The 120,954-nt window shown below is 45.0% G+C and overlaps 2 protein-coding genes across 3 annotated transcripts; both read right to left on the bottom strand.

The window, feature by feature from the left end:
* Positions 1-21,424: 21,424 nt before the first annotated feature.
* On the bottom strand, positions 21,425-82,052 carry TSPAN2 (tetraspanin 2). 2 transcript variants are annotated; one of them, XM_084611404.1, is made up of 8 exons: positions 81,850-81,995; positions 71,489-71,591; positions 37,960-38,057; positions 37,396-37,470; positions 36,666-36,764; positions 29,813-29,884; positions 28,716-28,799; positions 21,425-26,458 (listed from the first exon to the last, which is right to left on the bottom strand). In XM_084611404.1, the coding sequence occupies exons 1-8, from the start codon at positions 81,904-81,906 to the stop codon at positions 26,393-26,395; spliced, it is 654 nt and encodes a 217-aa protein (XP_084467530.1). In that variant the 5' UTR covers positions 81,907-81,995; the 3' UTR covers positions 21,425-26,392. The 2 variants fall into 2 exon arrangements, with proteins under 2 accessions (XP_084467530.1, XP_084467531.1); XM_084611405.1 differs by lacking the exon at positions 71,489-71,591 and having other exon boundaries at positions 81,850-82,052.
* LOC311511091 (myb/SANT-like DNA-binding domain-containing protein 7) lies at positions 33,098-35,948 on the bottom strand. The gene is made up of 2 exons (XM_084611406.1): positions 34,274-35,948; positions 33,098-33,686 (listed from the first exon to the last, which is right to left on the bottom strand). Exons 1-2 carry the CDS (start codon positions 34,828-34,830, stop codon positions 33,629-33,631), a joined length of 615 nt encoding a protein of 204 aa, XP_084467532.1. The 5' UTR covers positions 34,831-35,948; the 3' UTR covers positions 33,098-33,628.
* Positions 82,053-120,954: the final 38,902 nt, after the last annotated feature.

Genomic DNA, 120,954 nt, shown 5'->3' with positions numbered 1-120,954 from the left:
CTATATGAGGAGAGATTAATACGACTGGGATTTTTCAACTTGGAAAAGAGATGACTAAGGGGGGATATGATAGAGGTCTATACAATCATGACTGGTGTGGAGAAAGTAAATAAGGAGGTGTTCTTTACTCATAACACAAGAACTAGGGGTCACCAAATGAAATTAATAGGCAGCAAGTTTAAAAGGAAGTTTTTTTTCACACAATGCAGAGTCAACCTGTGGAACTCTTTGCCTGGGGATGTTGTGAAGGCCAAGTCTATAACAGGGTTCAAAAAAGAACTAGATAAGTTCATGGAGGATAGGTCCATCAATGGCCATTAGCCAGGATGGGCGGGGATGGTGTCCCTAGCCTCTGTTTGCCAAGAGCTGGGAATGGGCAACAGGGGATGGATCACTTGATGATCACCTGTTCTGTTCATTCCCTTTGGGGCACCTGGCATTGGCCACTGTTGGAAGACAGGATACTGGGCTAGATGGACCTTTGGTCTGACTCACTATGGCCATTCTTATGTTCATTCTCTCCCCCTCTGACTAGTTGTTCTTTTGTACACTTGTTTCTGATTCACTCATTCAGCTGAACAGTGAGTCTCTGATTCACCCAGGCATTTGTTTAGACATTCATTCCCTCCAGTTTGCACCCATTTCTGCTTTTTGCACGGCCACCTGGCAGCAGCTCATTGTGAAGCCAGCAGCTGCTGCAGCTATGCTCTGCCATGCTGTCTTGGCTGAGGATTCACTGAATGCACTCCATGTCCTGCATGGCACTGACTGCAGCTGCTCCTGTGGCAAGGATGCTACCTTGTGCAGGCTCTGGGCTAGTGTCGTATGCACACTCACTACATGGATCACCTAGGGCACAGAGGCTCAATTTAGCTCTTTGGGGCAGGGAATGTCTTCTACTACATAAAAGACCTCTGCTCATCCCTGTACGAATTGCTCAGTCCTTATCCTAGCACCAGTTCCCATCTTCTTTTCAGATCCTTCCGAAAACACAGCTCTTTCCCAAGGCTCCCAAATGCCACAATCCCATGCCATTGCTACATCACCCCACCGCATGTCTTGAGGTTATCTCTAAGCTTAGAGTCCTAGTATCTGTGTGCTCTTGGCAGCTCAGGCAGGGGAACCAGGTCTCTGTATATTGTACATGGCCAAGCATATTCTCAACAACTAACAAATAGTAAAGGTGCTATATACAGCATTAATAGTAATCTGGAGCCAATGGGGCTGCTTGTAAAAGCTGTTATTTTTACAATGATTTATTACTTATAACAAATACATTTGCCATTAACCAGGTCAAATCTACCAAAATGTCCTAAAACTCACTCTTTTATTCCATACCCGATTCACTCTGCTAATTAACAGTATTTTGTATGTGTGTGTTTTGTTCTTTTGAAGCTTGTTTGTGATTAAAAGGAGGCAGAACAAGTTGGTGTTAAGAAGAAGTGGGCATTTTACAGCAGAAAGTGTGATTGGGAAGTATGTGTGAGAGTGTGTTACATGTTTGGATCTATGAACTCTGAGAAACCTCTTTCAGGAAATGGGGGTGGGGAGGAATAATAGCATTGTGGCCTATGATTGCTTGGCTTTCCAGCAGAATCATTTTCAGAAATGGTCACACAACAGAGCAGTTCAGAAAAAAGGAAAAAGTGTTGGGAACAAGGCTGAAGGGGAGCTGGAGGAGGATAGGCACAGTGCACTTCCAACAGCATTTTCATATGTGTGCATGTGTCACATATGAATATTCTTTGTGTTACTTCAATGTTTTTAGATTATGATTTCAGAAAAGCAAATTGTGGGTAGTTAAGACATCAGATCTAGCATGTAAAGTGCAGCAGTAGGCAGGATTAAAAACCACCATGATGGGATAAGGCTTAGGACACCATAATTAAGGTATAACAGACTATGGTACAAATCCTCTGAAAAAGAAACATTCAAGGAACAAGAAGTGGCCAATTTGGCTTCATGAAGGACTGACTCTAAGAACCAAATTTTTTAAATAGTGAGTCAAGGCTGCAGGGAAAAGATAAGCACTGCAAAAAATGGTACCTTTTTAATTATAAGCAGAATAAGAACAGCTTCTACAAATATTAAAGAGACTGAAGCTCAATTAGTAAAGGGGGAGGATGAGATTATAATGGCTGATACTGAAATGCAACTTAAAAAGGAGCAGTTAACAAAACACAAAATATAAATAAGTTTGAAAAATTAGTAAGGCAGGTCCAGTAAAAATAACAATTTATAAAGAGCAGAAAAGGGAATATTTGGTAAAATCACAGTTATTAAAATCTGCCTGTCCAGATTATATATGTCCTAGGATAGCAAGGGGAATAGCCAGAGAACTTATTGCACCCTTGACTGCTTTTGAAAAATCACGAACAACTGATGAGACACAGGAAGACTTAGAGCAAACACTCTAAAGTAAGGCTAAATGGATATGGAGGTTAGAGGAAGTGGGAACAACTTGTAAGGAGACCAGGTTACGATTGTCCATGTCCTGATAAAATAAATTTTAATGAGACTAGTTAGTTTCTATAGTGATTTATACACATATATGCACACATTAGAATCATAGAATATCAGAGTTGGAAGGGACCTCTGGAGGTCATCTAGTCCAACCCCCTGCCCAGAGCAGGACCAATCCCAACTAAATCATCCCAGCCAGGGCTTTGTCAAGCCTGACCTTAAAAACTTCTAAGGAAGGGGATTCCACCACCTCCCTAGGTAATGTATTCCAGTGTTTCACCACCCTCCAAGTGAAAAAGTTTTTCCTACTATCCAACCTAAATCTCCCCCACTGCAACTTGAGACCATTACTCCTTGTCCTGTCATCTGCTATCACTGAGAATAGTCTAAATCCATTCTCTTTGGATCTACCTTTCATGCAGTTAAAAGCAGCTATCAAATCCCCCCTGATTCTTCTCTTCCGTAGACTAAACAATCCCAGTTCCCTCAGCCTCTCCTCATAAGTCATGTGTTCCAGATCCCTAATCATTTTTGTTGCCCTTCACTGGACTCTCTCCAATTTCTCCACATCCTTCTTGTAGTGTGGGGCCCAAAACTGGACACAGTACTCCAGAAGAGGCCTCACCAGTGTCGAATAGAGGGGAACGATCACGTCTCTCGATCTGCTGGCAATGCCCCTACTTATACACCCCAAAATGCCATTGGCCTTCTTGGCAACAAGGGCACACTGTTGACTCATATCCAGCTTCTCGTCCACTGTCACCCCTAGGTCCTTCTCTGCAGAACTGCTGCCGAGCCATTTGGTCCCTAGTCTGTAGCGGTTCATTGGATTCTTCCGTCCTAAGTGAAGGACTCTGCACTTGTCCTTGTTGAACCTCATCAGATTTCTTTTGGCCCAATCCTCCAATTTGTCTAGGTCCCTCTGTATCCTATCCCTACCCTGCAGCGTATCTACCACGTCCTCCCAGTTTAGCGTCAATCTGCAAACTCGCTGAGGGTGCAATCCACGCCATCCTCCAGATCATTAATGAAGATATTGAACAAAACTGGCCCCAGGACCGACCTTTGGGGCACTCCGCTAGGAAGTGAGCTGTAGCTCACAAAAGCTTATGCTCAAATAAATTGGTTAGTCTCTAAGGTGCCACAAGTACTCCTTTTCTTTTTCCGCTAGTTACCAGCTGCCAGCTAGACATGGAGCCATTGATCACTACCCATTGAGCCCGACAATCTAGCCAACTTTCTACCCACCTTGTAGTGCATCCATCCAGCCCATACTTCTTTAACTTGCTGACAAGAATACTGTGGGAGACCATGTCAAAAGCTTTGCTAAAGTCAAGGAATAACACGTCCACTGCTTTCCCTTCATCCACAGAACCAGTTATCTCATCATAGAACGCAATTAGATTAGTCGGGCATGACTTTCCCCTGGTGAATCCATGCTAACTGTTCCTGATCACTGTCCTCTCCTCTAAGTGCTTCAGAATTGATTCCTTGAGGACATGCTCCATGATTTTTCCGGGGACTGAGATGAGGCTGACCGGCCTGTAGTTCCCAGGATCCTCCTTCTTCCCTTTTTTAAAGATTGGCACTACATTAGCCTTTTTCCAGTCTTCCGGGACTTCCCCCGATCGCCATGAGTTTTCAAAGATAATGGCCAATGGCTCTGCGATCACATCCGCCAATTCCTTTAGCACTCTTGGATGAAATGCATCCAGCCCCATGTACTTGTGCATGTCCAGTTTTTCTAAATAGTCCCGAACCATGTCTTCCTTCACAGAGGGCTGGCCACCTCCTCCCCATGCTGTGCTGCCCACTGCAGTAGTCTGGGAGCTGACTTTTGTTCGTGAAGACAGAGGCAAAAAAAAGTATTGAGTACATTAGCTTTTTCCACATCCTCTGTCACTAGGTTGCCTCCCTCATTCAGTAAGGGGCCCACACTTTCCTTGGCTTTCTTCTTATTGCCAACATACCTGAAGAAACCCTTCTTGTTACTCTTAACATCCCTCACTAGCTGCAACTCCAGGTGTGATTTAGCCTTCCTGATTTCGTTCCTACATGCCTGAGCAATATTTATATATTCATCCCTGGTCATTTGTCCAGTCTTCCACTTCTTGTAAGCCTCTTTTTTGTGTTTAAGATCAGCAAGGATTTCACTGTTAAGCCAAGCTGATCGCCTGCCATATTTACTATTCTTTCTACACATAGGGATGATTTGTCCCTGTAACCTCAATAAGGATTCTTTAAAATACAGCCAGCTCTCCTGGACTCCTTTCCCCCTCATGTTATTCTCCCAGGGGATCTTGCCCATCAGTTCCCTTAGGGAGTCAAAGTCTGCTTTTCTGAAGTCCAGGGTCCATATTCTGCTGCTTTCCTTTCTTCCTTGTGTCAGGATCCTGAACTCGACCACCTCATGGTCACTGCCTCCCAAGTTCCCATCCACTTTAGCTTCCCCTACTAATTCTTCCCGGTTTGTGAGCAGCAGGTCAAGAAGAGCTCTGCCCCTAGTTGGTTCCTCCAGTACTTGCACCAGGAAATTGTCCCCTACCCTTTCCAAAAACTTCCTGGATTGTCTGTCCATCGCTGTATTGCTCTCCCAGCAGATATCAGGATGATTGAAGTCGCCCATGAGAACCAGGGCATGCGATCTAGTAGCTTCTGCGAGTTGCTGGAAGAAAGCCTCGTCCACCTCATCCCCCTGGTCCGGTGGTCTATAGCAGACTCCCACCACGACATCACCCTTGTTGCTCACACTTCTAAACTTAATCAGAGACTCTCAGGTTTTTCTGCAGTTTCATACTTGAGCTCTGAGCAGTCATACTGCTCCCTTACATACAATGCAACTCCCCCACCTTTTCTGGCCTCCCTATCCTTCCTGAACAGTTTATACCCATCCATGACAGTACTCCAGTCATGCGAGTTATCCTACCAAGTCTCTGTTATTCCAGTCACATCATAATTCCCTGACTTTGTCAGGACCTCCAGTTCTCCCTGCTTGTTTCCCAGGCTTTGTGCATTTGTATATAGGCACTTGAGATAACCAGCTGATCGCCCCTTGTTCTCAGTATGAGGCAGGAGCCCTCCTCTCTCACACGCTCCTGCTCGAGCTTCCTCCCAGTATCCCGCTTCCCCACTAACCTCAGGGCTTTGGTCTCCTTCCCCCGGTGAACCTAGTTTAAAGCCCTCCTCACTAGGTTAGCCAGCCTGCTCGCGAAGATGCTCTTCCCTCTCTTCGTTAAGTGGACCCCGTCTCTACCTAGCACTCCTCCTTCTTGGAACACTATCCCATGGTCGAAGAATCCAAAGCCTTCTCTCCGACATCACCTGCGTAGCCATTCGTTGACTTCCACGATTCAACGATCCCTACCCCAGCCTTTTCCTTCCATGGGGAGGATGGACGAGAACACCACTTGCGCCTCATACTCCTTTATCCTTCTTCCCAGAGCCACGTAGTCTGCAGTGATCCGCTCAAGGTAATTCTTGGCAGTATCACTGGTGCCCACGTGGAAAAGCAGGAAGGGGTAGTGGTCCGAGGGCTTGATGAGTCTCGGCAGACTCTCCGTCACATCGCGAGAGCTCTCTATGCCATTATCCAAATCATCACTGTAGATATTGAATAGAACTGGAACCATGATGGATCCCTGCAGGACCCCACTCGATGTGCCCTTCCAGCTTGATTACAAATCATTGATAACTACTCTCTGGGAATGATTTTCCACCCAGTTTGCATCCACCTCATAGTAGCTCCATCTAGGTTGTATTTCCCTCATTTGTTTATGAGAAGGTCATGTGAGACAGTATCCAAAGCCTTACTAAAGCCCAGATATACCACATCTATTGCTTCCCCACAATTCACAAGGCTTGCTTGACAAGTATCCCATCAGCTGGTTGCCCTCCTTCCCTAGGCCCCCAAGGACTAGTTTATTGCAATATCTTCTTTTCCTTTTTAAATAAATTGTCCTTTTTAGTTGGGGAGCTTGGCCATCTTCCTCCATCTGCCACAGATTCCAGGCCAGTTGCTGTGTCAGGAAACTCTCCTAAGCACCAGTAGCCCAAGACCTGCTGATGACAGGAACCTTGTCCTAGCAAGTTATTGTTACATCTCAAGGAAGTCTTTGGGCCCTGATTTTAGACTGTCACAGCTGGACAAATTGAAAAAGGAGGCCAGAGCAGCCAGAGAGGCTTTACAAAGCCTTAAGAAATAAATAAAGGTTCTGTGCCGTTATCTGAGAGAGACCAAAGCAATAAATACAGAAGACGAACTTCAGCACTGCCATGCAGTGAGTGTGTCCCCCACTGTCTAACTCCCTGCAGCTGTCTTGGTAATGTGGTGAAGTACCTGAGCAGTCCTTCCCCCTTGCAATCATGGGACCCTCAGCTGAGTGAGAGCTCTCCCAGCAAGCATCTGTGCCAGTTTGAGAAAGTTCCAAAGTCTGCCTGTGATGCCAGGAGCCAGGGAAAGGTTTATGCAGTTGGGACATTATGCCCTGATCCAGCAAAGCACTTTGCACACGTGCTTTCCCTAGAAGCCAATAGAAATATAGAGCTGCCAGACTGGATCTGATCTGGGGGCCATCTAGTCCAGTATCCTGGCTCTGCCAGTGGCACTGGCTGCCTCAGAGGAAGGTGCAAGAGCCCCCCAATTAGACAGATTTGGGATAATCTCTCTGACACATGTATTAATGACTCTCTATTTTGTAGCAAAGCTTTGCATATAGGCAAGAAGGGCAACAGGTCCAAAGAGAAAATCTTTCCTGTGGCGTCCAGTGTGTGCGATCAGTGTCGTTCCCCATGTTGGTAGCCAAATCCAGCCGCGAGCTCTGCCAGAGCAGAGCTGTCAGCAGTTTGCTATACATGGACTTCTACTAGAGCAGAAGCCCAGTCACAGGTGCATATTCTCCAGCAACCTGGACGTCATTCTAGCAGAAACTTCACCCAGAGTTCATAGAAGATCACTGTCACCAAGTCTGATCTCTTAGGTAGCACAGGGCAACTCCTAGCTAAAAAGCTGTGACCGTTTCTATTATAAACCCCTGAGCTCTGCTGCTGTCAGACTTTCTGAAACGTTCCCTTTCCAGGCTGACATATTCCAAGCTTGCTCTCTGTCCAGAAGAGCTTTTTAAGGGTGAGCAAAAATGGCTCAGCTCTTTGTTGGTTTCAGAGTAACAGCCGTGTTAGTCTGTATTCGCAAAAAGAAAAGGAGTACTTGTGGCACCTTAGAGACTAACCAATTTATTTGAGCATAAGCTTTCGTGAGCTACAGCTCACTTCATCGGATGCATACTGTGGAAAGTGTACAAGACCTTTTTATACACACAAAGCATGAAAAAATACCTCCCCCCACCCCACTCTCCTGCTGGTAATAGCTTATCTAAAGTGATCACTCTCCTTACAATGTGTATGATAATCAAGGTGGGCCATTTCTAGCACAAATCCAGGGTTTAACAAGAACGTCTGTGGGGGGAGAGGTAGGAAAAAACAAGGGGAAATAGGTTACCTTGCATAATGACTTAGCCACTCCCAATCTCTATTCAAGCCTAAGTTAATTGTATCCAATTTGCAAATGAATTCCAATTCAACAGTCTCTCGCTGGAGTCTGGTTTTGAAGTTTTTTTGTTGTAATATCGCAACTTTCATGTCTGTAATCGCGTGACCAGAGAGATTGAAGTGTTCTCCGACTGGTTTATGAATGTTATAATTCTTGACATCTGATTTGTGTCCATTTATTCTTTTACGTAGAGACTGTCCAGTTTGACCAATGTACATGGCAGAGTGGCATTGCTGGCACATGATGGCATATATCACACTGGTGGATGTGCAGGTGAACGAGCCTCTGATGATGTGGCTGATGTTATTAGGCCCTGTGATGGTGTCCCCTGAATAGATATATGGGCACAGTTGGCAATGGGCTTTGTTGCAAGGATAGGTTCCTGGGTTAGTGGTTCTGTTGTGTGGTATGTGGTTGCTGGTGAGTATTTGCTTCAGGTTGGGGGACTGTCTGTAGACAAGGACTGGCCTGTCTCCCAAGATTTGTGAGAGTGTTGGGTCATCCTTCAGGATAGGTTGTAGATCCTTAATAATGCGTTGGAGGGGTTTTAGTTGGGGGCTGAAGGTGACGGCGAGTGGCGTTCTGTTATTTTCTTTGTTAGGCCTATCCTGTAGTAGGTGACTTCTGGGAACTCTTCTGGCTCTATCAATCTGTTTCTTCACTTCCACAGGTGGGTATTGTAGTTGTAAGAATGCTTGATAGAGATCTTGTAGGTGTTTGTCTCTGTCTGAGGGGTTGGAGCAAATGCGGTTGTATCGCAGAGCTTGGCTGTAGACGATGGATCGTGTGGTGTGGTCAGGGTGAAAGCTGGAGGCATGTAGGTAGGAATAGCAGTCAGTAGGTTTCCGGTATAGGGTGGTGTTTATGTGACCATCGTTTATTAGCACTGTAGTGTCCAGGAAGTGGATCTCTTGTGTGGACTGGACCAGGCTGAGGTTGATGGTGGGATGGAAATTGTTGAAAACATGGTGGAATTCCTCAAGGGCTTCTTTTCCATGGGTCCAGATGATGAAGCTGTCATCAACATAGCACAAGTAGAGTAGGGGCGTTAGGGGACGAGAGCTGAGGAAGCGTTGTTCTAAGTCAGCCATAAAATTGTTGGCATACTGTGGGGCCATCCGGGTACCCATAGCAGTGCCGCTGATTTGAAGGTATACATTGTCCCCAAATGTAAAATGTCCTCTTGGTATGAGCAGCAAGGGAAGATACTTTTCCCTTTATGAAAAACATTCTGGTCATTTCTTTAGGAGCTGCACAGCAGAAACGGCAGAGGGCTGGAGGCCGAACCTTGGCAAGGAAAAAGCCCTCCCAGGTGAGAAAAGTCTTGGAGCACCCTAAGGACCATTGTTTTAGCTCTAGCTGTGTTGTGAATATGTGGGAATCCTGCGGCACAGTGTGCAGTCAAGTTGGACTGTGCTTTTTTTTTTTTGCTAAGTGTGCATGAAAAGGGCACGTGCTGTGCAGACTACCCGTGGCTGTCACAGTTACAACCTCCCACAGTCCATGCACACATTGTGAGGCAATTGGAAGGAAATTGCCCTTACTGATTCCATCATTCAGTCAGGACTTCAATGCCCTGGGTCTCCCTTATCTTTTGTGTTGTGCTCTGTAGTCCGTTCCAGCAATGGGTTCAGTCTTGGATCGCCACCTTATTCCACAGGCCCTGCTGAGAAGATCAGCTGCAGTGTGTGTCTGTGCATGGGGCTGGAGTGGCTCACTCCTAGTGTGAACTTACGTCCCGTTTTGGCCAGCACATTCCCTTTTTTAAGCCCTGCCCTGGCCGTCCTGACCTTTTTTTCCAAAAGGAGGCATTTGTCCCTTGTGCTCTTGCTGGCACAGTTGGCAAGAGAAAATGGGACAAATGCCCACTTTTTCAAAAAGGTGGGGTGCGGTGTGGAGGAATTTCGGGGGGAGGGAAGGGCAAGCAGAGATGCCAGCTCCCTGCAACAGGGGAGGCAGGGCTGGGGAGGGGAGGCAGTGTTCCAGTATGGGGCGGGGGGAGGGAGGGTGGCAAGGTTCTAGCAAGGGGCCAACAGCCTCCTGAGGGCTCCCCGCAACCCCTGCAGGGTTCTAGCCATGGGCAACAGCCTCGCGGAGGGGGTGTGTGGAGAGAATGGTCCTTGGGCAAGCAGCTGGGGGTGTCCCATTTTCTCTCTGGGAAATATGTCACCCTACTCACTCCTCACTGTGCAGAAGGGAAAGATGTAGGCTGCTTCTATTGCCCAAGAAGGAATGCCGCCCCATGAAAAGGGCCAAAACTAGGCCACTGCGCCATTTAAAGTCTAATTTCTGGTAAGATCAGACTTTGTTCTGGTCATCTGCCCATGGTGAATTTGGGACTAAGGCTCTCACTCATTGTTACAGTCAGCCTGGGTTTACAGAGAATGGCACTTAGTACATGACTGCATTAAACATCTTGGGATAGTCCTTGTGCCTTACATTCTCAGTGCACCATCACTGGCAATTTTACTTGAATCTTTGTGTTATGAGGAATGTTTATTTCCTGTACCTAGATGTGTAAAATAATTGTACAGTTTTGTGCCATGCAGTGATTGTCTTTGTCTTTAGAGAGTCTCTATATTTTAAAACAGGGCATTAAGCATGCAACTATGTGTATAGTTTATTTTTTCCATTTAACTCCTAATTAAAAAGAAAAAGGAATTTACAATACACTTTATTTCCGAAATCCAGTCTAGACATGAATTCAAAAATGTAGTTTATTAAATTTAATAAAATAACTTAGAATGGTTCATTGTGAGTCTTCATTTTAATATATGTTCTGTTGCCATGGAAAACACCCATGGTGATGAGCATAACCTGCAGCTTTGTCAAGTACAAAATAAAATGAAAACAAACAACCCACAATTCCCCCTGTTCCTTCCTGTCCCTCTTTGAGTGTCTGCCAGTGAGGCTGCAATGCCCAGCTAAGCCCAAGTGCACAACAGCCAGTCTCCCCTATAGCGTCTTCCTCATACCACCAGACATGTGGGTTATAATACATTTCTGTTGGGCCCCGGAATTTCCCTCCATGTGCAGCGTGGTACTGCTGGACAGGGGCATTTGGAAGATTTTTTTTCTACCTCCTCCAAAGCTGAGCTGCCAGACTGTATGTTCCAGTGGTTGGAGCTGGTGGAGAAGGTAGTGAGCTAGCTGAGTAGACAGATGGATGGTCTGGCACAGCAAGAGGCAGGATACCAGACTGTGGTTAAGGGATTGATCCACTACTATAAATCCTATATACCTGAACAAAGAAAAACTGAACTTCCTGTACCTAGGACAGTGTCAAACACCAGACTGCCAACCTAGTCACAATGCGGGTCATTGTAACTGTAGAGCTCCTGCACCCCAAGAAATCAGGGCCTTCAGATGGATTTGATTTCCAAACAGTGCTGGAACATTCAGGGACCAGACTCAGAGTCACCCCCAAGAAGTATTAAATATACGAATGAACAAGAGGAAAAAGTCTCACTGGAAAGCTTAGGAAGGCAAGAAAATTACCATAAAGTGATGGAAGCATCTCGCAGGAACGTCAAAGCGGCACATTCAGGGAACTGCTTAGTTCCTGAGGACATGAGCCAAGCTTTGCTCTTGCTTCCTGGGTCTTACACAACACATGTGGATTACAGCTTCCCTGGTTATTAGGCTAATGATTTTGGGTGCCTAGACACCTTCGAGCGGCCTGGCTCTCAGAGGGTGGGTGCTTGGCATGGCCTGAAAACCAGCTCCTTTATGGCATTGTGCACTGGGCACCAACTACCACTGTCATTTGGGAAGATGAAGGCCTGTGGAGCCAAGAGACCAGTAAGCAGAGCATTGAGTCTCCCGCCCACAGCCGAGAATCCTGTGTGTCAATGAGAGAAGGCACTGACATATAGCCAGATATTGGACCTAGCACTCTCACTGGCAAATGGAAAACATGGATAAATACTTCAACAAGGCCAAGAAATCACTGTACTGTGGGAAGGACTATCAGCAGCACAGTGTACAGAGATGCCTAAGCCATGTGTGAGGCAAAAAATTCCCCTGGCTGATCTGGGGCAGATGGACAATGCTGCTACTGAGGGCCAATGACAGCTGGAGCAGGGAGGATTTTAATTCTGGTGGGTCCAGTTCACTAATGGACATGAGATTTTTTTTCCCTGGCTTTTTTCCCTTTGGTGCATTGCCCCATGAGTGATTGCTGCACATCTCCCCATCTGCACATTCTGGGTCTCCTTACTCCCAGGAATCTATCCCAGAGCATTCAGTCACCCTTGGGAAAGACAGTGGCAAGGATTAACGCTAGGAACTCAAGAGTATCAGGAGGTTCTCACCTGATGTGCCACGTATGGAAAGCTCCCAGGCCTTGTCTTCACTGCGCAGTTAACTCAAGGAATAACTCAAGTGTTGGCTCTAATTCAAGTCCTGTCCACACTCCCAAGTGTGGTGGTGCTTTGAACTCAAATTGGTTAGCCTGTCGGCAGGTATAGCCTTCAGGCTGAGTTAGCACAACTTGTCAGCTGCTAATGCTCTCCGTGCCACTTGCATGTCCTTGGGCAGTGTGGCTGCTCTCACTTGAGCGAGGCGAGCTCGAGAGGAGTTAGCCGGAATGCAACTGACTCATGTTCACTGGGCAGTAAAGACTTAAGGCTTGTCTGCACTTGGGATTGACTGAAATAGCTTGTTCAGAATAATCATCCATATCTTGGCGGTGGATTAATCTTTTATTCCAGAATAAGCGTGTCCACCTGGGGTTTATAGTGCAATAACTATCCCAGAGTAAGAATTCAGAATAGCTAATTGGGTAAATTTCCAGCCTTAGCCATCATGACCTAGCGTAACGTGGCCAGCCCTTTACCTCCAGCATCCCCTCATTTTGCAGCCACACATTAGGCCCAGCCTAGGAAGCCCTGCTGCCAGAGTGGATTGCATATGGCTCTTTCCAGGCACAACCACCTGTCTGTGTGGGCAGCTTGCAGGATCAGTCTCAGTAAATGATCAGCCAAGGCTTGGGATGTTGCCCCAGAGGGGAAGGGAAGGAATGGGCTGAAGATCTGAACAGATGCTTCTCTTCCATATGCTTCTCTTCCACATGTCGCTCTCCAAACAGTTCTGAGCTGCGGCATCTCACAAGCATTTACACAGGCAGGTCGCTGTCATTGCTCCCTTTTACAGTTGGGGAAACTAAGGCACAGAGGGGGCAGGGCAGGGGGCTCATTCCAACTCATACAGGGGTTCAGTGACAGAACCCAGAGGCTCCATCCACTAGGGAGGGCTTCCTCCTTAGGGCAGGGCTGACTGGAATTCTAAGGACAATGAGGGATCTTTGTTCAGAACCGGGGTAAATGTTTAAGAAGCAGCTGGGCTGCAATAGCTGGATCTCCTCCTTGCTGAGTTCCAACCTGGGGAAATCCAACAAACTTCTGTGTAATTAGGGATCTAAAGAAGGGCATTAAAGCTGAGACAGGAGCCCTTTCAGTCTGATAACAGGTGGATTGGGAGACCTTGACACATGAACCAACATGAGGTAATTAGAGGAAAAGTGAACAGAGGCTGTCCAATCTCTTCTAATCTCACCCCATAGAACAATCCTGGGGAACTAGAGAGCAAGGGGCGGGACAGGCCAGAGCTCGTTAGAGCACAAGTGCAGAGGGTTAATGGAGGGTTAATTGCTGGGCTCCGGTTAAAGCCTACACAGGTGTATGGTGTTCCAGGGTGCTGACTGGGCTGCAGGAGAGCTTATCTCAGGAGGGTCACAAGGCAGGCTCTGTAACCTGTGCCCAGCTGAGGGCAGGGCTGTTAGTTTCTTGCACTGCAGCCATTGCTAGAGAGATTCCTTTTCCAGCTGACCTAGGGGAAGAGCCAGGCCTTGGGCAAACTGGAGTGGACTGTAGCTGCCCAGGGGCCAAGGCCAGGACTCTGAATGGAAGGGACGGCAGGTGGCAGGGAACTGCTGCCTCTAGAAGCTCCCACACTAGAGCAGTGGGTTCAATGCACCTGAGTTTAGCTCCAGGGACACCCTGAGAAAGCGGAGAGAGGGGCTGCTTCAGAAGGTCCCTTTCACAGGGTGTTTAGCCTGCAGGGCTGGAGCTCGCTGGTGTAAGCTAGCTGGTAGTGACACCTCTTAGGAGAGTAGCCATGCAAAACGTGTATAGCTAAGAGTACTGCACTGGGCAAGGGGGATAGTGCTGCCTGACCAACACCCAGAGGAGCTGCCCAGCCCAGTGCTCCTGTAACAGACCACAGCTGCCAGCTAGGGAACATGGGCTACACATGAGAGCAGGCAGCAGGATGGAGAAAACTGCTTTATGGAGGGGCTGAAAATAGAGGGGTTCAAACTAAACCTAGGTGGGACAAACTGCTGAGCACAGCGCTCTGCCTGTGGAGTCAGCTTGCAGGGCGAGGGCCTTGCTGGTAACTCCATGTCCTCCGGGAGCCTCTTGTAACTGCTCCCACGCTGGCTCTGCAGACAGGGGAGACTCAGGCGAAGTGCAGACAGCCTCCCAGCTCTGCTGGGTTGGCTCACAAAGGGGAAGGTCTTGACTCTTTGGGAAGGTGCACTACTAGTCATATTGGAAAAACCCACACGCTGTATATAGCTGCAGGGGGGGAAACGTGCAGTGACTGCTTCAGGCCAAACTGTGGGCTGCAAACTGCTGGTGCTGCAGTCTGAACGGTCCTGGGTTCATGGGGCAGCAAGATTTATATTCCCAGCTGTGCTTGTGGCCTAAGGGAAACTAGAGAGAAATGCACAAGGATTTCTGCAAGCAGGGAAATGGGATTTGCTAAACTTTGAGAAGCACTTTCATTCCAACGTCGTCATGATCCAGATCCACAGAGCAGTTAGATTCAGCTAGGGCATGTGGTAACCGGAAACAGGATGGGTTTGCTTCTGTGTTGTATCCCCATTACTCTGCCTTATCAATTTTAGCTTATGAGCACACAGGGACTGGTTCTTCCCAAGCATTTGTATGGTGCCTACCTCCTGACTGGAGTAATGGGTCCAAGGTTGAGCAACACACCTCTCTCCCCCCCACCCCCAGCCCCCACAGCAAATCACAGGGAGAAAGTCCCTGTTCTGTCTGCTTGGCAGCTGAGCCGTGCCATCCAAACACTAACTTGTAAGAGAAATGATGGGCAGCATGTCAACTCCCATGTAATCCATGAGAGCTCCACTGATTCTCACGTGTCAAAGAGCAGCCATGCCTGTGGGAGCAGTACTTATCTAAATGTTACATCTGGCCATGTCAAAGAAATAATCAGGGTGTAGAATGGAGCCCCCTTCCCTGGCAACTGGGATGGGGGCTTCCAAATCACTTCTCCTGGGGCAGAGTTTCAAATGCAGAACAACTGGGGGACAGGGTTTGCTAGTGCTTGGTACGTGTCTCTGAACTCTTCCATGCAGAATCCTGCTGCAGGGCATTTCGCTAGTGGGAGAGGTTTGTGGCCTGTCACGTGCAGGAGGTCAGGCTAGGTGATCATGATGGTCCCTTCCAGCCTGAAAGTGTTCCAGTCTCTGCCTGTGAGAGCCACATGGGAGGGCCCTGGGGGATGCCACAGGTGGCAACAGAATGTTTCTTCCCCCCAAGCCCATATGGAAAGCAAGGGGAACCGCTGGTGGCTGCTCTTCGCAGGGCTCCCGTGGGGGATGCTTCTGATGTAGCAGTTCCTTTGCTTCTGCCCTCTCCTCAGACGTGAGATCATCCCCTGGCCCGTCTGACCCTTGGCTGTGTCCATGGGTGGTGGGTATCAGGTACCAGGTGTGACCCCTTTGCTTCCTGCTCCATGCAGCTGGAGTCCTGTCTCCCTGTAGGGTGGCCCCGGCTCGGGCCGCTCCACCCGCCCTCCCAGGGCTCCAAGGCTGGGTGGAGCTGGGCTGGGGGGAGCTAGCCTGGGGTGGGGACTGGTGGCTGCGGGGGATGGAGGTGGCTCTGGACTCTGGTGGAGGGATGCAGAGGGGCGGGCCTGGGAACTTGCACCACCCCTGGCTGTGTCCCGCCTGGGCTGGTTCTGGTTTCTCTGGCTCTGCAGAAGAGAGATAGACATATGCTGTGGCCAGCAGGTTTGTGTGCTGACCTGCTGCCTGGCATGTCTGGCTCACAGACTAACAGGGGTGATCCCGCTGGGCCCCAAAGCTTGGGCCTGGATTTCAAATTCCAGAGCTGGGGTGGAGGAAGCCCTCAGGACGAGCTGCTAAGTGTCATTTCCCTGCCTTCCTATCGAAGGGGTGCAAGCGCTGTGGGGTGAGCAGCTGGGAAGGGAGGAAACCCTTGCGCTCTCTGTACAGCACGTTGGCATTGTACACTCTGGGCTCAGAGAGACACGTAGCAAACCAATACACAGGAAACCTGACCCAGTAATCAGTTCACATCTGTAAATACTTTCTGGGCGGTTAATTACTTCCAGTGCAAAGGTCTCGTTTCTAATCTCCCATTAGCAATCGCACGTCTCTTTCCATTTCAGACCGCCTCAGCAAATGAGTCTTGCTGCCACAAAGGACAGGAAGAAGAGCACTAATGACTTTTTTTTTTAATTAAGTCAGTTGTTGGTGCTACTCTAGGATAAAATGAATCTGTTTTTCATAAATGGAGTTGGATTCTGTTATTGCTCCGTCAACTTCCTCCGAATGCTGCAGTCCCAGCTGCCTCACTCCTGGTTTGTAGTCCTCCATTAATACACTGCTTAGTCAACTGCTACCTGCAAAAAGCCTCAGAGGTTGTGCCTTACATTTGCAATCTTAACATAGATCCACAGGCATGGCTCTCAGCTCTAGGGCAGCCTGTCAGGTCCAGTCCCCCTGAATCTCGAGCTCAGACTCTGTAACACCGGGGTTTGCTGCATTCATAGAGGGTGTCACCCACCAAAGAAAAGATCTTTACACCTAATTCTTAATGCCATTGTAGCACTTGAAACCACCAAGGAGAGTGGGGGCCTCAGGAGGAATTTCAATGAGGGGAGAATGGTGGTCTTGCAGATTAACTGAGGAAAGGTGTTCCATATGTAGGGGTGACATGGAATACCGTATAGAGAGTTGTTTGGTGGGGAAGCAGCCATATGACATGTTAAGCAATAAGTAGCATGGTGTGTGTGTTGAGGGAAGGGGGGCTGTTCTAAAAATTAAACCTTAGCATAAAATTTGAATAATAAAGCATCTGATACTGTCTCTCAAAATATCATTTCAAATGAATTCAGACTGGTTTGGCTAAAAACACTCAGGGGAATGAAAACCTATTTAAAAGGAAAAAAAGTAATGTGAAATGACAAAGGCCAGTATTGAACTGTGTGTTGGGGTACCACAAAGACTAACGTTAGGCCTATTCCTATATAATATCTTCAGTAAGGATTTGGAAGAGGAATTAAACCGCATGCTAATGAAATTCACAGATAATCCCAAACTGGGATAAGTTACAAACATTAATGAGGACAGTAAAAATATAAGTGGGGCACGAGGGCAGAACATTTTAGGAGGTTCTGTCACGTTGGGGTGCAATCCAGACCAGTGAGGGCTAGGTGCCTTCAATGCTCTCCTGCTGTGGCTCACAGCCTGTACACCGATAGCCATTAGACAAGCATGTACTAAGAGTCTGTGTGCTAACAGCTCTGATTCTAGCAGCCTGCTTGTTACATCCCAGCCATACTGGTATCCACTAGCCTTGGTTATCCAAGTGACTTCAAACACACTTCCAGTCCTGAATTTTCCCCAAACCATGTGTCCTGAAATGTCCAGTCCTTTCCTGGACCATTCAGAAGCATAATAAGGTTTGTTTGCACCTTTAAAAAGTCAGTACCCAACAGCTTGCCACATTAACTTGAGTAAACAATCACTTCAATTCATATACAGCACTGGGTTGGTTTAGATTAAAATAAAACAAGTTTATTAACAACAGGACATAGGGTAAGTCATGTCAAGTAAAAGAAATTAAGGTAGAGATGATTACAAGCAAATAAAAGAAAAAACATGCTTCTAAAAGTCTAAAACAATTTAGCAAAGTACAGACTTTGTTTAAGATGGTTTCATTCACCAATCACTCTTTGTCCAGCATGGCTGACTGTCTTTCAGTCAGGATCTTCCACAGATATACATGGTGCTAGTTCCCCTTATTTTCATAGGTGAAAGATAACTTGGGGTTCTTTGCCCATTTCTTTTATAGTTCTGTGAACTTAATGAAATGGATTCTTCTGAAAGTTGCCCCCCCAATGATGTTTATTCAAGTTCAACATGGAGTTTTGTGGTGAGTTTTGTGAAACCATGCTGGTTTCTTCCCCTGCTGGTATTTGCTAAAATGCAAATTGATCTGTTCCTGCCCTCTCCGATGCAAATAAATGGCCACTTGACATGTGATTGCTAATCAACTGTGATGACATCTGCTGGAGGTGTCAGCTTGTCCTTTGGGAGGAACCTGTTTACCCTGCCTGACTTGTCTGCTAAACATATTTTAGTTTCACATTTCCTTCATATTTGTATGTCCTTTGGGCATTTACCATACATATACCACACAAGACTATTAATGATCAGTATGCTATTAGTTTTCCAATGATACCTTACACGACATATATCAGATTCAGTTTATGACAATCAATTGGAACAACTGAAACTCACTACCAGAAGTGATCCCCTGGCCTTCTTGCATGGAGATACAGATAGAGTCACAGGCTCCCTTTGGATGAATACAGCTAATACACTGCGGGGGAAATGATTCAAAATACATATTTCAATGAGAGGAAAAAAACATGGAAAGCAATACCGATGAGAGGAGCTAAGGGAGATAGTGACAGATAATTAGATCTGAGTTTGCAATGTGATATGGTTGCAAAAAAGCCCAAAACAATTTTGGGCCATATACACAGTCATCATGTCATGAAGCAGGGAGGTGACACTCTTCTTTATACAGGTCTCGTGTGACTGACCACACCTGGTATATTGCATTCAGATCTGGTCATCACATGATCTAATACTCCACAAACTGCAGGGAGCTCAGAGAAGAGCAAGCTTCCTGAGGCATGAAAGAAAGTTGATTACCACTTCCAACTGGCCAATATTGCCAGTCCCCATTGTCCATTTCTTATATTTTCAAACAAGCATCTTCATGCTTTCTCCATTCTGCCCCTCACGCTTGGGAGGTGCTACCTGTAAACACTGCAAAGCTACCGCATTATCCCCCTCCAAATCCCTCCTTGAAAACTTGCCTTTGCCATGCTGGCTACAAAAACACTTGACAATGAATACCCCTGGCTAGCATGCTAATCAATATTGTCTCACTGTTTCCTTGTACTCCTACATCTGTCTGTATCCTTCTGTTGTCTTCTGTTTTATACTTAGACTGTAAGCTCTCTGGGCCAAGGCCTATCTTTTAGTTCTGTTTGTACAGCACCTAGCATAATGGGGCTCCTGCTACATCACTAAGGCATGGTTGTAGCCAGCCAGCCAGCCCCCCCCCCCCCCAGACCAGCATTGCTGGAAACACAGGAGGAAGCCGGAACAGGGCACTTAACATATATTCCAGCACAGCCTTTGAAGCTGTGAAAAGCACAGGTGTGCCTCTGGGAACAGATACAACGATTCAGCTCACAGCAGGCAGAGGCCCTGTGACAGACATGGCTCTTAGCCCCTACTAAATAGCGTGATGCACACACACCAACATCCTAGGTGGGAAAATATTTACCCTGATAAAAGAAATGTCCAGTAGTTGACACTTATTGTTTCTCTCCCTTGCAAGTGTAAACTACTCTTGCGAAAGCTGGCGTCACCCAGACAGACCAGCCTCAATTTGGCATAAGAAAGGAGAAAGAGAATAAAGGAGTACAGAGGTATAAGTAGGGGACCTACAGCACCATGATTTTTGAGTGCTTTTCACTATCTATCTGCTGGTCAGATAAGTGACAGCCTCCCAAGGCTTCTGCAGCTAAGAGGGTCCCTAAGCCTTGTCCCTTATTCATCTTTCCGCGGAATTGAGTGACCGATCCTGGCTTGGCACCGCTGGAATCGAGAGATGCAAGGAGGGCAAGAAGCACCCACACCTGATCTCCTATCTTTAGTGTACACATATTTTGAAATAGAGCTCTATACTTTTTCTTTCTTTGGGATTGTGGCTTCAGTTTTGTAACTTGTTTGTGTGTGTAACATCTCTACATTTAAATAAGTAGGCACTAGCAATTTTGTAACCATATGATTAGAATCTAGCTTAATAAATTTTGGTAACCATTTGTGCATAAGCCTGACTTGTTTTCTCTGGTTTACTGTAAAGCAGCCAACACAATTAAAGAACCTCAGCCGTTTTGGCTCTAAAGCCTGGCCATTAGGTGAGAGTACTAAGAGCCTAGCGTTGAGTTGTGCCGCCTCCACGGGGCAAACTCTTGGGGCACCTGTCAGTCAATCCTGGCTGCCCGCTGCGAAGGAGCTCTGAGCTCTAGCAGTTAAAGTCACGGGTGTGGAGAGGCTCTTAGTGCTGCCATTGGGGCACCTGTCAGTCAGTATTGACTGCCCGCTGCGAAGGAGCTCTGAGCTCTAGCAGTTAAAGTCATGGGTGGTTAGGACCTTGGGGCATCCGTCAGCCTAGCCCGGGCTGCCCGCCGCGAAGGGACAGTGCGTCCTAGCGGTTAAAGTCACGGATGGTATAAACGGGCATAGCTGGCACCTCACCAAACATCCTTGGCCGTCGGCTAACAATGGTAGTAATACAAATAATAATGTGTGAAAAGCATGAGCTGAATTCAGATAGACCTCAATTCCAGGATTTATTAATACATATCCCTTTCCTATACAACTTTATTCCTTGTGTTCACCTACTGTACTGAAAAGTCATTGAGCATGGTTCAAACTATGAGAGCTTTATTGGGCTGTGGGGGCTGTGGTTTGATTGAGACAGGATGGGGATCACAGAGTAAATGGGAATGTTCAGAAACCAACGTGAGTGTGGAAAGACCTGGAGAATGGGGCCAGGATATGAAAGGGAAGGAACTAGGAAAAAGTGTATAAGGACAAAGAGAGAGTTTATCACAGCAGTTTTTTCCCCCAGAGATCTTTGCACCCTTCACAGTTACTGGGATGCTGGGTTACAGCAGAAAAATGCGCTTTTGTAGTTAGACGGACACCACACCACTGTTAAATACAGAGCTGGCGCTTAGTGTCTTGGGTTCTGGGCTGGTGTACTACTGTCTGATTTGTTACTGAGAAACAAGGCATAGGATGTTCTGACTTGCAAAGTGCATAGAGTGAGGGCAAAGGGGTTCAGCTTGGTGACAAGGACTATTTCCAGTGCATCACTGGCAGCAGTGTTTGGAATTTTGTTCTTCATACAAGAACTGTGGGGCTCCCACAGCTGGAAGTTTCCCAAGCAGGGTGAAGTATATAGTGTGTGTATGTATGTGAATGACAGGGCCAGTTAGCACTCCTGTGAGGCCACAAAAACTTGGACTTCATAGACTTGTTTCCTCCACTTCTCTTTTATTTCAGGTTATTTTTATTAGAATCTTTAAATTCAGTACAGCAAAGTCAATAAAAGCCAGTTCAGAACATGTCAAATGAAAACTAGTTTCAGCAACAGCACAATCACCTGACCAACATTTACAACTCAGAGAAACTTTCATATAGACAAATGCTCTTGCTCTCACAGGCCCTATAATAATAACGTGATGTCCCAGTCCTGCCTAATGTTAGTACTTGGAATACAGGAACAAGCATTCAGTATTGGAAATGCATGTCTCAGGCAATGTAAAAGAGACAATCCTGGTCTCGCAGGGAGGTAAAGACACGAGCATCGTAATTCGCCAACACAGAAGGGGAAAGGATTTGACGGTGAGTTATGTTTATAATGTACATTTAATAAGAATAGGTTTCAGAGTAGCAGCCGTGTTAGTCTGTATTCGCAAAAAGAAAAGGTGTACTTGTGGCACCTTAGAGACTCACAAATTTATGTGAGTATAAGCTTTTGTGAGCTACAGCTCACTTCATCGGATGCATTCAGTGGAAAATACAGTGAGGAGATTTATATACATAGAGAACATGAAACAAAAAATTTAAAGGAGTTAGTCTTCCAAAGGCCACAAAAAGTGGGTTTAAAAGGGTTCAGATAACAGCTCTCTTTCTTTTTCAGTAGGGATGGAATATATTTTGCCATGGAACAATCCCACTTGTTTCCAGTGGGACAACTGGAAATGAAACACAACTCTTTGTTGCATGGATATTCCAGGGATCTACTTCTCTCAGTTCCTGCTTGGCCCCGGAATGCTACCAAAACTAGTCAAATTCTGCCCTCAAATAGGCACATATGGCTCCTACAGAGGTCAATGAGAATTTCAGGAGCTCAGTACAATTAAAAAGAGGTTAGACAATTATATGAATAATGAGAATAATAAGCCAATTGATGGGAATAGGAAGGAACTTCCCCTACAGGCTGCTGCTTGCTACAGATGTTTCTGGCAACTTCTTTGGAAGCAGCTGGTACTAGCCACTGTGAGACACTGGATACTGGTCTAGAGGGAGCCATGAGCTGATCGGTGCATTGGATGTTCTCGTGCACATACGTATCTGAGGACAGAATTGGGTTGAATGAATTCAATCCTGATGTGCTGATTTTCTAGCACAGACTATATTTTTGAGTGGTTTTGATTCAGATGCTATAGAAAGTTTCCTTATTGTAGCCAGATGGAGCATGTTGGGAAGAGTGCTGTGCCATCTGGCAGAAGTGCAGAGTTTGGAAATAAAATGAGAGTGCCAGATTTAAACCAAAGGGGAAGCAGCACAACGAATGGGGCATATTTCCACAGAAACTGAGAGTATTTTTCTTCCCAGATGTCAGGGTAGGATTTATAGCTCAACCACAACTGTACTATAAACAGGATTGCTCAGTCTAGCCACAGAAATGCCAAGGAAGGGTCTAATTAGTTATTGCTTGTAAAGCACTACAGAAGAATCCTAATAATAGTTATAAGGGCCGGCAAGAATAAGATAGTAATTTCACCTCCTATTGCTAGTAACCACTGGAGCAGAGTAAAATGTCCTTCAAATGCTAATACAGGATAGAGGAAACTGTTACTAATGCAGTAATATACTGTCTACAAAACAACAGCATGAAATAGCAAGATGGGAAGGCCACACTTTGTTAAAGGCCCTGATAGACATTTTAAATATGCTGCTTCCTGGCCTGATGCACAATAATAATCCAGAGAATTAAACCAATAACTGGTACCATTATATTCCTGATCTTCAGTACAAAGTGCATCCAATATTCCTGGATAGCATTAGAACCCAGAGTACACATAACTGTTATGTATATAAATATGAAAGCACTGTATAGAAAAAAACTATTTCATTAGAAAGCAAGGTGATTCAAGTCTGAATGTATTGAAATATTTTTCTTACTGGCACTCGTCTCTGTTTCTAAAAGGCACTTAGAGGTAAACAAGCAAAAAGTTTTCTGCAAGCACCAGTTCGTGTACTGGTGCATCTCAAAAGCAGAAGTGGGCATCTCCGGGCTGACTCCGTGTTGCTGTAAGTGAAAAAGGAAGCAAACTCTGGCTATTTATTCCTGTTCTAGTGCCAAACAAGATTCAGTAATTTTTTAAAAAATGGCAAGGGTGTTTGTGTGTGTTTAAAAAAATATTCATTTCAGAGTGTGCATGAGAGAGATGGATCTGTGTGTACAGTAAATGCCCTCCTACATGGGATGCAGTGAGCCTAACAGTTATCTGTACTATCCAGACCAGGAGAACCGGCGAGGCCAGCAATGTACAGACCCGTCTTTCACAAAAGTTAGGTCTTAGTTAATAAAAGATCACTGATGCCATCATGTCCGTCTAGTGTGTTAGACCTACTGGTCTGCAAAGACCCTTTCATTTGACTGGCAAAGGCTAAGACAACTGCTTCCGTATAGCTATGTGTATTTTTTGCCAGCCTTCTCTTTATGGGGTATTCCCCAGCTCCACAGAACTGCCACAGGGCTCTATGCTTTGTCGAGAGACTCATACTCTCTCCTAAAAGTGAACTATTTTGTCAGGCCCTGAAGTTCTGGCCTTAGGCTAGTGCAGTAACCTCCTCAGCCCCTACCTTTACACAAGGTGTGTCCACAAGACTCTCCTCCAATGAGGTCACTACAGAAGGATGCAAACCTAACTCTCTTCCTTGGAGCCAGCCACACTGTCTCCGTGTTGGCTTGGGGAGCCTGAGGCTAAGCCCAGAAATTCCTGGCATGGCAGTGTGTTGCATACCCAGCTGCTTTACTTTTAGTAGAACACAGCTGCCTTAGGATATCAATGGCCATTCAAATGCTGCTCGTGAGAAATTACAAATGGCAAATGTAAAGGACAGGCAGGTCTGACACTCAAATATTATTAAATGAATTGTAGAAAAGGTATAACAGTAGAATGATTTCCAGCACCAAAATAAGCTTGAGGTGGTATAAATATGAGGTTCCTTGGGACCGTGAGGGCTGCACACTTGGGTATTTGTATTACATACAAACCCATGCACTTGGATTCACGCAGTACTTGAATTAATGCCCTGATATAGGAAATATTTCCTGAAGTCCTACATCCTTCCAGTATGTTTAAATGGAGCAAAGACTCTATTATAGTAACTGCACTAGATTTTTGGAGAGCAAAGATCATTTTATTAAGACATCAGTCGAGACGAGCCCTTCTCCATTATACTTACTCTCTAATTTGGAACCCAGGAAAACCAAATCACAATTGCATTAGAAAGCTGGACAGGATAGGCAGAGAGGCAGGGTTACTACATGAGTTCATGCACATCTCTAGCACAGCCCCCTTTCTGAAACATTTAGGGGGCGGGAGGGGGGAGAAAGAGCCTGCTTTCCCAAATGAAATGAGCCAAAAATATAAGACTCTTAGTCTCTCATGTACTTTATTTTCCCTTTGTGGGGAGAATACTTCCAGGCTGTCGAATGTTTTAAAAGGAACATTCTACTGTGAATAAATAAGAAAAATAAAAATATGGAAGCAAGCTGTGTAAACTCAAGCCCTGAGGTATTTCAAGGATACAATGTAATTCTTACATCTCTTACCCGCAAAGCATAATTGCCAATAAGAAAATGACTCTTTATGACTCTGTAAAAATGTGTTGCCTTTACTTCCTGCCCTTATACCCAAAGGAGAGGGCGAGAGATTTGAGGTAAAAGCCCTGCTGAAATGGTGATAGTCGCAGTAGTTCAGAGCAGAGGAAGAAATGAAGGTATTAAAGTGCCACTTTTGTTTCTCCCTAACAGTCTTCACAATTTATTTGTTCCCTACAGCACGGCTAGCCAAAGACTTTGGGCACAAGATATCCCACAACTCTGCTGCTTTTCTGGATAAAGGCTTCAATCCTGCACGAGCCTCTGTGCTGTGTGGGGTTCTGCTGGGGTCATTTGGGCTTTGTACAAGTATAAGTCCATGCTAGCTGCTCCCAGTGTGGGACTGTCAGCTTCAGCTCTCTTTGGCCCTTTCTTTTGAAATCTCCGCTTTAAAAATTAATAGGATTTTAGAGACTTTCAAATGCATAACCGTGATTTTGTCACACAGACTGGGTTGGGAAGCCAAGGCACGCTTTATCCTGGTATAACTGACTCTGCATTGCCCATCAGCCTCCCATCTCTCTCTTAACCCTTCCCCTTTTGCCTGGTCCTAGGACTCCCCAAGAATCCTTCTTTGTTCAGATGTAGGGCCCAATCCTACCAACACTTCTGCATGTGACACTGAAGTCAACAGGACTACTCACATGGCGTACATACTTTCAGGAACAGGCCCTTAGAGATCAACTCATTTGAATAAATCCTATTTATTAATTGTATTTCCTTTTAATTTTGGGATTAGTGGATAAAAACTACATTAAAGGTTTTATTTTAAAAATGGCAGTTGCTCCTACACTGATTATTAGCCAACAGGGGTCACTATGAAAGGGTTTCAACCTGTATATATGCCAGGGCTTTATGCACACTCTCACATAGTGGGGACACTGCAGGAATGTGCATGCAAACACGTGCCCACACAACATATGTCATATGCATGCATTCACCCACACAATGTACTATATATACAGATATCTGTACTTGTGCACTCTTGCAGATCCATACGTGGAGACAGGCAGGTGCTTATCCAGTGTATATAGATGCGCAAGCACTCAGCCATATATATGCAAAGATATTTAAAAACAAATTAATTTTAGGTACCACCTTTGCCTTTTCATTTTAGGAAAGTACATTTTAAACCCTCATTTTATTCATTTCAGTTTTCTGACTTAAAAGTTTGAACACAATTAATGCAATTCACACTCACCAAATGAGGCCTTTTCCTCTCAGTTGGTTAAAACACTAATCAAAAATGTATTACAATTATTAAACTCTGAGAATGTATCTTGTAAAGTCTTGTAAGGTCTGGAAGTCCCGGAGCATAGAAATTGTGCAGTGAGTTTTAGAGCATGTCCCTTGTATTGCGGATAGCACAGCAGAGAACCATGCTGAATATCATGCCAAAGATCTAAAAGAGAAGGAATGTGATTTAGAGATTTCCATGGAATGCCTCCTCTTACAAAAGTAGATATAGTTACAAAACTGTCATTTCAGAACAATCTAATGATCTTCCCAGAGGGGTAGTGGGCACAGATGACTGTTCCTCTCTACAAGTCTCAGGAAAGAAGACAGTTAACATGGAAGAAACATCACCATTACTCAGAGCTAAGATGATATGACCATAGCAGTGCCATGGAAGTTTTAAATGCTCTGCAAGCATAATGCCCTTCCCAAATATCACTGGGGAGATCATTAACACTGTTACTGATACTGTCTGCATTGACACAAGATCAGCACTGTCACTGGTATCAAATCCAGCACTGAAACAGAGGACTTGAATTTCAGTCTAGCACAGAAACGTGGTTATAGGAGGTCTCTGTTCATGGAGTATCATGTGTACTTCTGAATCAGAGCAGAGCTCAGCTCTGGGTGTAAGATAGGCTAACGTATGGGATTGCTGCAGGATACTGTGGGTTTAGAGAGAAGCTTAAACTCTTAATAATTACTGTACATGAGGCAAGTTTATACACTGCATGTAAATAGAATCCATAGTCTTAAAGCTCAGGAAACTGCAGGGGTTAGAATGGAATCCAATGGAGGGAGCTAGAGTCTCTAGTAATTCCTCCCTAGTCACAGGTTTTAGCTCCAGAACAGAGTTTACAGGCAATAAGCAAAGACGTCATCCATGATCATGATCATGCCATTGAATCCCTTCCCCAGGAACACAGGACAACAGCTGGCCAGCCTTACCACATAGGAGCCATGGACTAGCACTTGCTTCTCCTTCCAGCCCAGATGCCTGAGAGTTGTGAAGTTAATGCAGGACCACGAGGACCCCAAGTGCGTGGCATCTGATATCTCCTTTAACCATATCTGTGCCCATTTCAATGGGACGTTATGAAGATTGGATCCCTGTATGCAGTGCACACGTACTCTTAGGCACTGAACAGCCTGCTTATTGAGGCTCTGTTCCATCTGGATTGCTTTGCCATATTTTCCATGCATGCCATTATATTTTAGAAAAGTCACATTTCAGGTTGCCTATGGCTAACTGGTTGTTATGACCTCCCCATATTTCTGAGAATGTTTAACACCCCCTGCCTCTCTCCATCCCCACAGGTCAGGTGTAGCGACCATATTACTATGCTCTTTAGTTTGAAATATATGAACCCTCCTTCCACATCTGAACTCAGTGAGCTTTGGAAAGTACAGGTAACTCCATTAACTTCCTCCTCCAGAGAGCAGGTGGGAGTGTAATTCCTCAGAAATCTGGTTTCATCCTGTGTCTTCAGACTGTCATTGGCTGCTGAATCTGGAGCAGATCGCAGCAGATGCAGGCTGGAAAATGCTTTTAATCTCCAAGCCTCTGTCAGTTTGATGTGTCTTCTTGCTGGATTCATGCACTAGTGTGACATCTAGTGGCCACACAGCTCAGTTATGAACGCACAGATTTTTGGAAATGGCAAAGCACACTTTTTGTGGGAGAAGATGAAGTTTAAAACAAGTGAAGTGAGAAGCTTTGGGGATACGATTAGATGAATCAGTCACTGACAACATGGTGTTGTTTAATCTGGATACCTAACAGTTAGAAGAGGGATATATCCTGAAGCCATCTGCCTAGTTTAAATTCAGTTCTGTTAAAGCAATGGGCATAGGAATGAGGATGTACTGATTTCTAGCTTCCAGGTAAGCCATGAACATCTATCACAATATCATAGGTTTTCCTTCACCAGATTGTTAATGTGCGTGACCTGGGAAAATCAGTTCCTTACAAGCAACTGGTTAAATCACAGATCATCCTTCATGTTCAAATCCATTATGAGTGTACAGCTTGGATCCAAATATTTAGGGACAAACAACACCAGTGCCAACAATGGGTTGGAATGGGTGAAATCTCAGGATAGCTGGTTGGTTTTCAGTACACTCAGCCTTTTTGGCTGAAATTATTAATTTATATTGATTTACAACAGTAACAAAGTGGAATTTCTCCCAGATAGCTTGTATTCACTCTATGGGGATGAAAAATAAACTGATAAAACTGGGACTTGCCAAAATTTATGTGGAGAGTGAGAGTGACTCTCAGAGAAAAGCGTCAGGGACAGTTGATATCATATGGAAATCTCCCCAGCAGCTACTGCAGAGCATCTCCCAGGAAATATGGACTCGGGGAGGGTGCAGGGATTTCGTATAGACAGAAAAGACAATGATATGATGTATTTACTCACTGTGATGCCAGCAATTCCAATTCCAACGATTCCAACTAAATGCAGATTCGAGTTAATTAAATTCTGGATTTCATCCAGGCAGTTCTATTAAAAACAGAATGAAAGTTCCACTTAACTCCTAGACAAATATTTCTATATAATTTCCCTAAACTCTTGCCTTCATGTACATGGAGAAAGGCTAACACAGTGACCTGTCTGCTAACCTGCCTTCTATGCCTTGTGCCCTGCTCGACATTTCTTGCTACTAGGTAGCTTACTCTCCCCTCATCTGAGCAATCAATAGGCTTTCAATTGCCAGGAATAATCTCCTTTGTTGTCCTCACCATACTCCTTTCTATACCCATGTGCCATCTCAATAGCACTCACATGTGGGTTTTCATTAATAGCTTCCCCACAAGTTAAAGCCAGCTATGTGTCTGGATACACTAAATCAGGGGAATATGGCCTTTCAGGATAATGGTGCAACTGCAGGCAGGTGCCACAAAAACTAGAAATGAGAGTGTTTCCCCCATTTTAATTGGCCACGTTCCTAGCCAGGGTCCTCTGAGCATGGTGAAGACAGGCACATGCCATAATTCAACCTTCAGCAGGCCTTTCATACAGACTCCTAGACACCAACATCTAAGTGCCCCTGCTCTTCAGACTGTGTGGCATTACTGCCACAGCTACCTGGGGAGGTGGTAGGGAGGCTGCAGACAACAAGAGCAGGGGCTGTTCACATTTCTGAGTCTGACCCCTCACTCTCCTCTGCCTCTATGCTGTTCAGCTGCACAGCCCATGGCTGAGAAGGTGTTGGAGCTTATTCAGAGCAGATAGCTGCTCTGACTTTCCCGAATATGATTCTACTTGCACATTTCTCCAATTTCATCTTAAGTAACTCTGATATGGACAAAGGATATCTGAATCATCTGAAGCCGGCTGATCCGACTGTGGACATAGTCTCTCCTCAGCTAGCTCCTCTGGGCTATAAACCTCAGTCCGTCCCAGTGTCATCATTAGTGCTATTTTTGCTCCTTGTGTGTCAGAGAAACTTCTGTTTCAAACTGACATATCTGTGGGGAACGGTAATTAAAACAATCAGCACAGAAGACACTCACCTTGGGCACCTGGATGCCCTCTGGACAGGTGGGCTTCACCTGAACCTCACTTTCTTTACCACAGCATTGAAGCTACATAGTTGAGAGAGAGACAGAAAGTCAAAAAAGGAAGAAACTACAGGCTAGTTTCCTACTGAGACTCTGCATTCAATGGCAGCAAGTGGGCCTGACTGCTCAAGGCAATACAAATCCCTGCTATGGACGGGCCAGCAGTTTCTAAATCCGTTTACCCAGGAAAACAGAAATAGTTCAAGCACTATGTGTAGAAATGTGGGCACCATGTTGAAGCTGCAGCAGAGTATGCTAGAGTCTTTATTACAGACAGAACATGCTATTGGGTTTGTGGCTAGTGATAAATCAACAGAATGTTTCAGTGGGTTTGTTTTTCCCATTTACACATCTCTGAGAAAATGCTTGGAATTTCTCTTTGGGTCATAATTAATAGGCATGGGAGAAGGACAAGAGGTTCAGAGGTTGTGAAATGTTAGTTATGAAGAATGTTGGAATGATATAAGCAGTGACAAAAGGAAGGGCTTGATCTCTATGGGAGGCAGCATTGCTTCACGAAATGAACACAGACTTGGGCACAAGTAGGGCTCTAAGTGTATGTCTACACTACGAAATCAGGTCGAATTTATAGAAGTCGGTTTTTTAGAAATTGGTTTTATATATTCGAGTGTGTGTGTCCCCACAGAAAATGCTCTAAGTGCATTAAGTGCAGTAACTCGGCGGAGTGCTTCCACAGTACCGAGGCTAGCATCGCCTTCCGGAGTGTTGCACTGTGGGTAGCTATCCCACAGTTCCCACAGTCTGCGCTACCCATTGGAATTCTGGGTTGAGATCCCAATGCCTGATGGGGCTAAAACATTGTCGCGGGTGGTTCTGGGTACATATCGTCAGGCCCCCGTTCCCTCCCTCCCTCCGTGAAAGCAAGGGCAGACAATCATTTCACGCCTTTTTTCCTGAGTTACCTGTGCAGACTCCATACCACGGCAAGCATGGAGCCCGCTCAGGTAACCGTCACAGTTGTCTCCTGGGTGCTGGCAGACACGGTACTGCATTGCTACACAGTAGCAGCAACCCATTGCCTTCTGGCAGCAGACGGTGCAATATGACTGGTAGCCGTCATCGTCATGTCCGAGGGGCTCCTGGCCGCGTTGGCCGGGAGCGCCTGGACAGACATGGGCGCAGGGACTAATTTGGACCAGGTCATTCTCTTTAGTCCTGCAGTCAGTCCTATTGAACCGTCTTATGGTGAGCAGGCAGGCAATACGGATTGCTAGCAGTCGTACTGTACCATCTTCTGCTGGGCAGGCAAGAGATGAGGATGGCTAGCAGTCATATTGCACCATCTTCTGCCGAGCAGCCATGAGATGTGGATGGCTTGCAGTCCTTCTGCATCATCTGCTGCCAGCCAAAGATGTAAAAGATAGATGGAGTGGATCAAAACAAGAAATAGACCAGATTTGTTTTGTACACATTTGCTTCCACCCTCCCCTGTCTAGGGGACTCATTCCTCTAGGTCACACTGCAGTCACTCACAGAGAAGGTGCAGCAAGGTAAATCTAGGCATGTATCAATCAGAGGCCAGACTAACCTCATTGTTCCAATAAGAACAATAACTTAGGTGCACCATTTCTTATTGGAACCCTCCGTGAAGTCCTGCCTGAAATACTCCTTGATGTAAAGCCACCCCCTTTGTTGATTTTAGCTCCCTGAAGCCAACCCTGTAAGCCGTGTCGTCAGTCGCCCCTCCCTCCGTCAGAGCAACGGCAGATAATCGTTCCGCGCCTTTTTTCTGTGCGGACGCCATACCAAGGCAAGCATGGAGGCCACTCAGCTCACTTTGGCAATTAGGAGCACATTAAACACCACACACATTATCCAGCAGTATATGCAGCACCAGAACCTGGCAAAGTGATACCGGGCGAGGAGGCGACGTCAGCGCAGCCACGTGAGTGATCAGGACATGGACACAGAATTCTCTGAAAGCATGGGCCCTGCCAATGCATGCATCATGGTGCTAATGGGCAGGTTCATGCTGTGGAACGCCGATTCTGGGCTCGGGAAACAAGCACAGACTGGTGGGACCGCATAGTGTTGCAGGTCTGGGACGATTCCCAGTGGCTGCAAAACTTTTGCATGCGTAAAGGCACTTTCATGGAACTTTGTGACTTGCTTTCCCCTGCCTTGAAGCGCATGAATACCAAGATGAGAGCAGCCCTCACAGTTGAGAAGCGAGTGGCGATAGCCCTGTGGAAGCTTGCAACGCCAGACAGCTACCGGTGAGTTGGGAATCAATTTGGAGTGGGCAAATCTACTGTTGGAGCTGCTGTGATGCAAGTAGCCCACACAATCAAAGATCTGCTGATATCAAGGGTAGTGACCCTGGGAAATGTGCAGGTCATAGTGGATGGCTTTGCTGCAATGGGATTCCCTAACTGTGGTGGGGTCATAGACGGAACCCATATCCCTATCTTGGCACCGGAGCACCAAGCCGGCGAGTACATAAACCGCAAGGGGCACTTTTCAATAGTGCTGCAAGCTCTGGTGGATCACAAGGGACGTTTCACCAACATCAATGTGGGATGGCCGGGAAAGGTACATGACGCTCGCATCTTCAGGAACTCTGGTCTGTTTTAAAAGCTGCAGGAAGGGACTTTATTCCCAGACTAGAAAATAACTGTTGGGGACGTTGAAATGCCTATATGTATCCTTGAGGACCCAGCCTACCCCTTAATGCCATGGCTAATGAAGCCGTACACAGGCAGCCTGGACAGTAGTCAGGAGCTGTTCAACTACAGGCTGAGCAAGTGCAGAATGGTGGTAGAATGTGCATTTGGATGTTTAAAGGCGCGCTGGCGCAGTTTACTGACTCGCTTAGACCTCAGCGAAACCAATATTCCCACTATTATTACTGCTTGCTGTGTGCTCCACAATATCTGTGAGAGTAAGGGGGAAACGTTTATAGCAGGGTGGGAGGTTGAGGCAAATCGCCTGGCTGCTGGTCACGAGCAGCCAGACACCAGGGCGGTTAGAAGAGCACAGGAGGGCGCGGTACGCATCAGAGAAGCTTTGAAAACCAGTTTCATGACTGGCCAGGCTACGGTGTGAAAGTTTTCTTTGTTTCTCCTTGATGAAACCCCCCGCCCCTTGGTTCACTCTACTTCCCTGCAAGCTAACCACCCTCCCCTCCTCCCTTTAATCATTGCTTGCAGAGGCAATAAAGTCATTGTTGCTTCACATTCATGCATTCTTTATTCATTCATCACACAAATAGGGGGATGACTACCAAGGTAGCCTAGGAGGGGTGGTGGAGGAGGGAAGGAAAATGCCACACAGCACTTTAAGCACAGCACTTTAAAAGTTTACAACTTTAAAATGTATTGAATGCCAGCCTTCTTTTTTTTGGACAATCCTCTGCGGTGGAGTGGCTGGTTGGCCGGTGGCCCCCCCACCGCGTTCTTGGGCGTCTGGGTGTGGAGGGCGGTTGGTTACACAGGGGCTGTAGTGGCAGTCTGTGCTCCAGCTGCCTTTGCTGCAGCTCAACCATACACTGGAGCATACTGGTTTGGTCCTCCAGCAGCCTCAGCATTGAATCCTGCCTCCTCTCATCACGCTGCCGCCACATTTGAGCTTCAGCCCTGTCTTCAGCCCACCACTTACTCTCTTCAGCCTGCCACCTCTCCTCCCGGTCATTTTGTGCTTTCTTGCACTCTGACATTATTTGCCTCCACGCATTCGTCTGTGCTCTGTCAGTGTGGGAGGACAGCATGAGCTCAGAGAACATTTCATCATGAGTGCGTTTTTTTCTTTCTAACCTTCACTAGCCTCTGGGAAGGAGAAGATCCTGTGATCATTGAAACACATGCAGCTGGTGGAGAAAAAAAAGGGACAGTGGTATTTAAAAAGACACATTTTATAAAACAGTGGCTACACTCTTTCAGGGTAAACCTTGCTGTTAACATTACATACATAGCACATGGGCTTTCGTTACAAGGTCGCATTTTGCCTCCCCCTACCGCGTGGCTACCCCCTCAACCCTCCCCCCTCCCCATGGCTAACAGCGGGGAACATTTCTGTTCAGCCACAGGTAAGCAGCCCAGCAGGAACGGGCTCCTCTGAGTGTCCCCTGAAGAAAAGCACCCTATTTCAACCAGGTGACCATGAATGATATCTCACTCTCCTGAGGATAACACAGAGAGATAAAGAATGGATGTTGTTTGAACGCCAGCAAACATACACTGCAATGCTTTGTTGTACAATGATTCCCGAGTACGTGTTACTGGCCTGGAGTGGTAAAGTGTCCTACCATGGAGGACACAATAAGGCTGCCCTCCCCAGAAACCTTTTGCAAAGGCTTTGGGAGTACATCCAGGAGAGCCGCGAATGCCAGGGCAAAGTAATCCTTTCACATGCTTGCTTTTAAACCATGTATAGTATTTTAAAAGGTATACTCACCAGAGGTCTCTGCCTGCCGGGTCCAGGAAGCAGCCTTGGGTGGGTTTGCGGGGTACTGGCTCCCTGTCCAGGGTGAGAAACAGTTCCTGGCTGTCGGGAAAACCAGTTTCTCCGCTTGCTTGCTGTGAGCTATCTACAACCTCCTCCTCCTCCTCCTCCTCATCTTCTTCGTCCCCAAAACCTGCTTCCATGTTGCCTCCATCTCCATTGAAGGAGTCAAACAACACGGCTGGGGTAGTGGTGGCTGAACCCCCTAAAATGGCATGCAGCTCATCATAGAAGCGGCATGTTTGGGGCTCTGACCCGGAGCGGCCGTTCGCCTCTCTGGTTTTCTGGTAGGCTTGCCTCAGCTCCTTAAGTTTCACGCGGCACTGCTTCGGGTCCCTGTTATGGCCTCTGTCCTTCATGCCCTGGGAGATTTTGACAAAGGTTTTGGCATTGCGAAAACTGGAAGGGAGTTCTGATAGCACGGATTCCTCTCCCCATACAGCGATCAGATCCCGTACCTCCCGTTCAGTCCATGCTGGAGCTCTTTTGCGATTCTGGGACTCCATCATGGTCACCTCTGCTGATGAGCTCTGCACGGTCACCTGCAGCTTGCCACGCTGGCCAAACAGGAAATGAGATTAAAAAGTTCGTGGTTCTTTTCCTGTCTACCTGGCCAGTGCATCTGAGTTGAGAGTGCTGTCCAGAGCGGTCAGAATGGAGCACTCTGGGATAGCTCCCGGAGGCCAATACCATCAAATTGTGTCCACAGTACCCCAAATTCGAGCTGGGAACGTCGATTTAAGCGCTAATCCACTTGTCAGGGGTGGAGTAAGGAAATCGATTTTAAGAGCCCTTTAAGTCGAAATAAAGGGCTTCATCGTGTGGACGGGTGCAGGTTTACATCGATTTAACGCTGCTAAATTCGACCTAAAGTCCTAGTGTAGACCAGGGCTAAGTTTTAATCTTGGCTTGGTCGCTGACTTGCTGTGTGGCCTGGGACAAGTCTCTCATTCTGTGCTTCAGGTTCACTGGCTGTGCAATGGGAATGATGACAGGATCTACCTTTAATACTGTTTACATCACAGTAGGGCCTGGGGGCCCTGGGCAGGATCAGTGTTCCGTTGTGCTAGGCACCATACAGACATAGAGGTGAATTCAGTCCCCACTGTGAAGGTTTACGACCTCTCACAAGGGTGTAATTAGTTACTGTCTGTACAGCTACTGTTCGGCTAAGTTTCAGGGATGCTCACAAACTCATCCAGCTCTTGAGCAAGGGACATGAGGGCTAACTGTCCCATGTGTCTGACAGAGAGAGGTGCTGATGCATTGCATGGGAAAAAGGCCTCTTTGTTGAGCTGGAGTGGACCCTGCTGGAGAAGCCAAAGCTGGTTGTTGTAGATTCTTTTGGGGATTGTTTTCTAGTTGGGCAAATAACACCTCTAGTGCACTGGAGACCAGATCTGCCCAGGACTCAGGTGAACAGAGTCCACTCCCTTGGATTGTTCTTAAGCCTGTGCCCTGTTGTCAGTTACTGGAGTTACTCAGCACTATGGCTATAAGGAACAGGATGGAGGGGGAAGGGCATGTGTAATGTTGTGCTGGAGGAAACACATTGATAAACTGAGGTACAAGAGAAATCGTTGGCACTGCACGCCTGGTTGTGGCTTCTTCATTTCTATGGTAACAAATGTCGTTGTCCAGATCCCTGGTGGTGACAGTATTCATTCACCATTAGTTTTTCTAGGGAGAACTTGGCCCAAACACCAGCTGCAGAAACCGATGGGGAACATTCCTTGCTTTGGGGAGCAGGAAGCCACAGTATTGTCACTGCAGGGTATTTTTTCCTCAAGTACATGAATGAGGCATGGGGCCAGTTTGGCCTTAAGGCTTGTCCACACATGACAGTTAGCAACAGTTAATTGGGAATGACTATCTCAATCAACTTCCCATGTAGAAAATCCCTTCAATAGCTGGTGCTGTAGAGAGCCCTTTGTGGCTGATGCAGCCCTTTAAATGCTGTTTGATTCAGAAATTTCCTGCCAATTCTGATTTTTTCACAGTTATATTTGCATATTAATACATTTTAAAGCCAGAAGGGATCATTAAGGTCATCTAGTCTGACCTCCTGTATAAAGCAGCCCACAGAATTTCACTCAGAAATTGAAGGTCTAGCAGTTTGCACTTCCCATGCTAGTACTTACCTGCAATTTGAGCCCACGACTTCTGGCACCTAAAGCAAGCTGCATACACTTGAGCCACCAGGTCACCTTTAAACAAACTCCTCAATTCCACTCCCTCAGGGCCCAGAGAGTGGGAAGCAGTCACCCTTCTGCAAACCCTGGCATTCAATTTTTGAAGGGTGCCACCACTGTGAGCACTATTTAAGCTCACATGAGTTACTTACAGCTGTGTGGAACTGAATGAGAGTTTTGTTACTCTTCCCCATGTCCATCACATAGTCTTTATAAGCTTCTTCATAGATGGTCTGGACCTCCTGTACTGCCTGTAGAAATCAGACAAGTTCATTGAGATACTGAACTGGAGACAACAGGGGACCTATCAGATCCTACTCCAAATCCAATATACATCCCTGGCTTTCCTCTCCAGCCCCTAGAGTCATGAGCGACTCCTCCACACTATTTTATCCCTAGTGATCTGGTGGACTGAAACAGTAATAGAGGTGCTCTGGGAGAGCAGGGCTCTTGGGAACTTATGAGAACTTGGGCAGAACCCTACAGCACTTGTTTACTATATTTCTGCGAGGCACTCAGAACCCAGGAGAGGTTCACTAACAAGAGATGTTCATTGTTTTGATTATGTACAGTTCCCCAGAGCATCACCCACTCCCCTACAGCTCTCCAGGCAGTTCTGAAGTTGATATTACTCTCACATACAGGGATTATTTATACTGTTGGATTTTCTGTTCATATGTGGGAATGGAGACTATGTCCCATTTTGAAGCCCAGCTTCTCAGGCTCATGACAACACGAGCTCTCCATGTCTAGAGGGTCACAGAGTCCTCCTGTTTCTGTGGAATCCTTCCCTAAAATGTGACCTTTACCTGACCTCTTCGGATCAGTCAGCAGCAGGAATCCAAACCCAGCCCATAGCATCAGAATCACCTTGCTACTCACCGCTTTTTTGCCTATGAATGCAAACACTCCAGCGGTGACTTCAGCAGCAAATATCACCAGCAAGCAGGCAAAAAACTGCAGAGGAGAAACAGAGTCTGTACTAGTTTTACATAAGGGCCTTTATACAAACTTTGCATCCCAAATCCTTCCACAAGGCTCAGTAATACACAACAGCTGAGGGAGGGAGGAAGGTGTTAGCAGGCAGAGGCAAGGGAGAAGGAGTGGTGTTTTCAGATTAGATTTTCAATGAGATAAAGGGCAGATGAGGTGGAAATAGACCCCGGGAGGTCGCTACAGATGGTGGAAGTGACAGAGGAGGCAGTCCCAGGAGGCAGCAGCTGAGTCAAGCTAGCAAGGGGATAAATTCACACATGGAAGCTATTGAATGCGACCTGTTGGAGATGTTGGGTTAATAAAGTAGCTGCTTATTATGAGGAGTAAAATCAAGTTACTGATCTCTGACCCAAGAGCTGTTCCCACCAGTGATGCAATGGTGCACCCCTGAAGGAGATTTCTATCAGAATAACCTCCAGCAGAGAGATGTCCATCAAGCCCGTTACTTACCGCTCCAAGCAGGCACTCAGACTCCCGCACTGCTCCACAGCACCCAAAAAATCCAACTGTCATCATCAACGCCCCTGCTCCCACCAGCACATACAGCCCTGTGGGGAAACCAGAACCAGTCCGTCTCAGAAGAGTTCAAACCAGAACAGTCTTTCAGACATTACATCACTTTTCCTGGCAGGGAGGAGCCTGTCATCCATTCTCAGTCCTGTGTTTGTGCCCCAAGGGACAGTCCCCTCCATCTCTACAGCTCCTCAGCAGGGCTGCTGTGTCCCCCAAAGGGAACCAGTCACCTCCTTAGATCTCATAAGCTTCCTTAAGCTCCACAAAGGCCAGCATGAAAAGGGTTCCTCCTGCCAGGTCTCCTGTATGGAAACCTGCACAGTCCAGCAAGAAGTCCACTGCCCACCAATAGGTGCTGTGTTTCATACATCACATCATATAGAATCATCTTATAGCAGTCACCACAGAACAAGAAGCAGGAAAGACAATCCTCTGAAGTCAGCACTGTTCAGGATCACATCTCCCTGGAGTGTACTTTCTCTGCAGAAGAGAGAGCCTCTGCCACACGGAATTCCTGTGACACTGAAGCACCTGACCTGGCTGTGACGGGCTGGGTCACAGAGACCCCCTTGGGACTGCCACCTGATGTGCTGAGACTACTTCTGAGCCCATTTTCCCTGGCAGCTTGGGATTTCAGTACCCTGTCTTGTTGAGCCAGACACGCTAGCCTGCTGCAAACACAGACCCAGGTCTGAACTGCGTCCCACAAAAGCTGCAGACTCAACTGAAAACGGCTTAGAGAGTGCTCCTATCTCTAGCACCCAGACACCCAGCTCCCAATGGGATCTAAACCCCAAATAAATCTGTTTTACTCTGTATAAAGCTTATACAGGTTAAACGCATAAATTGTTCACCCTCTAGAACACGGATAGGGAGATATGCACAGCAGTTTGCTCCCCCAGGTATTAATATTTGCTCTGGGTTAATTAGCAAAAAGTGATTAAATATAAAAAGTAGGATTTAAGTGGTTCCAAGTAATAACAGACAGAACAAAGTAAATTACCAAGCAAAATAAAACAAAAACACACAAGTCTAAGCCTAATACAGTAAGAAACTGATTACAGATGAAACCTCACCCTCAGAGATGTTCCAATAAGCTTCTTTCACAGACTAGACTCGTTTCTAGTCTGGGCACAATCCTTTCCCCTGGTACAGTCCTTGTTCCAGCTCAGGTGTTAGCTAGGGATTTCTCATGACTGCAGCCTCCTTTGTTCTGTTCCACCCCCTTATATATCTTTTGCAGAAGGTGGGAATCCTTTGTCCCTCTCTGGGTTCCCACCCTTCCTTCTAAATAGAAAAGCACCAGGCTAAAGATGGATTCCAGTTCAGGTGACATGATCACATGTCACTGTAAGACTTCATTACCCACTTGCCAGCACACATGTACACAGGAAGACTTACAAGTAAACAGAGCCATTTATAACCAATTGTCCTGCTTAAAGGGAGCCATCAAGATTCCAAACCGCCATTAATGGTCCACATTTTGCATAATTACAATAGGACCTCAGAGTTATATTTCATTTTTCTAGTTTCAGATATAAGAATGATACATTTATATAAACTGGATGATCACACTCAGTAGATTATAAACTTTGTAATGATACCTTACTAGAGACCTTTTGCACGAAGCATATTCCAGTTACATTATATTCACACCTATTAGCATATTTTCATGAAATCATATAGAGTGCAAAGTCACACTGGCCTCTAATGGGACCCATCTCATAGAACCCTCCCTAGCTTTTCTAAAGCGTATGGACTTGGTTTTGCCAGCTGGCCCAATGTGTGGTTGGGAAGCACACTTCACTGCTGTGCAGGGGGTGAGTGTGGGAAGCCCCATGGAACCATGCTGCTGGGATGTCTGGGCACAGGGCTAACATGACACTCTCCGTCTCCTCCAGAAGGGAAGGCACAGGATCTATTGCAAGATGCTGTCTGTCCTTGGCAGCAGTATTTCAGCTTTGGAGGATAGTGCTGGCTACTGGAATCGAGAAGGTGTGGGGCCTATTGGAAAACTGATGTCTCAGGAGAAATGGAATGAGATGATCACATTACAACTCCTGTGGACAAAGACTGGCAATAAAAAGTCAACGTTCTCTAAGAAGCTGCTGAGGGTCAGCCACTGTGAATCCCAGTGCTGAGCTCTACTTTCACAGAGGTGGGGCATCTCTCAATAGGTCAGTGGATACATGAGATGCTTCTCTATTTGGAGTGTGGCTTCTTTCCTGCAGAACAAATGGCAGGGACACTAGTGCTTCGTATGATAGCCACACCCCAGATCCATTAACACACACATGCCCTTATAGCATACTGATGCAGATGCCAAAATGACGGACAACATGAGCTGAGAGGGGCTCATGTTATCAGCATGTGAAGGCCAGGGACTTTCTTCCACAGAAGCTGCCAGCAAAAGCAGCATGTGTTATAGTAGGCAGCGTCATAAAGAAAGAGAGACAAACCATGGTCAGATGGTCTGGTAAAGTGGTTATGTTTGTAAAACACACAGTCCTTCTCATATGAACTGCAGGCAGCACCTCCTGCAGGGCCTGTTGCCTCCAGCCATATTTCATATTGCCCTCAATTTCATCAGACAGGGTCCGAGTGACCCTGCAATAGCTGATGGGAACACTGTGAACTGCCTCCATATTCTGGCTGGCTGTTCATGGCTAAGTGCTTCAGAGATAACTTGGGAGTGGTGGGTACTGTCCAGAAACTCTGGCTAACCTCTCTCTTGGACTTGTTGCCAGAAGAGCTTGGGCCCATCTTGCCAAAGGAAATTTGCCTGTATGGAATTTGCATGGCATGAAGACTGGTCAGAAACAGTGACAATCATAACATGGAATGTATTGGTGGGTACTGCAAGATGTCTCAAGAGCATGCTGGGGTGAGCCTGCCAGTGCAGATCAGCTTGGAGAGGAGAGGAAAGGCCCCTAGCACAGAAAGGCCCCTAGCACTGAGGGACACAGGCTTGGCACCTCATACATTTAAAACTAGTACTGGCCAAAGTACAGTACTATAGAAAATATTGTAATGATCATTTCTGCCCCACCCTGAGAGCTATTCAGCTTTTGCCATCTCCAGAATCTCTCTGCACCTCATAGTGGCATGAGGTCACTTGCATGGTTTTGTGTTCTAGACTTTATCTGGGGGAGAGGGAGACAGGTCGGGGCTGCTTCTTCCGAGCAGAGATCACATCTTATTTAGATTTGTAAACTGTTTAATGATGAATGGATGATAATTCTGCCTGGCTGCAGGCTTTCAGTCAGAATGCCAGGAGGGTGCTCGTTACTTGATGGAGTCTATGATTCCTTGGCCTCGGGTGCAGCACTGACCACAATCAGGCCTGCTGTCCAGCACAGCACCCTGCTACTTCAGCCTTTGCCATCTTTACATGGGGGCTGGGAACACAGACATATTTAATGCATATCAAATGCTAAAATGAGCCTGCAGCACTTTCCGTCCCACGCAGCATGTGGGGGATGCTACGGTCGGTTGTCCCACTAGAGGGCACAGTCAGCCCTGCTTTCAGAGTCAACTGCACACTGTGCATTTTCATACTTTCACTATTTTCTAATGTTTAACATTTTATTTTTTAAAATTGACCTGAATCTTTATCATTCACATAGCTGCCAGCATTGAATATGCACTAGGCCTTGCCACATCCAGACCCGCACAGAGACCCCACAGAAGGGTGTAGGAATAATTGAGAGGGAAATAATTAAAAGCTCTGCATTCCCCAGTGCATCGTGGCATCTCTCTTTTGGAGGATAAATTCTTTGGGGCTCTCTCTGCATTTGTGCACAATATATTCAGCACACAGGGATGCTAGGCAAAATAGCAGAGCTAGTCGAGAAATGGAAAATATTTCAGCAAAAATTCTACAGAAAATAGTTAAATGTTAACAAAAACTTTCATCATAATCTTATTATAATACTGACAGCCTCAGAACTTCAGTTTACTCAAACCATGTCAGAGTTCTTGCCCGCTTGTCCAGGAGCAACGGAAGATCTCACTGCCAAGCCACTGCTGTCATTAAAGTGCCACGCCTGAGGGTCCCAAATCCCAGTGGCTTTTCTGTCTCTCTCCCTCTGTAATATCATCATCAAGAATTGATGCAATATAAATCCTGCTAAAAGCTAGTACCCAGATTATTTTTGTGGTAACATCCTTTGAAGTGAGCTGTAGCTCACGAAAACTTATGCTCAAATAAATTGGTTAGTCTCTAAGGTGCCCCAAGTACTCCTTTTCTTTTTGTGAAATGTTAATGGAGAAGCAGCTGCACCAGCTGTTACACCAGAGAAGCTGGATTTCCTGAACTCCTCCTTGGAGTTCACAGAGTCTGAATTTACCAGCATCTTAGTACCATGCAGCTTATTATTTACCTAGAGTCTTAGCATAATCCATGCCAATGTAAATGCACATTGCAACAGGCTTTTGACTATTTTTGACTGGGTTTAAGGTGGGGATGTACATGGGTCGGAATCAGAGTTCATCTCCATGCGTAGCATGAGGAGGGTAAATCATATTATCTGTGACATGCCTCAAGAACATCTTTCATCATGTCGCCCAATGTCACGTCTTCTCATTTTCTGAGGGGGCACTCAGCTCCCATGGTGATGAGACCAGTGTAAATAGCGATACAAATTTCCTGGACCCTGCTCTGTATGTTACACTCTGCCTCCTTCTTTATCAGTCATTGAACATCTTGGCTCGGGTCTTTCCTATTTCCGTTCATGTTGCCTCTAGCTAGATCAGACGAGGTTCTTTGGGGTCTGGGGCTCTGACCACTTTGAAGAGTCCTAGTTGCATTTGGATTTGCTCTCACTTCAATGGCAAAGCCTTTTAACATTTTACTCACATGACTCATAGCTGAACTTCTACCTCTCATCGGAGCTTCCCTTTTAAGGCGTGTTATAGGAAGTGCCTCTCACTGCATTCACTAAATAAATCTGTCAGCTCCCGGAGTGGGCTGCCTGGTCTGCTGGCTGCAAGAGGCTGTGCCCACCAAGAAAAGCCACCTTTGTATATCTCCCACTCAAGAGATCTCATCCCAGAATGCATCCCTGCTCTTGCAGGGACTGCCGATGCCAGACGCACACTGCTGCCTCTAGCTGGAAAATATGAATAAGAGATTTTTACAAAGCCCCAAAACTGAAATAGGTTTTAAGTGTCTTCTTCAAACACACATGCGCACAGACACCAAATCTTTAGTCACAGGATGGAGGAGTGGGTGGGCGAGGTTCTGTGGCCTGCGATGTGCAGGCAGTCAGACTAGATGATCACAATGGTCCTTTCGGGCCTTAAAGTTTATGCGTCTAAAAACTGCCTGAAAACAAACTCAGAGTGAGCAAGTTTCCCTCCCAATGTGCAAGTCTGGGACTTGTGTATCAGGGTTCCAGGAGAGAGCCAGGCCCGGGCTTTCTCAGCTGGAAGAGACTTACTGGGAAGATATGTGAGAGATGAGAAACGGTAGCAGAGGAAGTGGAGACACAGATATGTCCCTGCACCAAACACAAAGAAGTACAAGGGTGAGGCCTTCTCAAGCTCAGAAGTAGTAACAGATTCCCACTAAAGAGCCAGGCAGAATAATTCTGTGTGAAGTGGAAGGGCAGCGGGAGGGTGTGGGAATGTGATAGCTGCTGCCACTGAATCAACTGGCAGTACGGGAAATAGCATTGTACAGACCCCATCCCCCTCATGACCCTGCGTAGAGACACAGGTCCTGACTCAGATCTTCTTTGAAAAAACAAGGAATATCCCCTCTGAACTCAATGGAGTTAGACCCATACAAGATCAATGAGGGATCAGTTCCAGTCATCCTAATACAATCACTGAAATGGAGCACTGGGTCATCAGTAACCTAAGATGCAGAGTCAGAGGCCTGTGTTAGGCTCATTCCCTTCGATGAGACTGGGAGGCATGGGGAAACACCTCCATCTTCAGCTCTTACTGCCAGGGTCGGATTAAGGTAATGAGGGGCCTAAGGCTAATGGGAGGGAAGGGCCTAAGTATGAATTACATATTGCAAACAAAATTATAAAGTCAAACATTTATCTACATACATATTTACACATTATTTATTTATGTAAAATTAACAAGTTTATTCTACTCTCACTATGCTCATTTCTTCAAACAAACAAATTTTTTTTTCTAGCTTTAGCTGTGGCAAAGTAATGAATGATGTCATCGTAATTCAAAGACCTGACGATTGCATTCTCAATGCTCAAGAGGGACAAAGCACTGAGATGCTTTTGAGTCATGGTGGATCAGAGGTCATTTTTGACCCTTGTTAGAAGAGAGAAGGAACATTCTCCACTACAGTTAGAAATCATTAGTGACAAATACAGCCGTAAAGCAGTTTCAACATCTGGGAAACATTCTACCACATTTCAGAGTAACAGCCGTGTTAGTCTGTATTCGCAAAAAGAAAAGGAGTACTTGTGGCACCTTAGAGACTAACCAATTTATTAGAGCATAAGCTTTCGTGAGCTACAGCTCACTTCCTCAGATGCATATCGTGGAAACTGCAGCAGGCTTTATATATACACAGAGAATATGAAACAATACCTACTCCCACCCCACTGTCCTGCTGGTAATAGCTTATCTAAAGTGATCATCAGGTGGGCCATTTCCAGCACAAATCCAGGTTTTCTCACCCTCCACCCCCCCACACAAATTCACTCTCCTGCTGGTGATAGCCCATCCAAAGTGACAACTCTTTACACAATGTGCATGACAATCAAGTTGGGCTATTTCCTGCACAAATCCAGGTTTTCTCAGATCCCCCCCACCCCCATACACACACAAACTCACTCTCCTGCTGGTAATAGCTCATCCAAACTGACCACTCTTCAAGTTTAAATCCAAGTTAAACCAGAACATCTGGGGGGGGGGGTAGGAAAAAACAAGAGGAAACAGGCTACCTTGCATAATGACTTAGCCACTCCCAGTCTCTATTTAAGCCTAAATTAATAGTATCCAATTTGCAAATGAATTCCAATTCAGCAGTTTCTCGCTGGAGTCTGGATTTGAAGTTTTTTTGTTTTAAGATAGCGACCTTCATGTCTGTGATTGCGTGACCAGAGAGATTGAAGTGTTCTCCGACTGGTTTATGAATGTTATAATTCTTGACATCTGATTTGTGTCCATTTATTCTTTTACGTAGAGACTGTCCAGTTTGACCAATGTACATGGCAGAGGGGCATTGCTGGCACATGATGGCATATATCACATTGGTGGATGTGCAGGTGAACGAGCCTCTGATAGTGTGGCTGATGTTATTAGGCCCTGTGATGGTGTCCCGTGAATAGATATGTGGGCACAATTGGCAACGGGCTTTGTTGCAAGGATAAGTTCCTGGGTTAGTGGTTCTGTTGTGTGGTATGTGGTTGTTGGTGAGTATTTGCTTCAGGTTGCGGGGCTGTCTGTAGGCAAGGACTGGCCTGTCTCCCAAGATTTGTGAGAGTGTTGGGTCATCCTTTAGGATAGGTTGTAGATCCTTAATAATGCGTTGGAGGGGTTTTAGTTGGGGGCTGAAGGTGACGGCTAGCGGCGTTCTGTTATTTTCTTTGTTAGGCCTGTCCTGTAGTAGGTAACTTCTGGGAACTCTTCTGGCTCTATCAATCTGTTTTTTTACTTCTGCAGGTGGGTATTGTAGTTGTAAGAAAGCTTGACAGAGATCTTGTAGGTGTTTGTCTCTGTCTGAGGGGTTGGAGCAAATGCGGTTGTATCGCAGAGCTTGGCTGTAGACGATGGATCGTGTGGTGTGGTCAGGGTGAAAGCTGGAGGCATGCAGGTAGGAATAGCGGTCAGTAGGTTTCCGGTATATGGTGGTGTTTATGTGACCATTGTTTATTCGCACTGTAGTGTCCAGGAAGTGGATCTCTTGTGTGGACTGGACCAGGCTGAGGTTGGTGGTGGGATGGAAATTGTTGAAATCATGGTGGAATTCCTCAAGGGCTTCTTTTCCATGGGTCCAGATGATGAAGATGTCATCAATATAGCGCAAGTAGAGTAGGGGCTTTAGGGGACGAGAGCTGAGGAAGCGTTGTTCTAAATCAGCCATAAAAATGTTGGCATACTGTGGGGCCATGTGGGTACCCATAGCAGTGCCGCTGATCTGAAAGTATACATTGTCCCCAAATGTGAAGTAGTTATGGGTAAGGACAAAGTCACAAAGTTCAGCTACCAGGTTAGCCGTGACAGTATCGGGGATAGTGTTCTTGACGGCTTGTAGTCCATCTTTGTGTGGAATGTTGGTGTAGAGGGCTTCTACATCCATAGTGGCCAGGATGGTGTTATCAGGAAGATCACCGATGGATTGAAGTTTCCTCAGGAAGTCTCGAAGGTAGCTGGGAGTGCTGGTAGCGTAGGGCCTGAGGAGGGAGTCTACATAGCCAGACAATCCTGCTGTCAGGGTGCCAATGCCTGAGATGATGGGGCACCCAGGATTTCCAGGTTTATGGATCTTGGGTAGTAGATAGAATATCCCAGGTCGGGGTTCCAGGGGTGTGTCTGTGCAGATTTGATCTTGTGCTTTTTCAGGAAGTTTCTTGAGCAAATGCTGTAGTTGCTTTTGGTAACTCTCAGTGGGATCAGAGGGTAATGGCTTGTAGAAACTCGTGTTGGAGAGCTGCCGAGCAGCCTCTTGTTCATATTCCGACCTATTCATGATGACAACAGCACCTCCTTTATCAGCCTTTTTGATTATGATGTCAGAGTTGTTTCTGAGGCTGTGGATGGCATTGCGTTCCGCATGGCTGAGGTTATGGGGCAAGTGATGCTGCTTTTCCACAATTTCAGCCCGTGCACGTCGGCGGAAGCACTCTATGTAGAAGTCCAGTCTGCTGTTTCGACCTTCAGGAGGAGTCCACCTAGAATCCCTCTTTCTGTAGTGCTGGTAGGGAGAACTCTGTGGATTAGTATGCTGTTCAGAGGTATTTTGGAAATATTCCTTGAGTCGGAGACGTCGAAAATAGGATTCTAGGTCACCACAGAACTGTATCATGTTCGTGGGAGTGGAGGGGCAGAAGGAGAGGCCCCGAGATAGAACAGCTGCTTCTGCTGGGCTGAGAGTATAGTTGGATAGGTTAACAATATTGCTAGGTGGGTTGAGGGAACCATTGCTGTGGCCCCTTGTAGCATGTAGTAGTTTAGAAAGTTTAGTGTCCTTTTTCTTTTGTAGAGAAGCAAAGTGTGCGTTGTAAATGGCTTGTCTAGTTTTAATAAAATCCAGCCACGAGGAAGCTTGTGTGGAAGGTTGTTTTTTTATGAGAGTATCCTAACAAAGAAAATAACAGAACGCCGCTAGCCGTCACCTTCAGCCCCCAACTAAAACCCCTCCAACGCATTATTAAGGATCTACAACCTATCCTAAAGGATGACCCAACACTCTCACAAATCTTGGGAGACAGGCCAGTCCTTGCCTACAGACAGCCCCGCAACCTGAAGCAAATACTCACCAACAACCACATACCACACAACAGAACCACTAACCCAGGAACTTATCCTTGCAACAAAGCCCGTTGCCAATTGTGCCCACATATCTATTCACGGGACACCATCACAGGGCCTAATAACATCAGCCACACTATCAGAGGCTCGTTCACCTGCACATCCACCAATGTGATATATGCCATCATGTGCCAGCAATGCCCCTCTGCCATGTACATTGGTCAAACTGGACAGTCTCTACGTAAAAGAATAAATGGACACAAATCAGATGTCAAGAATTATAACATTCATAAACCAGTCGGAGAACACTTCAATCTCTCTGGTCACGCAATCACAGACATGAAGGTCGCTATCTTAAAACAAAAAAACTTCAAATCCAGACTCCAGCGAGAAACTGCTGAATTGGAATTCATTTGCAAATTGGATACTATTAATTTAGGCTTAAATAGAGACTGGGAGTGGCTAAGTCATTATGCAAGGTAGCCTGTTTCCTCTTGTTTTTTCCTACCCCCCCCCCAGATGTTCTGGTTTAACTTGGATTTAAACTTGAAGAGTGGTCAGTTTGGATGAGCTATTACCAGCAGGAGAGTGAGTTTGTGTGTGTATGGGGGTGGGGGGGATCTGAGAAAACCTGGATTTGTGCAGGAAATAGCCCAACTTGATTGTCATGCACATTGTGTAAAGAGTTGTCACTTTGGATGGGCTATCACCAGCAGGAGAGTGAATTTGTGTGGGGGGGTGGAGGGTGAGAAAACCTGGATTTGTGCTGGAAATGGCCCACCTGATGATCACTTTAGATAAGCTATTACCAGCAGGACAGTGGGGTGGGAGTAGGTATTGTTTCATATTCTCTGTGTATATATAAAGCCTGCTGCAGTTTCCACGATATGCATCTGAGGAAGTGAGCTGTAGCTCACGAAAGCTTATGCTCTAATAAATTGGTTAGTCTCTAAGGTGCCACAAGTACTCCTTTTCATTCTACCACATTGGATTCAGTGATAACTCGGTACATCCAAATAGATTTGCTTTCGCCATCTTTTCTCTCTATTTCTGAACGTGATGTGAATTCAACAAAGTGAAGAAATTCTTTAGTAAAATCTACTGGGAGATCATCTGGGTACTTCTGACACAGATGTTTGATTCCTCCACTGACTTCGGAACTTGAAATGTTAGGCGAAAAATGTCAGTACACTAAAGGTTTTGTCAATATTTTTCTAAGCCTCGATCTGATGTTCTAATGAACTTTTCGGTTAGTTGATGATTGTGATGAAGGTATTAACTCTGAAGGCCTCCTTGTCACTGAATGAGTGGGCAGTTGCATTGTCACGTCTTGTCTTTTGTGGTGTTTGGCTGACTTATACTCATGGTAAGCAGTCCTATCAGCCCCCTGAATTTCATACTCATCAAAACTATCCCGCATTTGTTGAAGAACAGTTCCAAGACGCCTCATTAGGTTTACAGCAGTGGAAAGGTCAATTTGAGCACTTTGCAAGCTTAGACTGCCCCTGCTGAATGGCTGAAGTATATCATTCCAGAGCTCACACAAAATAAATTTGTTAGTCTCTAAGGTGCCACAAGTCCTCCTTTTCTTTTTGCGGATACAGACTAATACGGCTGCTCCTCTGAAACCACAAAATATCAGTTTCCAAAGTGTGCATTGCACACTCAGGATCTTCGCATCTTTTCTTGTTGCTGATTTTTGAGGATCATCATCGTTGATGCTCTGTAGTGCTTCAAGGATGTTGGGATATCCCAGAATAACTGCATTCACAGCTTCAGTGCTGGCACTCCTCTGTGTCCCTGAAAGCAATCTGGGCACTGGGCAGAGAAAAAACTCTACAATTCTTGGACAAATCCAAAAAAAGAAACTGTTTCAACAATCCATGGCAGACTGGCCAGCTAGGTTGAGGGAGTGTGCAGCACATGGTATGGTATGTAATCAACCAAAGCATTGCACGCTTTTATCTTTGCCTGCGCCCCTGAATATTTGCCACTCATATTCCTTGCATTGTCAGATCTTTGGTCACGACAAAGACTGATGTCAATCCCATTTTTGGTGAGGAAATTGAGTAGGAACAAGGCAAGTTTCTCCCCTGTGTGGCTGGTGATGTTTATGAAGGTCATGACATGCTCAACTGGTCCACTGGGTGGCACATAACGCAAGATGACAGTCAACTGATCTACGTGACACATCCGGTGTTGAATCAACACACACTGAAAAATATCCCATATCTTTGATCTCCTCTACAATGACTGATAGCGTCGTCTTTGCCAATTCATCACAAATAGTCTTTGATAGATATGATGTATGGCCTTTTCCACGATTTGTGTGTTCACTGATGTGCTGAGTTAACAGAGGGTCGAACTTAGCGATTAGCTCTAGAACGCCAAGGTAATTGCCATTGTGTTTCAATCAAACAGTCTCATCTGAGCCATGGAATGGCAGACCACGCTCAGCAAGAAAAACTATGGTTTCAACTACACGTCTGAGATCGTTCTTCCAATAAGCATGAGCTTCCAAAAACTGATTTTCCATTTGGGTATCAATTCTGCCACTAACTTTCTTTCGGGAATGGTAGCTGTTAACTGACAATGTATGCTGCTCACTCATTGCATGATTGGTAATGTATGCAGTATTCTTCCAATCATTGAAGCCTTCGCAGAACATTCCTCACTTTTTGGTATCAGAATAAAGGCAGCAATAAAAACAGTACGCTTTCTTCTGAGAAGGCGAATAGATGAGCCATTCTCGCTTGCCAATCTGTTTGTTAGGCTTCACATATTCAAACACTGATTTGGTCAGATAACGATTCTGATTGGTATACTCTCGCTTTGTCAGTGAAAAATCAGTATCTAGATTCTGGCATTTCTGTGGGCCATTCTCAGTCCAATATGCCATGAGATCTTGAGAAGTTGTGTCCCACTCACCTGGATCATTGGTGAAGGATGTTTTTGTATATCACTGGGAAAGGGTTCAGGGGAGTGGGGTGTGGCTGCAGCTAGAGAAGTCACAGGAGGCTGCTCCTTTTCATCAGGTGCAGGCACAGCAAGTTCACTATTCGCCTGGACTTCCTCACCGCCAGACTTAGCAGGAGGAAAAAACATGAGGAGAGAAGGAGTACCTTTCAGCACTACATCTTGTCTTTGCCATCTTTCTCTGGCCTCCTCCAATTTCTGCCATCCTCCTTTCTTTAAGATGGTTTCTATTGTCCAGTGTAGGCCTACTGTGTACAAAGTTCAATATTGCTTGGACCCACAAACACTTACTTAGCCCACAAAGACGAAATCACAATCACCATCAACTGAATTCACAATCTTGATGGATTCACTTGTACAAAGCAATATCTAATGAGACAAAAAAAATCTGAATGCCCCGCTACCGTCGCTCAACTGTTACTTCAGTATGGAATGGAGGGCCTACAGTAGCGCCTAAAAATAGGAGGGCCTAAGGCTATAGCCTTTTTAGCCTATGGGTTAATCTGGCTCTGCTTTCTGCCTCTGAGCTGCTTCCCTTGTGAACCACAAAGCCCTGGAGGTCACTAATCTTGCACCCACATCAGAGCAGAAGGAGGAAGAGCAAAAACTACGAGCGTGTGTGCATGGGGTGGGTGTTTGATTACCACAGACACTGAAGCAAAGAACCTCTTAGTAATAATCTGGTGCAAGTGAAAACAGAGTGAGTGGCAGATCAAGGCAAAAGGGGCCAGTTTCAGCCTGACAAGTTTTAGCCACTTCTCTTACCACAAATACCTTTTGTTTGCAGCTGAGTAAGATCTCTACAGGTTAGGGTGACCATACATCCCGTTTTGGCCTGGAGAGTCCCTTTTTTAAGCCCTGCCCAGTGGCCAGCCTCGCATGGGGGACGGGCTCGGACTAACCCCACATGGTATCCCGTTTTTCCTTTGGAAAATATGGTCACCCCTACTACAGGTGAAAGGAAGCCCACATTGTTTGGGTTCTGTAAGCAAGTTTTTTTGTTTGGACTCCAAGGACAGGTTGGTCACACCACCTCTTCTTGCAACTGCACATATCCTCTGGTTCCCTGGTCTCTCTCAGTGCTTTGGGGACAGCAAGGTCAGATCTGCCCATGTGCTGGTTTGAGTCCCTTGCTCTTTGTTCGGTGCCATGGTACACTTCAGTACTTTACCTTGGATGCTGGGGGCAAATGCCTGCATGACAGAACAAGGAGTAATGGTCTCAAGTTGCAGTAGGGGAGGATTAGGTTGGATATTAGGAAAAACTTTTTCACTAGGAGGGTGGTGAAGCACTGGAATGGGTAACCTAGGGAGGTGGTAGAATCTCCTTCCCTAGAGGTTTTTAAGGTCAGGCTTGACAAAGCCTGGCAGGGATGATTTAGTTGGGGATTGGTCCTGCTTTGCGCAGGGGGTTGGACTAGACGACCTCCTGAGGTCCCTTCCAACCCTGATATTCTATTATTCTATGAAGAGAAAGTACTGAATATGGCCACATTAATGTGACATTGACTGTGAAGGCCGAATGTGGGACCTTATTACAGACCTGGAGAAGACTGCCATTTGAATGGCCCAGCCTGTGGCTCCTCACAGTTTAGGAGTTCACCACATCAAACAACTCACGCATTCCGATGGAGGTTAAAAAACCTATTAAAAGATAGTTTTAATTAAGATACAATATAGCTCCTCATTAAATAGGGATTATAAATTCTAATTCTATAGTATGAGACAATATATTCATGTAATGTTTAAGAAAAGTTTTGTAAATGAGTTCCATTAGTTCATGGATGAGGGACCCAATCTTATGGGTTCCATGGGCTTCTGTATAGATTATTTAGGCTAATCTTTCTATTTACCCAATGGGACTCAGTGATCAGTCTAGAAGATACCATCAGAGATGCTTAGTTTTGCAGTTGTGGATTTGTGTCTCCAGAGATAACATGCTTGTTAACAGCAAAAATGTTTTTAAATAGATAAATAATGTAGAGAGGTACGATATAACAGACCTCAACCCTATTGTCCCTCTGCAAATTTGTGTACACAGAGTCCATCCCTTACCTTTCTCTAAAAGTGCAACATTTCAAAAAGTTCAATGAATAGAAGATTGTTGGGGGCGGAATAGATCTGGACAAGGAGAATAAGTCTGGAGATAAATGTGAGAAGAAAAGGACAAGCAGTAGAAACAAAAGTGAAACTGTTTGATCAGCATATTCCAGAAGTCTTGGAGGTCTTTCTGAGTGTTGCCTTCTGTGACAGGTGTCAGTCGGTCCTCCGAGCCCCTAGGGGTGATGGAGAGCTATGGTCTCCGTGGCAGGTCTCAGCCACACCTTCCGGGCATTGGGGAATTAGCGGGGAAGGTGTGCCAGCCGGAGTCGGTAGCCCGCCCCCGCCCCAGGCAGGGGAGCGCCGGCAAGAGTCGGTAGCCTGCCCCCCCCCAGGCAGGGGAGCGCCGGCAAGAGTCGGTAGCCCGCCCCCCCCCAGGCAGGGGAGCGCCGGCAAGAGTCGGTAGTCCGCCCCCCCCGGCAGGGGAGCGCCGGTGTAGGGGAACGCAGGCCCACCCAACGCCACTGGGTTCCAGCCCAGGGCCCTGACAGTGGCGGGAGGTGAAAGTCCTGCCGCTGGGTCAGCGGGGCCGTCCACGCCCGCTGACCAAACACATCCACCCCACGGTGTAGTTCGGGCCCTGGGCTACTTCCTATCCGGTCTCTCAGGCGGGTCGCTCCGGTCCCTCCATCTCCTCCGGGTATTCCGCTGCGGGCAGCTCCAGCCCCTCCATCTCCTCCGGGTATTCCGCTGCGGGCCACTCCCGCTCCCCCTCGGTATCGGAGTCACGCTGGCCCGGGCTGCAGCCAGGCCCCTCCAGGTCCTCTGGGTATTCAGCGGCTGGCAGCCCTGGTTGCCACAGGCCTTCCTCCCGGTCAGGCTCCTCCTTGCCTGGGTCAGCAGCAGGATTGCGAGGGAGCAGCCTGTGTCTGTCTCCCTCCCTCCCTGGTGCTCTCTTCACTGGGCAGAGGGCCCCGCCCTTTGTACTTCCTGTCCCACCCTTCCCCTTCCGGGGATTGGCGGAAGCTTGGCCTGGCCCCGCCCACTCAGGCTGAAAGGGTGGCTCTTTACCCTCTGGTTCGGAGGGGAGCCACCGTGGCTCCCTACACCTTCATTGATTTGAGATCTACCATACCATTCTCTCACTAGAAGAGAAAACCTATAATGGCAGCAGGCTGTAAAAGAGACCCAGTTTGGGAATATTTTAATGGAGTTCTTCTACCTGTGGGTAAGACAGGCATGTATGCAAAATGAACATAACATAAGAATGGCCATACTGGGTCAGACCAAAGATCCATCTAGCCCAGTATCCTGTCTGATGACAGTGGCCAATGCCAGGTGCTCCAGAGGGAGTGAACCTAACAGGTAATGATCAAGTGATCTCTCTCCTGCCATCCATCTCCACCTGTCTTCCTTCTGGACTACACTTGAATTCTCATGTTGGAGCAAAAAAATACAGTTTTTACTCTATGGTACTATCATTTTAGATGCAGTTATTTAAAAAATAAATAACTGAAATAGGCAGATCTTCCTTTCACAATTTCACCTTTAAACTAGTACTGAGTGTCAGTGAATGCAATGAGTAATACTAAATGAGCAGTATGGTAATAATAACTAAATAACTGCATTGCCTTATTTTGTTTAGGAGAATCCATCCTCAACCTACAAGATTCTGAAGACTATCCACCTTCAAGATTGGACAAATGACCAGGGAAGAGTATAAAAATATTGCTCAGGCATGCAGGAGTGAAATCAGGAAGGCCAAATCACACTCAGAGTTGCAGCTAGCAAGAGATGTTAAGAGTAACAAAAAAGGGTTTCTTCAGGTGTGTTAGCAACAAGAAGAAAGTCAAGGAAAGTGAGGGCCCCTTACTGAATGAGGGAGGCAACCTAGTGACAGAGGATGTGGAAAAAGCTAATGTACTCAATGCTTTTTTTGCCTCTGTCTTCACGAACAAGGTCAGCTCCCAGACTGCTGCACTGGGCAGCACAGCATGGGGAGGAGGTGACCAGCCCTCTGTGGAGAAAGAAGTGGTTTGAGACTATTTAGAAAAGCTGGACGAGCACAAGTCTATGGGGCTCGATGTGCTGCATCCGAGAGTGCTAAAGGAGTTGGCGGACGTGATTGCAGAACCATTGGCCATTATCTTTGAAAACTCATGGCCATCGGGGGAGGTTCCAGACGACTGGAAAAAGGCTAATGTAGTGCCCATCTCTAAAAAAGGGAAGGAGGAGGACCCGGGGAACTACAGGCCAGTCAGCCTCACCTCAGTCCCTGGAAAAATCATAGAGCAGGTGCTCAAGGAATCTATTCTGAAGCACTTAGAGGGGAGGAAAGTGATCAGGAACAGTCAGCGTGGATACACCAAAGGGCAAGTCATGCCTGACTAATCTAATTGCCTTCCATGACAAGATAATTGGCTCTGTGGATGAGGAGAAAGCAGTGGACATGTTATTCCTTGACTTTAGCAAAGCTTTTGACACCGTTTCCCACAGTATTCTTGCCAGCAAGTTAAAGAAGTATGGGCTGGATGAATGGACTATAAGGTGGATAGAAAGCTAGCTAGATCATTGGGCTCAACGGTTAGTGATCAATGGCTCCATGTCTAGTTAGCAGCTGGTATCAAGTGGAGTGCCCCAAGGGTCGGTCCTGGGGCCCGTTTTGTTCAATATCTTCATTAATGATCTGGAGGATGGCGTGGATTGCACCCTCAGCAAGTTTGCAGATGACACTAAACTGGGAGGAGAGGTAGATACGCTGGAGGGTAGGGATAGGATACAGAGGGACCTAGACAAATTAGAGGATTGGGCCAAAAGAAATCTAATGAGGTTCAACAAGGACAAGTGCAGAGTCCTGCACTTAGGACGCAAGAATCCCATGCTACAGACTAGGGACCGAATGGCTAGGCAGCAGTTCTGCAGAAGAGGACCTAGGGGTTACAGTGGATGAGAAGCTGGATATGAGTCAACAGTGTGCCCTTGTTGCCAAGAAAGCCAATGGCATTTGGGGATGTATAAGTAGGGGCATTGCCAGCAGATCGAGGGATGTGAACATTCCCCTCTATTCGACATTGGTGAGGCCTCATCTGGAGTACTGTGTCCAGTTTTGGGCCCCACACTACAAGAAGGATTTGGAAAAATTGGAAAATGTCTAGCGGAGGGCAACAAAAATGATTAGGGGACTGGAACACATGACTCATAAGGAGAGGCTGAGGGAATTGGGATTGTTTAGTCTGCGGAAGAGAAGAATGAGGGAGGATTTGATAGCTGCTTTCAACTACCTGAAAGGGGGTTCCAAAGAGGATGGATCCAGACTGTTCTCAGTGGTAGCAGATGACAGGAGGAGGAGTAATGGTCTCAAGTTGCAGTGGGGGCAGCTTAGGTTGGATATTAGGAAAACCTTTTTCACTAGGAGGGTGGTGAAGCACTGGAATGCGTTACCAAGGGAGGTGGTGGAATCTCCTTCCTTAGAAGTTTTTAAGGTCAGGCTTGACAAAGCCCTGGCTGGGATGATTTAGTTGGGGATTGGTCCTGCTTTGAGCAGGGGGTTGGACTAGATGACCTCCTGGGGTCCCTTCCAACCCTGATATTCTATGTTTCTAAGATCACCATACTTTTCTATAGTTTCAGAGTTATCTGCCAATGATAGTGTTTCAGTCACATCATGTATGTCACACAGTCACAGTATATCACCTGGAGCAAAACGGAAAAAAAAAATCTCCATCATCCAGAAACAACCATAGATAAGTTTGTGATAAGAACCAGCAGATTACAAAAAGAGGTAACTGATGAAAAAATTGCCTGGTTTGTTTATGCAATAAACGCTACTTTCCGTATGATTGAGAACCCACACTTCATTAACATGGTTCAGTCATTAAGACAAGGATACAGTCCACCCAACAGAGCCGCAGGCAAACAGATGTCGCACCCAACAGATTTCACAGGCAAATTGCTGGATAAAGTGTATGAAAGAGAAATTGAGCAGTGTGCAAAAGTTCTAGAGGTAAAATTGTTAACCTGAGTCTTGATGGGTGGAGCAATATCCACAATGATCCTGTTGTATGTGCTTGTGTGACAACAGAAGAAGGGAATGTCTTCCTTACAGAAACAATTGATACATCAGGAAATGCACACACAGCAGAATACTTACAAGAAGTAGCAGTAAAAACTATAACAAACTGTGAAAAAAAAATTGAAATGTCTAGTATGCAGCTTGGTCACAGACAATGCTGAAAATATGTCCAAGATGACAAGAAATTATTTAGAAGAGAGTGAAGAGAGTCCCAAGCTAATAACATACAGTTGCAGTGCTCGTTTGATGCACCTCCTAGTCAAAGACTTCAGTGTTCCAGAAATAAAGGCTAATGTTGTTGAAATTGCAAAATACTTCCGTAACAACCACTCTGAAAAAAGTGGGAGGAACCAAGCTAACTCTCCCATAAGACGTGCGATGGAACTCAGCAGTGGACTGTTTGGTGCACTGTATCAGGAACTGGCCTAATCTGATGACAGTTTGTGAACAAAACAGTGAAAAAATAGATGGCACTGTCACAGCCAAAGTTCTCAATATCGAGCTTAAGAGAAATGTTGAACACCTGCTGAGTACCCTGAAGCCTATTTCTGCAGCCTTCAACAAAATGCAGGGAAATAGCTGTTTTATTGCTGATGCTGTTGAAATTTGGAAGGAACTGAGTGAGATCTTAAAAAGAGAGAAATATGCAATGACAGAGTTAAATTACAAGCATTAAAAAATGATTGAAACAAGCACTATCTCCAGTTCATTTTCTTGCAAATATTCTCAATACTCGATACTAGGGTCAAACCTTAACTGCTGAAGAAGAGGAGTTGGCTGTGACATGGACATCCAGCAACCATCCCCCCATAATGCCACCTATAATAAACTTCAGAGCTAAGGGTGAACCATTCAAGAAATAGATGTTTGCTGATGATGTTTTAAAGAAAGTCACACCAGTGAACTGGTGGAAGTCACTTAAGCATCTGGATTCAGAGACTGTTGAGGTGATAATCTCACTTTTAACAGCAGTAGGTTCTTCTACCAGTGTAGAAAGAATATTTTCTTCCTTTGGACTAATTCATTCCAAATTGAGAAATTGTTTGGGACCTGAAAAAGCAGGAAAGCTTGTTTTTCTTTTCCAGATTATGAACAAACAGGAAAATGAAGGTGAAGACGACTGAGTTAGTTGCAAAAGCCAATATTTTAAGTTTCTCATGTTGACCTGGCTGACATAGCTTATTTATTTATTTATTTATTTATTTTTGTTTTTTTTTTAAAAAATATTTAACTATTTCAGTTAAAAAAATTTTTTTAACAAAAACAAACCTGATTTAAAAAACCTGAATGTTTAACTATATGCTTAACTATATTCATATGCTTGTTTTGTTAAAATATTATATGTTTGCTGTTGAAGAAAAAAATCCAGAATACATAATGTTGTTGTTTTACTTAAATAAAGCAATTTAAATGACTGTCTGCTAAGTTCTCCTCCTAATAGAGCACGGCAAGAAAATCCTCCAAATATTAATGACTAACCTGTTGAATTGGAGATAGTTCACCTCCCAATAACTTCATAAATATCTGCTTTAATTACTTTGGTAAATGAAATAACCAAACAATCATTCATTTTCTGATATAGCTGTAAAACTAATCTGAAAAGTTTTCAAAATAAATCACTTTAAAAATGTATAGTGTATACCTTCTAAAAATGAAACCTACGTCTGTCTCTGAGTTGTGAAGAATATGTATTAAGGTTATAACAACCAACAAGAATGCACTTTTATGTAGAAATCCATGATTAAATTGAGTCTTCCTGACTAGTGATTTAAATCACAATTTAAATCAATTTGATTTAAATCAAATCCACCCTGCCCTTAATCTTCTCTTTGTTAAGCCAGAAAGAGTGAGCTCCTTGAGTCTATCACTCTAAGGCAGAGAGCTGACTGTGAAGGGTCTGGGGAGAAGTGTCACTTTGCAATAGAGCTGGTAAAAAAAAGGGGTCTCAGCTAAGACTATTATTTTTGTGAAAAAATCTAATTTTTGACTACATTTTTTGTTTTCTTAAACAAATTTTTTGGTGGGTAACCCTTCAAGTTTTTCAGTATTTTTGGAGATTTTTGTGGAAATGCTCACCTCACTGTTTTGTGTTCTCTCCCTTAAAAAAAGTGGGTAAAAATGTTATTTAAAAACAGGAAGCAACACTTTCATTTTTAGCAATAACATTCTTCCTCTTTAAGTGAGAAAACAACACATAACACTTCAACTTCTTTGTCAGTCAGAAAAGAGAAAGTGGGAGAAAATGGAAAAGAAGCCACCTTTTAGACTTTTCCAACTGGCAAAAGTTGCAAAGGCGAAAGGAAGTGGGGAGAAGTAGTTTGGATCACACTTCCTTAATTTTTCAAATTTTCCTATAGGAAAACCATTATTTCCCAATGGGAAGATTTCATTTGGGGATTTTTCCAATGACAATTCCCAGGGGAAAGGTTTCCAATTTCCAGCCAGCTCTGTTTGTGATAATGATGGCAACTGACAATGAGCCAATGGCAATCTCAAACAGAGAGGCCTATGGCCACCCGCAGGGAAGGAGGGCAAATGCATATGTAAGGTTGAGATCCCCACATGTTCACAGTATGGAGCTCCACACTATTGTGTGGCCTGAGGAAAAACCCCACACATGACAGACTCAGACACTTTAATTTGCACTTTCTAGCCTTCCTTGCTAGTGCCTGTGTCCTGCTCGGCATGGGAATGGGCAAATCAGTCTTCCCTGGTTACTGATATAAAGCTCTGGGTACAGGATGCTATTTCTTTTTCTTTCCCTTGGCTATAAGGACACAGACTCTATTTTGGAATGGGTACGAGGCAACAGCTACCTAGCCTTAAACAGCATCTAGTAACAAGGATAAAGGGCATTTTGTGCACCACGCACAGCTGAATGGAACGTTTGTCCTAAGCACTGACTGTGGAATTCCATCACTCTGAATTGTTTAGGAAAAGGAAAGGATAGAACTTTACAGCTGCAAACTGGGGCATGTTTGTGCGTGTGTTGGGGGCAAGAGACGGCCCCATTTCCGAGACAGAGTGAAAGGCTCTGTGAGAGATCTGCTCCTTTGCTGCCTCCGAGCCCTTATACACACATGCGAATCTACAAACAACACAACTTCACATTAATTAACCTCAATGGAAGATTGCTTGTTTGGGTTACCAGTTTGTAATCTGTCAGAAATCCCACAGCACCAGAAACATCCCAGCTGTTGACGAAATAACAAATGTATCCTCAGAACCAGTCTCAATCTTTGTTTGCATTGTGAAGGATCACACAATGGATAGGAATAGGAATTAAAATTCTGCTCTAAGTAGAGGAGAAACATGAAAACACAAGCCAGTGACCCAGGAACTTATTAGCGTGTGATAAAGCAAAGCCTCTTCCCAGACAATGCAAACCAATGGCCTTCTTCAGCTACTTACCTTCCTGTGACACAGTTTTACTGAGGATCTGAGTACACACGAGTTCTGTGCAGCATCTCCTGCCAGGAGAAGTTAAACTCATTCATAGGGTCTGTTTTCTCCAAAATCCTGCTCACAACTTTGAGACATGGACCCATGTCTGAGGTCCATCACTGTGGAGCAGTGGGAGATAAAGGCACAGTGTCTCTACGTGGCCTTATTTCACATGGGTTTCTTATTTACTTGGCTCTCTATATTTTCATGGGTATTTTTTCCATTTAAATGGGTCTCCTCTCTCTCCTGGGCTGAGAAGCCAACACTGCACACACAGCCAAGTGTTCAGCCTCCATTACCTGAGAAAACAAGTAGCCCCATTCTTGGCATGAGGGAGCCAGAGGCAGCGATGGCAGAAGATCCCAGCATCCAGACTTGACCGGAAGAGATTTCCACTGAACTTCTCAGTAAACTCCAGGGAACGGTTACTGGCTTACTATGGGACTGAAAGTAACTACAGTCCCATCGGCAATTGCCTATTCTCCCTGTCAAGGGCTGACACAACTGTGACAGGGGCTATCATATCCCAAGGCTGCATTTGGTGACATCGAGAAACCAAAGATGCACATGCTTTGTGGCGGAAAAATTAGAAACAAACTTGAGTTGTTGGAAATCATGGGCCATATCCTCAGCTGGTGTAAACTGGCAAAGTGCCATTGTCTCCAAAAGAGCTTCACCGATTTACAACAGCTGAGGATCTGGCCCCATTATTCTGTGTGCACAGATTTTTACTATAAATATTCCTATCCAACAGGTTTACAAAACAGGAGAGCAACCAACTGCTGTTTGCAACTGGAGAGAAATGAATTACATGGATTTACAAAGAGAGTGAGATGGAACTCTCAGCTTCCTATGAGCATAGCACATAAACACAAGCACACCCTGTAACTACTGTGAATTTAATAGTTATTTTGTGGTTAGGAGGTTTGCTTTTAACTGAAAAAGTGATAAAACAAGTTTGACCACTTCTCTGTAATATTTGCCTAATTTACCTTTTTTCCTTCCTGCAACTTTTTCAGATGTAACTGTCAAACATGCTATATTTAGACAGCTATTTCAAGCAAATGAAGCTTTTATGTGATATTGTTGAGAGTAATTGACAAGAGATTATCATACTCCAATTTACAAATTGCATTGTAGGGCTGCTGATTTCAGAATCACTTGAGTGTTCCAAATAGCAACCAGAACATATACTTCTGTTGATACATTATAATTTCTGAATTTAATCCTAAAATAAACACCACTACAATGTAACTGCCCATCCTGCATTTCCGCCCCCTTAGTTAGGATATTTCCATGAAAACAGAATCTTTGTTTCTTTTATTTGCATTAGAGTCTAGAGGCCCATTGGGTAGACACTGTACAACACACTCTCAGAGTAGAATCAGCCTACTACTGTTGCTTTTACTCCCATCTTAAATCACATTCACCACCCTAAATAATTATGTTGCAAGAATATACAAACTAACATAGTGCAGCCATTGTCTATGCCAGAACATGGAGGTAGTAAGCAGGGAGCTGACTCCACTCCATGCTTAGTTCAGCATGTGCTATAAAACACTGAGCTAATATCTGAATAAGGTACCAATGTATGCTAGTCTATTAAACCTGATAGACAATTTTTAATGGAACTTCAACAGTCCCAGTGGACTTTAAGATTACATGCAGCTTGATTAGTGACAGAAAAGTTATATTCCCTAGCGCTGTGTAAATCTCTGCAAAGGTGTTGCAGGCTGACTTGTTATCTCCCAGCACCTTTGGTTATGTCAACACGATGAAATGTACTGCCCTTGTGATGTTTAAATGTAAGCATGGAGAATTTCTGGGTGAAAGTGCAGGAAAATAATGAGGACCATCCCTAACATGTCTCTGCTCCAAATCTGCCTTATCATCTGTGCTCAGAGTCATTTGAGATGGGGCAGAAGCTAGAGAGGATCCTGGCTTCTTTATAGCATCCATGAAAATCTGCTCTTGATACTCCCAGTGGATATTCCCATTGTGAGTGTTTCCAGCTCTGTTAGAGTGTAACACAGGGTAGGACGCTTTCCGCATGATACAATCAGCTTTTTGTGCTGTTCCTTTTTCTATAAGCCATTTTCTATCCCTTTTTAAAGATTTGATTCTAAAACTGGGATATTATAAAAAGGAGAGGGTGTGTGATGTATAAGGGATCTAATTTAAGAACCCTGTATGTGCCTGGGCTTTTGGTATCGTCATACACTGTCACAGCAAAATGTTCTTCATTTGTTAATAGACAACCAGGAATTTATCCCCAGTCACCTGAATCACCTGCTTTAGGGTGTCTGCTTCTTGAATTAAGGCAAGTGTTGTCTTGATGACCGGGTCTGGACTAGGAACAACTGTACAGCTAGGAGTCTAACTACTGGTAGTCTGACTAGACCAGGGGTCAGCAACCTTTCAGAAGTGGTGTGCCGAGTCTCCATTTATTCACTCTAATTTAAGGTTTTGCGTGCCAGAAATACATTTTAACATTTTTAGAAGGTCTCTTTCTATAAGTCTGTAATATATAACTAAACTATTGTTGTATGTAAAGTAAATAAGGGTTTTAAAATGTTTAAGAAGCTTCATTTAAAATTAAATTAAAATGCAGAGCCCCCCGGACCGGTGGCCAGGACTCGGGCAGCGTAAATGCCACTGGAAATCAGCTCGCGTGCCGCAGGTTACCTACCCCTGACTAGACTCTGACCCCAGAATCAGTTTTCATCAGCCCAGTGAATCACAAGGGGGTAGGACAGTGGGGACCCAGACCCAGACAGCCTGTTGCTAAATGGCGTTGTCATAGGGGAGAGCAACACACACAATGTCAGGTGCCAAGGTGATCTGTAAGTGCTTTATATAAGAGAATCATAGGCCTGGGGAAGGGAATGTGTCATTCACAGTTACACAGTTAAAGAGCAAGTGCATTAATGAATCTAAGTTAAACAGCTGCTGCTGGTGTAGGGTGGAGATCTACAAGAAATGGCAGCTCCACACAAGGAAAGAGAAGAAGAAAAGTGAAGGCAGATTCATCACCCAGCATCTCTTCAAGAGACAAAGAAATCAGTTTTAAAATGTATTTTCTTGGTTAAAGGGCTCATTATACTCATTAAATGCCTCCTGATTTTAAGTATACAGAAAATGTAAAACCCAAGAAGAAACAGCACTGTCAAGCTTGGGGTATATCTATGTGGGGTCACACATGGTCAGTCCTGGGTCTGGTACTTTTCAATATTTTCCTTAATGACTTGGATAATGGAGTGGAGAATATGCTTATAAAATTGGCAGATGACACCGAGCTGGAAGTGGTTGCAAGCACTTTGGAGAACAGGATTAGAATTCAAAATGACCTTGACAAATTGGAGAATTGGTCTGAAATCAACAAGACAAAATTCAATAAAGTAAGTTCAAAGTACGACACTTAGAAGGAAAAATCAAATGCACAACTACAAAATAGGGAATAACTGCCTAATATTGGTGAAAAGGACCTGGGGGTTAGAGTGGCTCACAAATTGAATGAGTCAAGAAGGTGATTCAGTTGCAAAAAAAGGGCTAATATTCTGGGGTGTATTAACTGGAATATCATATGTAAGACAAAGGAGGTAATTGTCCCACTCCTCTAGGCACTGGAGTAGTGCATACAAGTCTCGGCAAAAAGGTGGATAAATTGATACAGTCCAGAGGAGAGCAACAAAAATGATAAAAGGTATAGAAAACCTGACCTCTGAAGAAAGCTTTAAAAGACTGGGCATGTTTAGCCTTGAGAACAGAAGACTGAGGGGGGACCTGATAACAGTCTTCAACTATGTTCAGGGCTGTTATACAAAGGATGGGGATCAACTGTTCTCCTTGTCTACTGAAGGTAGGATGAGAAGTGATGGGGCTTAATCTGCAGCAAGGGAGATTTAAATTAGAGATTAGGAAGAACTTTCTAACTACAAAGGTATTAAACTCTAGAACAGGCTTCCATCACAGGAGGTTTTTAAGAATACATTAGACAAACATTGGTCAGCGACGGTCTCGGTTTACTTGGTCCTGTCCCATCACAGGGGGATGGGCTTGATGATCTTCCACCGCTACATTTCCATCTGTGATCATGAAATAAGGGTTCAGACAACAAAAAGCCATTTAAATACACTGATTACCTGACCTCCCCATGCCAACACAGGAAAGGTCCTGGCTCTCAGGAGCTCTCGGCAGGTGATAAAAGCCAGTGCTAGTTGAGGAGCTTCTAACAGTTTCAGTTTTGAATCAATCAGTTTTTCCTTTAGTGGCTTTCAGCACAGTAGCTTTCATTTTCCACTCAGGGCCCTTTCTGTACAAACCTTCCTCTGACTGCAGCATGAGGTACCTGCACATTGGGAGTGCAGGAGACGAGGTAGTCGAGTTTACCACCTGAATCTAAGGTGGAGGTTAAAGGTATCTGCAAGCTAAGGGTTGATGTGCAATGGCATGGATTGCCAGCAGCAATTCCCAGTCCCTGGGCAGAAGGTGTCAGGTGTGGAATTGTGCCTTTCTGTGCAGATGCTGCTTTTGCCTCCAGTTCTAATTTTAAAGGCCTGCTGGAATTTGATGGGCTTGTGGATTCGGAAAAGACTGAACAGGACTTTTTAAAGTGCTGACTCAGGATACAGTGCGTGACCCAAAAGATACATCTAGGTGGCACTGAAAATGGTCTGAGCAAAGGAGTAGACAGCTGCAGTTCATATGGTGTCATGCTGCTGGGCTGCTCCTGTTTGCGTGGGCACCCACGACTATGGAGAAAAGCTGCTAATATCCGTCTGCTGCAGACATGACTTCATATCCTAAAGCATGCACTGTCTCATTATAGCCACTCAAAGCTAGTAGGATCATTCAGTCTCCTCAGTGATCTGAAAGGAGAGCCCCAGCCTTCATTGTATTTCCAACCACAGCCACTCTAGCCCCCACAAATGATCAGATTATATAACTGGGGTGGAGAAAGTACAATGTAATAAAGTGGTGAAGAACTTGTAATGTGAAGGGAGTGCTGCGCTTCTGAGCCGAGTGTGCTGCAGGGAGTTATCATCCAGGCTGATTCATTCACACAGATCAGTTTTCCTAGTACATTTCAAGGCCACATGGACTGGCTATATTCAGTTTATACCTTACTGTAACTGACAATGCTATGGTTTAATATTTTACTTGCTAGGAGATATATAGTGAGTGTCCGTCAGCCTGCTCTGGGGGGCCAGAACACAGACCTTCCCCTTCTGCCCAGCCAATCTGGAGGAAAGGGCTGGGTCTCGAACTGTCCCATAAACATCAACAGACTCATGTTCATAGAATCATAGAATCATAGAATATCAGGGTTGGAAGGGACCCCAGAAGGTCATCTAGTCCAACCCCCTGCTCAAAGCAGGACCAATTCCCAGTTAAATCATCCCAGCCAGGGCTTTGTCAAGCCTGACCTTAAAAACCTCTAAGGAAGGAGATTCTACCACCTCCGTAGGTAACGCATTCCAGTGTTTCACCACCCTCTTAGTGAAAAAGTTTTTCCTAATATCCAATCTAAACCTCCCCCACTGCAACTTGAGACCATTACTCCTCATTCTGTCATCTGCTACCATTGAGAACAGTCTAGAGCCATCCTCTTTGGAACCCCCTTTCAGGTAGTTGAAAGCAGCTATCAAATCCCCCCTCATTCTTCTCTTCTGCAGACTAAACAATCCCAGCTCCCTCAGCCTCTCCTCATAAGTCATGTGTTCCAGACCCCTAATCATTTTTGTTGCCCTTCGCTGGACTCTCTCCAATTTATCCACATCCTTCTTGTAGTGTGGGGCCCAAAACTGGACACAGTACTCCAGATGAGGCCTCACCAATGTCGAATAGAGGGGAACGATCACGTCCCTCGATCTGCTCGCTATGCCCCTACTTATACATCCCAAAATGCCATTGGCCTTCTTGGCAACAAGGGCACACTGCTGACTCATATCCAGCTTCTCGTCCACTGTCACCCCTAGGTCCTTTTCCGCAGAACTGCTGCCTAGCCATTCGGTCCCTAGTCTGTAGCTGTGCATTGGGTTCTTCCGTCCTAAGTGCAGAACCCTGCACTTATCCTTATTGAACCTCATCAGATTTCTTTTGGCCCAATCCTCCAATTTGTCTAGGTCCTTCTGTATCCTATCCCTCCCCTCCAGCGTATCTACCACTCCTCCCAGTTTAGTATCATCCGCAAATTTGCTGAGAGTGCAATCCACACCATCCTCCAGATCATTTATGAAGATATTGAACAAAACCGGCCCCAGGACCGACCATTGGGGCACTCCACTTGATACCGGCTGCCAACTAGACATGGAGCCATTGATCACTACTCGTTGAGCCCGACAATCTAGCCATCTTTCTACCCACCTTATAGTGCATTCATCCAGCCCATACTTCCTTAACTTGCTGACAAGAATACTGTGGGAGACCGTGTCAAAAGCTTTGCTAAAGTCAAGAAACAATACATCCATGTTCTAACAGACAAGTGGAGAAGTGACCTCCAGAGTCTAGGAGAAGGCTCTGTTCCCAGCCCCTACCTGGGGAAATCTAGGACCCATGAGGCTGAACATCCCAACTGCCACAGGGAAGAGAGATTCCTCAGAGCGTCACACAGGGAATTCTAACTTGACTCTGTGGGCGGCTGAGAGGGCTGGTCTGGGAGCCCTTGTGCTGGAGTGTCCCGTATTGTTGCTTTAACTCCCTGCTATAGAAGCTTCCCCATCTCAGCTCTCACGTCACAAACTTAACATCCTGTTTGACGGGATCATATTGTCTTCATTTTGGGTTTTAACATTTTAAATTTAAAAGCAGCAGCCCCACAGGTAACATCCCTACCAGCGTGAGAAGTTCACTTAGGAATGGGAAATTACCGAACAGAGACACTTTGAAATGCACTCAACTAAAATCTTGGGTTCAGCCCGCGGCCATTATCCCCTTTAGAGGGCGGCACGTGAACCTGGCTCATTTTTCTTCCCAAAGAAAGCAAGCCCCTTAATTTCAGATTTCTTGGCCTGATGGTCTCAGGAAATAAACAATCAAAAGATCTTTGTTCTTCCAACCAGCGCAGACAACACAGACGAGATGAGTCTGCATAGTAGCAGCCCGGCACTGTAACCATATCCCAGAAAGAAGATAATTAAAGGAAAGAGACTTTGAAGATTCATCATGAAATCTAATGGAAAAAAATCACTGTTTGGGAGCATAATCACAGCTGGAGCAAAATGCTGCCATTATATCTCACTGCTTACAGCAGAGACATAAAACACATGCTGTGAAATGGTGTAAAACATAGAGGCACTGGCATGTTTGCTATCAGGTGTGAACACCCTCAAGCAGTCTAGGCAGTGCGTGCAGTTTGCTAAGGCCTAGGATGGCTGCCTCCTCTTGCTCTGCCGTATTCATTCATAAACAGACGTGTCGTGCCCACTGATATGGGGTGAGAGACTGCAGGAGTCAAAAGATTTGATTACTATAGTGCTAAAATATACCCTTCCTGCCAATCCTGCTCTTATGAACTGTGATGAGGAACCTGAAGCACCAACAAAAAGCCAAACCAGAGATGGCCCTGAGCCTCTGACACAGAAATCTACCTATGTCAAAATTGCCAGTCGGTCTCCAACCAAGAGGAGTATTTCAGTGGCTCGAAAAGTTGGCTGGATTGCTTGGCAAGTGTGGCCAGAACTAAATCCAGGGGGCAAGGAAGATGCCGGATTGCTGGTGAGGGACAAGGTTATTGGGGTGGTTCATGCCAGCCAAATGAAAATACAGGGGTATAATTATCAATCATGTTAAAGTATTTCAGATGCAGGAAAATCTCACTCCATAAATAAGTGTGAGAGGGAAACCAGTTCAAACCAGGTACCATATGAGCAGAATGTGTCTTCCCCAGGAGCTAGTCTGAACAGCCTTAGAACCCACCACAGGCATAGTCCATTTGGCCTGTTAACTACATTCCATCTGCCTAGTTTTAACTACGTCCTTCAATCCATGGTCCTTCAGAAGGAGATTACAGCCAGTGCCCTAAAACTAAGCATAACACAACCCTTCTCTTCTGCAGCAGTTATCTCCTCAGAGAACAAGCCTTACGCAGCCAAGTTCAGCATGAATCCCATGACCAAGTTTATGAGCTGGTCTACACCCCATTTTTGTACTTCTATAAACTGGTTTGGAAATGGTTTAAAGCGGTGTAGCTACCTAGTCTGGATGCAGTTATACAAGTGTAAAGGTCCTTATAGCAGTATAGTTCATGTTGAAGCACCTTTATGCCAGTAGGACTGTCCACATTAGAGTTGCACCGCTTTAGCCATCTCTCTTTCTAAACTGATATAGTTCTAGTGGTACAAAAATGGAGTGTAGAACAGTCCTATGCTGATCAGACTGGGGTCCCCAGGAGCTCTCCCAGGATGTCCCACAGCAGATGTTATACTCACTGCTCTAATGCTTTCCTCTTGGTCTTCTTATCATTTTCAGTAAAGTAGATTTTTTCTCTTCCTGGTTCTCTAGAGTCTCCCCTATGTCAAATGTGCATATTTCTAAGCCGTTCCTTACTGCTCACCTTTCCCTGCCACGTGGTGCATGCCAAAAGGACAGAATGGTGCAAAAGCTACCTCTAACATAGCTACAAAACAGACTCTGAAAGCAGCTCTAATGCAGGCCCCAGTACTGCCTCTGAGCTGATACGATTACAGGTGAAGATCTGGATCCTCAGGCTTGGAGAAAGTGGCTGCAGAGCTGCTATTATAAATAGGCTGGAGGAAAGATTTTTAATATAACCAAACATATTTATATCTCCCTGTCACATTGATGACAGCAGTGCCCTTGAGCAGCAGCCCCTTCCATAGCACAAACACACTCTGCACTTGGACTCAGTGCTGCAAAATCCTGGCTGTCAGCATGAAGGGGCCAGTTTGTCTGGAACAGAAGATACATACACAGCTCCTGTGCACCCCCTGGAAAAATGAGACTCCTGGAATCTCTCTGAATAGGCCTCAGGGGACAAAATGGGAGGGGTGACTCATACCTGAAAGTTACAATGAGAGTCAAGTGCTTGGGGCACCTCAGCAATGGGTGAGGTTCAAACACCTAAACAGAACAACCTGCTGCACAGAGAAACACTGACTCTCTTCCTAGCTCTTCATGATGTAGAGGGTGCTAAAATCTTTGCTAATAGTGCAGCCCTGCCAGATTACCCACAGGCCACAGTACTATTCAGCTGGGATTTGACTGGACATGGGGCAGGCAACAGTGTAAGTTCAAAGGACTTCCCAGTACATTTCTGTCCTGTTCCTCAACTTTCCCTCTTAGCAGATAGGTACTGCAGTGTAGGGGTTCTACAAATACCCAGCCAAAGAAAATTAGCGTGGCAGAAATTAAATCCAGTTTTGGATCAGGAGATACAGCTGAACTTTTACAAGGACATTCTCAAAGCCTCTGCTCAAATGACCAAAATCTAAATAACACTTGGAATTTCCATTTAAGGCTACAGCAGCAGCTTAGACTTTTCAGAAATGCCACTATGCATTCACCAGAGGAAACTACTTTTTGCATAGCAAGGATGATGGAATCTACATTAAGAGGTTTATTTTGGCACATGAAGAGAAGGGAGTTACCTTACAAGTGGAGAACCAATGTTGAAGGCCAATTCAGTCAGGGTGGATGTGGTCCACTCCCAGTAATTGATGAGGAGGTGTCAATACCCAGAGAGGGAAAATTGATAGTGTTAAGTTCGCAAATGAATTGTAGCTCTACGGTTTCTCTTTGAAGACTGTTTTTGAAGTTATTTTGTTGAAGAATGGCTACTTTTAGATCTGTTATTGAGTGTCCCGGGAGATTGAAGTGTTCTCCTACTGGCTTTTGTATGTTACCATTCCTGATGTCTGATTTGTGTCCATGTATCCAATCTACATAGAAACTGTCCAGTTCGGCTGGAGAGGTTTTAGCTAGGGGCTGTACATGATGGCCAGACTTCAAAGAGAAACTGCAGAGCTACAATTCATTTGCAAACTTAACACCATCAATTTGGGCTTGAATAGGGACTGGGTGTGGCTGTCTCACTACAAAAGCAATTTTCCCTCTCTTAGTATTGACACCTCCTCATCAATTATTAGGAGTGGACTACATCCATCCTGACTAAATTGGCCTTCAGCATTGGTTCTGCACTTGTGAGGTAACTCCCTTCTCTTCATGTGTCAATATATATTTATGCCTCTATCTGTAATTTTCACTCCATGCATCTGTAGAAGTGGGTTTGACCCACCAAGAGACTGGGGTTTGGGTCAATTCTTAACTGTACAATGGTCACTTAAAGGTAACTGGAGAGAAGGTTAAACTTGGACTAAGACTCCAGGATAGAAATAACTGGTGCCGTGCACTGCCGCTGAATCAGCTTTCACTTCTGGCAGGCATTCAACTCCTCCAGTGATTCATATTTAATACTCTTACACGAGCAGCCAGGATTTTCTCTCTCTCTCTGGAGATCCCCAGCTGCTGCTCTGCACTTGGCATTGGAGAAGGATGAAATGAGTGTGATAATCAGATTGCATTGAGTGAACCTGCTTAAAGCTTAAAATAGACAGAATCTGACTTCTCCTAACGTGATCAGAGAGGAAAGGGGAAACAAATCAAGGGCATGGGAGGTGTCTCACAATTGGAAATGGATGGATGAAGAAATGGGAAGTATGAAACCACAGGCAACCAATGCACAACAACCAGTTAGGCACATAATATACATGTAACATCTGGAGCCCCCAGAACACCCCAACAGTGCTTGAAAAGCACATCTGGAGCTTTGGAAAAATTACGTCTTTAAATTTACATAAGACGAAGTAAAGCGCCCTAGGGCTGAGGAGCTGGGCTAGTCACTGCTCAGGTTGTGGGAACAATTCTGGAGGTGATGACAGTGCAATTCTACTTTTCAACCATGACAGGATTTGTTCCAATTTCACTGAGACAACACTGAGGGCCTGTGTGTGCAGGAGCAAGAAGAAGCGATGAGCAGTAAGTCCTCCCATTGTGTTTGGAGCTGTACCTGAAATATGCAGAAATGATCCTGTTGCAATCTCATGGAAACATGTTCTTGCCACTGCTTCTAATGTGGCAGGATATGGATCACTCCAATTTCACCATACTGCTGGCTAGCATGGGAAAGGAAAGGCCTCAAAGGGTGCTGTGGTAGGCAGACCTGAATGAGTGCACAATCCTTCCCAGTTTCTGTTTCATAAGCATCAGCATTACAGAAAAATTCAACTATGAAATCATATTTAAGAATTAATTCAGGTCTGCAAAAGTTGTTGCCAAGGAGAGAATTGAGAGAGGCTGTCACTTAATGTGCCATGGGAAGGGCAGGAGACAAGGTTAGTGCCATTCACCTGTCAGACTTTCAAGCACCACTTTTGTATGTGTAGTGTAGAGTAGTGTTTGGGATCATACCTGCTGGTGAAACTGAGGTTGGAGATACAGCCAAAGTCTAAGTGCCTTAACTTACCCATGTAGAAGTACTCTGGGGATTTTTCCTCTGAGGTTAAGTCTCTCAGGACCCCACCAAATCGCAACCATAGTCCAAAGGCAATGACAGCCAACCCTGCCAGCTGGAAAGCAAACAGACCAGTTAATAACAACTGCAAAGGGCCAGAAAGAGCTGGAGCATGCCAAAGAGCTACAACGGGTGACTCCTTGTGCTTCCCGGAAACTCCAAAACCGCAGGATTACAAAGTCACAGAACTCAGCAGGCCCCTCCCAATATTGGATACCAATGAATTTCTGTTACAGAACAACTTGCCTTATCCTCTCCTCTGGCTCTTTAACACCACGGTGCTTTTTAACCCATTAATGACTTTCAAACATTACAAAGAACCAACCTCAGACATTCATCAAAATGGCCCCAAGCAGCCGTGTAGGTTCTGAGTGCCACAGAAAATGACAGGGCCCAAACAGAGGCACAGGGGAAGAGAGCCAGTGCTCAGGAGGCCACAGCTAGTTCCCACAAGCCCAAACAGGCAGAATTTGGAGAATTCGCTCAATGTGCTGTTACTTACTTGGGTGTTTCCTGGTGGTGTAAAAACACCGAATGGAAAGTTCCCTGATGAGAAAAGCTCATTTTCCTCTTCTCTCTTCATTCCCTCCTAGCCCCACAGCCACTCCCCATTCCGCTCCTTACCACCAGAGATACTCAACTGGACTAATTTGAAGGCAGGTCAACCAAGCCTACTCTAAGCCCAGAACATAAGTCTGAGGTCTATGGAATTGGTGCATCCCCAGGAGCTGAGATGGTGCTGCCGGCCCACGCTTGCTTGGCACAGACAGAGCTACTGGGAGAGGAATAACTTCACTGACTGTTTTTCAACCAAAATCTTGTGGCTGCTGTGAAGCTGAATAAACAGACATTAGAGCCGGGCGAGTCCCCTGCCAGTGTGTCACTAGCCCTGCTGCATGGTCAGGAGGAGCACAGATGCAATGGGCCCAGCCTGTGGCTGCTTTGAAACTCTGAGGAAGATGAAGCCAGGGCACACACTCCTCCCCCACCTCGGTTATAAACGATAGTCTCTCTGTTTCAGGAGCTCCAAGTGCCAAATGGCACTGTCCACACGAGACAAGCCAGATTCTGATTAGGGGCACGTTCAAACCAGGAAGAAAAGATTCCGAAAAAGGATCCTACTTCACTGCGGGGAATGTGCTGAAGTTAAGCAGGGCTAGGTCTGATCAGCCCTTGGAGGGGAGGCCACCAAGGACAACCCTAGTGCTACAGGGAGTAACAATGGCATTTTAGTACAGGACAGTCTTCACTACTGAACCCAGAGCCCCAGCAGGGAGTTAGGGGCACTGTCCCAATGAGGGACACTCTGACCATACGCGTGTCTAGCAAAGAAGGTATCAATTTTTTCAAACATCAAGAAGAATCCCATTTGATACAAATACAAACCCAGTGCAATGGGATGTCAGCTCAGGAGAAATGTTTAGATGATGGGCCCAGTTCTGCAAAGTGCTAATCCTCTTCTGGGAGCTGAGGAGTCCCCCAGCTCCCACTAATGTTATTGGGTTGAAGTGTTCAGCACTTTGCAGGATCAGACCCAATGCTCCCCAAGAGGAATTGAGTGCAGAGCATTTAAGTGCACTGTCAATGCAGAAATGGCCGATTTCCTGGTGCTCCGCAAAGGACACTCCTATGGTAGATAAGGGCAAAAATACCTTCTCCGTTATCCGGCTGAACCTGTCACATCAGCATAGATCAAATCCAGATGCTTCAAAGAGGACCATGAAAACAACAGACATCAGCCTGGCTGTTAAGGGCAATTCTGCCAGGGCTCCACCAATGTGGGGACAGGAGGCTTCAGAATGACCCTGCAAACCAGAGCTCAGGCCCAATAACAACAGATTTCAGCTCACAAAGCTAATTTAGGTAAAGATGAAGCCAACACAGAACAGAACAAACACTGTTGACAGAGTCCAGAGCCAATATCTGCAGCCGCTGCCCAACCTGGAGGAGAGTGGGGGAGCCCACTGCTTCATCACATCTTTGGCATCTGACAGTAGATGCCAAAGATGGGTCTGTCTGGGTCTCTCTCACCCTACTGTGCACCTGTTCAATACTGGTGCAAGTGAATTCAGCACAGACTGGATGCAGCACTTGAGAGGATGGTCTGAAAATGAGCAACAGGACAAGAAGGCAAACTGTTGGACTGACTCTGAGGTCTGGCTTAACTCTACCTACACAGAGACATAGCCTTCCCTAGGCAAATGGACTGGAGTGAACTTCATCATTGTACACAAGCCAAGCGTCCCCAAGTGCCCTGATCATGCTGCTAGAGACTCCTGAGCCAGACTCATAGGCTAGCCTTAGGATTATTAGGGTCACCAGTAGGAGTTATTGGGAAAATCAGGTTTACTTGGGCTACATGTGCCCTTCTAGGTTCAGCCAAGTTTTCTGACTGATAGTGTCAGAGTTGTGTACATGTAAAGCAACTTCCCAGCCAATCAAGAACAGAGAGACTGAAACCTATCTTCTTTCTCAATACATTAAACAAGACACAATAGCCGTTATTTTCATGAAATCACATAACACAAAGCTTTGTACTGGTCCCGTTGGATTCACAGCTGCAGCTGAGTAACAGAACTCCCAGGGCACTGTGCACGTTGGCACTGTATACATTGGAACTGTGGCACTTAAAGGAGCTGTGTTCAATTTAACCTTATTCAAAACCTACAAGGTAAAAGGGAAAATACCCCACCTATATTTGCCTAAAAGAAAAGGCTGAAACTGTAAGGTAGAAGGTCTATTTTGCAGCTTCTGACAGAGTATGGAAAAGAAAGGGGAAAGAGTGAAAAGCTATTTAAAAAGTATGTGTGTCCTTTTAAATAATTCTATTAAGATGCTAATGTACTGCCCTGGAAATGTGTGTTTTCTGTGTCATTTATGCCATGAATTGGGCCCGCTAGATTTTCAGTAGTTAACCACACTTCAGGAAAACTGCAGAGTATGAAATTGCAAATGGCATACATGGTAGAAATGTCTCTATGGAATCAACTTTTCCTAAATTACCCACAGCTGGCTGAAGGGACCCCAGACTTGCCTAGGAAACATGCATCCAGGCAGAGTGGGTTGCATGTCTTTCATTGAGTGCGACTGTAAAGGCTCTTAACTGAGAAGCAATTTCAAAGAAGAGCTACTATAGGCAAACACAAATATTCCCTTTAAGTGTGCCTGCTACCCAAAGCTGTATCATTTAGTTGCCACTGTGGCTCCATCAGTCACAACAGATTTCTTCTTTCTTTCCTTTATGGGAAACCTTACAGAAGGGGGACTGTTAGGTGAGAGACGTAAATACAGTGATAGCAAGACTGCCCCCCCAAAAGTGATACTATGAAAGAAAATGCCTTTATTATCCTTTAGTTGTTTAACAAGCTTGGGTTCTATAGTCTGCACCATATTTAGTCTGAATCTCCCTGCTCAGGATACAAAGCAGCGATCAGAGCAAGTCTGTGTTTCTAGAAGGCTTTTAAGCAGTACCAGGGGAGAAGGTACAAGGATACATACCAATCAGCTGACTAACAGGTTACAGCCCTTCTGTCAGAATAACCTAGGAGGGGTTATTTGCAACATTAGTTCATGGGGAAAATTACAAGTATATACAATACTTTGGATTCAGAATACATTTTCTACTAGATACTGATGGAGGTAGCTCTGGGCAAGCCCCACTGAACTGCTTAACAGGCAGAAGGCTGTTTGAATGAGATCAAATATTTTCTGTATGGACAATGGCATGTTTCATACTGGATAGAACTTCAGTCACAAGAAAGCTCTGCAGACTTGGAGAGTTAGCAGTAGGAAAGAAGACAGAGAATGTTGTCCTATTTAGCATCCTCTCCCCCAGTGTACAGAGGCAGGGAGTTGTGAATGGGTTTTATATGGGGTCAGTGTTACAGTATCACATACTTTCTGCTGAGAATGTAACTTTGGTTAAATTATTTAAAGTGCAATTGAAGTGTCCTGTGTCTAAGGTTCCCAAACTTGGGTCCACAAAAAGCTGCCTGGTGACCTGGTGCTGGTTTTCCTCCTTGTTTCCAGCTGAGAAACAGCGTGGATGTGAGGGGAGATGAAATGCAAAGCTGGAGCAGCCTCTGTGAGTAACTATTTTTTTTTAAAATGGACAAACACTTCTCACACTAAAAGCTACAAATATGCAAAGGCTTCCTAAAATCACTTCTCTAGGTAACCAATGGCTGTATCTGCCAGAGGATGGTACTTGAACCTGAATGGGAAGAGAAGTGTCTGAAAGACAACCTATTATGATGCGGCCCATACTATGGAAAAAGTGAGAGCCATGCCCTGTAGTACTGAACACTTTTACAACATGCAGGTCATGCTAATGGTATAATTCTAGGAAATCACCTGCCTACAACAGACAGAAATTGCTGATGGCAAAGAAATCCTTTTATATTATCAAAAATCAAACTGGAAGATAAGTACTACCCCAGGCAATTTTATCCAGAGCAGCTCTCCCTGAGAACTTGGATATCTGGCAAAGAGCTGTAACTACACTGTTGATAACAACTAGGGATATAAAATGTTAACATTAGTCTTACTGGTTAACGTGCCTTAATCGTTAACCCCTGAGCCGGCTGGCTGGACCCAGCAGCCCTGCGCCAGCCGAAGCAGCACCACCTGGAGCTGCCCCAGCCATGCCAGCCAGATCAGCCCCAGCCGCTGGTGCGTTAATTGGTTAACCGTTTAAACAAAATATTTTTAATCGTTTAAACGATTAACTTCTTAAACGGTATTTATATCCCTAATAACAATACCATTAAACCCTGCTGTATTGTTCTGCAATTATGGGAGCTGAGGTCCTGTGTGTATAGCAAACTTCTCCAGAGGCTGTCAGGAGTTGTCAAGCCATGGCATTGGTTAGCAGACTTTGAGTCCTCTTCCTGCTTTCCAGCGGTAGAAAATCTAAGCCATCTTGTGTTTGTAGATATCAAAGCAATCACAGCGCTAACCAACATTATAACCTCCTTCTGCTCAAGTGGCAACTCCAACGAGAAAGCACAGAGAAAGAAAATGGGCTACTGGCTCCCTGCACAGCCTACAGGTCAGGATGTGCCTGGGATCAGTGAGAGGTGCAGCCCCCAAGCTGGACAAGACCTGGGGAGTGAGTGAGAGGTGTGACCCCTGGACTATTGGACACTGGGGCAATAAGCAACAGGTGTGATTCCAGCTGAGAGGTCAAAGAGAGTAAAAATGTGAAGGGGTGCCCTGGGAAAGGGTCTTTTAGCCTAAGACTATCCCTAACGGCTGTATTATTGCAGAGCTTCCTTTAGCTCGTATTCAACTAGACATCATGAGAACTGGCCCTGTTGTTAAGACTACGATAGATACTTCACTGTGTGTCTTCAATTGTGCACTGGCACCCTGCACAAACTCCTGCAAAGAAAACTATATTAAAGGCAAAAGCTAGGCTGATGCAATAAGGATAAGACATTAAACACATTAAAAGCAGGGATTCAAAGTGAGGGTTCCCACAGCAACAATAACTAAGCCCCCCTGCAGCTAAAGTACCTTGTATTCTTGACTTCTGTGCAGATAAAACCTCAGCCTTGGAAGCTGCACTAACAGCAAGCCCTAACATGCATTGTTACACTGCACATTTGCTTCAGAGTCCCACTCCACGACCTCTAGAGCAATGACATCCAGAAAGACTCCAAACACAACCGTGCTCCTTACACTGCCAACTCAAAGACAGGGGGACTCTTGCCATGTTTGGTGTATGCAAAGTCTCTCGAGGACCCTGCACATACCCAGTCTGAAAAGACCACTCCAGTGACTGACAACAATCTGTTCCTAAACAGAAGGTCTTAGTAATACAGGGGGAGCAGAATTTTATTAGTATGTTTGGCAGTACTTTGGGGTACTTTAAGTGTCTTGCAATGTTTGACTGAATGTGGAAAACTGCCCTGCCTTTTCTGGTAGGCAAATGACATACCACACACTGGTATGTGCGGGATGCAGTTTTCACCAGTTTGTAACTTCTTCATCTTGGAAACTATTTTTGTTTTTTTGCAGACATAGCAAACCCACACCTCTATCTAATCTACGTATCTATTGCATCTCTAGAACATCTGCACCTGTGCCATGTGGGTGCACAGGATGACAGATGGTAACTTTTATCCAAACTGGTTTTGAGTTATCCAGGCAGAGAAAGTCATGAGTAAGATTTTATTTTTAAAGAGCAGAAATCCCCCTCACTCCATTCCAAAATACCTGCATAATAATTTTTAAAGCACCACTGAAAAGAAAAATGGGAAAATGCAGCCCAAAAGATAATTTTGCTAGAAACTTACAAGCCACTGAATAAAGGGCTTAAAAGCCAGTGACATTTAAAGTACACACAAGCGCTAAGGAAACATGTTTATCTTCTATAACTTTAGATGAGCCATCTGATGTTTCGATTACTATCGGAAAGATCTTGGAGTCATCGTGGATAGTTCTCTGAAGAGTGTGTGCAGTGTGCAGCGGCAGTCAAAAGAACAAACGGGATGTTAGGAATCATTAAAAAAGGGATAGAGAATAAGACTGAGAATATCTTATTGCCCTTATATAAATCCATGGTACGCCCAGATCTTGAATACTGCGTACAGATTGGTCCCCTCATCTCAAAAAAGATATACTGGCATTAGAAAAGGTACAGAGAAGGGCAACTAAAATGATTAGGGGTTTGGAATGGGTCCCATATGAGGAGAGATTAAAGAGGCTAGGACTTTTCAGCTTGGAAAAGAGGAGATTAAGGAGGGATATGATAGAGGTATATAGAGTGGTGTGGAGAAAGTGAATAAGGAAAAGTTATTTACTTGTTTCCATAATATAAGAACTAGGGGCCACCAAATGAAATTAATGGGTAGCAGGTTTAAAACAAATAAAAGGAAGTTCTTCACTCAGCGCACAGTCAACCTGTGGAACTCCTTGCCTGAGGAGGTTGTGAAGGCTAGGACTAAAACAGGGTTTAAAAGAGAACTGGATAAATTCATGGAGGTTAAGTCCATTAATGGCTATTAGCCAGGATAGGTAAGGAATGGTGTCCCTAGCTTCTGCCTGTCAGAGGGTGGAGATGGATGGCAGGAGAGAGGTCACTAGATCATTACCTGTTGGGTTCACTCCCTCTGGGGCACCTGGCATTGGCCACTGTCGGTAGACAGGATACTGGGCTGGATGGACCTTTGGTCTGACCCAGTATGGCCGTTCTTATGTTCTTATGACCAAAACTAAACTGGCAACATATGGTGTGAACTGGGTGTGCATCTGAAGAGCATCAGGTCGCTCTTGTGCAGATGTGCTGAGACCACTACCTGTCACACTGACCAATACTGTCTCATTGTTTCCTTTTATTCACATCTGTCTATATCCACCTGTTGTCTCTTGTCTTTTACTTAGACAGTAAGCTCCTTGGGGCAGGAACCTTTTTTTTGTTCTGTGATTGTACAGCGTCTAGCTCAATGGGGTCCTGGTCCACGCGGGGGCTCCTGGGCGCTGCCCTGACACATTATTATTATTTATTCTTTGTGCTGTGTGATGGGGAGATGAAATGGAGCGCAGATGACAAATACTAGTCTCACCATCTAATGCACTACTGGAAGGCACTCATTTACTATGGTAATGAGGGCACTAAAAAGTACCGATATGAAATGGAATGTATGTGTGGGAAACCCAGTTACTCTCATTGATAATACACGGAACGTGTTTGTGTGTGCATGTAGATCGTTTCCTGAATGTCTAGTCACCCCTAGTGATCAAAAATGGTAGGTGTGTACACATATCTGTATACTGAAGGAGCCTGCTCATAGCTGGGCCTCCTAATTTTGAGCAGGCCCTTAGAACAGAGACTGTGCTACGCTTTCCCTCCAGTGGCCATTAGGGGCCCTCAAGTTTTGAGGGTCGGTGCCACATCATCCCATATCAGTATGGTGCGGCAATGGAATGATGTTTCATCACCATATCAGGATGCTGTTCAATGAACTGACCACACTGTGATGGAAAGTATTTGTCTTATAAGGTGAACTTGTAAAAGCAGCAGATGACAGGTTCATAGGCTCAGGTCACAAGAGCTTGGTGCTGGCATGTGTGTGATGTCTTGGCTTGTAGATTTACTGTTTGACTGGTGGGGAACTGGGCACCTCTGAAAGTTAACTATGTCCATTTTATATTTTTAAAGAAAGATGCTGTCTCAGCTGAGTTTTGCCTCTCTTTGTATCAAGAATATTTTGTTCTGTGATGAGGCATTTCCTAAGGTTTATAAAAAATAAAACAACAACAACAACAAAGAAGAAGCCCAGACCACTGGATAGGCATGTTTTAAAAGTTAAATCTGAAGTAATACATAAATAATATAGCTTTCTTTTGATGTATATGTGCACTGCCCAGAAATTTGCTTCCCACAATGTTAGAGCAAAGTCACAGTGCTGAAACAAACATATCCTGTGACTGTTGCAACTAGGTGAGATACTTATCCTTCTTTCCTGTGTTGGTTATGTGTAAAACAAGAGCATCTCCTATTACCACATCACCAAGACAAGGTGTGTCCGCTGGCAGACCAAAGGTCCACGCTCTCACATTCTAACATGGAGGCTTAATAAAGCTCCACATGAGAACTACACTGGACAAAACATCCAAATAGGCAATTTTACATAATTGTAGTAATATTTCCATATTTAGAGCCATGGTCTCCAACAATGGATGGTTTTGCTTCCCTTTTGATTCATGATTATCAGCACTGCCCAAGCCAAGATACCAGCACAGTACTGGGAAAATACCAATTTCCAGAACAATGCCAAGGAATAAACAGCTATGATTTTTGTTAAACCAATATGTACAGATGAAGTTCTTTATTTCTATTGCTGTATGGTTGGGCAAACCCCCACATATACTCTTTCACTACAGATCACTAGCTATTTTGTTCTAGCTGCTGGTAACACTGGTAGGTATTTAGAACTGGGGGAGAAGAGTGTGTGTGTGTGTTTTATGTCAAAAGCAAAATATTCTTGCTAATGAGCATCACAGAACAGAATGTTTACAAGATCAAGAGCAGAGTTTGAGAAGCTTAAGCCAAACTGCCAAAGACACTATGCAAGCCTATTAGTCAACTTGCCTACCCAAAACTGCACCTAGGGCTTGGTGACCACTCCCTCAGCACTGTGATTGTGGGGATGCTGAAATTAAGGGTTGTTTCTATGAAGGGAGACTGCATTCTAAAAGACAACATTTTTAGCACCCCCAATGAACATACCTAGAAATATTATTACTTTGCAGCTGCATACTTTAAATAGAATGGGCAAGATTTCCTCCTGATCTGTAGATGCCTAAATACCTGGTTGTGTCTAAGTGATGTAAACAGCATCCATAATTATTTGTGCCTGCAAAATTCATAGATATTATTAAGATTCATAGATATTAAGGTCAGAAGGGACCATTATGATCATCTCGTCTGACCTCCTTTGCAATTACCAAACCAAAATCCAGGGTAAGGCCAGGCTGAAATGTGTCTCAGTGGGTGCAGAGCTGTGGCGTCTGCCCCAGGGGACTGGGGCGGTGTGCACACTTACTTATCATTTGCATAGCACTGACATGCCGCACAGACAGAAACAGCTGTTGGCATGAAGACCTCACAAGCCCAAAGAGAAAAACATGTGAAGGGTGCAGTAAAGGGATCCCCCAAACCAAGTAGAAAATATCACAGTCAAATGTACAATTTCAGAGTAGCAGCCGTGTTAGCCTGTATTCGCAAAAAGAAAAGGAGGACTTCTGGCACCTTAGAGACTAACCAATTTATTTGAGCATGAGCTTTCCTGAGCTACAGTTTCCACGGTTTGCATCCGATGAAGTGAGCTGTAGCTCACGACAGCTTATGCTCAAATAAATTGGTGAGTCTCGAAGGTGCCACAAGTCCTCCTGTTCTTTTAGTCGAATGTACATTTCCTTTTCATTCTGATTAACTACTTGGAGGTCAGCGCTCCAGCAGGCTCCAGAGGGCGCCCCCCAGTGCTCCCCTCCCCGCCTGGCTGATGGCTTGTGGGTGTCCCTGGAGAAGTGGGTGTTGGGGGGTGGGGAGCAGCTCGGAAAGGGGTTCCGCGGGTCAGGGGGACTGTGGGAAGCAGACGTGGGTGCCAGTCCGGCCCGCAGGGTGAGGGTGATGGCAAGCGAGCCCTGCGGACTCCTCCCAGCTCCCGCCCCACAGAGACCCCGGTCCCCCAGCTCCCCCCGGTCCCAGCCCGCTGTGGCCATCAGGGGCGCGCGGAGCAGCCCTTGCCCGCAGCGCGGCTCCCGGGCGCCCCGGCCCCGGCCCGGCCCGGCCCGGCCCCACTGACCCAGAAGGCGAAGTTGAAGGCGAAGAGCAGGAACTTGATGCAGCGCAGGCGGCCCATGGCGGGCTCCGGCTCCGCGCCCCGACTCGCCGGCTGCTCCCGGGGCGCGGGGGGAGGCAGGTGCAGGGAGAGGATGGGGCATGGCCCGGCGGGGGCGGGCAGGAGCAGAGCCCGCCCCTGGTGCCGAGCAGCCGGCGGCGGCGCTGGGGCTGGTGAGGGCTTTGCAGCGACCCCCGCTGCCGGTGCGCGGCTGCAGCCAGCCTGGCCCGGGGCCAAGCACGGGACAGGCGCCCTGGGCCGCCCGGGGCAGGGCTCCTCGGCAGGGCTCCAGGTTCCCACCTGCCTCCTCTACTTCTCTCCTGTTCTCTCTAGGCTTCTGCTCCTCCCTCCTTCCCTGGAGGATCCCAGCTCCTCCCTGGCATTGCCGGAGTTTGTTCATGTCCTTAATGCCATCTGACATCCGGGGAGCAGCGTGTGCGCCCCAGATTGTGATTAGGGAGGGAGAGTGTTTTGCTTTTGATACATACACTGCTCTGTTTATAGCAGAGAGGGCACGCAGAGAAGTGTGCCCCGCACTTGGAGCAGGGATGGTGCTTTGTTGCTGGGGGAGTTCACTCCATGAAACTCAAGAACAGAACATTTCTAAAAGGGAACATGTTAAAGATACTTTCCTAATCCTAGCTGCTCAGATTTGTGCTTTCTGGGATTTGCATGAAAATGCACAGCGCTTTCTGAGGACCTGATAGGTCCAGAGGAATCCACTTTGCTACTCATTGCTGTGGATAAAAAGGGAGAATAAGGATTTTACCCCTAAAGCCTCTTATGCCCTCCCAGAATACATTCTGGACTGCCCCTAGTTTGAGAACCTCTGCTCTAGACTATCCTTGACAGGTGTTTGTCTAACCTTTTCTTAAAAACCTCCAGTGATGGAGATTCCACAACCTTCTCAGATATTTTGTTCCAGTGTTTAACCACCCTGACAGGAAATTTTTCCTAATGTCTATCCTCAGTCTCCCTTGCTGCAATTTAAACCCATTACTTCTTGCCCTGTCCTCACTGGGTAAGAAGAACAATTTATCACCCTTTCCTTTATATACTTGAAGCCTGTTATCGTTGTCATCCCCCCCCCTTCTCCAGACAAAACAAACCAATTTTTTTCAATCTTTCCTTGTGAGTCACATTTTCGAGAACTTTAATAATTTTTGTTGCTCTCTTCTGGACTTTCTCCAGTTTGTCCACATCTTTCCCAAAGTGTGGTGCACAGACTGGACACAGGACTCTAGTTGAGGCCTTATCAGCGAGTAGAGTAGAATAATTACTTCTGCCTGGCTTACTACACGCCTGCTAATGCATCCCAGAATGACATGTGCTTTTCTTGAGCAGTATTACATTCTTGACGCTGTTTGTGATGATCCACTATAACTCCCAGATCCTTTTCTGCAGTATTCCTTCCGAAGCAATCATTTCCCATTTTTGTAGTTTTGTGCAATTGCTTATTCCTTTCTAAGTGTAGTACATATGTGACTCTCCTCTGATTACAGTGTGTGTATGGTATATTGTTCAAGTCTCTTCCATGTGGCTCTGACAGAGGCTTTTCAGCAGCCCTTCCCTCACTCACAGGAGCTTTGAGAAGGAACTTGTCAGATACTGAAACTGCTTTGTGGGCCTCTGCCAGAGGTCACAAGGTGAGGCAGACGTTTTTGAGAAAAGGACCCTTAATATTAAACATTTTATCCAAATATTGAATGTATCAAGTGTTTATTTTCCATTTTGTTTTGTAATAAAATAGTTTTATAGGGAGACTTCACCTATCTAGTTTGCTTTTGCATTTAGTGCCTCCATTTCTGAGATGCCTCCCTGCTGAGATCCCTCGAGAGGTTAATGTAGTGTAGATTCTCAAGGCAGAGAGATATGGAACTTACGTACAAATGAGAGATAAAGGGGGAAACTGTTTACTTGTGTGTGTACTAAAAAATAAACCAATTTTGTGACATGACAACATAGGGATGGATTCTGGGGTTTGGTTTCTGTTTTTACTATTTTTCAATGTTTATTTTTGGCTACTTTAGAGCCTGGCAACTTTCTTGGGAAACCTTCTCTCTGATTTGAATTGTGACTGCAGACATTTGATCAGGGATCTGCTGTTTCATTAGCAATGAAGCAGACACAGAATTAAAACAAAATCTCATGAAAACATCCAATATAGTTTGTGACACAAAACGAAAAAGCCACATAATCTCCCTCTGTTGCTGTAAGTGACCAAGAAGTGACCCATGGCGGGGCTGGTCCAGGAGTGTTTCTGTCACTATTAAAAACAAGGCAATTAAGGAAGAAGCTTCAGTCTTACTCACAACTTTCCTTCTTTTTGATTGAGTCTGACCCTAAACATGTCTTATGGCGGATCCAACAAAGCACTCCAGCATGGGCTTAATGTTGAGCATGTGAATAGCCCCACTGAAACTTATGGGACTACTTGTGCTCAAAATTAAGCATGTGCTTAAGTGATCTGCTGAATCAATGCTGCCTTAATTCAGCTTTTCATCATTAATTTCCTTTAAGGTTTTGATGTAGAGAAGCAGAAGCCTTTCAGATAATAAAAGAGACTCAGTTATATAAGATGATTCTGTCTGCTTAAGCGTTGCATAAATTAAAACAAATATAAAATCATTCTGGTGATAAATGCTGCATGTTTCAGCTTCATGAAAGAATTAAGTTGTGCACAGCAGAAAGACTAATACTTGTTTCTCTAAAAAAATATTGTGAAAGAGGGTTGTGCTGAAAACTTTCCATGAACTAAGTCAGTTACACTTTACCTTAATAGGCATCAAGTGTAAAGCTATCAAGGCAGCTGCCAGCTAATAACACAGTTCTCACTGTGTGCTGCATATGGTCTTGTGTGGTGATTGTAATGTTGATGCTTAGAACTCAGTGTCCACTTTCCTACCCAGAAGTTTCCCATTGGGGCTTGGATTCTCTCCTTGAAGCACGGGTTGGGTGAGAGGATTAATAAAATAGCATCTGAAGTATGAATAAAAGCTTAATTTATGTTGTGTAATATCTGCAAATTTAATGGAACAATACTGAAAAATTGCAAGCATGGTACGTTAAAGAGGAGCTCTGTGATATAGGAGAAGGACCTGGATTAAAGAATCAATGCCTTTAAATCAAAGCCTCTGTAGTTTGCACTTTACTACAGCTATCAGACAAGCATTGCTGGTGTTCCTGCCAGTGCGGGAGGCAGGGGCCTGCAGCTGTCATACGACTTCGGAAGGAAAATGCTCCTTTTGGAGTTTTTCTTGAATTTTTATTTGGAACAAATCTTGCATTTTTATTTCCTCTCCTTCTGCAAAAAGAAAAGATACTTGTCCCATTCCATATAAATCCTTTATGCCAATCCTTGTATCCCCCCACAGCTTTGCCATCACATGTAAATGCTGACCTGCAGTCCCCTTTTTGTATTTCGATTCTGGAACCCAATCTACCCTGCACCACTTTTTCAATGCATCAGCCCTCCAGCTGTTTCTGTCCTGGCCTTCTGCCATATGTACCACATTGTTTGATGGTTTTGTGATGTGCACAGGTAGGATGAGAGCCAGTAAACTCATTTAACGTGGTGAAAGGCTTATGTGGTAAATATATTGCAAAAAGGCAGGTCTCATTCCAGCCAGCCAGCCAGCTCTTCAGCACAGTTCTGAAACAGCAACATAAGAGCTACAAGTGTTCCTAGCTCCATAGACGCCAGAATCCCTCAGGTACCAACTCACCCATGCTCCAGGAACATACCTTTGGCACATTGGGCTGGGAGAAGTAATGGCTAAAATAAAATTCTCTCTTCACTATTTGTGCCACTCCTTGAGGCAGCAGCTGAGTATTCTTCCAGAGTTAGACGCCTGAGTTGGGGGGGGGCTGGCGTAGCCCCTCCTGTCCCCTTCCTTCTGGTCTTGTCAGAAGTGAGGGGGGCAGGCTGCAATGTAATGTGCTCCAGTGACCCTTGACAGCACAATAGCCTCTTGTTAGCTGCTATTTGCTGGCACAAGTTATGAAGCTACTCGAACTTGTGCCAAGGGCTGGTACAGCCTCCAGGATCGGGAAGTCCAAAAGATGGTGTGAAGGCACTCGTGTCTCCCCCACAAGGCATGCACCACTGAGGCCCCTATGGCCTCCTCCCCAGCATGCATCGTAAAGACACCTCTGGCCCCAGAGGCACATTTGGGGATGTAGCCCTCGGCCACAAGCTTTAGCACGTATGAGTAGGGCCCTACCAAATTCATGGTCCATTTTGGTCAATTTCATGGTCATAAGATTTTAAAAATCGTAAATTTCATGATTTCAGCTATTTAAATCTGAAATTTCACTGTGTTGAAATTGTAGGGGTCCTGACCCAGAAAGGAGTTGTGTGTGTGTGTGTGGGAGATCGCAACTAGGAAATAGGTTATTGTGGGGGGATGCGGTACTGCTACCCTTACTTCTGTGCTGCTGCTGGCAGCAGCACTGCCTTCAGGGCTGGGCAGCTGGAGGCGACGGCTAATATATAGCAGCCTAAAATAACCCTGTGACCCCCCTGCAACTCCCTTTTGGGTTAGGACCCCCAATTTGAGACACGCTGGTCTCCCCTGGGAAATCTGTATAGTATAGGGTAAAAGCACACAAAAGACCAGATTTCACGGGGGGAAACCAGATTTCATGGTCCATGACACGTTTGTCATGACCATGAATTTGGTAGGGCTCTCCACATGAGGAAGCAGGGACCTGAGCAGACTGCAGCCTCTGCTGGGTAAAACCAGCATCTCCTTTGTGTTACCAATCCTGATGGGAATTAATGGAAATGTCAGGTCTTTCTTGTTTAGACCTAGGCCTTGTCTACACTACAGGGAAAAGTGGATCTAAGCTACGCAATTTGAGTTATGTGAATAGCGTAACTCAAACCAATGTAGGCTAGATCTACTTACCGCAGGGTCCACACTATGTGACATTGACAGGAGATGCTCTCCCATCCAAGCCACTTACTCTTCTCAATCCAGGAGTCCAGGGGAGAGCAATCGGCAGTCAATTTAGCGGGTCTTCACTAGACCCACTAAATTGACTGCTGATGCATCAATCGCCACAGCGTTGATCCTCCGGTAAGTGTAGACACCTAGTAACACTGCTGCACACTATACAAGATGGAAAGATGGGGCCACATTCAGCTCTGGTTTTGTGGGCCCAATTACATTGCCTGGAGAATTTTAATCCTGTGCAGCCAGTTTTTGTTGCTGCAGGATGAGTGGTAATTCTGATCTGATGCAGGGCTCATACCCATCTTGCTAATGAACAGGACACTACCAACAACTGGCTCTGTTTTTATTTTCTTCCTTGTTCCATTGTTTGCCAAAGGTTTGCTTGGGCTAGTTTCCTGTATTCTGAGAGACAGAGATCATACCCATCCCACTCAAACACAGGCTGAGGAAGAGAAACAGCCAGATGAAATGATAAGGTTCAGGGTTTGCTCGAGGAGGAAAGCCTCATTTTCCTCTAGCTGTAGATTGTTTACAGTTAACACATGCATTTGACAAGTTCCTTTATCTGATATTTATAGAACAGATTCCATTGCAGTCTGATCCACAGCACTAAATTTAAACATACCCAGCCTGTTTTGTGTCTTTATTCATTGTTACAAGTCAGGGATGAACTTTTTGATTGATAATAGGAAACTCCTTTTCAGTGACTATAACTAAGTCTTTGGCTTTGATACTTTGGATGTTAGCAATTACACCACACTTCTCATCTGAGTTGTATTTACTTGGCTTGAGCAGAGAGCTGCCTCTAAGCTATGAATATGCTGAGAAGAAGCTGATGTTGGAAAACAGTCCTAGGGCCCAGGGTTTCATAGCAACACACCTGGTGGATTGCTCAGGCGAGCAATGAAAAAAAGCTAATGTCTCTATCTTACAGTCTGAACTCACAGCAGCTCTGTTCTTTATTGCATTTGCTGCTACAATAGCTGCCTTTCTTTCTCTAATTTTTCCAAGTTTTTCCTTGAAGAAGGAAGACTAGGCAATCAGGACAAACAGGAAGACACAACCCCAGCCCCCAAGAACTTATAGTCTAATGTCCCAATCCAGTGGCCACTGAAGTCAAGAGAAAGACTCGTTGACCACTCTGAGCTTTGGATCAGGACCTAATTTAAGACAAGCCATGACAAGTGAGTGATACAACCAACAGCAGAGAAGGAGGAGGGAGGATGAGAGTAACAGTAATAAGTTCCCACAGCTACACAGGCTAGCTCTGTGCACAACTTGATGGCTCTGAATCATAACAAATATAAGTTATCATGGATTGCCTCTCACCCTAGCCATTAGCTGGTAGAGTTTCCATAAGCATCATGGTAGAAATGGGCCTTGAGGAAAGATTTGAGGGAACGAGTAGTGGCCTCGTCCATTAATTCAGGAAAGGCATTCTATACGTAACAGTTGGCATGGAAAGAAACAATGAAGACACTTTTGGGAAAAGCAGACAATGGGCCAACGAGGCTGACACCGCTGGTAGAGAGGAGAGGGTGTGGGGTTAATGTTACAAGACAAGACTGGATAACTAAGGAGAGGCAAAGTTATGAAGGACTTTGAGAACAAGAAGTTTAAATGTGATGCAGTGGAAGAAAGGGTCAGTGAATGCAGGTGACACAATCACTCTGACTGACCTTCACAGGATTAGGGATATTTATTGCATACTACCTCATTTCATCTGCAGATCAGGTACTTCTGAAGATGTGTGTGACTGAGTCCGAAACTTTATTAATGAACTCCTCATCACAGCTTTGCATCATGAAGAGCAGTGTTTTGGTGTTGTATGCTTTCAGTATCACTGAAGTACGCTTTCAGTATTACTGTAGAGAACAACATTGCCTTCCTCTTTGCTAAATTATTTTGGCCTACCATGTCCATTGTGTTATGTGTCCATACAACTGGCATTTACCCCAATAGTGTATCATGTAAAAAATAATTGTTTTTTTTAGAAAGCCTCAATATATGCTTATCATGATTCTGCCAAATAGGCATTTAATTTATAAAAGGTAAATTAGTTTGAATATTAAGAAAATCTTCCTGACAGTTAGTTGGATTAGGCAGTAGAATAAGCCCTTCAAGGAAACTGAATGCCCCTTTGGACACCTAAACCAGTAGCAAATCTTGGAACAATCTTGTATTGGCTGAAAGATGACAGAATGGATATTCCTAAATGGGAATTGTACACCTCTAGCTTCTGTCACATTGTGTGAACTCTTGTCTTTTCCCTCTAACGCTTTAGGACTTGGGCTTTCAGTCCTAATTAAAAAAATAAGCCTTCTTGTTACATAATTCTAAAAGTGGCTGAAATCTGGCTGAACAGATTTTAAATATAGCATGAAAGTTGTGCTCTGTTATTAACATTCAAATTAACTACTCCAAATAAGTATCGCCAACATGCTGCTCCAGTTTAATACTCTGCTGTGTGGCAGCTTTTCTCAATCGTTTACTGCAAAAAGTATTTTATGCCAACACTCTTATTGCTTCCAGAAGGATCAGTAACATACTTGGCCACAAGAGCTACAATATCTTTGATATTTGGCCTTTAGAAAATATTAGCAAAGTTTGTTAGAGATGATTTGATGTGGATTTAGTGCAATCCACTTACAATTATTTTTCTTCCAAGTCATTTCATGAAATGTGATGATTAAGCCATTTTTGCAGCATTCTCGGTCTAAACCATATTCAAAGTAACCCAGCAGGAAGTAACCAAACATCCTACTTCATCAACAATTAACCTACAAACTTCAATATAAAACACATTAATGCAGTCCCATTACTCTACTCCTTATAGCTGCAATTGTACTGTGTCTTGGAACAGAGGCTCTGAACTGAGGTAGTGATACTAGCCATGAACAGAACAAAGCTCAGGGAATACTAAAGTAGAATATTTGCTGAATTTCCAGAATTAACTATTTGAATCAACAACATCAAAGCATCACCTCGCACATGAACAGATACAAATATGCCGGAATTTACTATCATGGTTCAAATACAAATATTGCATTCTGCTTCCACAACGGAGTTCACAATTTTTTAGGTTTTATTTAAGCAGCTATTTACACAAGAATGTTTGATAGTTGCCCGCGTTTACAGTCCTGGAATTTCCATATGCCATGCACTAACATGGCCAGGAGCAAACCCTGCAGCATCCTGGGCTCCAAACAAATAGAAATCCAGCTTGGAGATTCATAAGTCACATTCTTGGCATCAGCTCTGGTTGCCTTTGTTCATTGCAGCACAGTTCCGATAAAAGGAAACGCAGGTCCAGAAGGAGACTCTGTGGTGCAGGTGTGACATTCCCTTTGGAAAGCAGAGGAGTGAGGTAACTGCCCCACATATCTGATCCCTGATAACTGCATCCTGCAGTGAAGATCTTGTTGTGGGAGATGTTAGTGTACATGCTGCATAAAGCTAAACAAAACTGCAATCCCCAGCGACCAATGCATCCATCACATGAGAGATCCTGCACCCTGCAGCACCTTTAGTGCATCCTTGGCTGAAATCTACCTTGGGCTTTAGGAGGAGCAGCAGTCTTTTACGGTTGCTGCTGTTTTCTAATTTTGTGAGTGCTGGGATGCAGGAAGCAGTAAACTCTGAGGTATTTCTGGCCCAGTATGCAGTTGACCAAAGCTAAGCAGAGAAAAATCCTAGACTTGTGATCTACAGTTTCAGTTTGAATAAATTTTATTGGTCTGACAAGGTACGTGGCTGTTGCTATAGAGAAATGTAGTAATTATGGGGCATGTGTTATGTGGGGGGAAGAGGGGTGGAAATAAATGGTCAGGGAGTTGTGAGCCCTGCTGAGGGTCTGGGGATGAGAAAGGAGACCAGAAAAGGCCTCATGGGGCAAGTCTACACTTAAAACGCTGCATCAGTGCAGCTGCCCCTCTGTAGCACTTTAAAGGAGATGCTGTAAACTAATGGGAGAGAGTTCTCCCACTGGTGTAGATAATCCACCTCCCTGAGAGGAATAGCTGTGATGGCGGGAGAAGCTCTCCCGTCAACATAGCGCTGTCTACACAGGGGGTTAGGTCCTATAACTACATTACTCAGAGGTGTGGATTTTTCACCCCCCCTGAATGACGTAGTTACACTGACATAGGTCTGTAGTGTAGACCTGGCCTAGGAATCAGACTTTTTGGATGAATCTAACCAAATCTCAGAAGCTGCCGGGCTTGTGCAGCTCTCCTGCCTGGTGTTCTATCATGCAAATCTGGGTCTCCACCAGCCAGTGTGAATCACAGGAAACAGGCCAGCCCAGTGCCCTTATCTGCCCACTGGCCAGTGCCTGAGGAAGGGAGCCTCTGGTCCAGGGCACAATGAATCACACTCCCCATCTGGTCAGCATGGAGGGTGGGACGGAAACTGGCACTGAAATGAAACAAGAAAAGGGAAATGTGAGGGAGTGGGGCTGTTTTCTCTTCTCTTGCTGCAGTCTCCCATTTGGGGCTGATGTTAATGACCAAGCAGAAATCATTGCTAAGGATATCTTAGCAATCCACTACATTCACTCAGCCCTCAGTCAGCCTTCAGTTTGGATGAGTTATGTTTATTTATGAGTTATGAGAATTTATATAAATAGCGACATAATTTGATTGGCATCTAAACTGATTCTCTCATACTTTATGTCACATACATTTAATGTGTCATTGGCGCCCTCTGGTGCCAGCAACCATCAATCTCACGACAGAAAGTTTAAAAACCAAGCAGTATTACACAATTTTATCTTGTGTAGACATAACTGCATCATCCCAAACACTTTGCAGAGCAAAGAATAAACAAGGGTAGAGGCAGAGAGAAATTAAGAGGCTTAGACGAGCGAGAAGAAGCATTTTTTGCTCTGACTGGAAATACTTTTGCTAAGGAGTTGTGTGTGGCAACTTTGTAAATAGAAGGAATAACATTATAACACAATAGTGATGATGTATGTGTAAACACAGCCATCTCACATCAGTTATTCAGATTTCTGCCCAGCTGTCTGGCCAAAACACAGCCTAGGTACTTACTGTAAAGATACCAGCAAGAATCATGCTTTCTTGTGCCCTTTTACCCTACTGATGATGTAATTTGTTAGGCAATGTTGATCATTCCACATGAGGAGAGCTTCCTAACTTCCCCTGCTTTAATTGTCTTTTTAATTTGTGATTTCCAGGATTTCTATCCTTGCAGGAGGTGGTGGTGGGTTTGTGAAAACATTACAATGGTGATTAATGTTTTTTCTTCATACAAATGAGGTAGTTACGGTATTTCCTGTCTTAAAATAGATTAACCGAGAGAATGTAAGGCCAGAAGGGACCATTCTGATCCATCTAGGCTGACCTTCATATCACAGGAAGTAGAATATAATCAAGTCTTAATTTTAATACTTTGGTTGGTGGAGAATCCACCAGATCCTTTAGTAAACTGTACCAGTGGTTAGTTACCTCCACTGTAAAAACTGGCACTTTATGTCCAGTCTGAATTTGTCTGGCTTCAGTTTCCAGTCATTGGATCTTGTTCTGCCTTTGTCTGCTAAAAAGCTCTCTACTTTGGTGTCTTCTCCCCACACAGGCACTTACACACCGTGATCAAGTCATGCCTTGCCTTTCTCTTGGATAAAGTAAACAGACTGGTCTGGTAATATCTAGCTTCCAATTTGAAAATCTCTTTACAGGTAGAGTTACAATTGTCAGGTTCTTGAAGCAATGACTGCATCTTCTTTTTCATCTGCCTATCACCACACATGCCAATAGACTGCATATACAGCAATTACACATTTATATTGAAATATTATATTATATGCTGTAGTATTGCAATATATGCAGATTATTGATGTGCTTGGTAACAAGAAGATAAGATACAGTTCTTGCTCCTAGACTCTTACAGTCGACATATACATGCCATGTGCTGCCAATACATTTTAGTTTAACTCTGCCTACAAAATAAACAAGGGGAAAATCTGAACTCTTGTTCCTAAACTGGCTCCAAAATAAGTCTTTAAATTTATCCCTAGTATTCCCCAGGCCCGGAGAACGGGATTTTCTGACTTCTTGTCCAGTACTGAAATATTGTTTGTTTGATTTTGGTTGTCCTCAAAACTGTTGAATTCTCTGATAATCCACTGACCCAGGAGAGATTAGGAGAAAGGCCACAATATCCTCATTTCATCCTAGTGATAAACTCGTTGCTTAGTGTTTTGCAGGCGTATACCTACAATTGTTCTGGTTTTTGTCCCTTTATGAACAACAGAACTTTTGTATGCTCTGTTCTCAGCTATGCACAAAATTGTGCAGGTTTTCTGTTTTTCTCCTTTTGCTATGCACACTAAGCTCAAATTCCCTTTTCTTAGGTCCAAAATAGCCCCTCAGAGAAGCTCAAGCCAAAAAGTGAGAAGGCGCTATGTGAGAAAAAAAAGTCCTATTTCCTGACTCAAGTGAGTGATTTACATAGAATTACAATTTACTTTAAATTCTAACAGAATAGTTCAGGAACCTTCAAGGGCTCCCATTTTGACAGGGATACTTTCACTTGGATCAGCTAATTGGCACCTATATTTCTGTTTCCATTTCCATTAAGTAAAGTGCCTGAGTGCGGGGCCTAGCAATGTGACCAAATCTGTCACGGACTGTTGTGCAGGGATTGCTCACTGGATTATAAAGAAGATTAGAAATGTGCTTCTTTTATTGTCCAAGGGAACAGCGTGGCTCCTCTCCTGCTCTCAACCTACCTTTAACCGATCCCTTCATGCTCTCTCTTGGCTCTGCCCTTTCCTCTCCAGCTCAGCAGTGGGACCACATCCCATGAAATCTGAATCTGTGAAGCTTGTTCCAGGCTAAAGAGAACAACAGATGGACACCATGAGGACTGCACAGGCCCAGATTCCTGCTTGCCTTTCAGGCACAAGGCAGCTGTGAGAATGCTAATACATTTTGCTGATTTCTCTGTCAGACAAAGCCAATCACATGCACAGTCTTTAGGCACAGTGATGGTGACTTTGGGATCAACTATGAGCCTGCTGCTCCATCCTGCTGGCAAAGGGCAGGCCTCTGGCCTATCAGACAGACCCTCTTCTCATTCAGATTACCCCTTCCCTGAGACAGGGAAGAGTACATATGGGCACAGCCTGTGCTATCCCAATGTTTAAGAGGAACTGTATTAGTGATATGTAAGAGTTGCACTCAGATTGGCCACACTGTTATTCTCCCTCCTAAAAGGTGTGTGTACATTGAGGGGACACCAGGGTTTAGCTACCCATTGTGCCATTGCACAGCCATGTTTAAAGCCCTGTCACCCATCCCCCTCCTTTTCGTTTATATTAGCATACTACATAGTATCCAGCCATTCCAAGAACTTTTGGCCCATCCAGTGTTTCTAGAGATGGGCAAACACTGGATTGATGAGATCTCCTGCTTGTGGCTGGGTGGTTCCAGTACTGGCTCCTCTATAAATGGTGCTTGTTCAGAAGCAAGTGCAAGTTTGTACAATCACAGAAGTCTGCAAAATGTCTCAGGTCTGCAGGAAATGATTCTGCAAAGCAAAACCCAGAGGCTTCTTCCAACACCTCTGGAAACTGGTGGTAGTGGGGAGGAGGGAGCATCACTCAAAGACACTCCGTAGGCCTGGAAATTCCCTGTTGGGCCCAACTTTGGTCAAAACCAGACTTGTCTTGAGTGAGTGTAATCCTGATGTCAGTGAGAAGCTTTGTGAAGCTGCAGCAAACCCTGCTGGAACCTCCTCCTCCCTTGTCAGCATTAGCAGGTGACAGACAAAGTGTCAGAGTCAGAAATGCACCTCAGGCAAAACTACAAACACTCTAGCAAGATTTAGAGACAACAATTCTAGGAGGAACAGGAACCTGTGGGGAATTCTTGGCAGCTTACAAGTTCATGGGCTGGGCTGGCCCTGAATTGCTGCTTATTAAACAGGAGGGCACACTGGTCTTTTCATTTTCAATTTTAAAATTCCCCTTTCTGTGCTGTTATCTCTGGGTCAGAGAGAGCTGTAGAGACTCATCTTGTGGTTCCTTTGCACTTCTCTCCCAAGCAATGGGCACCCAGACCCTTTTAAGATGCTCCCTTCAGAAAAACTAACTCTTCCCACCTCCCTATTCCTCCAGCTATGTCCATTAAAGGATCCCAGTTTGACGCCCCGCTCTTTATGATCTTTGGGTCTGATTTTCATTGCCCTGCACTTTGGACAGTCATCTCCGTCAGTGCAAAGTGGGTGGGAAACATTACCACCCTGGTCCAAACATTTGTGCCAAAGGAATGACAGAAACAAGATTTATTTAGCAGCTGTAATATCTATTGTTATCTTTAACTCAGAGAAAAACCCTAAAAATGAAAAGAACATGGAAGATATTTGCGGGGAGTTGGAGAAGGGTTGCACATCCCTAAAAATCTCCATTTGTCCCATTTCATCCACTTATTTTTAGGTCTGCACGTGGCAACCCCCATCTTCCCACCTGGGGAGAACATTCTGGGGTGTGCAATGAAACAAATCACTGCTCAGAAAGGAAGCTTTGGCACCGGCCATCTCTTGGGACATGAGGCAGGTAACAAGGCCAAGAGGGCTTGAAGCCTAGTTGTTACACCAGGGAGCCAACAGATGCACATTCCAGGTGTTTGATGTCGTCCGACGGGCCAGTGAACAATGGATTATAAAATGTAATAATGTTTTAAAATGTAATAATGTTAAAAGTTTTAATTTGGTTTAATTTATTTAAATGGGATTAAAAGAGCCCTGGAGATGTTTTGTTTCCAAGGAGGTCAGTGCCAGAGGGTAACAAAACGGCCTGCTGCAAATGGTGAAAAATGAGCAGAAAAAATTCATTGTTTAAAGTTATTTAATCCCAAGGAAGTTCTGCATGGCATACAGGGGATGGGATACGCTTCTGCAGAGTGTGATGGAAGATCTAGCTAACATGGGATACCCTGTATAGAAAAAGATGGGGCCACTCCTGGACAAGGGATAGGGAAGCTGGGGCAGGTGTTCAGAGGCTAGGCTTGAGGCGCCCAGGCCTGTGAGATTCTGAGGTGCTGCTGTTGACTCCAGTCCTAGCCTATCACTGGTTTTGCCACATTTGGACCACAGTAGGAGATGAATATGGACTGAGCACAGTTTGATTTAGTACAGTTGGATAAAGGGTTAGGACTAAATATAGTGTTTTCTTTTTTTCTCTTTTTCTCTCTTTCTTTCTCTCTCTCTTTCTTTGGAGCCTAACTATGCTCATAAAAACAATGCTTCAGGCACTCAACCAGCTTAAAAAGCATACAAGCGCTTATAAAAAACAACAAAGCATTACAGAGATCATTCCCTCAAAAGGCCTTCCCAACCCTACAAACTGTCTCCTGCAACACTCCCAGGACCCACTCCATAACCCCTCTCACATTGCACTGCAAACTTAAAAGTTAACACACCACCAAAAAGGCTTTTAATAGCATATCCATAGGCTGCATTTTTAAAAGGCTTAGCGAGGTCTGATGTGCTCCCTGGGGTACTGTACAACATTAGGCAGTAAGAAACTCTGGGCCATGCCCATCTGCATTTCTTCTCATGACCCGCCAGCTCTCATTTCTGCACAGCTCCTTGATTCCCCACATTGCCCTCTGGTATTGTCAGGGCAGTCTTGGGACACTGTGTGCTCCTCTATGATACAGCTAAACTACCAGCCACTGCTGGAATTGTCCCAGAGGTGAGAGGCTGAGGCAGGCTTTCACATTTACTGAAACAGAGGTTTCGGGGGTTATATTAGGATTAGCTCTATAGCTGTGTGGTGGAAGGCAGGCCATTGTGTTCCCTGGGATAACCAAGGTTTTCCATTTTAGAGTCCCAATTGGAAGAAATATTAAACATTATCTCCTGAGTTAGAACTATAAGGGACTCAAATAATTCCTGTTCACCCAACATCTCCTTGCAAACCTGATGAGTGACAAACATAACAGTACCCTTTAGCATTGGCAGGCGTGCCCTGTTGGCCCTGAACTTCCCATGCTTACCAAAGGAGGCTATGTCATGTTTTTAACTCTGTAAGTGAAAATCACATGACAGATATCAGTCACATCATTGAATGTACTTCTGGAAGGTGCTCAGAAACCATTGTGATGAGAATGGTATAAGAACGTGAAGAGAAGATAATATCATAAAAAGACCCTCATATTTCACATTGAAAGGGGTAGCCTGTTGGACCGTAACAATCCCAAAAGGGGTAATTTGATGTTTTAAACCCCTAAAATAGAAAACATAAGAGAAAAATAGAACTTGTCTCCTCACTTGCTCCCTAGGACTTTCACAGGCCATCTCTGGTCTAACGCATGCAGCCAGTTATACGCTGGACCTAATCTCTGGCCTAGACGTCAGAATCAAGGACATCACAACACAGCCGCTGTCTTGAACAGATCATCAGCTCATTAAGGCAGTGGTCAGAGATCTTTCCACTCTGACATTACAGGTATGGAACAGCTTCCATACGAGGAGAGATTAAAAAGACTGGGACTCTTCAGCTTGGAAAAGAGACGACTAAGGGAGGATAGGATAGAGATCTATTCTGTCATAAATGGTGTGCAAAAAGTGAATAAAGGAGTGTTATTTACCCCTTCTCATAACTTATGAGCCAGGAGTCACCCAATGAAATTAATAGGCAGCAGGTTTAACACAAACACAGGGAAGTAAGTACTTCTTCAGACAACACAAAGTCAACCTGTATAACTGAGTTCAAAAAAAGAATCAGATACGTTAATGGAGAATAGATTGATCAATGCCTATTAGCCAGGATGGTCAGGGATGCAACCCTGTGCTCTGGGTGTCCCTAAACCTCTGACTGCCAGAAGCTCTTCAGCACTTAAGAAACTTCAACTCATACAAAATGCTGCAGCGTGCTTCATCAGCAACATAGACTAATGAGAGCACATCACAACTGTCCTCTGCTCTCTACACTGCCATCCCATAGAATACTGAATCAAAGTTAAGGTCTTGGTCTTTATCTTCAAGGTGCTCCATAGCTGGGGCCCAGGAGATCTAAAGGACAACCTATAGCTCAAGGATGAAGACTGTGGCCAACAACTAAATTCCTCTGGCACAATGAAACTCTCTATAGTAAGACTAAAGCTTGTCTGTGCGGGAGACAAAACTTGCTCGGGGGATGGTCTGAGCCTGGAATGAACTCCCTCTGGAGCTAAGGATCATCACAAACCTCACCAACTTCTGCTCCAAATGCAAGGCACATTTCTTTGACCTTGCATTCCCTAATATAAATACATAGCTGTGTGTGCGCACACGCACGGGCGCATTTAACTACCAAGACACTCCACATGCTTCATCCCCTGGGGAGAGGATGAGAGAACAAACAACACGTGACAGATGTTAGTCACATTGCTTAATACGCTGCTGGAAGGCATTCAGATATTACAGTGGTGAGAATGGTATAAGAATAGAATATATAGATAATAGATATATTAGCTATTATAGAATATATAGATAATCTAATACTTAATAATTGTTATTATTTGAATTGTGGTAACCTGGTAGGACAGGAACATAACAGGATCCTAAAACTTTACAACATAGCGCAACGAGTCCCATGTTGGACCCTAGCTTCTCAATGCATCCCAATTGAGGGCAATGTCCTGTTGTTAACTTCATAAGTGAGACAACAGGACCCTAATATCTACCCCACATTGCAAGGAGTTTCCTGTGGGACTGTCATCCCTAGGAATTCTAATGAGGGCAATAACTATTAAGCTTACCAAGAGAAGGTTAACAAGTGACTTGATCATAACCTGTAAGTACCTACACAGGGAGAAGCTATATGATAGTAAAGGGCTCTTTAGCAGATGCAGTGTTGGTAACTAATACTGAAACAATTTACCAAATGTGGCCAGGACTCCTTGGAGCCCCAACAATGCTTCTCTGTCTCACTGCTTGGTGATGTAAGGAGAGGCTGTCTCCCCAGAGCACTCAGCCCCTGCCTTCTAATGAATTAATCTGAACCCAGCTGATCATCATGGGACTGTAAAGCATCAGCAGTGGAGTGAGGGTCATTCTGATGACCCAGCATGAAACTATGCAATAATTTAATGAGAGATTAGTCTAAGGGGCTGTCCCCAGGACTGGAAGTCAGGGTCTCCTGCATGCTAATCCCTACTCTGACTTGCTGTCTGGTCTTGTGCAGATCACCTCACCTTGCTATCTTTCAGATTCTGCATGTTTAAAATGTGTATAAGGATAGTGACTTAACCCCCTTGGCCCTCTGTGAGATATCAGTGAAAGTTTGTAAAGAGGGTCTACTAATGGAAATGGTGCATTCCATGCTCAGTGTCATGATCTAGAGCGATACTCGCATGTCTACTCTGCCGTTTCTGTGCTTGGTGTCATGATCTAGAGTGATGCTCAGACATCCATCCCCTTCCCATTCCATGCTCAGTGTCACAATCTAAAGTGATACTTGCATGTCCACTCACTACCCATTTCATGCTGTGTCATGATCTAGAGCGATGGTCACACATCCACTCCTTGCTATTCCTTGCTCAGGGTCACAATCTAGAGTGATGTTAGCATGTCCACTCCCTGCCTGTTCCATGCTCAGTGTCATGATCTAGACCGATACTTGTATGCCCGCTCCATGCCCAGTAAGTGGCAGGAACCGTATTTTATCACTCCACAGCAGAAGTGCCTGATGATATCCAGGACCAAAGGCATTTCCAGACTTTCCCAGGAGTGTCAGTGGGGTAATTCCTAGAAGCACAGAGGCCCCAGAATCCCAAGCTGCACTACAGGGTGGAACACACCATTGCCGCTGACCTGATGTGAGAATTGTCTCTAATTGAGACAAGTAGGAAAGGGAGACTGTTCCAAAGGGCAATGGAAAAAAGAAAGTGACTAAATTCAAAGCATATGCCTCAGTGTTGAGGAAGTTTACTAGACAGGTTTTAAGCTCCACATTTCTGTGGTCCTTCAAAAATGCACTGAGGCTGGAATGTGTAATGGGAGTACTCGGTGGTGAAATGTGCTGCATATTTTCTGTGTTTCATTTTACTTACATAAAGAATGGCAGTGACTAGTACCATGGTGAGAAATAACAATTCCATTGGAGAGGTCACTTCGATGGTTCAGCTCCTGGGGAATGAATAAGGGTTGCGCTGCCTGGCACAATCCTTCTTATGGGTTCTGCACTAAAAGTCAGACCTCTGCCTTCACCTGGCATGAATCCTATCAGCAACTGAAGGAGCAGACTATCAGCATTAGGGCTTGGTTGACACTTGGGGGGGACTCATTTCAGCACCATGACTGGATGAAGGGTCCAGTAAGCATGCCAGGTGGGGACAGAAGGGGTCTCTCTCCTGGGCAGAGAAGTCATGCTTCTCTGGGTATGGCAGAAGTGGTACTTTAGGCTGGGGAATGATGGCGATATACTGATCTTTATAACCTTTGCTTATTCACTACACAAAATGTAACGAACTGTGCTATGTGCAGATTGTACTTGGGGCTTGGTACCACTGTGCTAGATGCCCTCTAAAATCCAAGACAGATGGCAGCTACACATGCACTTTTCATTATCTAAAGGAATCGAAGGTTGTAGGTTACTTTGGCTAATAAGTGAAAATATACAGAGTGATGCAAAGTCAGCACATCATGTAAATCACAGCATTTTACTACATTTAATCAAGCTCCTTGTATTCAGCATCCAAGAAAAATTTACCCCCTTCCCCCTACATTTTAAAGTTAAAAAGTTACATCACTAGTAATAATAATTTTAATAGCAAATTGCCAGGAATCCCAGTCAAAACTGGGATCCATTATGCTGCATGCTTTGCACATATGATTTACCATCAGGTCAGCAACATGGTTTTCTTTGGGTATTTCCCTCGTGTTGTAAAACTCTGCCTGTGATGTCTAGGGAGATTATTTGTATCAGGGCCAATGTATTCTAAGAGAAGGGGTTTATTATACAGGGATTCCTTAATCCAGGCCACTGAATTTACAATAAAGATTTTATTCATTTCTCAGGAAATGTCTCTGTTCTGGTTAATCATGTACTGACATTCTGGATCATGGTATCTGCTCCACTTTGCAGTGTCTGACTCAAAACAATGCCAAGCTGAATGGTTCTGTTACTATATCCCTAGATCTGGGTTACTCTAGAAGAATTCCCAAGAAAGTTCAACAAAGCTCTGGAAATTGCATAGAAGATAGGGAGGATGCAGACCCTGCTACCTGGTTTTCTTCAAATATCATTCTGCAGATTTGTGGAATTTGTTTTTACTTAGTTATATTTTAACTGTAGATTTTGTTCTTCAGATAAAGTGGCTGGACCTCATACAGCAGAAACTGAGCTCATGGGAAAGGAAAGAGAAAGAGGTGTCTGTGAAACCTCCAAAATGTCTGAAGATCCCCAAGTTCAGCATAAAATGCATGCCACTTCCATCTTTTCTCCATTACAACCTGAGCTATCTGTGGGTTGTTTCTGTAAACAACTGTTCATAGAATCCAAGGCTAAGGTGACCAGATAGCAAGTGTGAAAAATCGGGACAGGGGGTGAGGGGGTAATAGGAGCCCATATAAAAAAAAGCCCCAAATATCAGGACTGTCCCTATAAAATCAGAACAGCTGGTCACCCTATCCAAGGCAAAAAGGGCTCATTGTGATCATCTAGTCTGACCTACTGTATAACACAGGCCTGAGAACTTCCCCAAAAATAATTCCTAGATCACAGCTTTTAGAAAGACATCCAATCTTGATTTAAAAATTGTCAGTGATGGAGAATCCATCATGATCCTTGGTAAATTGTTCCACTGGTGATTCCCTCCTGTCAGGGCAATATAGAGAGGAACTTTCCAATCCTAAATTGATGTTATCACATAACCACTTACAAGTCATCAAAATGAAATGGTGCTCAGTTTTCTCTGCATCTTTCTTGTTAATGGGATACATTGAGAAGAAGAGCTGTTAGAAAAGATGCATCCAAAGCTATTCCCATCCTACTCACACAATATCTAGCTCTCTGCATGTCTTTCCAGAGGAAACATACATTCACTCAATAACATACAAACCCAAATATTTCTGGCAACTTGTAAAATCGTTAAACTGGTAATGCGTTGGAAAACAAACGGCAAGTGGTAATGATTTTAAAGCTGAAGTTGTGTGTCTGCAGTGACTGATAGTTTTAGCTGGTCTGGGGACTTGCAGAGAGGACAGGCCCATGTTTTGCTTAGGTTCATGTAACTCAGGTTTGGCGACAGATTGTCCCCACTGCTCATTGTATGTGTAGCCTTTGCTTTCACCTTTAACATCAGCCAGGTGCTCAGCAGCTCGTAAGGAGGCTCCTAAGTGACTGGGTAACTAACAAGCTGTAGTTTTGGAGAGGAGAATAGCTGCAATATTTTGAATATTTCATTTCTATGTAGGTTCTCAGCACATGCATGTGGTAGCTGATCCCCCTTTCCCATAACAGCTCCAACAACCTTCACCCTGCCTCTCTAAGTCTCAAAGCCTCAGAACTTACACTCATACCAAGTGTTATCAGCAGAATGAAGACAGTGTACCAAAGAGGTCCATTCTGCAACATATTCAGTGTAAACAGATGAATGCTGGGGACCTGCCATGGAGGACAGAAAAAGACAGATGTAAAACAGTCAGCCATGGATGAGAGTTTGTAGGAAATCAACATGTTGGGGTCTCTTATTCACCCATGCATGCATCCGATGAAGTGGGTTTTAGCCCATGAAAGCTTATGCAAAAATAAATTTGCTGGTCTCTAAAGTACTCCTCGTTTTTTTTTTTTTTTTTTTAATAATCGGAAGCTTACCACAAGAACGTTTCTCATCAGCCAGGCAGGGCCCCTATCAGAAACACATGCTGGCTGCTGGGAGAGGAGCTAAGCAGGTTAATGTTAAGCCCATGAGCCTTCCAAAACACAAAGTAAAATCCATCTTACATAATTCTGCCCCTCACAAGAGAGCAAGGAAAGGTCAGGTACAATGAAGTTCCACTAGAGGGCACTTGAGCTGTATTCGTCCACCACAGCTAGAGGTGAGGACAGTACAGTAACTAGCGACAGGTCAGAAGTGGAAGGTAGTAGTGCTGGCAGCTGCTGAAGTTTATGAATATTAGGTGAGCAACGCAATCATTTCTCTCATACATCCCCAAGATACATTCCAACTATAAATTCTGCTTGTTCTTAATAGGAGAGACAAATACCTGAAATTTGTGCTTAGATTGGCTTAAATAAATAGCCACCTTGCATCCACATGTATATATCAGCCACAGAAGCTAGTAAGGCGCGATCAGATTTTTAAAATTTGCTAATTTTAACTAGAACTACGAAATCAAAGTGTTGAGCTGGTCTGTGAAGTTTGCTCCCCGCAGAAGGGCTGATGTCCCAGCTCAGGCCAAATGGCTCAGTATAATGCTCTCAAAGCAATTCTATTCTTGGGAAATGGAACACATAGCACCTATCCAAAGTACCTTGAACTTTTAGCAAAAAGAAAAGGAGGACTTGTGGCACCTTAGAGACTAACCAATTTATTTGAGCATAAGCTGTAGCTCACGAAAGCTCATGCTCAAATAAATTGGTTAGTCTCTAAGGTGCCACAAGTCCTCCTTTTCTTTTTGCGAATACAGACTAACACGGCTGCTACTCTGAAACCTGTCATTGAACTTTTAGTTGATTCATAAATCCCAAATGGGGAGGATAGCACAGCCTGCCCTCCTGAGCCACTCTACTGTGAGTGCTCAGACACCACAGAATGTCAGGTTTGGGTAAATGAAGGTTTTATATTGTTTGTCCAGTTCTGGTCCCCCGTTGGTGAAGCCCACAACCCTGTGCAAGGTGCCTGTGAGTAAGTGTTTTACAACTGATATTTTCATAGTGCCCCAGGTATCTGCTGAGCTTTACACACATGTAACAGACAGAATTCCTGCCCTGAAGTGTTTTCAGTCTTAGACAAAGTATTGCCAACCCCAGCTGTTCAAAATACATGAGACAAGCCCCGAAAAATCATGAGATTGGCTTAAAAATTATGAGATTTAAAAAAATTACTTTTGGTTTCTTTGTATTTGCCTTTTGTTTTCTGAGTTTTTAAGAGTTCACTCAGGTCATGTTTTGATGCTTTTCTCTGCAACCATGAAGGCCAGAAACTTCCTAAAAAGGTGAGATTCATATGTAATCAGAGAATGCCAAAAGCTGGAGCTTTAAGAAAACAGCAAATATCTCCAGACTCTACAGAAAGAGATAACATGTGTGGTACCAAAGAATTCTGCAGCTACTTTATATTAGGACTGTGCACAATGTCTTATGGCTTGAGAGTTGGAGTGGAGGTTAAATGAACTCTGTATTTATCTTCTTTTCTTGGATTTGAACCTGTTCACTGCCTGGAACTTTGTGCAGTGAATGGCTGTGCAGACTGTATTTTCCCTGCACCGTGGTTCTGCTGAATGTTGGCACCCAGGCCCACATCCCTCAGGGGTTGGAATCTTGGAGCAGAGCTCCACAGCAAAGTGGCTGCCTGGCATTTTTCCTCTGCTTCTTTGTAGAATGTGTTGTTAGTGGATGGCTAATTCCAGATGTTGTTGCACTGCACAATTGAAAATTCATTTCGAACAGACCATATTAATATATTTGTAAAAGAAACTTTGCTTGAGAATAGGCAGAAGTCTAAAGTAGCCAATATCTGACTAGCTGAATTTCAGACAATGCTGTCCTTGTCCTGACAGACACAAATTCTTATTTCTCCTAATTCAGAACATCTTTGCTTACACTTGCTGAATTAAAAATGTTGTAAATAAGGAAAATCAGTAATTCACTGCACTTTATGATTTTCCTGGAGATCAGTAGGCTGAGTGGTCAACCTGTTAAACGTCAAAGCCGACCACTCAGCCTACTGATCTCCATTCCTACTCCAACCACCCCCCCATCTCTCTTCCTCCATTCAAACAAAGCTTTGTAAGCAAGAGGCCAAACCCCACTGCCTCACTCTCCTTTCCTTTAATTCTGTCCTGGATCTGCTGCAGTGAGGCCTCCTCCTGGTCTTCCTCACTCAGGATAATAAACCTGCAACTGGCCCATTCTAAGGACATTTTCATCCATCTTGATTTGTCTGCTTACTTCCTCCTTAACTTTTCTTTCTGCCCTGGTCTTTCATGGTTCTTCTACCTCGGGCTCTGCCACAGCTCTTTTAACATATTCTATGGTGTTGCCTCCTGCTTCCTTTCCCCTGCACTTCAAACTATTTCCCTGGGTGACCACATTCATTCTTATGGCTTTTATTGACAGCTCTCTGGACTATTCAATCCTTTGTCCCTTTTTGCAGGTTGCAAAGATGGTTGTACATTTTAATGTTTGGTTTTTTACCCCCTATGAACTGGGTCTGAGACCCATCATCTCATTCCATAGACAACCTTCAGATAGTAACAACTCAGTCCCTTGTGACCCTTGCTAGCTTTGAACTGATGACTTACAGGTGAAAGCTCCCTTCAGCCATCCGGGGTGGCTCTGTTCTTGCCTTCTAACCTATCTAGACACCTATGTGCCCCCATCCCCCCATCACCATAGTATCTGAGAAAATCACAATCACTAATGAATTTATGCTCACAGATAGATGCATAGGGAAATATTATCTCCATTTTAGAAATGAGAAATTGAGGTACAAAGAGAGAGTGATTTTCAAGGAATGTGTGGAAATTAACCCAGGTCACAGAAGACCCTCTCCATGCTTCACCCACAAGATGACTGCTTCATCTTATGGTAGTGTATTGATGGAAGCACTGACTGCTACAGTACCATCACGTTTCACGGGATCATATGCTGGTCTCAGTAAGTTCCACAATTCTGAAATGCTAGGCTGCTCATCTTGCATTACCATGTGCTTTTCCTTGGTTGGGAATTCATGGATTGTGACAGATCTGGAACTTATATGGAAGACATGGATTTTACTTGCATATTCTGCTCTAGAAATTGGTTGACTACATTTATGAGCAAGTTAACGTTGCCTAGTATGGTGAAATCTGGTTTGGGCTTTTAGCAAGGAAATGGCATACATAAGAGACTTCGTTATTGTCATTTGTGCTGCTCTGGCCAGTGAAAAAGAACTTATTCAGAAAACAAACTTTGAACACGCTCATCTGAGGGTTCTATTGCTATGTGAGTGCCAGCAATAGCTGGAATTGGTTCAGCCTTGTAAGTTGCATCTTGAGGTCACACAGAATACATTCTTCCTGCAATGAACTGCCTATATAAAGTGTAAATAACCCATGTTCTGACTCTGTTTTGCAAACCTTCAGATCCATGGGTTTCAGATTTCTATCTCACCAGGAAACTGCACCCCTATGATTCAGGAAGGTAGAATTTGGTACAGATGCTTAAAGTTTACTTGACCTAATAAAATCTTATAAAGTATTGCCACGGGGCATCAGAGAAAAGCTCCTGGGTCCTCACGTCTCACAAACACGAGAACACCGGGTATCAAATTTCACACACTTGTCAGAAACACCCATATTCACAAAGCTGGGAAGTGCAGTTCAGGGAGTCAATATTATATCATATAGTGAATCCACATAGCCATAAAATAAAATATACAGTATGTCATAGCCATAACACTTAGCACAGCAGGATGGCCCAAGAAGCACACAACACTGTACAGAAATAATACCCTAACTGTATACAAGACCACACATAGCCCTTTCATATGAGCTGGCGCAGCATGGTCTGATGTACCATTACGGTTGATCCCCACTGAAGAGTGATATGAAGTAGTGCAATCAAGCTCAGCGCTCTCTGTAATGCAAGTCTGCACCCCCTGCTGTGTCACATCCTTCTTTGTTGTGTCTGTCACTCACCTCACTCCCCTGGTCCTGAACAGTTGTCCAATGTCTTACCGGTCCTTTCTCTCCTATCTTTCTTCAAGGATGTATGTAGTCCCACTAAAATAATTGGGACTACTTGTGCTTAAAGCTAAGGACGTGTTTGCAGGGTTGAGATCTCAGACTGGAAGCTCTCTGGGGCAGGGGAGGGGTCTTATACTGCTTGCAAAGCACCCTCTCAATTCACAGTGCTGTATGTTTATTTTACTGAATAATAACAGTGCTTCCCATTGTGCTGGCATGGGGGCTGTTCGTGCACCCTCTACTTCTCTCACCACTGTTCGTTCTTCCTGGGCCTACACATCACCCCTCCCACCCCCGGCTGTGCCCAGACGGTCACAGGATCCCAGAGCTTGCTCAGCCATGGCCCGCAGCTGCTGCTAATGATCTTCGCTCTGCAGCTGGGCGCGCGGGCCATTCTCGGGTTCGCCTCGAGCCTGCCTTTGCTTCCCGCTGTGGGCACGAGAACAGCTGTCAGGGTGAGGGCAGCAGCCCGTCTCTGGCCCTTTCCCTCTGCCGGCTGCCAGCTGGGCTCTGCAGCGCCGCCTCCCAGGGCCGGCCAGCCCGTGACCGGGCATCGCTCGGGGACGCCAGTCACATGACGGGGGCAGGCTAAAGCGGTGTCTCCATTTTCCCGCCCACCACCTCCTGCGCAGTTGCCTTCTAGCCTGCCAGCCTCGCCCTTCGTCTCCCGGGTTTGGGGCTGCCCTGGGGCAGTCACAGTCCCGCCACCGTCCCCTCACGGCCTGGGGTGGGGGGACTGTCCTGGGGCAGTCACAGTCCCGCCACCGCCCCCCTCACGGCCTGGGGGGGGGCTGCCCTGGGGCAGTCACAGTCCCGCCACCGTCCCCTCACGGCCTGGGGTGGGGGGACTGTCCTGGGGCAGTCACAGTCCCGCCACCGCCCCCCTCACGGCCTGGGGGGGGGCTGCCCTGGGGCAGTCACAGTCCCGCCACCGTCCCCTCACGGCCTGGGGTGGGGGAGCTGCCCTGGGGCAGTCACAGTCCCGCCACCGCCCCCCTCACGGCCTGGGGGGGGGGCTGCCCTGGGGCAGTCACAGTCCCGCCACCGTCCCCTCACGGCCTGGGGTGGGGGGACTGCCCTGGGGCAGTCACAGTCCCGCCACCGTCCCCTCACGGCCTGGGGGGGGGGCTGCCCTGGGGCAGTCACAGTCCCGCCACCGCCCCCCTCACAGCCTGGGGGGGGGGCTGCCCTGGGGCAGTCACAGTCCCGCCACCGTCCCCTCATGGCCTGGGGGGGGGCTGCCCTGGGGCAGTCACAGTCCCGCCACCGTCCCCTCATGGCCTGGGGGGGGGCTGCCCTGGGGCAGTCACAATCCTCCCCACCGTCCCCCTCACGGCCTGGGGGGGGCTGCCCTGGGGCAGTCACAGTCCCGCCACCGCCCCCCTCACGGCCTGGGGTGGGGGGGCTGCCCTGGGGCAGTCACAGTCCCGCCACCGTCCCCTCACGGCCTGGGGGGGGGGCTGCCCTGGGGCAGCAACAGTCCCGCCACCGCCCCCCTCACGGCCTTGTGGGGGGGGGGTAAGGGGTGCAGTCACAATCCACTGGTGCTCCAAGTCTCCTCAGACTCCGTGGGTTACCCTGAATCGTTTACAATTGCTCAATCTCTAGCTCTTGCACACCATAGACATGTATTCCCTGTCACTGCTGCTCCTGTTTGTGTTGTTTCTCCCCCTTTCTCTTGCTGGCACCAGTATAGCCGCCCACATCTCCAGATCTAGTACAATGTCTCTTCTGCCTTCTTGTCCTTTAAATGGAGCCTTTACTGTACCAGGCTCAGGGTTTTATAATAGTCTCTTCATCTGTCATCCTAATAAAATAAATCTAGTAAAATATTTTTTAAATGTTTCAGAAATCCAACCTGGGAAGCCTAAAAATAGTTGTTGTTAAACTGGCCCAAGGGAGACTCTTGAGAGCTCTCAGATTCTTCTCTCCGCAGGTCTTACTGAAGGTGACATTGCAGTTTCAGACTGGCACTTGACTGTTGGTATATTTCTTTCCTATTATCACCATTTCACACTTTATCCATACAAACAGCCAGAGCAGTACAGGATCCTAGCAATCCCACACCAGGATCTGTACAGGTGCACAGCATTTCCTAATTGCTAATTTAACCCATTTCCTAGGGAGAGAACAGTGACTGATATTCCCATTAACAGCAGTGACTGGCTTAGCCCTGTGTGACCAAAAGAGCTGTACTGGCCTGTACACTATTCACTGAAATCCCCCTGCTATTATGAGGCTCTCAGTACTTCTTTTCAAAACCCCTATTTATATTGTACCTCAACAGTTGTCATTCCTGCTGGGCTAAAGTTTAGTCCAGAAGGTCCCAGCCAAGGAGTGTGATGTGCGTGTCTGAACATTGCTTTGGACATTTTTACATTATGAGTGGCTGAAACCAGAGCACAGTATTAGCTGCAGGGTTGTTTTAGAGCTATGACATGACTCAAAACTGACTTCACTTTAAAAAAATGGAAATTTGGCAAGTGATGAATCCACAATGTAGTGAAAAAATATTAAATACCAAGACATTAAACTCTGAAAAGTGACTATCCTGCAAGGATGTGTCATCAGTGTTTTTATTATGTGTAAAGCTGGAAAGAGCTGGGAAAACCCTTCAGGCCACAGAGGTTGGTAAATTCACTAGGGTCAGATGAGTTTAGGATGAGATTAATTATTATCCAGGGAGAATATAAAACTGAGGAAAATAAGAGAAATCATCCAAACCACAGCTCAGTTACACAGCATGGAGAGCCTGCTAGGAGCTGGGGCTGATCAGTGTGGGACAGATCAAGGATAGGAAATGGCAAGTGGGAATGTTTAGCACACTGCAAGATGAAAGTGCAAGTAGAAGGCAGGCATGGCTCAGAACAGAGACCTGATGGAGAAGCAGAAGAACTGGCCAGCAGCAAGAGCATGTACACAAACCCACAAGAACTTTGAAAGGCTGAGCTCTACCACCTGGTAAACTAGACACAGTGACCATTTTCTTGCTAGTACCACATAACTAGACTAAATACAGAGAGGAACAAAGCACAAAGGGCATCAGCCACTGTAGGAAATCAAGCTGTCATATAGAATGGGAGGATTTTTAGTCACTGTTTCCCAGAGGGATTGTTTATGCATTTGGTCCCTCATGTTAGAAGCTAGGGGTGTCAAACTAAATGATTATAATTCACATCTAACTGAGCTTCCCTTAAAAATGATCCAGTACTTGCAGAATGCAGTAGCCTGTCTGCTCCTTGGCATAATGGCAAGAGACTACATATTACCTGTCCCTGGCATACCTTGGGGGCCCATAAGACAATGGATTGAGTTTGACTCTTACTGATTATATATAAAGCTCTTAGTGATATAGGTCTGAGGAAGTGAGAGACTTTTAAAAGCCAGGACTGTACTTGAGTTAGCAGCTCTTCATGTTTCTTCCTCCCAGGCTTCTGAGGTCAGCTGTGTTGTTCTTAATCTTATGTCCTGAGGTTTCATCTGTATTGGATGGGAGCTAGGGTGACCAGATAGCAAGTGTGAAAAATTGGGATACTTTTTTTTGGAGAGGGGATATAATTGCATATATAAGACAAAGCCCCTAAATTGGGACCTCTGGTTACCCTAAAATTGGGAGCAAGCTTGTGGGATGCCCTCCTGGAGGATGCCTCCCAGAGTGGTTCCCTGACAGGTCTCCAGGACTCAGTACACAATGCTTCAGACTCTTCTGGCCTCCTGTTTGGGATATTTTATTGTTTTGCCCTGTTGGTTGCTTTCTCTAGCTGTGGAACACAGTTTGGTTTTATTCTGGTTTATTTTGTACAAAATCCCAGATCCTATAATGGAGATGAGAACTTTATAAATTGATAAGTAATGACAATAAAAAAAAAAACCTAATGCTGCTTATGGGATCATTTTCCTTGAAAAACTTACAGGTCCTGCCACACCTCTGTTGTCAGCTATTCTGAGTAAAACTGGGAGTAACCGGTTCATATAATTTTTCCTGCTACTGTTCCACAAAAAATACTGTATGAGGAATTTCTCTACATCTTCCCTATACCTTCTTCATACACATTCCATATAGACAATCTTTGGATCACTTAGCTTTACATTTGTTAACTTTTTTCCTATGAACATTCTAAGTAGGTGATGGAAGGCAGATTTCACCATTATTATATTTGCTGATCTCCATGTCTGAGACAGAACTGGGTGTTCACTCTAGTTGATTCTAGGGTCATATTGATATTTCCCACTGAATATTCCCAGTTTTTTTATGCAAATAACTTGAAATTCTTTTGCAAATTGTACTTCTGAGGTGTGGAAATACTCTGCCATGGATCTAGATGACCTGCAAAAGTTTTTCCAACAACAACTAAGCACTTAAAAAAGATATGCAGGCAGGTAACTGCTTATAAGAAATAAACACAGGGTCAGGGTGACCAAATGTCTCATAATAAAAACTAAACAAGCAAAGGATGGATGAACAGTAGCAACAGATACAAGGGGGGAAAAAAAGCAGGAGAGTTTTCAGTGTTAGTTTGGATCAGGGTTTCCCATGAACTCACTGGAATGCTCAGTAACAAGACAGCTGACCACTTTAGAATCTCACTGCAGTGGTTCTTGAGTCTCAGCTGAATCTCCATCGTTGCATTTAACAGGATTTCCACTGTTTCCAAACATCTCCTAGGAGGGAGTTATTTCACTGACTTCCTCTCAACACCATTGAATTCTCATGAAGTAAGCAGACATGTCATGCAACTCCTAACATGCCTAGAAGCAACTACTCAAAGAAACAAGATAGAATTGATCAGAATACTTCACTGAGTGCTTAAATGTCTCCATAGTCAGGAAAAGCAAACATCTGGTCTTTTTTTGAGTATGTGGGAACTGGGGATAGGAGATGAGAGACAGAGTGCAAAGATTAAATAACTGGGCATGTCTATGCAAATAAATGGTTTTCTTCTAATGACATAAAAACAGTTTTCCTGAGTCAGAATGGGTTTTGGAATGAAGAACTGTACATATAGTTCCCAGGAATAGTTTGGAAGTATTCAATGCACTAAGCAAATAAGCAGGTGCTATATATAGATGCAATGTGGGATTAATAGTCTATTATTGTAGAATCCTGAGGGCCTGATCCAGGACCAACTGAAATCAATGTGAAAGCCTTGTTTACTTCAGTGATATAGGATCAGGGCCCTTAAATGGTAAGTGCTGTAGGGTGGAGACTATGCCTTTGCATGTGTTTGTGCAGTGCCCAGCACATCAGCCCCCAGTTCTGATTGACTGGGGCCTCTGGGTATTACATCAACATAAATATTAATCATATTAAAACTAGAAAAATTAGGAAATGAGGAGGACACCTGGGGAAGATAATGCACATTTTTACATGGTAAGCTAATTCCAGACAAACCTCTGAAAGTAATGTACATCCACCTTCATCATAAAATGCTATGCTATAATTCTCTGTCTCTTTGGATCTCTCAGCATTTTTCAGAGATCTCCAATTACAGTATTGACACATTTGAGACCTGCTCTTCTATCAAATTAAAATGCTTGGCTGTGAAAAACAGAGCTAGGATTATGGACTATACGATCAAATTAAGAAGTATCTGATGCTATTATCTTTTTATTGAGAGGTTTTACTATTTTCAAATCAATTTAAGATATGTCAATACAACAATAAATGACAAATCTTACATTTAAATAGAAACTTCCACCAAAGAATGGCCTCCTGCTGTTACACAGGGTATTACTCTAAGTCAGCGTTTCCCAAACTTAGGACACCGCTTGTTCAGTGAAAGCCGCTTACGGGCCAGCCCGGTCTGCCAGGGGCTTTCCCTGAACAAGCAACGTCCCAAGTTTGGGAAACACTGCTCTAAGTGAAGGCGACACTGATGTTATGACAATCTCCTATTAAATTACTTTATTTTAAAAAAATTAAAGGCCACAGATATCATTGGTTTATTGGAGAGAGATTAGTGCAGCAGACTAGAGCAGTTACTCATTGTATCACTGGTTTCAGAGTAGCAGCCGTGTTAGTCTGTATTCACAAAAAGAAAAGGAGGACTTGTGGCACCTTAGAGACTAACAAATTTATTTGAGCATAAGCTTTCGTGAGCTACAGCTCACTTCATCAGATGCATTCAGTGGAAAATACAGTGGGGAGATTTATATACATACAGAACATGAAACAATGGGTGTTACCATACACACTGTAACCAGAGTGATCACTTAAGGTGAACTGTGGCTTAGAGAAGAGACTATTTCTACACTAAATCATGCTTCTCTCTCTAAAGGTGCACTCTCTCTCTCAGGTTTTTCAGTGGTGGATTCAGGCCTCTGCCTGATAGTGATGCAAGATCCATCTTTCCAATCAAGTATTTGCTGAGGAGGATTTACCTTATACTGGGCTGGGGAAGCACAGGAACAGACAAGTGCAGAACTAACAGTATATCTCCTCAGCAACACAGACTACTATAAGCACATCAAACCAGTGATCCACTCTCTGTGTTGGTTTTCTGTGGTATACTGAGTCATATTTAAGTTATATCCTTATCTTCAAGATGCTTTAGGACAAGAAACTTTAGTCGACAACTCCACACACAGGCACAATGAGTTGTGTACGGCAAGGCTAAAGCTCAGCTGTGCAGGAGCCAGATCTTTCTCGGCAGCTGGTCCAAGGCTGTTAAACAAACTCCCACTGGATCTAAGAACCACTTCCAACCTCAGCATTTTCCATTCCAAGTGCAAGGTACACTTCTCTGATCCGTCTCCAATACCAAACATTTAGCACAGCAGGTGTAAAATAAAATAAAACAAAACATAATTTTCTCTGGGGGGGGGGGGGGAGAGGGAAGAATGTCACCTGATTAATGCTGGTTATGTTCTTTACTGCACTTTTGGACTGCACTCAGATGCTCTGGTGATGTGGCAAGTGTAAGCACCTGTGTAGAGTCTGTGCTGTTTATGATGGGAATTTTCATTTTATCTCCTACTTTCAGTATATGTCCCAGGTACTGTAAAAGTGGGCCCATAAAAATCAAAAGTGCTCACGGAGAAGCTTGCTCCTGACAGGCTAAAGTTCTCTGCAGCAATCTGGTCGGCTGGCACAGTTGGAAAGCTGCTCTGTCTCCATTGCTGCTCTCCATCCCAGCCATGGCCAATCTGTAAGGAAAGTATACAGAGCTAGTCTAGTGATCTAACACATTGCTCTGTAACGCTATGCAAGAGACCCTGGTTAGATGCCTAGTTCCAGCCTCTCACTCCCTGGGCCAGAAGGCACAAGGGCATGCCAAAGCAGTTTGGTCAGGCCCTGGCTGAGAGGGGATTTCTCTCATGTCCTTCTAGCAGACTAAGGTGAAGTGCTGACTGATCCCAAAAGGAATTCCTTCCAGTCCTCCTTGCCTGAAGGATGTGAATGTGCCCTGGGGCCCATAGGCAGGGGAAAGTGGGGTGGGTCTCAGGGATCCATCTAAGCTTGATTAGTCTTGGGGAAAGAGAAGAGAAGAGTAGATAAATGAGCAAGTGCCTTTGGATCTGCATGCCTGTGTTTGAGGCAGGAGAGCTCTGCTGGTTTTTCAATAGCTTCTTTTTAAAAGCCAACAAACTTATTACTACATTAATTGTTTCAGGTAAACACCCCCCCACAGTTCCATTAACCAGAATACTTTTAAATTTCACAACAGATTTACTGTTTATTTTGCCCTACTTGTTTCTGATTTGAATAGTCTAGAGCGAGTACAGGGAGAACTGCAGGGTGTGATCCTCTCCCCCCACCAATATCAGATGTAAGCTGTGAAATGGTTAAAAGCTCACCATTCTATTGGGTCCCCCCTTTCAGGGAAAAGAAGCATGGTTTTTATGTTTGAACAGTGTTCCCTTCTCTACAGCTCCCTGGGAGGAGATTTTTTTCTGTGTTGGATGTGGGGGCAGGAGGGAGTCCCTGCTTTACAGTCCCTTGACTGGAATTTTCTGCAGCCAGTCACTAGATCAAAATGGGAAGTCCTAGGAGTTTGGGAAGCCTCCATCTAGCTTCTCCCACAACATTCATTCTATTTTTGGATTGTCTGAAGGGTGGAAAGGGAATTTTAAGGAACTAACAAAGTACTGAATTCTGCTAATGTGTTTGTGTTCTACACTTTAAGCGAATAAGTTATACTCCAAGACAACTGTAAAGGAGCAGACTCATCCCTGCAGCGCCTCCTCCTGGTCATTGGGAATTAGCTCTTTGCACCACCCTTGGAACGCCCTCTGCAGGCCAGTGATCTACACAGATCTTGCCCCCGTATCCCTCACAGACCCCAGTCCCCCTCTCCCTAGGGTTCTGCCACCCTGGCAGTACCCCCACACTCTGCCTCTGGGTCTCCCCTTTCTGGGGAACCCCAAACCCACTATCCCCACCTTGCCTCAGTCTGGGCTACTGCCAGTCATCACCAAGCCCCCACTCTCTGGGGCAGACTGCAGTGTAAAGGCCACTCATCATAGGCAAGGGGGTTCAGACCTGTTGTCTTCTTCTACCTCCCAGTATCTCTAGAGGCCTTGAACCAGGCCCTATAGCCTGAGGAGTTGCCAGCCTAGAGCACCCCCGCTCAGCCTGCTCCTTCCCCAACATTGCACCACCCTCAGAACCCTGGCAGCCAGGCCCTACTCTCTCCTAGCCTGGAGAGAGACTCCTGGGGCCATTGCCTCACAGCCTTTTTATACAGGACAGCTGGGGCCTGATTGGGGTGTGGCCCAGCTGCGGCTGCTTCCCCAATCAGCCATCCCCAGCCACAGCCCTCTCCAGGACTGCTTTTAACCCCTTCTATTTTAGTAGCAGGGTGCCAACCCTTTAGGTAATTGTATGTAAACCAGTTAATATGCTATTCCCTACTGCACCTTCTTTGGTGCTTACAGTGTGTGCAGCCTGCTTCTCCCTACACTGGGATTCAAGGAATGTGAGGCCATTGTCAGGATAACCAGATGAAGTTGTAACCAGAAAAGCTATAAAACATGGGAAGGAAAGCAAGAGTGGGAAAGAAAGAAAGTAACAAAACAACAATGAGAAGCAAGTGTCAGGGCAGGACACAGCAGCTGCACTGGACAGGCATCTGGAAGAGTAAATTCCAGGAATAAAGAGCAAATCAGAGCTAAAGCTCAGTGGACGCAAGAGGAGGGACATCAACCGTGCACTCTTGAGCTCATTAGAAAAATACAAGGGGAAGAGTTCATTCAGTTACGGAGGCTAAGCATAGAAGAGATCAAGTATCCAGAATAAGAACCTCAGTATATCTGCATTCAGAATCCTTCCGACCAAACCACAGCAAGGAAGCTGATGTGTCATTTAACCCTGGGGGAACATTCTAGGAAGAGAATCCAGTACCAGCATGTGAATGTACACGCCCTGTGTTGGAGAAGCAGAACAGAATTGCACTCAGGCAGGGCTGGCAGTAGATGTAGTCTCAGATTAGTAATCTGCTATAGAAAAAGTGCACACTGGGATTATTTTGTGAGCTATATAACTGAGAAAACTAGTGAGAAATTAGCTGACACCATTGCTGAGATAAAAGGCAATGTACTAAAGCACCTTAATAACACAGCAAAATCTGAACAAAAGTCCATGGCAAACTGCGGAAAAAAACTGGCTGACCTTCCAATAGATTTCCCTGCAATAAAAATCACACTGGCCATCTAGGTATACTTGTTAGCCACATGATTTAGGTGGGCCCTTGCAGCTCCTATGCTTGCTTTCAGATTCTCTATCTCTGCCACACCACCATAGCATTTGGGTACCTTGTTACTATTTACATGGGTCCTATAATCTCCAAAGAGGAGCATGATTTCCTAGTTTCCTCCAGATTTTTCTTGTTACCTTCTAAAATAGCATATAAATTACTGAATTGCCATCACATACAGCTGATCCTTCTGAGGGTCATGAGCTGCTTCTGCTCTTCCCTTCTGACATAAAACTTGTTTGGTTTGGCAGCAGGTCATTCTCACCTGCAGAGCTCACTCCCTCTCGTGGTGTATCTGAGCATCTGTGAGGTGCATTTGTTCCAGTCACCTTTTAATTTAATTTTGTATATGGCAATGAACTGGCTTCTTTTTTGTTAGTTATCAGTGGGATGTGACCATCCTCTATAGGTAGCATTGTTGTTGTCATTCTATGTTTTCTAAAGGATATAGGGATTATCAAATTATTATTTATTTACACTATAGTTGCACCAACTGAGATCAATACCCCATTGTGCTTGGTGCAAAAAATACATAGTAAGAAACAGCTCTCACCCCAAAAACTCATAGACCTTAAGGCCAGAAGGGACCATCATGATAATTTAGTCTGACCTCCTGCACACTGAAGGCCACAGAACCTCACCCACCTGCTCCTATAATAGCCCTATAAGCTCTGGCTGAGTTTCTGAAGGCTTCAAATCATGATGTAAAGACTTCAAGTTACAGAGAATCCAATCTCAGTAGATATGGAAGACAAAGGGTGGAAGAATGGAAGGATTATTATCCCTATTTTACAGATGGAGAGCTGAGGCCCAGAGAGACTGAGTGACATGGCCGTGGTCACACAGGGTGTCTGTGCCAGAGCCAGAAATAGAACCCAGATCTCCAAGTGCCAGGTCTGTGCCTTAAACACAAGGCTATTCTTCTCAAAGCATTTGAAGTTGCTTATGGGCCATAAGTATTTGGAGGAGAAAAAATTAATGCCCAAACTCACGGCTTCATTGTAGCACCAGAACTGCCAACACCCTGCATTCTCCCCTTACCCTCAGTTTGTGGGGTTGGAACAGAGAAGGCGGTTACCATGCGGCTCTCACCCCCAATAAAATGTTAACAGATAGATGCACAAAGGGACTCTGCTCTGTACTTGTGCCTAGCCTTGGTTCACTGACTGTGACTTTCCAGAGGTGCAGCCATCTTAGGTAGTATGTTTTGCTTGTGGATCTGACTACAGTTTGGGGTAGGAAGAACGTGTTTGTTGCAGCTGCTTATCCCACTCTGGACCTGTTCCCTTTCCCACCTGGCCACAGGCTCCTGTGCGGAGAGGAAAGGTGGTGAAGTGGAGTGGATGGGGAAGCTTTTCATGGTGCCGGGAAGCACATGGGCCTGTATCTGTTACTGGTGGGAGCACAGGCACTGACTTTTATTTTTCCCTGTGGGTGCACCACCCCCACACTGCTCCCAGGCCCACCCCCACACTGCTCCTTCCCCAAGGTGCTGCCCTCGCTCTACCTCTTCACCACTTTGCCTCCTCCCAGAGGCCCAAGCCCACCTGCCACTCTCTGCTCTCCCGCAAGCACCTCCTTCCAGCCACCAAACAGCTGATCAGCAGCACCGCCGAACAGCTGTGGCTGTTGGGTGCTGAGCACCCAACTATTTTTTTCCCATGCATGCTTGAGCTCCGGAGCATCCACAGAGTTGGCACCTATGGGTGGGAGTGTTTCCAGAGTGCCCAGGCCTAATGGTTGCTTTTCAGGGGAACTAATCTCACCTTACCCCAGGTGAATTCACGAAACATCAGGCCAGTCATCCCTAATGTATGCGCCTTTGACACACATTAAAAATACAACACAACAGTTCCCCAGACCAGAAAGAGGCAATAAAGACCCTCATTCCAGCCAGCAAACCAAGCCCACAATGTAACCCAGCCCAGTCCCCAGCTCACTACCCCCAAAAGGCCTAGGAGAAAGGTTGGGCTTTACTCAACAGGCACAGAACCATCATCAGAAAACGCCACAGAGTGTACTAGCAGTGTAATTCTATTGGCTTCACGAGAGTTACCCTAGGAGTGAATGTGTCTGTTGCTTTGGGGTTTTCTTGTCTGTCTGTGGTTTGTTTCAAATCCATTCGTATATATTTGCACAGTTCTCTGCTTTTCGTATTACCAAACATGTTCTTAAATACTCTGGGTAAACCCCAGTCTGCCCTCTTCATTTGATCAATATGGAAGGAGTGAAAAAGGTCAGCAAGATTTGCTGAGTTTACTGCTAGGCTTATTACTAGAAAATGTAGAACAATGTAAATACTTAAGACTTGGGTTGAAGTCATTGAGTGGATTATGACTACGAGCTGGCTGCATAGTTTGGGAGTTTCAGGTTTCACACTTGTGTCATTTGGTGCTGTGGTGACACCGCCAGTGCTGGAGTAGGGAACCTGATTTATTGTGTGTCGTTCGGACGAATCACTGCTGAAACGAGGCAAGTTTCATTACAGCTGGTGTGTGGTTTGTACTGAAGTGTCATCATTATGCACTTGTGCCAGTGGTCGTGGAAAAGCAGATGGGATTTTACTGGAGCAGGAAGCTAAGCAGCAGCACCAGATTTGACCAAAAGAATTCTATCGTCTTAAAGTCATTATAATATGTCTCAGAGTAGCAGCCGTGTTAGTCTGTATCCACAAAAAGAAAAGGAGTACTTGTGGCACCTTAGAGACTAACCAATTTATTAGAGCATAAGCTTTCGTGAGCTACAGCAGCTGTAGCTCACGAAAGCTTATGCTCTGATAAATTTATTAGTCTCTAAGGTGCCACAAGTCCTCCTTATAATATGTCTGAAAGTCAAAATTACTATAGACCAAAAACGTTGAACAAACACATAAAATGCATATGTGCACACTGGGCATGCACACACTTTTTTGGATACAGCTGCAATATCGGAACTTTCTACTGCTGAAAATGCAATGGATGAAGAAATATGGAAAGTTTAAAGGGAAGAATTTATGTCTGTAACTTCGTTAGGATCATCTATGAGTGTTAGAGCTGGGTGAACATTGAAATAAATTGGATTTATCACGTCCTAGGTTATTCTGTAAATAAATAGATACAGTATTGCCAACCGCAAGCATTCAAAACTCATGAATCAGGCCCCCAAAATTAGAAGATAGGCTTGAAAATTATGAAATTTAAAAATGATAAATGTTTGGTTCTTTTTACTTGTCTTCTAGTGGTTGACGCTTGGGGGTCATATTTTCAAGCTCTTCTCCACAACCAGGAGAGCTAGAAACTTTTTTTTAAACAAAAACGTAGATTCTTTTGTGATCAGCTACCTCCAAAAGCTGTAACTTTAAGAAAAACATCAAATATTATGGAAGTTTTCAATACTGTAGATAAAACAGGATTTTCCAAATAAAACAACTGATGATTGGAGGACACCACATACAGAGACGCTGAGGCAGGTATAGTGGATGAGAGAAGAAAGTTGGTCAGAGATTTATGGCACAAACTAAATTGGTTGCAACAAATTTGAAAAACTTAGAGACTAGAAATATTCAGAGCAAGACTTTAATGATTCAGGTACTTGCAAACAAACTATCTGATTACCAGTAAATTTATTTCTCAGAGAAACTCTAAGGTACCACAAGTACTCCTTTTCTTTTTGAGAATACAGACTAACACGGCTGCTACTCTGAAACCTGTCTAATTGAAACGTGACTCCAGAAAATAGATTTGGTAGTCAATCAAACCCACTTTCAGCTCTGCCATCCTTCTCTCTGAATTATAAACATGAGATTATTACATCTTATTTCCTGCATGTGTCCTACATGTGTCTCAAATCTTTACATCATGAACGCTGCAAGTAAACACTCCAAACACAATATTAAAGTGAGGCCGGATGCGTTACTCATCTGACCCAGAGATAATGTATACACAGAAAGCACAGGAATGGGACAACTGTGAGATGAATAAAGAGTAATTCTCTTCTCTGTAGCAGTGTAATCAGAGTCCTGTCTGTTTCCAGTGTTAGAATCTCAGGTGTCAGCTACTCAGGAATGCAGAAAATGCTAAGAAGAAGCCCATTTCAGTCCATCTCCCCTGCCTGTTTCCCTTAGATACTTTATGTCTCCTTCAGAGGTCTCCCATTCCTTTCTAAACTATTTAGACAAGATGTTTCTATTGATGATGATTGTGGAAGTTTATTATGACTAATCTCTTCATAAATTCCCTTAATGCCTGGCACTTCTTTAGCCTAAGCAGAGGCCCCAGGTTTCCTTTCAGTGACCCCAGTTCATGAAGCCTTGTTACCATTCACTTTAGAATTTTTCAAAATGTAAGACATGGTTCATTACTAAAGTCTCATCTGAATTTCTTTGCCATGTGTATAGGTGGGATAGAACAGCTGGTGGTGGCTGCTTTGAGGTGTGGATACTAGTACATCCACCCTCTCTCTTCCCTGGCCCGAGTGCACATGTTTTATTCCCATCTGCTGCTTTCCATGCTGTGCAAGGACAGACACATAGGGCC

This window comes from Lepidochelys olivacea (assembly GCF_965140295.1).
Source record: "Lepidochelys olivacea isolate rLepOli2 genome assembly, chromosome: 21".
Classification (NCBI taxonomy): Eukaryota; Metazoa; Chordata; order Testudines; family Cheloniidae; genus Lepidochelys; species Lepidochelys olivacea.
This window is presented reverse-complemented; position numbering and strand designations above follow the sequence as displayed.

Bases quoted from the DNA above. Each gene is read 5' to 3' on its own strand.
- LOC311511091 (XM_084611406.1), bottom strand. From the start codon at position 34,830: ATGATGGAGTCCCAGAATCGCAAAAGAGCTCCAGCATGGACTGAACGG. The intron at 33,687-34,273 runs GTGAGTATACCT...TTTCTCCACCAG, and splicing joins CCGGCAGGCAGAGACCTCTG to CTGCATGTGTTTCAATGATC.
- TSPAN2 (XM_084611404.1), bottom strand. From the start codon at position 81,906: ATGGGCCGCCTGCGCTGCATCAAGTTCCTGCTCTTCGCCTTCAACTTC. The intron at 29,885-36,665 runs GTAAGTAACTCA...TCAACTATGTAG, and splicing joins TCATTCAGTTCCACACAGCT to CTTCAATGCTGTGGTAAAGA. The intron at 26,459-28,715 runs GTGAGTAAATAC...CTTCTCTTTTAG, and splicing joins TTGGAATTGCTGGCATCACA to ATCTTTGGCATGATATTCAG.